This window comes from Mastigoproctus giganteus, chromosome 13 (genome assembly GCF_048544385.1).
Source record: "Mastigoproctus giganteus isolate SK-2022 chromosome 13, ASM4854438v1, whole genome shotgun sequence".
Lineage (NCBI taxonomy): Eukaryota > Metazoa > Arthropoda > Arachnida > Uropygi > Thelyphonidae > Mastigoproctus > Mastigoproctus giganteus.
In genome coordinates this window covers 48,705,819-48,839,468 of record NC_143587.1, presented here as the reverse complement: position 1 = coordinate 48,839,468, position 133,650 = coordinate 48,705,819, and the positions used below count along the sequence as shown (strand labels likewise).

General features: G+C 37.4%; 1 protein-coding gene across 1 annotated transcript; it reads right to left on the bottom strand.

Annotated features, from left to right (window-relative positions):
- Positions 1–12,140: 12,140 nt before the first annotated feature.
- On the bottom strand, positions 12,141–112,606 carry LOC150076021 (uncharacterized). Its single transcript, XM_090387237.1, has 10 exons — positions 112,526–112,606; positions 107,059–107,178; positions 106,817–106,935; positions 91,109–91,307; positions 79,394–79,465; positions 71,657–71,717; positions 55,011–55,126; positions 39,847–39,952; positions 35,893–35,948; positions 12,141–12,296 (listed from the first exon to the last, which is right to left on the bottom strand). Exons 1-10 carry the CDS (start codon positions 112,604–112,606, stop codon positions 12,141–12,143), a joined length of 1,086 nt encoding a protein of 361 aa, XP_090243363.1.
- Between the last annotated feature and the right edge of the window lie 21,044 nt (positions 112,607–133,650).

Genomic DNA, 133,650 nt, shown 5'->3' with positions numbered 1-133,650 from the left:
GCTACCAACTTCCACAACTGTCGTTGTGGAAGTTGACAGCTCCAGCTATTAACCACCCACTGGCTAAAGGCAAATTTGCGCACATCTATTCTACGACTGTCTTTCCTAAATTTGAATTTATGCACCCTCAGGTTCATAATCTGAGCAAGGAAGAATACAATCAGAATTAAGCATGCTCAACCCATTCAAGGCCTTATACACCTCCATCAGATCACCTCGCAGGTGTCTAGTCTCCAGTCATTGTAATTTCAAAACTTAAGACTTTCTTGGTAAGAGGATCTTTCATACCCCTCACCAGTCTTGTTGCTCTTCTCTGTACATGTTCAAGAAACTCTACATCCTTCCTAAAATGAGCCCTCCAGACTTGTTCGCAGTACTCAAGACGTGGCCTGATCATTGCCTTATGCAAAGGGATAACACCTTTTCCCTACTAGCAAAATTCCTGTATATCATTGATAATACCCCATGATCGGCTCTGGCAGCCTGTCTGCATTGCTCAGAAAACATATCTGACTACACGGTTACCCCCAGATCTTTTTCATTTTTCTACCACCCTAAGTGTAGTACCACGCAGTTGGTACATTTCTCTGGGGTTACTTCTATCCATATGCAGTACTTTACATTTGTCAATGTTAACCTTCAGTCTTCCACTCAACCATCCCTTTATCCATAGTAGCAATTTGCCACCAATGCCACACTGCTCCAATTTGTGCAGCAGTCTTCCATGTGCAACAGTATCAAAAGCCTTTCTAAGTTCCAAATATATAATATCAAAATTGTTCTTTGCATCCAGTTCCTTTGTGACCACATCGTAGTATTCAGTCAAATTGGTCAGACCCTTAACGAACCCAAGCTGTGTCTGAACTATTACTGCAGTCTTGCCTAGGTGATCCTGCATCACTGACTCCATTATTTTCCTGGGAACAGAAGTTAAACTAACAGGTCTATAATTATTTGTATCACCATTTGTGAATTGGGGATACATTTGCACATCTACAGTCCATGGGGGCCTCCCATGAATATAAGGATGCTCTCATAATTATGGCTAAGGGTATGCTTACTTCCCTCGCTGCCTCCTTAAATATAACTTGATAGATTCCAGCTGCCTTTTTTATGTTTAACTTCAATTTCTCTTCCACTTTGCTCTCTGTTATTACAAAATCATTTAGCTGCCTGTTAGAGTTTAGTAAACTTCTGTCCTCCCCTTCTTTACAGAATTCCCCATGTGTGAATGTTGATGCAAAATACTCATTCAGAGTTTGTCAGCTATCATAAGCAGGATCATCAACAATCGAACCACCAACAACAGGTGGACCAATTTGATTCATCCCCTACTTTCTACTGTTCGCATAAATAAAGAACTCTTTGATGTTTTTCTTTGCATCCCTTGCCAAGGATTTCTCGTAATCAGCCTTTGCTTGCCTCACTAAAAAAGTATTACTCCCTTTGTGACTTGATTACACACTAGCTTATATCTACCATAGACTTCTGTGTCACCTGATAATTTATATGCATCCCACACATTTTTCTTCTCTGCCACAAGCCTCATTAGTTCATCTGGCATCAATTTAGGTCTAAATATTGAACAGTATTTCTTAGTTGGCATGAAAAGACTAGTAGCTTCCAAGATTAATTCCTTGAAGGATTAGAAACAGCAAATTCATTTAGAATTCACTGTTTCTAATCATCGGTTGATTCCACTGAAAAATTTTTTGGGTGTAAAAATGTCTGAGATCACTGTAGTCACCTTTACGAAAACAAAAACCCTTCCTTTTACCCTTGATGGTAGTTACATCTTTAAGTAAATGCCACATCAGTACACTGTGATCACTGCCATCTAGTGGTTCCTTTATCTGCAAATTCTTAATGCATGAATTATCACTGCTGATAATCAGATCAAGAGTATTACTCCCTGTGGTTGCCCCTTGAACATGTTGCTACAGAAAACAATCCTCCAATAAATCCACAAAAGTCTTGCTAGTGTGTGAGTGACCAACCCACAAGTTCCAGTCTATATCTGAGAAGTTAAAATCTCCCATTTACTGATAATCTGATTTACTGGGCCACTATTTCTCTGTATAGTTGTTCACTGTACTCATCAGAGTCATTAGACTCATAATGCACTCCTCATTTTTGCTTTCCCATTACTTATGTCACACCAAACTGACTCAACATTGCACTAGCCACCCATGTCAACTGGATGCATTTTGTGCTTCTTCACTAAGAGCATAAACCCTCCCCCCTATCTTGTGTGTCCTTTATATATACAGTAAACCCTCGATTTAATGGACCCCGATATAACAGATTTCGGATTTAACGGACCAGACATAATAATAATACAGTAATGTCCATATTAATCTCAACCGTATTATTTTTTTAGGTTATACAAAACTTCAGTGTTATTATTAATTAAAAATTAATAATAATTATATTTCCATTATTGTTTTGATAATTACCTACTTTTATTTTTATAATCAAATTCAGGAAATTGTTTTTTTATTCTTTCTGAAGACATGTTCAAATAGCTGTTTTCCCAGATTACAGCAGGTGGTGACTTGCCCATTACAAGACATTCTGATTTACTGGCCCATTCTCTGCACTCATCAGAGTCATTAGGCCTATAACACACTCCTACTATCATATTCCCTTTTCCAGTGTTTATGTCACACCAAACTGACTTAACATTGCATTGTCCACCCATGTCAACTAGATGCACTTCCTCAGATTTTGTGTTTAATTAACTAACAACATAACCCCTCCTCCCTGTCTATCCTTTCTATATACATTGTACTCCCCAAATTCCAATTTTGCACTGCTTATATCTGTATGACACTATGTCTCTGATATCCCAACAATAACTGCCTTTGATATCTTGATCAGTACTTCAAATTTATTTACTATACTTCTAGCATTGGTGTACATGCAAGTATATGTCTACCTGTTCTTATTCTTAACTACTCTAACACAGCCCATGTATTTACTTGTTCCATGTTGACCCCCAGTAGCTCTTGAAATCCCCAGCAACTTGTTCTCTAGGCTGCTACTCATTCCAATAGAAGCAGTGCAAGAATCACTTTCACCTCTGCCTACAACTACTGTTAAACTATTAGTCTGTGAACCTCCCCAAGATAGCCGTTTTCTGACCCACCTACCACTGCCTCGATAGCATCAGCAAATATTCTTGCACCCTTTCTATTTAAGTGTATATCATCCCTGTAAAAACAATCTCTCCTGTTAACAAGCACAGACCGTGCTTTAAAAAAATTCTACCCCATGAGCCTTGCACACTCCCTCCAGGGCCGAACTGATTGACATGGCTCTCATCACATACTCCCTCCTATCGTGTTATGGTAGAATTGCAGACACTTTCAAATTTAATCCTAGCTTGCAACTTTTTTTCAACATTGACCTGTACTTGTTAATTAAATCTGCAGATCACTTACTCTTAAGGTCATTAGTGCCAGTGTGTACAACAATATCACCTTTTGTGCCCTTAAAAGATATCTGCTCTACAATGTCATAAACTTTTGTGTTTGGCACACATACCCTGGTCCTGTTCCACCTATTTTTGCATAATATATTCCCCATCTCCCAGACAATAAAGTCACCAACGATAACTAGTTCCTGTAGGACCAGCACATTCTGCCTTGGAGATTGGCACTGTGTTACCTGATGCATAGGAGTGAGCTCTGGCATTGAGCTGGGCAGCTGAGAGCTTGATGGGGGCCCCTCATATTAATTTCCTCGTGGGCATTTACCCAAACCTCAAACACCTATCAGAATGCTGAGTTGGCGCCTAATTTCCTCACAGTCTCTGCACCTAACGCATGCACACCCACAAAATATTCCTTGACTAGATCATGTCCTATTCTAGACAGATCTACAAACATTTCACATTTCGCGCATTTTATTAGACTGATGCATGGGAAAATCACCCCTTTTGGTTCTCCCCGAGCCACAGCACTCTGGCTATTCTGTGATCATTGCTTTGCTGCTCTAGTCTTGGTCATGATTCCATTTAAATACAATTTAACTAACAATAAAATTTAATAAGATTAATAAATTTTACTGTTAGCATTAGCAAAGGCACATGATGCAAGAAAGCAAGCTTATATAGCATCAGCCAAAAAAAAAAAAAAAAAACCTTTATTTCACCCATCCACTCGCTCCAAATGTTTGTCAAGTTCTGCCTTGAATCTATTTAAGCTATCAACTTCTACGACAGATGGAAGTTTGTTCCAGCAATTAACCACCCGCTGGCTAAAGGCAAACTTCCGCACATCTGTCCTACAGTCTTTCCTCAATTTGAATTTATGCCCTCTCAGGCAATTATTCTGAGTAAGAGGAAGAATCCCATCCGCATTGAGCATGCTCAAACCATTCAAGGCTTTATACACCTCAATCAGATCACCTCGCAGGTGCCTAGTCTCCAGACACTGTAATTTGCAAAACTTAAGCTTTTCTTTGTAAGAGCAACCCTTTGTTCCATTCACTAATCTTGTTGCCCTTCTCTGTACTCGTTCCAACAGCTCTACATCCTTCCTAAAATGAGGCCTCCAGACCTGTATACAGTACTCAAGGTGTGGCTTTACCATTGCCTTATACAAGGGGATAATCACCTTCTTATCCCTGCTAGAAAAATTCCTGTATATCATTGACAAGCCACCATGAGCTACTCTTGCAGACCGTCTGCACTGCTCAGCAAACTTCATATCTGCCTGCACAATTACCCCCCAGGTCCTTTCCATTCTCTTCCACTGTCAGTGTGGTACCACAGAGTTGATATGTTACTCTGGGATTACTGTTTCCTCATATGTAGCACTTTACATTTGTCAATGTTAAACTTCATTTGCCACCTCTCAGCCCATCTGCTCAACTTTTCTAGATCCTGTTGCAGCAGTGTACTGTCATTAACAACCCTGCCAACCTTCGTATCGTCTGCAAACTTGGACATTAAGCCTGATATACTATCATCAATATCATTTATAAATACAGAAAACAACACTGAACCCTGAGGGACTCCACTAATAACATTAGTCCACAAAGAGCAGTGTCCATTGATTACCACTCTGTCTTCTCCCACTCAACCATCCCTTTACCCAAAGCAACAATTTGCCTCCAGTGCCACACTGCTCCAATTTGTGCAGCAGTCTTCCATGTGCAACAATATCAAAGGCTTTTCTAAGATCCAAATATATGATATCAAACTTATTCTTTGCATCCAGTTCCTTTGTGACTACATCATAGTATCCAATCAAATTAGTCAGACAAGACTTCCCCTTAACACACCCATGCTGTGTCCGAGCTATAACTGAAGTCTTGTCTAGATGATCCTGCAATGCTTCTTTAACCAGTGCCTCCATTAATTTCCCTGGAACAGAAGTTAAACTAACAGGTCTGTAATTACCTGTGTCTCCCTTTGATCCTCCTTTGTGGATTGGGGTCACATTTGCACTGTTAATTGATTATACTGTACTATACTAAGCTAACAGATTTCTAATACAGTGCTCATGTTTTGCTATCTAGTTTTACGTAAAATCTTATGCTATTTAGTTTGGGGTATACATTACGCTGTTCTGTATCATATAACAATGGCAGCAAGTTACGAACGTTTTAATAAAACCTGTTTATTTATTACCTGGTTCAGTTTAATCTATTTCTGGATCTGAATTCGAGGGAATTTCTTTAATTTCAGGCTGAAATTGGAAATCCAAAGTTAATAACCTTTTCCAAATTTGCAATCAAATCTATGGTGACTATTAGAAACATTAATAAAAAAATATTGGTATGTACTGGAAAATTTCAAAACAATTCAAGGATGAGGACATCACAATTTGCAGTTATCCAGTTTCAGCCTGAAATTGAAGAAATTCTTTGGAATTCAGTCAGAAGTTGATGAAATTGGATGAAGTGATAAATAATCTGGAGGATATTACTGCATCAAAAAAGTAACTGGTTTTTTTTTTTTTTTTTGGTTTTTTTTTTACAGTTAAAAAAAATTTACTTTTGACAAAAGCATTTAAGTCTTCATCTTCACAAAGCTTAAATTCTATGAACAAACTCACTGCCGAAGTCCACACACACACACAATTCAGTAAACTCTGCTACATGGATTAATACTGGAACCACCAGCTAGCAAAAATACCAGAAACTGTCATTGCTGGTTGTTTTGTTCGCTATGCATAACAGACTTTAAAGTTGTGTTTTAAACTTGTTATTATAAGCATTGATATAAAGCACCTGGTAACAGTGATAGTGTGTGCTTATAGGTAATACACATAAAAGTAATATTTCTGATATCAAAAATTCAACACAACTTTTTTTGTCTAGAAAGGAAACTGAAGTTTAAATATTAATTTGCACAATTCAAACAAATGAGTTTTTTCAACAGTTCCTGTACATGTACCGCACACATACTTTTTACACACAGTGCACATTTATATAGTTCTGTTTGCCTTTCATTGCCTAATTTGGCATTGCTGCCTTTTCAGACGTTTGACATGGCTGCTTTTGTTACTAGTTTGAGCTGCTGCTTTCTGTGAATCTTTTTATTTTCTGAGTTCTTTAGCTAGATTCAACATAAAATGTTTTCTCTTTGTAACTTTCCCTTTCACTTTATAAATAATCAAAGTGTTGATTACTGCAAAATCTAATATATTATAAAAGATGTGAACCAGCCATCTATGAACCTGCTTTTATTGAATAGATTTTAGCCATTTGGTCTAAAACATCAGCCCCATACTTTTCATTGTAATATACAGGTAACCCTCATATAACACGGTTATTAGGTTTCTGTAAAGTGTCGTGTTGAGCAAAACTGTATTATACAGGACTAAGAAAAAGTACAAAAAGGGTGGGGTTTATGTTCCAAAAGCTAACAAAAATTCACCATTCTAGGTTTCGTGTATCTCCCCTCTTTAAAAAAATCAGTAATCTGGGTTTGCTTGATAAATCTTTGAATTTCATCGCATGGAACTAAGCATTTTTGAAGCTCCCTTTTGAACTTTGGGCTCCTTTCATCTGCATTCAAAAAATAAGATTCTAATTGCTCGGCTAACTTTATGCCTCCTCTATGCTTTTTAATGTAAAATTTTTGGAAGTTTAGAATTTTCATCTGCGACATCATTTATCTGAACTGATTTGCTTTTACCTCCGATGCCATTTGCACCAAATCCGCTACGCTGGCTTCTTTTTTTACCAGTAATTCTTGAACGTCTTCAGTAATCATATCTTTTTTTATTTTTTTTTAGGAGCATCAGCAACTAAGGCCATGTTACTTTGTGTGTATTGTCTATAAATTGCATCTTGAGGTCGATTTTCTGTTTTGCTGGATGAAAAACCCTAGTTTCTGAGAAAGAAAAACCATGCTACCCTTGCCCAACTAACTCAGCCACGTTGCGATAAAGACCAATAAAAATTTACTTCTTTCAGCAATAAAGCTATGATTCTCATACAGTCCACAATTGAGAAATGCTTCCATGCTTCCATTACTTCAATAGATTCGGAATCAATTTTTCCCAAAATCCATTGTAATGATTTTCTGATGGAATGAGTTTTAAAGGTGGATATAATGCCTTGATCTAACAACTGAATGAAGGAAATTGTATTAATCCAGTACAACTGTGGTGATAGGAACATAATTTCAACGTTTGGATGACTTAAATCTTTTGGGTGGCCTGCTATCCAATAGTAATAAAACTTTGAAATCTAGATTTTTTCCACAAGTTCAATAGCACAGAATGTAACATGGGGATTTCCCAACAAAATAAAATAAAGGGATTTCTCAATTTTTTTGATTAGCGGAGATTCAAAAAGAGTGGAAACGTTGAAAAATTACATCCAACATAATAGCACGGTTCCCCCCGCACAAAAATACCATTATGCGAGGTTTACTGAAATTCTCTAACCAGGTTAGAGCAAAACCGTGTTATATAAGTACGAGGATTGCCGCAATTTATCAATTGTGTTAGAGCAAAACCATGTTGGAGAAGTACCGTGTTATACGGGGGGGGGGGTTGCCTGTAATACTGCGTCAGGCTACTTCTTTGTACCATTACTTATTGTAATGCTTGTATGAAGTGTACTCAAGATTATGATATTTTTATTTGCTTTGGCCTAATAATTTGTTAGAGGACAATCATCACATTTGAAAATGGAATATAATTCTCCCTTCTTATTTTTTATGGATATTGGAACTTCTTTATGAGCACAATTCACAGTAGTATTTTCTTGGACTAATTTCTTTGCCAATTCAAAACTAGTAAAGAAGTTTTCAGCAGTTACATTTCTACCATGATTCAAAAATGGTTCCATTAGTTTTAGGGCGATGTATTCGGAAAGTAGTTGACTATCTGGGCACATATCACCTTTCACCAAATAAGGAAAGCCATTTTGAAGTTGTCAGCTGCCAACCAAAGCTTTATAGTTTTAGTTGAAAATAGCTGCTCATCTAATGTAATGTATACAGCAATATATATTGTAATGTATACAGCAAGCTTTACAGTTATTATTATTATTACTAACCACATAGTGCAAGGAAGCCTGAGGCTTATGCTGCACCAGCCAAAAAAAAATTTTCAAATTACCATGAGAGAGAGTCAGAAGTAGATGGGAATCACCAAGAAAGAGAAGAATGATGATATCCAGCTCAGGACCTTGGGTGTGCCAAGCCCATACTCACCAGATGTGAGTCCAGTTGGAAATAAATTTGCACCATATTTCTGAAGTAAAGCAGATTTATCATTTCCTAGACACTCCTTCCTTGAAGAACATATGTTGTCTTACGAACCAATTAATTTCACAAAAGTTATGTGATATTGTATCACGAAACCATTGCAGTTCTCCCATACAGTTGACCAAACTATCTAGTTCTAAATTTCTGGCACCATATGCTCCGCAAGCTAAAAGTACAGCAGCAAAAGCACAAAGTTCTCAAATGGATGTAGATCTATCCTTCAATTGCCTTTGCACTTCGATTTTAGTGCAATTCTGTATGTGTTTTATCATTGAAGTGTCTACAAATAAACACTTACCACAGAATCCAAACACATATTTTGTCTTGAATAAGGAGTTGGCACAGGGTTATTGTGAATTATGTTCTTTTGTAGTGCATGTCCAGCTGAAGGACTACCAGATTTTATAACTTCCCATATGTGCCCAGATTTTGAAGTATGTTTACTGTTTGCTGATAGACAGTTTTTACAATGCTGTGTATTATCATCTACAGTATTACTTGATGTACAAGGATCAGAAGTATTATTTCATTACTACTAGATTCCTTGTCTCTTTCATTAGGAATCCATTCATCACTTTTTTCTTGTCCAAATTCATCTCCACCAGTGGTGGATTCAGGGGCATCGGGGCTCATGCTTCCCTGTCGTTTTTCAGAAAATATACACCAATCTTTTAAATACCCTTTAGCTACAAAAAAAAAATTTTTTTTCCATTGCTTTATCTATTTTTGCATTGTGGCTCAGTTATTTTCAACTGACTACAGTTAGCAACACTAATGCTAATGTGATTGCCATTCTAGTGCACACAAAATGGTACCCCTCCTGTCATTTTTTTTCTGGATCCGCCACTGATCTCCACTGTCTTCTCCAGATAGCTTTTCTAATTCCTCTAGACATTTTTGAATCTGCCCTTGGGTAAGACCACAAGATTGCCACATTTTAGCAAAGCAATCGAACTAGCACCATAAAAATTGTTGAAATACCTTTTACCGTGTAAAGTTTCATCCAGACTAAACTAAAATGGCACAGCATAGCAGTATATAGTAGTGGCTCCTACACACATTCAGACCTGAAGTGGCATGCAGACATATGCTCCTGGGCATGTACTTACACAAACCACAGGGTGATTCAAATCATGTTTGTTACAAGATAAATATATGCAAAAACTTAACTGTATAAAAATTAGCTAATTTCATCAAAATTTTACAGTCAAATTGACCACTTTGGTGGTTTTAGGTATAGAGCTAAAATTTAAAAGAAAACAGTCCAGAATTATTTGCAATTGTGCATGCTGTAAGTTAATGGAAAGTTAGGAAATGTGGATTCACTTCTGAAGTTGCAAAACTGCAACAATTTAAAGTAGACAAACAGCCAAATTGACCGGAGCAGCAGTTCTAATGTTAATAATGTCCTTTCATATGGCAACAAGTAGGTTAGATTACAATACATGCAATTTGCCGACATGATAGAACAAGGAAGTTACTTCAGCACTTAACCTGGGAAAAATCCAAGAATATATTTTTGGTATGGTACGAATAGTTTCACACTGGTAAGTTAAAATATTAATTTGGCACAACATAAGAAAGATTCATTTTCCTTGGTCTATAAATTATAGCGATCATAATTTGGAGACAGTCACAAAGTTCAGCACTGAATTTATGAAGGGGACTAAAAAAAAATAATCCTAGATTTAAGTAGTATTGTGAAGCGCAAAAGATATTGCAATGGAAAGCATGTACAGCCATTCCCCGGCTTACGTAATACTTAACTTTACGTAAGTTTTTGCCAGCCAGTGCAAACTTAAAAAAATCGTGGAAACGTATTTTGCATCCCGTAGGAATAAATGGAGGTATCGTGAAAATATCGTAATGTGAACCCAATAACACATTGCTTTTTGGTAATTCATTCCAAGACCTTGGAAGTTGAAATATTTGTTATATAACTAAGCTATTTATCTCTCTAAAAGTTCATTTTTATAATGGAAATTGCACTACACTTTCATCATTATCATATGTTCCGTTATAAGAATCAATTTTGAACGCCATTGTGATATTTTTCCAAAGCACATTTCTGGAGGTCATGACCATAAAACAAAAATTTGCACTTTCTGGTTTATTGGGCTTTTCTGTTAGTGCAATCTATTATAAATGGGTAGTAAACTCGATCTTATTGTATTTGCGATAATACCGATAACTGGAATTCTGTGGGTTTTTATGTTACAGTATTATGGTGAAATAAGTTCCCCTTCACTGAACTCTTCAATCATATAAGAAAATAAATAAATTTTCAGAATCTTCTCTTCATTCCTATTTACTTATTATAATGGTGAAGAGAAAGGGACCAACGGAAAGTGCAAGTGCTGACAGTGCTAGGAAACGAAACAAAATTGATTTAGAAATGAAGATGATTAATTAAGAAGTATGAAGCGGGACACAGTTTGTCATCTACTGCACGGAATTAGATCTCGCTGCTTCAACAGTGAATACTATTTTAAGGGACACTGTGCGTATAAAAGATCAATGCATTTACAATCAACAGCGTTCAGGCACTATATTGAAGATGAAAAAGCTATTAATAATATGGATGGAAAATCAGATTCAGAAGCAAGTGCCCCTGAGTCCAATGGCCATTCAAGCAAAAGCAAGAAGTATTTATGAAGATATCAAGGATAAGTATGCCGAACCCCAAGCCAAGTTCGTGCCAAGCAATGGGTGGTTTTATAGGTTCAAGCATTGTGCTGGTTTCCAAAACATTAAAGTATGCGGTGAAGTTGCCAGTGCTAATTCTGCACCTGCAGAGAAATTTTGCGATGTGTTGGAAAAAAACCCTTCTAAATCTCCACAGCCCTCAACTTCCGCAGCAGCGTGCTTATCAGCTGGAGAGTTAATTCTGGCAACAATGCTCGAAAGGTAAAACTTGCTGACGTTATGCCTGTCTCCTCTCTCTTTTTGTAGTTTTTTAATTTTGATATTTTTGTACCTTTTGTAATTTTTCCTGCACATGAGATAAAAAAATTGACTAATTCTACATGTTTAACAAACATTTCTTTTTTGCTTCAATCAAATTCAATCACATTTGCTTCAATCAAATTTGCGAGTACTGCACAAGCATTTACGGAAATTCCAACCTATGTAGAGTTCTGCAGAATGCAACCCTTACATAAGTCGGGGAGTTGCTATATAGTTTACATTTTAAAATACTAGATTAAAATTATACTATAAATGAAAGTGGCAGCAATCATTTAAATAAGAATTTTTTTTATTAAAGAATAAAGTGAAAATGACAAAGCATGGTCATTTGATTTTTTATATAAACATATATATAACGTGAATTTTCTCAAAAGTAATATTATTTACTACTGCTGCACTAAACCAAATAACACTGGTAAAATAAATAGTATATTTACAATTATGGTCTATTTTGCATCAGGTTATGTCTGGTATAATATGATGCCATGATACTGTTTCGAACAGAGTTGATTCTGTCTATTTGCACTGTATAGCTGTGGTAATTCCCAATAGTCTGTGCCAGTATAGAAGCAAAATAGACAAAATTGAGAATACTCTGTATAATATAAGAAAAAAATATATATTTATTAGAGATCACAAAATGAACTAAATTATATGTTTTTAATATTCTAAATGAATATATGGTAATAGTAGTGATGGTGTTATTCAATATATAGTGTGTTATGGCAATATCTACTGTATAACATCACTGCTGCTATATAGTCATTATTAATTTTAGCCATTGGGAATTTGTTTGTTTTTTAAACTGCTGGGAATTGCTTGCCTGTTTAGGCAAGCCATTCCCAGCAGTTTAAAATGATTAAGTTTCAAATAGAATGGCACACAATAATAATTGTCTAATGTATAAACAGTATCCTAATGTACAAGTTAGTGCATTTCCATCATTTCTGTACATAGCCAACTACATAAGTAGTTATAAACTGGCATCATTAAGTATATCTCATATTGTGAATACCTTCACAATGATTTGCCATGATATTGCACTACCTCAAATAAGTAACGCTTCATAGGAGAAGACTATTGTTACTTATTCTCAGTGGATACCATCACCCATACGGCATTGTTTCGGAGCTTATTGGCTCCTCATCAGTGTGTGGGCAGGTACCCTGGTGTTGCAATGATGACAAACCTGAGGCTTTAGCCCTAAACGATACCGTAATCTAAATTACTCCACAACATCAGGCATCTCTCATATTGTGGATTTATACTTTGCAACTGGGTGGTCATCAATGCAACACCAGGGTTCCTGCCCACCCACTGATGAGTCAATAAGCTCCAAAATGGTGCCGTACGGGTGATGGTATCTGCTGAGAATAAGTAACAAGTCTTCTCCTATGGTGAAGTGTTACTTATTCAAGGCAGTGCAATATATGGCAACTCATTGTGAAGGTATTCACAATATGAGATATACTTAATGATGCCAATTTATAACTACTTATGTAGTTGGCTATGTACAGAAATGATGCTAATGCACTAACTTGTACATTACTTAAACTATTTACATAACCTGAGGCTTTAGCCCTAAACTATACCATTAACAGTATCCCTCATTTAGTAGCTTTTCTGCAGGAGCAAACACTACCTGAGATGATCTATCAAGTGACTCAAAATCAATATTTGGAATTTATGCTGAAAATGAGGTTGTTTAACTCTATTTTAAATAATTATAAGTAATTAAGTGAAAGGACTCCATCCAGATCTTGTCCTTTCCTTTGAAATATAAACTCACTACAATCTCTCCATGATAGACTCTTCAATATACACCGATGAGCCAAAACATTATGACCACAGCAAGCCGTTATGTAAATTGAAGCAACTGGAGGTGAACTACGGTGCATGCGCAGGTCGGGACATGGTATAAAAAACACCTGATACTGAGTTCCATTAATCAGTGTTACTCTTGTTCTTCAGATGGAAAAGGCAGTGGACTTGAGAGTTTGACAAAGGCCAAATTGTAATGGTCAGACGACTGTGTCAGAGCATATAAGGTATGTTTGTGTCAGACGGCACATGGGATTTCTCCCATCTCCACGTGTGTTTTGCTGTATCGAGGACAGTACACTGTCAAGCCAGATACTTGAAAGTGTGTGTGCAGTGTGATATGTTGTGCCCATTGTTTGTCTGGCTTATTGGCCGCCAGGCCCCTAGTGGGGCCTGGCAGCCAATGATATTTGCAGTAGGTAGCAAGTTTGTGACTACTTGTAGGTATTCAATAGTTGCCCATATCTTGCCACGTGGAGGCTAGCCGGGTGTATCCAGTATCACAACAAATTGCTCTGGCAGGTCCTGCCACCTAGTTTCCTGGGATTTAAGTGGCTAGGACCTAAAAAAAAAAAAAAAAAATTGTGCGTTTGACATTAATGCTTAATGGGATTGCTGTTAGGAAATCGCTGGTTGGGTTGAACACTAAAGAGATGTGTTAAAGGCCTAATAGGTCGGGCAAAATTTTGATGTTATTAAATTTCGACATGTGAGGCTGTACGCTAGATAAAAGCTAATAGTGTTAGTTGTCTTAGAGAGTTACACGAAACCAGTAGAATTTAGACGATTAGAATTTGGCGGCATTGTTAAGGGTGTACTCGATCGATTTAGAGAGAGAGAGGGGAGACTGAAGACTGGGGGGAAAACAGATAGAAGAATATGGACGATAGTGTAGGCATGCCCAAAGAGGTCAGTGGAGATGAGCCCACCAGGCGAAGCATGGGGGGTAGGCAGGGAGGAGAGGAGACAGAGATCTGTCTCCTGCCTGGGGATGGAGTTTTAAAGGGAACGAGGTTAGAGTACCCAGTTCAGATCACCAATGCCTTGTTGGCAGCAAAGCCGCAGAATGTCTTCGTCGGTGTCATGTCCAAGCAGTGCTGAATCCGGTATGAAGGTCAAGCTGCCCATCCCGCTCCGGGGGTGGGATATGTTAGCTGGCAGTGGGGAACCCACCAGGCGAGGGGGTGGGAGAGACACACATTTACTTCATTCATAATCTGCATTCTCACTCTACTTGCATTCTTTTTTTTATTATTATTTTTTTTTATATATATACTTTTTTCTTATTTTATAATTTTTTTCCAAGTTTTTTTATATATATATATATATATATATATATATATATATATATATATATGTGGTTTTTTTTTTTTTTTTTGGTTTTTTTCTCACTCAACTCATCTTTTTCTCACACCAGGTGGGGATGCAATGATGTGTAGTGTAAATTTAAATACTAATTAAAACTAGGGTTAGTGTGTACTTAACTGTAGCATTTATGGTTTGTGTTCTTTTTCTCGCATGCTTACACTTTTATTCATTCTTCTAGCTCTCATCTCATTTATTCGACTCTTACTCTTACTGCACTCTCTGGGCACCTAGGCCTGCACCACAACTGTTATTCTTCAGTTGTGGTGCATGCCTAGCTGCAAGTTTTTTTGTTTTTTTTGCAGGCCAGGGGAGAATACAGTGATAGTGTTTATGTGGTTAGTAAATGTTTGTTAGTACAGTATATATAAAGTAATGTAAGTTTTTTTTTAACTTTGTATTCTTTCAGCCAATTACATTTGCTCTTCCACTCATTCCCATTCACTCTCTCTTTCCCTCATGCTAGGTCACTCTTTCTTTCACCAAGACTGCCATTTATTCCCTTTTACCATAATTCCTAGTTCACTCAGTGCCCAGCCTATTCATTCTATCTTTCATTTTCATTCATTCATTCTTCTTTCATTCTACGTTGCATCCCCTACTAGCTTACTGATATTTTTCAGTTAATCTGCTGCCCTGGCTGCCTGTACATCTCCCTCCCCTACATGGTTACTTATTTGGCATGGGGCCCCAGGTTCCTACACATGGCAGGGTAGTCCTGGGGAGTTTTGATATGTCAGGTTTCTGTCAGGGTGCAGAATACTGCTATCCTAACAAGTTTTTAAGTCATCGTCTGGATGTGGTGGGAAACTTGGGCAATTTTACTATTGATTATTGTTTAATTGCTGGGGGGCTGAATTGCCATTCTTTGGATTGCTCTGCACATTTCGAATACTTTCTGTGTGAAAGATGTAAAAGCTTTATAATTTTGCTCTTCTATGATGAACAGATGTTCTTCTGCCCTGGGAAGGGGACCAATCTGTGCTATTAGCTCTGTTCTGGGGATGTCATATATTATACATTCATATAGAATGTGTGTGCTCAGTCTTCACTTTCGCCACAGGTGCAGTTTGGGTCATCGGCCAGGCCTAAGGAGGTTAGTTTCACCTTTAGGGAGCCGTGACCTGTCAATATAAATGTTGTAAAAAGTCCAGGGGCATACCACTTAGATGGCTTTGGGCTAACCATTGACACCCGTGGCAGAAACCGTTTGGTAACCAGACCTCTGGTTTCCCGCTCCCACTTTGTTTGCCATAGCTCATGGAGCTTTGTGGCTATTCTTTTTCTTTCATCATTGACGGTGTTGGTTGTATCAAGGACTATCCCCAGAAATTCTGTGGGTATGCCCTTTTTAAATCTATAATATAAGCCTCTTTTAACTACTTCCAGGTAAAGTGGGAGAGTTCTGGCCAGCAACTGTAGTGCAGGTGTGCTTACTGTGTGACATGCTCTGATAATAGTGAGTAGTATTGTCCTTTGTATCGATTCTAATTTATTCCTATTTCTTACTATGGCCGAGCGGATGAACCACGCACTGGCTCCATAGGTGATAACGAGTAGGAACATTGCACAGTATATGATTGCCAGGGTCTTTCTTTTGAGTCCCCAGTCTGCTTGACTGATCCTGGCAATTATACCTGCATAATTTATCACTTTCTTCACCAAGTAGATCAAATGGGGTAAAAAGTTAATTTTGAATCAAAGACCACTCCAAGATATTTTAGTTCTGTTACCATTTTTATGGTGGTTGTGTTAATTTTGATTTGTGGATGTCTTCTTATGTCCAAATTGCCTTTTAGAAATATTTGTTTGGTTTTTTTCAGGCGATATTTTGAGCATGTGCATTTGTGCCCACTCCTGCAGCTGCAAGAGGGCGGCATTTGATCTTGAGTTACCTTTTACAAGGAAAATCATGTCATCTGCAAAGGCCAGGCTTTCCACGGGGCCTAGATTCAAGGCCAGAAATTCGTCCAGAACAATGTTCCAAAAGAAAGGGCCAAGGATTGAACCCTGTGGGCAGTCTTTATTCACAGGGTGTGTCAATTCCTGGAACCTTGTGCGTACTGAGACACTTCTGTCTGTAAGGTAGCTGTTTATTACCTTATAGAGGTTTTGTGGGGCATTTGCCTGGTGAAGTCTCCTAAGGACACTAGGCCACCAGAGTAAGTCAAATGCCCCAGCAAAGTCAATGGAGATTGCCAGCATATATTTCTCCTCTGTGTTTTAACTGTTGTCAGTAGGTGGTGCATGGCATCCTCCATAGAATTGCCCTGCTTAAAACCATACTGCTTGTTGGAATGCAAACCTGCTTCTGTGTAATATTGAGCTAATCTGCTATATATTAGTCTTTCATATATTTTCCCTAGTACAGGGAGTAGGGCTATTGGTCTATATGATATGGGATCGGTAGGGAGTTTTTCAGGGTTTTTGAGAATTAAATCTTAACACAGCTTGTTTCCATATTTTTGGAAATATACCTTCTGTCATACAGTTATTATATAGTGCTATTAATTTATCTGGTGCTATTTCTGCTAATTTTTTGATAATCTCAACCTCTAAGAGGTCAAAACCTGGGCATTTATTGTTTTTAGTTTTAGATAGTGCTATTTCTAAGTCTTGTATAGTGAACAGAGGTTCAATATTGGCATTGTCATATTCAGTGTTTTCTTTTATAAAGTCTAGCTGGGTGGGGGAATGATTCTGTCTATGATGTTATTTACAGAAGCCACCCAACACGGGGTTGGGATTCCATCTGGTTTGACAGTAGTTTCTAAGACATCTCCTCTTGGCAGCTTGTTGGTCACTATTCTATAGACAACTCCCCAAGGGTTATTGTTTCCAGTAGTTCCCACCAATGCCTCCAGAATTCCTTTTTCTTGTCTCTTATGAGGGCTGTATACTGATTCCTGAGAGTTCTACAAGAATCTCTTAGTGCATCCACCTCACATTTTGTGGCCAATATGTTCTGGCTCTTTGAAAATGTCTCCTAGCCTGGTGTACCCTACTTCTGAGTATAGTCAGTTCGGGGCACCACCAGGAAACTGTCTGCTTCCTCGGTTTTTTCCGTCGGATAGACAGGGTTGCTGTTTTTGTTAAAATGTTTGTCATAGTCAGTGTTTGCTCGTCCGGGCTACAGTTGTCTGATCTAGACCACTCATTTTCCTGTTTTTGCAGCTCAGCTGCTGTATGTTCTGCAAAAATCTGCCAGTTTGCCTTTTTAAGGTTATACCTTTTGATATCCAACAGAGAGCGTTGGGTTGTTTGTAATTGCCTATTTAGTTTGAAGGAAATGGCTCTGTGACCTGATGTGGTCCAAGCTGGCTGGACACACCAGTCTGTGATTTTATAAGCTATTGAATTGGTGGCAAGAGTAACATCAATGTCACTCTCCCACGTGGTACTACTAAAAGTTGGGAGGTTATTTGGTTGGTTTAGCACTTGAAAGAGTGAGGTGGCTATATAGTCTGAAAGTTGTGTGTGCCTGCTCTGTCTTCCGTACGGCTATGCCATAAGGCTGACCGGCAGTTGACATCAGCACACACTATGATATTTGCAGTAGGTAGCAAGTTTGTGACTACTTGTAGGTATTCAATAGTTGGATTTATATCTTCACCTGGTCTGGAATATAGTGAAATAATGTAAAACTGGTGATATGGGCACACGCTCCCACTGAGGAGCAGAGGTGACCCACCTTTGTGACTGTAGGGTCAGTATTTTTAACTACTATTGCTGTAGAAGGGACACCTGAGGTGTATTCTATTATTTTATAGCCTCTTGGGTATCCCTGAACCCTACCTACCCATATGTGTGTAGGGTTCCTGGAGTACCAAGATATCTATATTATTTTCTTCCAATTTGAGTTTGATCTGATCTATAACGGCTCTTGCTCTTTCAGCATTCAATTGGACGAGATTTAGAGCCCTAGTCACATTTACGTTTTCAATCTGGCCCATAGTTGGTCCTAGATTGAATAAGTTTTGCCATTTTTTTTTTATAACTGGGGCATTTATCATTCCTGATACTATGTGTATAGTCAGTCAGCCATGCTGCCTTGCAGGTAGCACATTTTGGCTGCTGAGACTTATTTTTGTAATCATGGCCAGTTACTACACAGTGACCACAAACAAGTTTTTTCTGACTGCAGTCTCTGGCAATGTGACCATATTTATGGCAGTTAAAGCAGCTTTGGATAGGGAAGTGTTCCCTAATCTATGACTGGTCCAGCCAGCATAGATTCTCTGTTGTCCCTTCAATACCTTCCAAATTTTTGGTGTAATTTCTGCAATTATGTTGAGTTGTCCATTCCTTTTGTTTCTCTTTTCAGCAGCAAATTCATCTATTGTCATTTCATTGTTAAAGTTTTTGAAGTAGATATCCATCATGAATTATTTTTCTATTACTGACATAGGTACATCAAAGATTATAATATTAGGGTTTTTCCCTTTTGGTTTTTCAGGGAGTAAGCCGAGTTTTTCCATCTCAGGATGGTTTTCTATTTTTCTTAGATCTTCTCTGCTTGCTACCTCGATCAGGACTCCATTCTTCCTGATTTTCCGCATGTTGTTTATCTTTATTTCTCTCAGATGAGGCCTCAACTTTGTTACCACTGTGTCCTTAACTGCCTCACTGGTTTTATGGGTAGAGTCACTTTTTGCTTTCAGAATAATAATGTTGCTTTCCTTGTTTATATTACGTTGCTTAGTAGCTATTTGTTTTGCTTTGGTTATGTCCTGTTTGCCATTAACCTTTGCACATTGGGCATAGGTTAATGTGTTCATTGTTTTATAGTTGTTCTCCTCAGTTGTAACCTCTAATTTTGATTTTAACACTTGGTTCTCTGTGTTTAATTCAATCAGGCGCTGCTCAAGCAGTGACCAACAGTTCACTATATGCTGAACTGAAGCTGCAGCCTAATTGCAAAAGTTGGTTTGCTTGTGCATATATTCTTCTAGATACACTCTGGTTTCCTTTGCCTGTTTGATAGGGTCAGTCAAATTTGTTAGGTAGTCTAGTTTTAGTTCTTCTTCTGTCTTTTGTTGCATCTCTGGAAATTTCTGTAGTTTCTTGATTTTTTTCCTTTCCTGCCCTTTTTAATACTGAGGAGGCCAGCTATCATTTTCCATTTTTTCCATTTTCTACCTGTTAATAAGGAAAATGGTTCATTACCATTTTCCTCATTAACAGGGGCTTTCTCCCTGAGCACTCTAGCTTCATTTTCAGAGGAGTCTTTTAAGTCATTGTCCAGAATTTTGTCATTATTTGATTTTTCAGCCATAATTTCTGCATTAAATTCACTTTCGTAGCAATTAGTCAATTTCTGACGTTTTAAGTAATGGTTTGAGGTACTTATTTCCAATGTAGGCCCACTAGAAATCGCGATTTTCCAGTTTTGGCGGGAAACGCCTGTAGACAAAGAAAACTATCTTATAAACTAAGTATAAGTTAATTCTGTCAGTAGTATAATATTTTTCCATACAAAATAACCTTATCACAAGCAGTTTGAAGTATAATATATTCAAAATTTTTGGACTTTTCAGATGTACTCAAATCAGTGGCTATGCCTGTGGGCTTGTTACCACTGAAGTTGTAGCGATCGTGCTGAGCAAAAACACTCTCAAAAGAGCAAAAATAGACAAATACAATCACAAAAACTATTCTTGCCCGACTTAATTTACTTACCTTCATGTGTGTGTGTGTGTGTGTGTGTGTGTGTGTGTGTGTACTGTGTCGGGGCAGTTCCTAAGCATATGCCCATCTCCACCTAGTACATTTAAAGAATACAGAAAACTAAAGTGGGCCTGATAGATAAGATAGCTAAGAAATAGAGTATCCAAAACAAGAAAAATTTTGAGATGTTTACAAATTTCAACGCTAGTATCTAAAATTAATACATCATTTTGTATAGGAAAGATTAAAACGTATTAAAGAAGTGTTTGTGTGTTTAGTGTGTTGTTAATGTCAGGTCACTTTGCCATCAGGAGGCAGCTGACATCAACAGCTGCCAACCGATGCCCGTCCCCGGCACGTGAAGCCGGACCTGTTTCTACTATTGTTAGCTGTAGTGTCAAAGCACAATTCTACACCCAAAAGAGAAAGTGCAATACTATTGGGTGCCAGCTTTCCAGTCTTGGGCCGCCCAAACCCAAGAACCAAAAAAAAAAAAAAAAAAAACCACCGTAATGGTACATACTCAGGAGCCCAAGACCTGACATAAAGCTTCCAGGTCTGAGGCTCCCAAGCCCAGATACAATCAAGCAAAACTCTCAACATACACTGCCAGTTCATTTTCTGATAGGTTCCTTATAATTGATCTCTTAGAGAACACTGCAGCAGCAAAAACCTGCAATGCCTGAAAATTAGACACTTCGTTCACAAACTCCTGCACGTTGTTTTCAGCTAGATCGGGAATCAGTTCGAAAAGACGACACCTCTCAACATTATAAAATGGGCAATGAAACAGTGTATGCAGCCAAGTTTCCGCCTCACCACAAGAACACCATGGATCTGGCTCCAGACCCCGTGAACATAATTTGTCTGGAAAGGACCCATGTCCTGTCAGCACATAGTTGGTGAACATTGAAGGACAAAACCATGACGAAACTGTTTTAGAAGTAGCAAAGTCTGCAGCAGGAATAATGTTCCTAGTTATTTCTCCCACCTCCGACGAAATCCACCGATTCCTCCAAATCTCTATTAGCTCATTCCAAATTCTAAGTTTCTCCTCCTTAACACTGGCATCCAGGTTGATGGAAATATCCAAATAATTAGCAGGGATTTCTTTTCTCATAGCATATAACATTCCACGATATGCAATGTAGAGATCAAGAGAAATAGATCCAGCAATTACCTGTAGCGCAGCTGTGGTTACCGTCCTCGGGGCATGCAATAGGGCCAACAACATAGATCTTTCTAATGACATGAGTTTGTTTTTTGTTTTTACTTTAATCACTGATCCCGACCACACACCAGCCGCATAAGCAACAATTGGCAGGAAGATAGTCTTGTAATACAGTGACATCGTTCGTTTGTTAAGTCCCCATTCTTTTTTGGAGATTTTAATCACCGAAGACGTGAATTTCTTGATTTTATTATTGAGGTGTGATACGTGCAAATGGAATCCCAACCTATCATCCAGAATAACTCCTAAGTATTTAGTGCTAGACACAAAAGGAATTTGTCTTCCATTTAACAATACTCTGGGTGGACGGTTATAATCAAAATGTTTTTTAAACACCATGAAGTTAGTTTTCTTAGATGAAATTTTTAATTTGTTTAAGGAGGCCCACTCAGAAAGGTCCTCCAGAACATCTCGTATCCTCTGCTCCAGCATCAATCTAGACCCACCAGGAACTCCAACAACCAGGTCATCCGTGTACGCCACCTGCAGGCATCTTGAGGCACTAGGCCTATTCAGCCACTGATCCAAAACTGTGTTCCAAAATATAGGACCCAAAACAGATCCCTGCAGGCACCCTCGACTGATATATTTTCCAAACGTCAGATGTTTTGCACAGACCCTCACCAGCCTATCACAGAAGTAAGAACGAATTACTCCATACATGTATCTGTCGCATCGAGACATTCTTAAGGATGTTAACACACTCTCCCACCACACAGAATCAAAAGCACCCTCAAAGTCCACAAACACAACCAAGACATACTTCTCGGGAGAGGATTTTATGTAATTGATTAATGTCAAAATAGCTTCCTCAGTTGAGTGACCCCGTTTAAAACCAAATTGACAATCCGAGGTAATATGACCTTCATTCAGCATATCAACAATTCGAGGAGCCAGCAACCTTTCAAACAACTTGCCAAGATTAGCCAAAAGAGAAATAGGTCTGTATGATCGAGGATCCCTCTTAGGTTTACCAGGCTTATGCAGGATCTTGAGCAGAGCAATCTTCCAAGATCTCGGAAACTTTCTCTCGATCAAACATTTGTTATATATTTTTAACAATATATGCGGACAAAGGTCAAAAAATTTTATCAAAACTTTGTTTTCTATCAAGTCAAGACCTGGGCATTTCTTAACATTCAATTTAGCAATGGCTACTCCAAGTTCCGGGAGGGAAAAAAGACATATTTCCGACGAACCGACATACTTAGCATTATCCAGCCGGATTGTAGATTGATCTTCTGTGTCCAACTCTGACCTGTCCTCAGGAAAAAGTTCCCTGACGATGTGCTCAACGGTATCATACCAGTTGTCAGTTTCCTCCCCATTGGCCACAACAGTGTTATATATTTCTCCATGTAGAAGTTTATCACGAGATATTCTATAAATCAGTCCCCAAGGATCTGAATTACCCACCTCTTTGACCAGACTCTGCCAACACTCAATCTTAGCACGGACAATTTCCCTATGGTACTCTCTACGCAATGATTTATAATTCTCACTAAGCAATTGTACATCCTGCACTGACAAATGTCTACTTCGCTGCAGCACTCTCCTGGCTCTGTTTACCTGAGATCTTCGCTCAGTCAAAACCGGGGCCACTCTAAATTGTTTTCTAATTGTAGTCTGTAGCGTTGCCTGATAAACATGATATTCAACATGAGCTACCAATTTCTCAGCATTAAAATCGTTCAAAGATATTGCATTGTCATCATTGTAAATAGATTTCAAGTAATTTCCGAATTTTTTCCAGTTTACCTTGTCCATCGAGAATCTTTTTAAATTTCCAATACTAAAATCCTTCGTACCGGCTCAGGGGCAACATAAAACGAAATAGCGTTACGATCGCTGTTTACCATGTCCGTATTTACATCCCAACTCAGAATCCTCCCATCATACCCCGAGGAAACAAGAGTTACATCAATGTTTGACTCTCCATTGCAAGTAGAAAATGTATAAGGTTTACCAGGTAGATTCTGAACACTGAGATTATGTAGCAAAATATCCTCCAAGAGAGAACCCCGAGAATCCACCACCCCGCTGTGCCAAAAACCAGATTTAGCATTCAAATCAGCCGCCAGAATCAATCCACTCTCCGCAAACCTCGAGCAAATTTTATCTATATGATGTAATGAAACGTGAAAATCGTCTGCAGGAGAGCAGTATGCAGAAACCAGGCAAAAGGAAAATTCCATCAATGACACTGAAACACAAACAACGTTCGCGGAACACTCCCCAGCAATGGCAGTCAACACAATGTCCTGATTGAATACCACTATCGCAGACTTGGGAGGGGCATCCAAAGCAGCAACCACTCTACATGAAGTTGGATATCCAATGACTTTATAGACAAGTCCTTCCACTTGAACAGAATAATATGGCTCCTGAATGCACACCAAATCAAAGCAGTTTTCAATAGCAGCCACTCGGATTTCGTCAGCTACAGCTCTAGACCTTTGTGCGTTAATCTGTAAAATTTTTAGACACTTGATTTGCAAAATTATGTGGTAAATTCCAGATTATTTTTCCTATTCATTGTAAGTTCTCCTGTCCGTCATTTCCACAACTCTATCAGGATATTTGCTGTCTCGTACTGAGTGATCACAACCTCGACCTCTCCTCTTGCAGTTAATACATTGAGGGGGACTATCCTTATTAGGACATTCAGCATAAACATGACCACTGTTAGCACAATGACCACAGGACACCGAATTGTGAGAACATGTCTGAGAAGAGTGACCATACCCAAGACAGCGAAAGCACTTATTAACTACTGTAAATTTTCGGAAGCGATGGGATCCAAAACCCAGAAAAATCCTGTCATTATTAAATAAACATTTGTATAGACGTGGACTAAATCCGATAATCCAATTTGTTACCTTAGAGCCTGAACCCGAATTAAACCTAAAGGAAACTCCCTGGTTTACATCTTGAGTAATGTTATAATCCTGGAAGTTTTTATAAAATAAATCCTCCAAGATGTCTTCTTTAGTAAGCTCTTTGGAGACTCCATAAATCAGAATGGTTGGGTTTGAAAATCTAGGCTTCTCAACAGACAATCCTGCCTGCTTTAAGGATAGTGTCAGATATTTTCCTGGCATCATCCTGGCAAGTTGTCTCAAGTAAAACTGCTTTGTTTCTTAAAAGTCGAATGTTTTTGATCTTCATATTTTTATGTTCCTTGTTGATCGCCTCCGTCACAGTAGAGTTCACGTCCTGGCTTGAGGCAATCTCAGAGCCCTCAGAAGGACGAAAGATGACGTTATTTGGATCAGATTGACCTCCAGGGACCCTCCGAACAGGCCTGCCAGAGCTCTCCCGACCCTCCGAGGATTCCAATACATCTGGTTCATTGACTTTAGAAGAGCCTCCCTTGACAATGTCTGCAAACGATTTAGAACTAGGAGCCAAACTCCTAGACCATGACTGTTTTTTCATCAAGCTGTCGAAATGTCCAGCATGAATCTCAAGCCCCGCTGAACGAACTTTCAGGCGTTCATTATCTATGAGTAGTGCTGTGGTTACAGCCTCCAAGTCCGTCCACAGACCGTAGATGTGATTTGAAGCTGTTTTTGTAATTTTACTGGAATCAGATGACATAAACTCTGTAAGGGCCTTTCTCATCCTAGATACAGCCGAGTATACCACGGGTGCCTCCAACGATCCTCCCAAATTTAATCCTTCTGTAAATGAGGAACCCAAAACTGAGTCGCCTCCCTGGTTTATACTTGCATTCTGATTATTATCTCTGTTTACCCCCTTTGAAGGAGCCTCAACTGCAACAACCGCAGCTTCCCCAGAAGTGGGAGGCTCTACAGGAAGAACTGGGGGGCTAGCTACTCTGTTCTTAGTTGAACCGAGCTCAGGTGTTACTGTTTTTTTGCTTTTATCCTTGTCCCCATAAGACCCAAGCTTAGGGGTCAAAGGAATCTTACGACTTTTCATTGTTTTGAACACTTCTGGAGATTTAACCACAGGGGACTCAGAGTCAGAAGATGTACCCCCTTCAGAATCTTTTCTTACTTCTGTTACCTTATCAGCTGTTTTATTTGAGTTGTCCTCATCATTTTTATCTGTTACAACAGGTTTTTTATTTTTATGCTTGTGACCCTTAGTACTGCCCTTAAGTGTTTTAACAGTACTTTTTCCCTTGTGTTTTTTGAGGGGTTCCGGCTTATCTCCAGACTCACCAGAAGACACTCCCTCCACTTCAGAATCCTGTGTTAGTTCCTTGTTAGGTTCTGTATCTATTTTTGTGTGTATGTGTCTTAAATGAGACAAAGACCAAGCTACTTAAAATGTAAGTGTCCTCTTCCTCCTGAAATAAAATCTTATTTTATATGATCGTCTTCTTCTTGACCATCCTGTTAACAAATTCACTTACCTCTCTCCTAAAATAAAAACTAATCCAATTTAAATATATATTTCCTCTATTATTTGCTGGATGAAAATCAGCATGGAAGTTTTGGATTTTACAAAACTCAGGTTTTATAACTCAGCTCCTGATCACTAGATGGAGCTGAAAAATATCTAAAAAATAAGTAATTGGCCCAAGATTTGACCCTCCAAAGATGAGTTCCTCAATCCCAATAGATAAGGAGATATTCAATTTTAAAGTTTTGCCTATTTCAGCCCAAAACAAGCCCACAGTAAATCCTATGTTAACCTATGGGAAAATATTCCTCCATAGGAAAACATTAAAAATTCAAATATTTTTGTCAAAATTCCACTTAATATTGTGTAAATGCCACAAGTAGATGTCACTATTCCTGTTATGGAGTATCCCTGGACACATAAAAAAGAATTAAAGCCAGGCAGCCATCTTTCCCCATATAAAGTCTATGGGACAATGCTATTCCTATGGGAAAATTCACTATAGGATTTTCACAATGTTATTTCTACGAGGTAATGTTTCTCTATGTGTGATGACAAAATAAATTATTGAAAAATTTAAAACAGTTATTTCTGGGTAAATACACAACCCCAACTACCAAAACTTAACCTCTAGACTCATCACTACTTATATTTTCTCAAACACATATTTTCTAATGTTGGGGGTTGCTAAAGACACACTTTTAAATCCAAAATGCAGGAGCACATTTTAACGGCACTATTACACATTAACCACCACCAGGGAACCTTTTACTTACCTTCATCTGTCATACTCTTCAAACCTGAAAAATCCATGTTGTAATACTTGCCTAAATCGAAGATCGCACAATATCGTCGTCAATCATCGTCCGCCATTGACATCAAGTGGAGCTTCATGCAGATGTGTCCGTACACTTCCGCTACTGCAGCGCCCTTGCCTGGGTCAGAGCATATTTGAAACGGCACGGCTGGTGGGATTCACGGTCAGCCATGGTTAGTACCTACCGAAAGTTGTCCGAGGAGGAGAAACTCACGAACTGCTGGTGAGGTGTTGGACGACCAAGGCTCATCGATGCTTGAGGTGAGCGAAGGCTCTCCCAGATGGAATGTGGCAACAGAAAGGTGACTGTGGTACAACTCGCCGGTAATTGGAATGCTGATGATGGGAGCAAGCACCACACAGTACATCAAACCCTGCTGAAAATGGGGCTGCGCAGGCCACTCTGAGTGCCCATGCTAACGACGGTCCACCGGCAACAGCGCCTACAATGGGCATGCGAGCATCGAAACTGGACCTTGAGTGATTGGAAGGTCTTCTGGACCAATGAATCATGTTTCCTGTTGCACCATGTGGACAGCTGGGTATGTTTGCGTCGTTTACCTGGGGAAGTGATGGTGCCTGGATGCACCGTGGGACGAAAAAAAGCCGGTGGCGGCGGTGTCATGCTTTGGGCAATGTTCTGCTAGAATACTCTTGGTCCAGTTATCCATGTGCCAGGCATGGATAAATGGACCCAGGTGTTTAGGTAGGTGGTAGACATTAGTCTACCACCTACCTAGACATTAGTCTACCACCTACCTAAACATCACTGCTGACCAGGTACACCCTTTCGTGCCAACGGTCTTCCCCGCTGGTGGTGCCATCTTTCAGCAGGATAATGTTCCATACCACACCACCTGGACTGTTCGAGACTGGTTCACAGAACAGGAGGAAGACTTCCGGGTATTGCCCTGGCCTCCAAATTCCCTAAACATTAATCCCATCGAGCATCTGTGGTTTGTGTTGGAACAGCAACTCCGATCTGCGGTGTCTCAACCACGGACCTTATAGGAGTTAAAGGATCTGTTGGTTACGTGTTGGTACCAGATACTACAAGACACATTTAGAAATCTTGTAGTGTCCATGCTTTGCCAGGTACAAGCTGTTTTGGCTGCACGTGGAGGACCAAAATCATATTAGATAGGTAGTCAATGTTTTGGCTCATCGGTGTATATGTTGCTGAGATGTAAGTTTTGAACTTTTGAAAATTTTCAATTACAGGCCAAGTTAAAAATATTTTGGATTTAGACCAGTTTCAGGGGAATGTGTCATTATTTACAAAGTGAAAGTACTTCAGAAGCAAAATGAAATGCTTGCCTGAAAAGTGATAAAAAATATCAATGTTCTACCAACTTACTTGAAAAATTAGTAATTCCAAATAGCTCTTGGAACTGCTATTTTCTTTCCTATTATAGTTTCAGAAAACCATAACACATACTAATAAGTTACAATAGGATTTCATTTTATTGCATGAGACCAACAGAAAGCTTTTAGTTCAAACTTCCCTATGACAAGATTCATGGTATACTTTTATCTGATTAGTGCATGATAAAAGCAGTTGGGTCTCTTCCCACTACTTGAGCCACAAATGACAGTCTGTACAGCAAGCATAGGCATCCTTAAAAATATATATATATAACTACTTTCAAGCAAGTTCATAGGTGATCTTGAAAGGCAGGTGTAAACAGATATTCTTCAGGTTGTTAATAAAAGAATATGTCACTGCATTTTTAAGATATTTAATAATTTATTAAGAAATAAATTATAAAAGTGAGATACTTTAAGTTAAGACCCCTCTTTGCAATATTTTTTCAGGGAATTAAAAATTAGACTGTATTTACAGTCTAATCAGCATGTAATGTGTACACTGCCCTAATAGTGAGTAGCACCTCCTTTAGCCCTGCAGCTGTTAGGGCTTCATTACAACTTTATTTTAATTTCACTATTGTCCTCGTCAGGTCCTGCTGTAGGATCTTGCACACTTTGGATTAAGTCATCATTAGTCATTTTTTCGTAGTCTGGTTCATTTTTGTCTATATTCAACCATTGATTAACACGTGCCTTGTCTAAGTCTTAGTATCCTTCAATATTTTGAAATGAGTTTAAAATACTGGGAACGATTTCTACAGTGTTATTTGAGTCTCCCACTTTTCCAAGTTATTTTTGGCAATTACAAAGTCATCAAGCAACATTTTTTTTTAATGATTTTATAATTGTTTCGCTTTTAACTTCCACCCATGCAGTAGAAATGTTATAGATAGCATCTTTAATTGTTAGTGCCTTCCAAAATAAAAGAGGATTCCTTTCTTCATGATTAAAGTCCATCATCAAGGTCTTTCTATAAAATCGTTTCATGCTCTCGATCACCCCTTGGTCCATAGGTTGTATTAGTGGTGTTATGTTGAGTGGAAGATAAATGGTGACAATATCGCCATTTTCTGCAGATAGTTTTTCCAATGAAGGATGGGATGGAGTGTTATAACAAAATTGCTTTGTGGGGGAGACCTTTAAGAGACAAATTTTTCAACATGAACGAATTTATCTGTCCACCACTTTTTAAATATATTCCTAGTCATCCATGCAAATTGGTGATTATAATAATCTGTTGGAATATTAGTAGTGTCCTTTAAACTTCTAGGAGATTTTGATTTTCCCACCATGGTTAATTTTAATTTGTCATCTCCTGAAGCATCTGCACATCATAAGATTGTTATCTGTCTTTGCTACATTTTATATCCTGGTGCATTTCTTTCTTGTACAGATGCCAACGTACGAGTGGGCATTGCTCGCCAATAAAGTCCCATCTTGTCTGCGTTGTAAATTTGCGATGGAACAAGACCCTTTTCTTTAATAATTGTAGTTAATTCATCACAGAATAAATTTGCTCCCACGTTATCTGCACTGAGCTTTTCACTCTGTATCTCTAACTCTGATGCCTGTCTTTAAATCGTTTTAACCAACAATGAAAATTTAGGTGTTCCAGGCATTTATAATTTATCAAAAAATTATTTTGCCTTGCTTAAAATCATTGGTCCAGATATTGGAGTTCCTTCAGCTCTGTTGTAAAAACCCCTTTATCATTGCACTTTCAAGTTGTTCATTTGTAGCACTTTTCAGCAATTTTCTTTGTGAAGCAAGCAAATGTGTCACATTTAGAAACAAATTTATCTATATTGGGCTTGTTTTTAATGATGTCCCGTACAGTTTGCTGGCCATTTCCAAATTCATCTGCAAGCTTTGGAACACATTTTTCATTAATAATTTTCAGTTTCTTTTCCAATGTTAAAACAACTCGTTTTTGTTTATCTGACATTTTTAGGGTTCAAATGCGAGATAAATATTACATACAACACATGGCAAACACAGGAACAAGCTTTCGAGAAGTTTAGTTGACAAATATGAATAGGTTACATTTTTATGTTATTTGTCATTAGAAATGCAGCAGGTATTTCAAGACACTTCACATCTGCAAGTGTAAAAACATCTAATGTGATTTATCAGGTGGCAAAACGAGAGATGCTACAGTGATTTCCACTCAATACAGAGGACCATGGTTAATCAGACCCTACGGATAATTGAGCCCCGGATAACTGATGTTTTACTGTAGTGTTTAAGTACATATTATTATTATCATTAATAGTAGTAGTGCTAGTGAATGATACAAGGAAGCAAACACATACGTCAAAAAAAAAAAAAAAAAACACCTCATCTGTTCATTTCTCTAATATGTCTAATTCATCCTTAAATTTATTCAAACTACACACTTACAAAACATCAGATGGTTGTTTGTTCAAACAATCATTGCTCTATGGCCAAATGAAAATTTTCACACCTTTCCTGCAGTGATCATTTTTTTCAATTTGTCCCCTTGTGTGCATTACCTGAGAAAGAGAATACACCATCACGTTTACTCAATCCATTTAGAGCCTTAACCCTCCTATTGTGTTCGCATTTTGATTACACTTATTGTGTTCAGGTCAATGACCTGAGCATCTATGGGTGTCGTTTTATGGGTGTTAAATTAATATGGCAGTAATGTGTTTACTAAATAATAAAAGAAATAAGAATATGGGCAGTTCTCACTTTATGAGTTCTCAGGTTTACGAGTTTTTTTTCCCCAAGTATCAAGTATCAACAAAATCGAAAAAATGAATATTAAACATCCATAAATCATGCATTTCAAACCACATCGTAGCTATACAATACAGTGTACCCAGCTTTATGATATTAATCCGTTCCAGAGACACCATCGTATCATTAAAATATTGTAATGTGAACCCAATAACACATTGTTTTGTGGTAATTCGTTTCAAGATCTTCGAAGTTGAAATTTTCGCTGTATAACTAAGCTATTTATCTCTCTAAAATGTCATTTTTAAGGTCACGAGTGTGACCTTAAGGCCATATAAAAGGTCAGCATGGTTTGTAAATTGTATTAGTTACCAATTCAAATCATTAAAATGCATACACTTTCATCGTTATCAACATGTTCCCGTTATAAGAATCGATTTCTAACGCCTTTGTGATATTTTTCTAAAGCATATTTCTGGAGGTCACAACCATAAAACAATAAAAACAATTTGCATTTTCTAGTTTATTGGGCTTTTCTGTTAGTGCAATCAATTAAAAATGGGTAGTAAACTCGATATTCTTGCATTTGCAAAAATACTGATAGCTGGAATTGTGTGGGTTTTTACGTTATGGTGAAATGTGTTTGCCCTTTACTGAAATCTTCAATTGTATAAAAAACATAAATAAATTTTAAGAATCTTCTCTTCATTCCTTTTTTTTTTTAAGCTTCGTAAAACTTTTTACTCTACGCGAATAATGTTAGTTGCAATTTGTGTGTGCCGTTAAAAAATGCTTATGCATGCAATCGTGAAATTTATACTTAAAAGAGAAGATTATGCTGGAAACAAATGCCTCTTGAAACATTTCTGAAGAAGATGACTCCTTGTGCAAGAAACCGAGTGCTTAGCCAATAATGAGTGATCATCGAGTGTGCATTTAGTTGATGATGACGAAGAATAAACATTCTTTAAAATTTGTAAGTCATAAATAATTGCTTTATTATTATAATTTGTTTGATTTTACAGGCTACGTTTTAATTTCTTTGGATAAATCAATCATTGTTTAAACAAACTAATTACTAAGTAATTTCATTGTTGAGAACGTAACCACTATATTTAACATTAGGTCTATGGGATTTAATTCCCGCTTTACGAGTGCGCACTAGGAATGAATTAACTTGTAAAGTCGATAACTACCTGTATACGTACCATTTATTGACCAAAAGTTTGTTTATGAACAGCAGTAATGGATAAACAATTGTTACGTAGATCTGAAAAACAGTAGTTATATCATACATTTAGTTTTTTACAGTCTTGGCAGTAGTAATATACATGAGCTTTACATACGTATTTTGAGCAATTACGATATAGTATATTGGTTTTGTTGTCCTTTGAAGAGGGACAAAAATTACATCTTTTACACTTTTTGTGGTCAGCTGTTCCCTTGCTTTGGCAGTGCTGGTTGATGGTTATGCCCTTCTAATCATTTCAGCAGCAGGAATACTTCGAGGAAGGTGTTTCCTTCCTTGCAGTAAGGGAGCGGATCAAGGAACCACAAGGTTCTTCAAGAAATAATCTATGTTTTGTAAGTTTTCCAGCATTCCAGGTTGGATTTACTTTCACACCACAGAACATAGGCATTGTAAGCAGAAATGTCTATAATATTATAAAAGATAGACATTGGCCATCTTTTAGTTTGTCATCTGCATGTGTATGTTATAACCAACTTGTCTAAAGTATCTACAGCACCTTTGGTTTTATTGTAATCTAAAATCATAAACGGCTTTTTATGATCTTTATCATACACATCGGAATCGTGGTGAAAGGTGCTCATGAGTGTCACATTTTTATTACGTTTAAGAATATAAGAAACTACCATTGTGTTATTGCTGAAGTAGAACTTTGAAGAAAGGACTTCCTTCCTGTTGCAGACCAATTCAGTTGGCTGCTCAGGCTTGTTTTTTCGAATAGTGCCAAGCATGGTAATATTTCTTTTCAATAGCATCTACCCTAGTTCGTAAGATGTAAAAAAATTATCACACGTTACATTTTGCCCTTTTAGACCATAAGTAAGGTCTAGCACAACTCTTTTACCTTGGCCTTTTTCTGGAGGTTCCCCTTTTTTTCTGAGGTATACTTGCATGTTATATGCATAAGTGTTTACAGAATTACATAAAGTCCAAAATCTTGATTCCATATTCGGCTGGCTTGTTGGCTATATACTGCCTAAATGGGCAACAGCCTCTAAAAGGTATCAGTTGCTCATCTACCGTTACATTTTCATTAGCATTATAGACCATAGGCAGAATTGCAACCCATTCATCCCGTATGGCAGCTAATTTATCAGTCTGGCGCCGTTGTGATCGAGTTACTTTATCGTAAAAGTGAATTATTTGTGAAATTACATGGAATCATTGTAGGGACATCTTTGCCCTGAATATAGGGCAGTCTACATTTCCATCCCATAGGCTGGAGGTTGCCTCCCCATTAGATTTATACACTTCCAGCTAAAAGCAGTAGGCTGAAATATGCTTCTAATTCAACTACTGTTAGTTCTTGCAACTGGTCACCATAAATTCTTTTTCCTTCTAAATTTGATATCTTCAAAATTAAGTTTACAATTTTTGGCATAAAAAATAAGCAGTAGGAGGATTTTGTATCATATATTCTAGATGTAGCATACCTTGTTGGTCCAGGATTCAACATAATATTTTATGTTGAATCTTCCTTGAAAATGTTAAAAGAAAATCTTCCTTGTTGATTAGGTGTGTTGCAGTTCTACACTATATTGCCATTTTTTGAGGTTATGTAATTAGCCACAACAGCTTCATCTGAAATCACAGGTTCCACTTCTTCATCATCCGATTCACTATGCACCTCTGCTTCAGACAAATGGTCCTCTACTTCAGAAGTACTATCATTACCAACAGAAGCATACAAAAGATTCTCAATTTCACTGTCCATCAACGATCTCTTAGTACACATCTTCAACAATTTCTTCCTGCTGTTCTCTTAGAGTAGCACCAAGCTTGATGTTTACCAAGAAACTGACACACAAGTGCACACTGGCAGATATATGCGAGAAGGCACCAACAAGCCCCCACCAGCATCAACAGGCATCAACTTGTCGTTCACCGCACGCGCATAGCGCATATGTTGAAACTTGTTCAAGAAACGTGGTAATGTAAGTTATTTCTATGAAAATAAAATACAATCATTTATGATAATAATTCGCTTCCCATTCCTTAAATTTTAACAAAATTCTGATCGTCAAGTCATATTGACCCGAGCACAATAAATGTAACATTTACATTTATAAAAAAAACTAACTATAAAATTTTTTTGTCAATCTAAGTGGGTAAATCTATTAGGGTAAATTAGTAAAAGTCATAGAGTGGCAACAAAATATTTAAATAAACAGGATTTACGGGCATTAAAAGAAGGTGATCGGGTCACCAGTTCAAGCAGTACCCGAACACAACAGGAGAGTTAAATGCATCAATCAAATCTCCTTGCAAGCACTAGTTTTCAAGTGGTGAAATTTGCAGAACTAAAGTCTTTTGTGGTTAAAGCATTCTCTCTAAGTAATCTGGTTGCTCTTCTCTGCACCCATTTCAGGAAATCCACATCATTTCTTAAAATGAGGTTTCCACACCTGTATGCAGTGCTCAATACATGACTTAACCACTGCTTGATACAAAGAATGGTGCACTATGGTCATAGTTGCCGATGCACCCAATAAAACCCGAAACAAACAAACAAAGGGATAATCACTTCCTTGTCCCAGCTGGCACTGTTCCTGTATATCATTTACAGAACCCAGTGAACTGTTCTAGGAGCCTGTCTGCACTGCTCAGAGAAATTCATGTCAGACTGTACAATTATCCCTAGGTCTCTTTTATTCTCCAGCACCTTGGATGTAGTAACACCTAATTGATATTATTCTTGGAGCACTGCTGCCCACATACAATACATTGCATTTACCAATGTTAAATCTCAATTTGTGTAGGTCTTGTTACAGTAGTATGCCTTAATCCTGTCATTAACCACCCTGCCAACTTTTGTATTATCTGCAAACTTAGACAATAAGCTTAATATGCCTTCATAAATATTGTTAATAAATACTATAAACAGTAAGGGACTCAGTACCAAACCCCGAGGGACCCCACTACTACCATTAGTCCAAGAGGAGCAGTGCCCATTTATAGCCACAAAGGGATGGTTTCCTTTATCTGGCAGGAGTTGATCCTAATGCCACACTGCTCCAATTTGTACAGAAGTCTTTTATGTGGAACACAGTACTGTCAAAAGTTTTATTTAAATCTAAATATATGTCAGAATTATTATTTGCATCTAGTACCCGATTAATACCTGACCAAAACTAATTAATTAATTAGGTTTGGTCGTGTATAACTATAAACACTTTGGTAAAGAATATGTTGCATTTCCCTACTTTTGTTAATTTTCATACCAAACTACAATAGTTAAATGAGAATAGTGATTGTGTGAGCCTGATATAATAAAAGAAAAAAACTCATATGGATAACAATGTGAAAAACAAAAGTGCATCAAGAATCACAGTTGTTAAAAAGAACTGTTGGTGAAATGTGGGAAGTAAAGCTAAGGTTAAGAGTAATTAGGTTATTACTAGAAAAGACAGGCAGAACTGAGATAAAATACACATAACATGTTTAATCTGTTAGTCTTTTAATTCTAATAATAAAGTAAATGATTCGAATTTCCTGGTTAAGAATAATAAAATAATACTACTACTCCACAATGCTAGGTATACAGTTAATATTTTCTAAACTTATTGAATGTAAGTCATAATGCAATCAGAACATACCTGAAAGCAAACAACAAGTGTTATATACCAAGTTCTAGGTTGTATGTTGGCACTCCCTGTAGAAAAGAAAAATCAATAAACAACACAAGTTTATCTCTTTATTGTAATAGTCTATAGTTTGTAACAATTTTGTTGCTATTTTTGTATTTTGGTTTTTATTAGTGCTGCCATTTAAACTTCATACCTGCTGTGATAGCTGTAGGTGTATGCCTTTTGCTATACCTTGAATATGGAGAGAGCCCAACAGACAATCATGACAACTGCTACTTTTGTACGTTGGACATGTCAAAGTTTTAAAAACTCTGTGGGTCAAAAATTTGTAGTGTATCCCAATGTACCATTCTCTATTACTCCAGTGCTTGCCACATCAAGGGCCTTCCAATTCCCATTCTTCCTTCCAGAGGAGAACTCTGGAAGGTGGAATTTGAATTATCCATAATTGAATAATAAATCTGGTGAACAGGATAACTGTAATTACACCTCAGAAGCATGTTCAATTAAAGCTCCACATTTCCATTTCTTTAATCAACAAGAATTGGATGAGGGACTTGAGTCTAACTAAATCCAATGCAGACCTGACATTTTGTTTAAAGAATGGAATCCACAGGATCCTAACTGCATACAGTAATACTAACTTCCAGAAATGACATGTTACATATTTTTTATTGTGATTGGTCTTAGTAAAGCAAAGTGACTTTTTCTTGCATTGGTCAAAAATAAAATAAATGATAAAGAATTAATTTTTTTTTTAAATAATATAAAATAAAACAATAAAGCCAAACAGAATGTTCTTACTATTCCCACAAGGTAACCATCCAGTTCTACTGAATTTAGTCAGATTCACTACCTCTACCACTTTGGGAAACAAATTTATTCAAGTGTTCAACAAAAAATTCAAATAGGTGGATTTCTCGCAAAATCCAGTCTTATGTTATTCCCTTAGATTTTATACGTTCTCCCCCCCCCCAGTTCTTGTCTCACCTACAAGGGAGAACTGACCTTCCTCATTCATTTTTATTTAATCCCTTCAATGCTTTATACACCTCAATCAGGTCTTCCCTTAAATGTTTAGTTTTCAAACTTTGGAAACTGCATCTTCTAAGCCATTCTTCATACACGGTGTGACAATAAAGTTCCTGGTCTGGTGAAATAAAAAGAACACAAAATGAAGGAGCTCAAAAATGGTTTTATTTTTATTCAAAGTAATTACCACCTGATTGAAGGCACTTATTACACCATTCTAAAAGTTTCTGAAAAGAGTCAGCAAAGGCATCCAAAGAAATGATGTTCGGTTCAGTAGTTATGTTTTTCTTTATGTCCTCAACATCCTGAAATCTCTTTCCTTTGCGAGCAGCTTTCATCTTGGGAAAGGGAAGAAGTCCCGCTGGTGCTAGATCAGAAGAGTAGGGTGGATGGTTGATCTGGACAATGTCATGTTTTGTCAGACATGTTTTCACAAGTATGGAATGGGTGGGGACATTGTCATGCAACAAGAACCAGCTATCTTTTGAAACTGTAGCCTTGCCTCTGAAATTTGCTTTAATAGTCTTTGAAGCACCTGTACATAGAACACAGCCTTGACCCCTTCAGGTACAAATTCCTTTTGAATCACACCCACTCTGTTTGTCAAAAAATATGATCAGCATTGTCTTGATCCTGGACTTCTATAAACAAAACTTTTCTTTATTATTTTTTGTTTATTAAATCTTGGTGATGATTTTGAAGTCCACTGCATGTTCTAATGCTTCATCTCTGGGTCATACTGAAACACCCAACACTAATCTCCGGTGACAGTACAGTCAAGGAAATTAGGATTTCTTGAAAACTGGAATGAATTCTTCACATGATGACACTGTTATACTCATTTGTGAGGGAGGACAAATTTTGCACAGATCTTCCTTTTTCCTAAATCTTCATACAGAATTTGATGAATCGTTTCCTTATCCATATCCAACTCATCAGCTATCATTCTGAGGATCAAATGATTTCTTCCCACTTTATCAACTGTTCTTCATTTCGAGAGGTTGACAGATGCCCACTTCTTGGGTCATGAACAACCTCATGTCCATCTTTGAACCACTTGTACCATTCACACACACTGATATGACTGAACATATCATCGCCATAAGTTTTTAACATTTCATACATTTCTGTTGCAGATTTACCCAGTACAAAGAAAATTTTGATATTTTTTTTGTTCCATTGCAAAATCGTGACATGGTACGTTAACACTAAAATGAAACTGTTGTTACTTGAGACCTGTAAGCCTACTGGACAACTCTGTACCACTCATGTGAGCATCATTTGCACTCATCACTAATCTGGTTGTCCTTCTTTAAGGTGTCTTCAGAAATTCTGTCTTTTTTTTTTTTTTTTTTTTTTGTTTAGATGCAATTTCCAGACCCAAATACACTAATCCAAATGTTGTCCTTCTCAATACTAGTACTGGTCCTATAAGGTCTTTATGAAGAAATTGGTATTATTCATAATCTAGAAGAATGGCAGTCTTTTCATAGACAGTTCAAGTAAAAGTTCAAAAGCTGGTGCTTCGCAGTGGGAATATATACCCAATGATTCCTGTTGCAGAAGACCAAGTAAGGCCAATGTAAATGGGATGTGTGGACTTCAAGATACTGGTGTTCCTTGTATTTGCAAGGTGTTTTCACTAAGTTCTCTTGCTTTCTCTGCCTTTGCAGCAGGGCAGTAGGTCAGCAGCAGAGAATGATCTGCCAGAATTGGGTTGCAGCCTGGTACACACAATGTAGTAAATAATCCCTTCATTCCAAGAACGTGTTTCTTCCAAAACTCTCTATCAAGCTGGGATTGGTAAAACAATTTGTTAAAGCACTGGATCCTTAAGGTAACATCTTCAAGTATATATAATCCATGTTTCCAAAACTGTCTGATGCAAAAGTGAAAGGCGGAGTATTTAATAGTACACAAATTAAGCAATGTTAGCTTCATAAGAACTGGAAGACAAAATGAGTAATGCTGAACAAAATGCCTTGCAGTTGTTTTGCCTTGTACAAATGGCTTTCTTGGTAACATTAAAAGTAAAAATATACAAAGAACTTGTTAACCAAGTTGACTGAAAATTATGAAAAACTAACATTAAAAGTGAAAAGTACAAAGAATTAACAAGTTGATTGAAAATTATGGAAAACTGGGATGCAGAATGTTTGTCAAGCTCCATTACTTGCACTCCTCTAAAATTTCCTACTACTGAATCCAAAGCTATGTGGCTCCATAAGGATGATTGACCTGATATTCCTCTTGAACCTGTTCCTTGGTGTTTTCTGCAGACTGCATAGTTGGGGACATGTTCCATAAGTTTGTGAAGTCCTCCAGACTTTTTTTTTTCGTCCATTGGGGTATTACCTGCAGTCTTTCACTTTTGAATAACATTCATTGTAGTGGATTTTTGGAAGGTTCATACAAGTTGCATACACAGAAAGGTTATTGATGTGGCATCCAATTGCCATTCAATGTTGAAAGTTTGTAAATTCCAACAGATGACCCATATTGGTTTCTAATCATGTGCTGCTGCACAGGTAGACCTATGAGATTTATATTTGTACACCTGAACTGGTATAGATGCAGGGGGGGACTTCTGGCACGGCACACAATATTTGTGGAGGAATATTGGAATGGCAGTACAAAGTAATGAAATTTTTGGATATGACATATGCACAGCAAGAATATACATGGCCCCTTGACATCATGTGGCCCCAACAATGCCTATAACTTTGTAATATCTATTTTAATGACAAATGAGTAAAATTCTCAGTATACATTCTTCTGTATTCTCTATTTTCTAGGGTTATGATTGTTTTATCTATGCCAAATGCTTGGTCTGTGATGTATGTAAGTAAAAATTAATTTCTGATCAGAAATATGGTATTTTTTATTTATATATGTTAAAGAAAGATAACTATTAAAACAGTCAGTACTTACCACAAAGAGTAGCAGCTGATACAGATAAATATAACAGCTTAATATACTGTATAAATGCTGGAACTTTTTCCATCTGGTCTTTACCATTAAATTCCCAGGAAGCAGGCTAACAATATATTTAAAAATGGCTATGAGATGTGAGTTCCCGTTTTGTAATGCTAATAAACTACTTATCAATAAACAGTGAGTTACTATTAAAGTCTTCTTATTTCTTTCATATTTATATAACATGATTTCCAAATGAAAATAATTCACCATATACTAATTGGAAAAAAAACCCAGAAATTATTAATGTAATTTTTGAAAAAAATAACTTTGCAATTGTAACATCTATTTTAGTGACAAATGGGTAATATTTTCAGTATACATTCTGTATTCTATACTTTTCTGGGGTCGTGTTTATTTTATCTCTTCTAAGTGGATTTGCTTTTGTGTAAAGTTTAGTGGTTTTTGATATCTTTCAATCTGACATTTTTTGATATCTTTCAAACTGTTAAAGTTACTATTTGTGTTATTCTGATTAAGGAGGTATGTCACTTTAAGGTGGTACTAACAGAAATTAACTACATATTTACATATTAACTACATTTTAACAGAAAACAGAAGTAATTACATTACTTCTATTTTCTCAAGCAGCCTTCCTTTGCATGTATTTCCTAAAGATTACAATCTACAGAAATTCAAGTGTAATGTTGACAACTTTCTTCTCAACCTTCAACCCATACACATGATACTTAGTATGATAGGATCTAATACCATTCGTGTTTGGGGGGTTCATTTAAAAAAAAAAAAAAAATATATATATATATATATATATATATATATATATACACACATACAGAAAGTCTGAAAATCCAGATGCAAGAAATCCGGACTTTTCGAAAACTCACAAACTTTTTAAATTTAGCGGACTTTTATGTGAGATGCACGCATGCGTGAGTGCCACAGATGCCCAGCGACAACAAGCGAGCTTGCAGTTGCCATTTTGAAATGAGCAATCTAACTGTGGCAATGCTATAATTTTTGTCCTCCGCTTCCCATTTACCATATATAGCATACATATTTACAAGCCCATAATAATGGCTCCTAAAATAGATAGACTTCATGGTGTGAAGAGAAAGAAGAACACATTGAAATTGAGTGACAAACTTGAAATAATTAAGAAACTAGAAAGTGGTGTGAGCAATACTGTTTTAATGGAAACGTGCAACATCGGAAAGTCTACAGTTTACAATATAAAAAAGGCAAAGAATAAAATTCTAGAATTCACAGCCTCGTCTGAGCCTTACAATAAAATTGCTGAGAGAAAAAGTTTACATTGGCAAAATTAGAGAATCCTGATAAAGTGTTGTATGAATGATTTTTGATAAAATGATCAGAAGGATTGGTAATTTCTGGGCCGATGCTTATTGCCAAAACAAGGTCTTTTAAGGAGCAAATGAACATTGAATCAGAGTGTACATTTAGTGATGGATGGCTTAGGAATTTCAAGACTCATCATGGTATTAGACAGACTTTTCTAGAGAAAGACAGTCAGCTGATACTGTCACTTGATAAGCAGCAACAGAAAATAGTGCAACATTTAAAAAAAAAATTGTATCTGACTATGACCTTATAGTCAATCAAATTTATAATGCTGATAAACAGCGGTTTACTGCAAGTGTTTGCCCACAAAAACTTTGGCTGGAAACCAAGAACGAAATGCAACAGGGTTTAAGCTTAACCCCTTCATGGATTATCAAGAGATATCTCGTTTTTAGTTTTAAAAGTTATTTGGAACTACACAAATATCTCGGTATACAATAATACCCAAAGCAAACAATAATACCTCCAAATTTAGGACTGAAACGTATTTTCTCTGGCATTTATCTGGCTAATTTTGCATTAGCCAGGTAAATCCAGAGATTTCAGGATTTTCTTATGCCTGGCAGCAGACGACTGGCTTTCATTTTACTTATATTGTACGGCAATATCAGAACAGTAGCATGCATTCCTGTGCCCACAGAGTAGTAAGATATCTTACTACTCGGTGATTGTGCTGCCAGTAAGCAAAATATAATTTGCCATTCTAAATGCAGAATACTGAACCCACGAAAATAATTCACAAAAACAATACTGAAAAATATTTCAGCGCCCTCTTGAACTGCTGCCTGTAAGCGACGCTTACCTCACCTGTCCACTTGTGGTGGCCGTGTGTCAGAATGTAGTTAGTTCGCAATTATTGCGAATTATTGCTTGTAGCGGGAGGTTACTGCTTGTGCGTTCCACTTCATTTTTAAAATTTATTTATATAACGAGTAATGAAGACTTTTATTGTGCCTTTCTTTTAGCTCAAGCGCTAATTTATTAAAAAAAATCTGCATAATTTGCACACTTTTTGGCATACGTGAGATAACTCGGGATAGCCCAAATGGGTTAATTACTCCCATGTATTTTCTACAAAAAAATAAAATAAAAAACACAAAAAACTATACAATGAGTATTCGCATGATGCATAAATCTGTAAAATAAAAAAAGTCGATCCGTTACAGCACATTTTCCAGAAAAAAATGTTCCGGGAAGGGGTTAATAAGGAAAGAGTAACCGTTCTTATGTGTGCTAATGCTTCAGATCAGCATAAAATTAAGCTTTTGGTGATTTGTAAATTTCAGCACCCACGGTCCTTTAAAGGAATTGTGCACTTACCTGTGACCTATAAAGCCCAAAAGAATGCTTGGATGGACAAAGATATATTTCGCAATTGGTTTGTTCATGATTTTGTTCCATCAGTTCGTCAGAACTTGAGAAAATTGGGGAAGCCTGCATATACAAAATGCCTGCTACTTCTCGACAACTTAGGGCCCACCCGCATGAATCAAAATTAGTGTCCGATTGCGAAAATATTTTTGCATGTTACTTGCCACCAAACGTAACACCATTAATTCAACCCATGGATCAAGGAGTTATTAAGAACTTTAAATGTCACTATAAAAATGATTTTAAGACAAAAATGATACATAAGAATGTCAACCCGTCAGCAGAATTTCAACGCAGTTTTACAATCAAAAATGCAAAATTTTCACTCTTAACTGCATGGAATGCAGTCAAGCCTGTAACTCTTAACGGTGTGGCGAAAGTTATGGCTGAATGTGATGTTTGCAGATCTACAATCTGATCGAAACAAAGATTTTGATGGATTTCACATAAAGCTGAAAGCCTCTGAAGTGAAAGAACTGATGGAAACTGTTAAATTATGTAAAGAAGGCAGCCCTCAATGCAAATTTAATGCTGATGACATAGAAGAGTGAATATGCATTGAAGGTGATGAAGACTCTGTTAGAGATGAGTCATTAATTAACCTAACTGCCCTCTTCTGAATAGAATCTAGAAGCCTGAGAGAGGTTTTGGTGGCACTGCCCCAGATGTGGGAACAATATTCCATGGTAGGATGGATTTGCGATTTGTACAGAGTGAACAGCTGTTTGGAAGAAAAGTAATACCGAGAGCAAAAGAGAAAACCAAGTTTTTTAGATGCAGAGGAAGCAATATTTGTAATGTGCTTGTGCCAAGAAAGATTAGAAGTCAGGGTAATCCCCAAAAGAGATATATCAACTTGCGTATAAATCAGAGTTTCACCAAAGATATAAGACAAGACTGAGTTTTGGAAGGATTGAAATCAACTAAGTTGTCTTTGCCCCACTGGAGAATTACCTAGAGATTGGCATTTAAGGAATTGACAGCAGATATTCGAGAAATTGAAGCTGATTGAGCAGGGCGAGATTTCTCAAGCTGAAAAGTGGAATGCAATGTGCTGTCATTAGCAAAACTATGGATAGGATTTCCGGTCAATGGAAGAAGTTCATTAATGTACAAAAGGAAAAGAGTGAGGAAAAGAACTGAACCTTGGGGGACACCGGCATAAGTGGAGAAGTTAGAAGACAGAGAGCCATCAACCATCACCCTCAGTGAGCGATCAGAGAGAAAACTGGATAACCAATTACTAAAAACAGTTGGCAAACCATAAGATGGAAGCTTGTTTAGAAGACTTTTATGCCAAACAGGATCGAAAGCCATTGAGATGTCAAGAGCAACTGCTTGTGTTTCACCAAACTTTTCCATTGAATTTGTCCATAAATGAGTAACATAAGCCAGAATATCACCAGTGAATCGACACTGATGGAATCCATATTGGCGATCATTGATCAGATGGAAGGTTTCTAGGTAGTTTAAGAGTTGGCAGTTAATTGATTTCTCCATTACTTTAGAAAGTAATTGCAATGGGACAATAATTGGATGTGACAGATTTGTCACCCTTTTTAGGAACTGGCTGGATATGAGCAAATTTCCAAGCAGAAGGAAAAACACCTTTGGAATAAGAAAGTGAAAAAAGGCGGCAAAGAACAGGAGTAAGTTTAGGAGCACAGATTTTGAGAACAAGTGGAGAAATACCATCGGGACCTGGAGCTTTCTTAGCATCAAGATTCGTCAAAATCCTTATGACATCCTTTTGACGGAAGACCACAGGAGCCAATGAATGGAGCATGTGGGAAATGTTTTACCAAGATCATTAATAAATGAGTTGGAAGAAAAATGGGATACTAGTAGGTCAGCGTTATCCTCAGCCGAAGTGACAACAGAACCATCTGGTTTTGACAGAGTTGGGAACAGAGATGGGCAAAAGTTGCAGCCAATGGCTTTGGCAAGAGACCATAATGCTCAGCTACCATTAGGGCAAGAAGCAAGTTTTCTACTCTTAGCCTGTTCAAAATCTAGTTTGAAATAATTAATAACTGCTTTACAATTATTGTGAGCTTTTGTGTAGGCAGAAAATGAATCTGAAGATTTCTTAGCACATTTACTGGAAAACCAAGGTTTTCCAATAAATAAAGGACAAGATTTTAAAGTGGAGTGTGCAATAAAGGATTCCATTCCTGCAAGAATAATTTCACTGACATGATCTGAGCAAACACTGACATAAGATGTTTTGAAACAGTAGTCGGACCAAGGAAAAGAAGAAAATAAATCTCACAGGTCATCCCATTTTGCATTCTTGTAATGCCAAACAACATGAGGTTGGGAATAGCCATGAGATAAAGGCTCCATTGGAGAAGAGACAATCACCAAGTTGTGATCTGAGGTGCCCGACCAGCTGGGTCAGTGTGACTAGAAAACAGAAGCCAGCTGGAGCTGTGAACATAAAATCACCAAGGAAAATTACCTCACCGTTGCAAAGAGAAGAAGTCGAAGAGCTCCAAGTGATTAGTGGAGTTGGAAGAACGGTAGAGACAACAGATGAATTTGACACAATGAGGTAGAGAGATTTTAAGCCAGAGAAGATCGAAAAGAGGAAATTCAAAATTACCAAGTCTCTGACAGGGAGTATTGGAACGGACATATGCACAATTACCACCTTTGAGGCGAAAGGAATCATGCAGTGAATATGGGCAACTGAGATGAGCAGTAGTTGAATCAACCAATAACTGAGATTCTGTTAGAAAAAGTACATGGGGTTTGGCAGACTGCAAGTGGAAATGGACATCATTGAGATTAGAACTCAGACCACGTATATTTGTGAAATGAACTAGGAAGTGTTTGAGAGGTTTAGATCTTTTTGCAGATAAGCTTACTCTTTTAGTTTGACAATTCAGGGTGTATTCAATAGTAAGAAAAAGTGGGGTGGGAGGACATACTGTATGAAGTAATGAAATTTTTAGATATGGCATACACATGGTAAGAATATACACAGATCCTTGACATAATGTGGCCTTGACAATGGCCCCACATACACACTACTGACTCCCTCCAGTCATTATCTGGCAGAGTAGAGGTAGCAAGATTATACACTAGCTGATCCGGAAACCTCCTAAACAGTTACCAATAGGTTCGGTCCGGTGTACTAACTAGCGGCCGGCCTGCAAACACCATTTTAGAGCTGTACTCTCGAAATGTAAAGAAGATTGGATCTCGCCGTGATGCCCATCATAACCTCAAAAGTCATCAGTCATACTGCATGATGAAAGAGATGGGGAAGGGTTGACCAGAACTTAGCTCTGGATACTAAACATGGGTTCCACTACTTCAAGCTGCAAATAAGCAAAGTGGTGGTATTACACCGGTTGATGAGAGTCATCTACCACCTAGTATTGTCTGGTAACACGGAGGGGCAGCATTCCTCCATGTCCTGTGGGCACCACACCTCGATCCCTGTTTATGTTGGTTTACACCTGAGTGGTCACCCACAGTGTGCTTGTGCATGGAGGTTATACCCAGGATTACTAACAGTCCCACCAAAGTGAAGGTGCAAGCAGAGGATTGGCTGTCACAAACCGTCCGGACTTCGTCAAAATTAGGTCCACCCAAATATCAGTTCCATCAGTGTTTTAGACTCCCAGGTAGCAAGTACAGCTTGTCTGGCATATCTGAGAGAATGCCTGTGACAACCTCAAGGACCAAAGTAAACAGTAGCAGGAAATTTTGGTGCCAATTTCAATATATTGATCAGTACTAGAAATATTTATTTTTTAATGAAAAACCCAAACACGAAAAGTATTAACACCTATAGTACTTAGCACCGTGTGCAAGTTGAAAGCTGAGAAGGCAGAAAATACTTGTTGACATTACACGTGAATTTCTGTAGATTATAATTATTGGAAAATACATTCAAGCAAGGGTTGTTCCCGAAATCAGAAGAAATAAATGAGGAAGAGTTGGTTCTGTGAATGGATGCTGACTGAAGTGTTCAGACTGGTTTGGAAGAGGGTAGGAGAATTACAGATGTCACTTCAGAAGAATAGTGCACATGAAAGTATGGAAAAGCAGGCGTGCAGCAGAAACTGAATATTTATGAGGTAGAGAGTGGAGAGGTTTTATAAGACAGATTATTGCTTAGCTTAACTGCCCTCTTTTGAATGGAGGCTAAAAAACTGAGAGAGGATTTGGAGGAATCTCAGATGTGGAAACAATATTCCATGGTAGGACAAATTTGATATTTCTAAACAGTAAAAGTAATGCCAAGAGCAAAAAAGAAAAGCCAATTTTAAATATTTCGTGATATGCTTATTTCAAGAGAGAGAAATTATAAGTCAGGGTAACCTCTAATAGAGACATGTCATCTTGTCTAGAAATCTGAATGTCATTGGAGATAAGCATGGGAGTAGTAGACTGTTTTGCAAGGTATAAAATTGGAACAAGTTTTATAAGGGTTGAAATTAACTAAGTTATCTTTGCTACATTGCAGATATATCTGTAAATTAGCATTTAAGGAATTGGTGGTGGATATGAGATGAGACCTTGAAATATTAGGGTGGAATAAAAGATTTCATCCTTACATGAATAATTTCTTGTAGTGATGAAATAATTAGAAGAATATTTACAAAAATAATTAGACTGGGGGGCGGAGTCAAGTTTCAAAGAAAGGAAATCAGAATTCCAAGTAATTAGTGGAATTGGGAGAATGACAGGGACAACTGATGAATTTGACAGAATTCATCAGATGAGATTAAAAAGAGGAGATACTAAATTAGGAAGTCTCTGACAAGAAATATCAGTGCAGACACATACACAAGTACTACCTTCAATGCAGAAAGAATCATAAAGCGAATAATTAGGGAAACTGAAATAAGTGTTAGTTAAGAAACTGATAATTGGAATTCTGTCAGAAAAAAAGAAGTGGGGCTTGGCAGGCTATAGATGGAAATGGACATAATTGAGGTCTGAACTGAGAAGGCATATATTTGTGAAATGAGTGAATAAGTTTTTGAGAGGTTTAGATTTTTTTGACAATGGGGGCTGCAATTCTTAATTGCCTTAGTTCAAGAATAAAAAATCCTGTAGCACTGCCAGATAACTATCACCATTGAATGACTGTTTCTTCTAAAAAGAAAGGACCAATTATGCATTTTCCCAAGGCACACCCAACACTGACTCCAGGGGAATCCCTTCCATGTTCCCAAACTTTTTGTAGTTTTTCTCTCCCCCTATGCAGCTATAAATATATAAAATTAAAAAATTGAATTTATGTGATTATTTTTAATTTTATATATTTCTAAATATGTGCATGCATGCACAATTAAAATACATTGCTCCATACATTAAGAGATATGGCTCAAAGTTGAAACAAAAATGAATGACCCAAGAATGAAATTATTATCAGAAAACACCACTTAAAATAGTTACACATTACAAAGACTGACCTGACATCCTTGTTCAATATGGAACATATGTGATGTGCGCTTCAAAAGTTCATGGCCTGAATATGAAGGGTTTATTTGAGGAGACTGATAACATTTTACATGTTTCTTTTCAACATAGTCTTCTTTGGAGTCAATACACTTTTACCACCATGCTGCAATGCATTGATTCCAGTTGCAAAGACAGCAATGTCATTTCTGCAGTCGGTGGGTAAATGGAAGTCAGTCAGGTATTTTTTAAAATTAGGAAACAAGTGAAAGTCCAATGGTGCTAGATCTGGTAAATATGAGGGATGGTCCAAGATTTCAAAGTCACACTCATGCAGTGTACCCATGGCAACAACACACTTGTGAGTAGGCATGTTGTCCTGGTGGAACAAGACTCCTTTGCTAAGTTTTCCTCTGCATTTGTCTTTGATGTTTTCACACAAATACCTCACAAGGTCTGCATGATATGCCTCTGTGACTGTCTGGCCTTCCTGACGGTAATCCACTACCAAAAATCAGGAGTGCGAGTGCAGTAGCACATGCTCTTTGAGTGGACCCGAATTCAAGCCCACGACTACTAAACACATAATAGTCACGGGATTAAAATTTGTATTGATTGATTCATTGTAAACTCTACTGACCTGATGGTCATGCTGGAGTATAAACAAGAGCATTTAAAAAACTGATGTCATCACCTTGCCAGCAGGAGGAATCAACTTGGCTTTCTTTGAAAGGAGAGAACATAGTTGTACAAGGTTGGTTCAATAAAGAATTGCCCTCACCTACTTCCACATATCGCAGAGTCATGATATTTTGTGTGTAGAATCATACATATCTCTGTACTGAAGGTTTAAAATTTCAGCCCTGTGTCTTAATTTGTTTTTCTCTTACAGAGCTGAACGTGTGACAAAGTGGCATCATGGAAAAAGTTGAAGTCAGAGCTGTAATCTGGTATCTGTTCTTGAAGGAGATATCTCCTAAAGAAATCCACGAGGAGATGACTGCTGTATATAAGGATGAAGCCCCATCCTATGGCATTGTGAAGCACTGACAGACAGTTTAGGTGTGGTCGGACATTGGTAGAATTTGAGCCCATTCCAGGTCGTCCTCATTCAGCCATCGATGACTGCATGATTGGAAAAGTGGAGTCATTAATCATGGAAGATTGCCAGATAGCTGCGTGTGAAAGGATTCCCCGGTTATCAACTGGTTTCCAGAAGGCTGATCGACAACAGAAATCACATGAGTTGTTAGCATTGTGCTAAAAAAACGAAGAAGATTTTTTTCTCTCGTCTAATCTTTATATAAACTCTAAAAAGAAGGGGATGAATCTGATTGGTCTACTTGATATCGATGGTTCGGCTGTTGATGATCCTGCTCAGATAGCAAACAAACTGAATGAGTATTTTGCATCTATATTCATACATGAGGAGTTATTAAGGTTTGAAAATGGCGGAAGGTTATCAAATTGTAGCAGGGTGCTTAATAATTTTGTAATAACTGAGAGCAAAGTGGAAGAGAAATTGTTGAAGTTAAACATAAGAAAGGCACCTGGGGTGGACAGGATCTATCCAGTTATATTAATGGAGGCAGCATATGAAGTAAGCGCCGACCGGGCTAGCCAGGTGGGTAAAGTGCTTGCCTGGCAACCCAAAGGTCGCGGGTTCAAATCCCACCTCGGGCTTGGATCAAAGTACTGCAAAAACCTTGGGAGGTGCACTATGGCCACAGAAGGCGATGCGCCAACAACTACCAAAAAAATGAAGTAAGCAAACCCTTAGCCATAATTATGAGAGCATCCTTGGACTCAGGGGAGGTCCCCACGGACTGGAGATGTGCAAATGTATCCCCAATTCACAAAGGTGGATCGAAGGGTCACATGAGTAATTACAGACCAGTTAGTTTAACTTCTGTTCCGGGTAAAATAATGGAGTCACTGGTTAAAGATGCATTGCAGGATCATCTAGACAAGACTGCAGAAATAATTCAGACACAGCATGAGTTTAGGAAAGTCTTGTCTGACAAATTTGATAGGATATTATGATGTGGTTACAAAGGAACTGGATGCAAAAAATAATTTTGATATCATATATTTGGATTTCAGGAAAGCTTTTGACACTGTTGCACATGGAAGACTATTGTACAAATTGGAGCAGAATGGTATTAAGGGTAAGTTGCTAAAATGGATAAAAGGATGGTTGAGTGGGAGAAGACAAAGGGTGGTAATCAATGGGTGCTGCTCTTTGTGGACTAATGTTATTAGTGGAGTCCCACAGGGTTCGGTGTTGGGTCCTCTGTTGTTTTGTATATTTATCAATGATATTGATGAAGGTATATCAGGCTTAGTGTTGAAGTTCGCAGAATATACAAAGATTGGCAGGGTTGTTAATGACAGTAATGGCAGTGTGCTACTGCAACAGGATCTAGATAATTTGGGCAGATGGGCTAAGAAGTGGCAACTGAAGATTAACCTTGACAAATGCAAAGTACTGCATATGGGTAGAAGTAACCCCAGAGAAACATACCAACTGTGTGGTACTACACTTAAGGTGGTAGAAAACGAAAAAGACCTGGGAGTAATTGTGCAGTCAGATATGAAGTTTTCTGAGCAATTCAGACAGGCTGCCAGGGCAGGACATTGGGTTTTGTCAATGATATATAGGAATTTTGCTAGCAAGGAAAAGGAGGTGATTGTCCCTCTGTATAAGGCCAGCGGGTGGTTAATTGCTGGAACAAACATCCATCTGTCGTTATGGAAGTTGATAGGTTAAATAAATTAAGGAGGAACTGGACAGGCATTTAGAGGGAATGGTGTGATTTTTTTTTTTTTTGGCTGATGCTGCATAAGCTCATACACTTGCTTTCTTGCATCACATGCCACTACTACTACTACTACTAATCACTCAGGATGAAAGTTGGATACACCATTTCGACCCTGAAAGTAAAAAAACAGTCCATGGAATGGTGACATCATGGTTCCCCACCTCCCAAGAAGGCAAGGGTCCAAGCATCAGCAGGAAAGGTCTTGCTGACAGTGTTTTGGGATGAGAAAGGCGTAATAATGACTGATTACCTGCCGAAAGGTAGAACAATTACAGGTGCCTATTATACCAACTTAATCACAAAATTACTGGAGAAAATCAAAACATGTAGGCATAACATGCTGTCCAAAGATGTGAGAATGCTTCAAGACAATGCCCCAGTTCACACTTCTGAAATTGCAACAACACAAGCGGCCAATTTTAGATATGAAATACTGCCCCATCCAGCCTACTCACCCGATCTTGCACCATCAGACTTCTTGTTTCCTTCCCTCAAATCATTTCTTAGGGGGGCCCACTTCCCTGATGACGAGACACTCATTTCTGCAACAGAGTCATAGTTCAAAGAACAACCTCACCTATTCTACAAAAACGGTATCTGTAGCCTCATCCATCAATGGGGGAAATGTGTAAATCTGCAAGGTGGCTATGTAGAGAAGGACTAAAACCTGTTCCAAGAATCAACAGGCTAGCATCTCTGCAGCTAGGTCATGGTAATTCTTTATTGAACCACCCTGGTATTTCTATTGTTTGGACTGCTCATTTGTCTCTGCCTGAAAGTGATGGATCCATGTCTCATCCATGGTAACAAATGTCATTGGATCTATCTCAAAATTATGCAAATATTGACTTGACAACTGTTATGCATTTTTGATCTGCTTTCAGTAAATTTGGGAACCACCTTTTTCATAGCAAGAACCTGTTATCATGTGATACAATACACATGTTCAGAAAAGATGCCCAAGACGTTGTCAATGTACTAAACTCTTACTCATCAATCACAGCACAAGATCATGCACACTGTGAACTTCTGGAGTGATGGACGTTGCAAGTCTTCCACAGTGTGGGTCGTCTTCCTTGTTTCATTTAAATTCTTCTGCTGCCCACTTCTTAAGCATGGAATGGGAAGAGGCATCCCCCCCTCAATGTTGCAACCATGTTCTCATGAATTCCCTTTGGCATTAGATCTTTTTTTCCAAATATTGGAAGATTGCATGGTGACTGATTTTGTCCATATTTACTCATTCACACAACTTCATTTGACTTCAAGACCTGTAATTAAAAAAAAGGCAGTATTGAAATTGCATGAAACTTGGTGGATTACTATTTCAAGTGTTATATATTAAGTACACAAATTTTTAACATTATACCACTACCTTTTCATACTTGGGCCATGGGCTTTACAACCCTCGCACCCACATTTTCTTGCTGCTAAAATTTAGCTGCAATCTTCTCATTAAAGTGGAATGTCAAGATTTTTAATTTGTCCAAGCATTGCTTCAATTTTTTTTTAATTAATAAGCTGTTTACATTTAGCAGTGTTAAAAAGTAATATAAAAAACCTAACTTATGTATTTATGATGTTATTTTGCAGTTAGAGACAAAAATTCTACCTCACAGATACCAGGTTTTAATATATTTTTTTTTTTTTAATTTGGAATTAAAATCAAATCCCACTATATACTTTTCTTCTCCAATATTCTCTAAATGATTATATAATAGTTTCTGTTTTCTTTCAATATGCTATGAATTACAAGAAATATATTTTGTGTGTGTGTGTGTGTGTGTGGCATTTAGCAGGCACCAAGTGAGCATAGCATCTGTTTCTTATAGTCAACTCTCACTCTGAAAATAGATTTAAATGCCATCAAGAACCGTCTAAACTTGTTGCAAAGTTTTGGTTTTGCCGACTTAGCAGAAACAAAACATGAAAAGCTGACAAAAACATGGCATCTGTGTTTTAATGAAAGAACTTGAAATGATGAATGAACTTTTGATCATAATTCTAAGAAATATGATAAAAATATTCTTTATTATTATTGTTTTTCCTCTTGTTTATTTTTGTTTAGCTTTTTTTTAACGTGAGTGTATTTATTCCATTTAGGGCAAGAGTTGATTGAGGGATACAAGACTTCACATCTTACAGCTAGGTCCACCTTGCATTATTTAGTTTCCATTTTGTTGTTTACCGTTGTTTTCCATTGTTTTCAAAAGCTTCTGTAGAATTCTTAATAATTAAGATTAAATAAAAAAAAAGGAAAACAGAACCATATTATACGTGATCAAACCCTTAGCCATAATTATGAGAGCTTCCTTGAACTCAGGGGAGGTACCCATGAACTGGAGATGTGCAAATGTGACCCCAATTCACAAAGGAGGATCAAAGGGAGAAATAAATAATTACAGACCTGTTAGTTTAGCTTCTGTTCCAGGAAAACTAATGGAGGTGCTGGTTAAAGAAGCACTGCAGGATCATCTAGACAAGTTATAGCTCGGACACAGCATGTTTTTGTTAAGGGAAAGTCTTGTCTGACCAGTTTGATTGGATACTATGGTGTAGTCACAAAGGAACTGGATGCAGGGAATAACTTTGATATCATATATTTGGATCTTAGAAAAGGCTTTTGATATTGTTGCACATGGAAGACTGCTGCACAAATTGGAACAGTGTGGCATTGGAGGCAAATTGCTGCTATGGATAAAGGGATGGTTGTGTAGGAGAAGACAGACAGTGGTAATCAATGGACACTGCTCTTCGTGGACCAATGTTATTAGTGGAGTCCCTCAGGGTTCAGTGTTGGGTCCATTGTTGTTTTCTGTATTTATTAATGATACTGATGATGGTATATAAGGCTTAATGTTCAAATTTGCAGATGATATGAAAGTTGGTAGGGTTGTTAATGACACTAATGACAGTACACTGTTGCAACAGGATCTAGAAAAGTTGAGCAGATGGGCTGAGAGGTGGCAACTGAAGTTTAACATTGACAAATGTAAAGTACTGCATATGGGAAGCAGTAACCCCAGAGTAACTATCAACTGTGTGGTACTACATTGACAGTGGTAGAGAATGAAAAGGACCTGGGGGTAATTGTGCAGGCAGATATGAAGTTTTCTGACAGTGCAGACGGTCTGCAAGAGTAGCTCATGGTGTCTTGTCAATGATATACAGGAATTTTTCTAGCAGGGATAAGGAGGTGATTATCCCCTTGTATAAGTCAATGGTCAGGCCATACTTTGAGTACTGTATACAGGTCTGGAGGCCTCATTTTAGGAAGGATGTAGAGTTGCTGGAGTGAATGCAGAGAAGGCCAACAAGATTAGTGAATGGACTAAAGGGTTGCTCTTACGAAGAAAGGCTTAAGTTTTGCAAATTACAGTGTCTGGAGACTAGGCACCTGCGAGGTGATCTGATTGAGGTATATAAAGCCATGAATGGTTTTGAGCATGCTCAATCTTAATGGGAATCTTCCTCTTGCTCAGAATAATCGCCTGAGAGGGCATAAATTCAAATTGAGGAAAGACAGCTGTAGGATAGATGCGCAGAAGTTTGCTTTTAGCCAGAGTGTGGTTGATTGCTGGAACAAACTTCCATCTGCCATTGTAGAAGTTGACAGCTTAAATAGATTCAAGGCAGAACTAGACAAACATTTGGAGGGAGTGGATGGGTGAAATTAGAAGATTTGTTTTGGTTTTTTTTTTTTGGCTGATGCTATATAAGCTTGCTGTCTTGTTTTTTTTTTGGCTGATGCTATATAAGCTTGCTGTCTTGCAACATGTGTCTTTACTAATGCTAATGCTAATTTTTGCTGCTTCTATTTAACTGTAGAACCTACATGGCCTACTCTAATTGTCAACAATGTTGTCAACTCCTGTTTTAAACAAACAGTAGCATAGCCTTTCAGTGTCATTAGCTGATTAAAAAGAGTACATTTCAAAGTGACTTGTGGATAAGCAAAGTTTGTTTTATTGTGAGTACTAAGACCATAATGTTTGCTGACAGCAGTAAAGTCTGCAGGCCACCAAACATACAGAAGCACATTTACTCAGTTTACCGAATTTAAGCCACTCACAGCTATCCTGGGATTGCCCCCATATAAAGTACTTTAATGTGATGCTCCTTTATTACCCTGGTAAGTTTAATAAACTTATGCAAATATTAAATGATGTAAGATGAGATACTTACTTGCAGTCGATAAGCCATAAAATATAGTCCTGCAAATGTAAGAACTGTTGACATGTATGTCTTACAAAGGAAACTTCCTTGGGCTTTATTTTTCAGTAGCTCTTTTGAGAGGACAACTACAAACATAAATAAACTTTTTTGTAACATTCACAAAAATGTCTATTCTAAAAATTTTTTGGGAAATTTCCTTGGGCATTATATTTCAGTAGCTCTTTTGAGAGGATTACTGGAAATAAAGCTCTTATTGGTATTGCATTTAAATACAGTATTATGTATAACAACCAATCTTTAGTTATAAATCGCAATATATATTACTCACATATCCCCTCTTTTATGATTTTGTTTTTTTTCTTAGAATTAGAACATGCCATCTGGAGCTCCATAATGGACTGGCACATTCTCTAATTGCTTATATTCCTTAATTCCTTAGGAGGCTGTTTCTTTTCACCTAATTCCTTAGGAGGCTGTTGTTATTGCTCTATAAAGGAGAATTTACCTGCCAAAACATTGAGCAACATTCTCTACAGAAATTGAAAAAAAGTGGTTTTGGTACAGTACTTACATATGTGGTGTCATAGTGCAAAACTGTGATCAGTGTTCTGTATCCCACATGAAACTGTCAGCATATAAAGAGTTCAGAAGACTGATTAGATGAGAGAAAGAAAATGTTGATTGCTACAATTTTTTCAAAGAACTGAGGAACTGTTTACTTTTGCAACAGGTCTGCTTGATATTTCATTATGTTGGGAGACACTCCATTACAGTACTTTAAAGGAGAGTTGCTCCCTTGATAAATAGCATACCCCTTCATCCATACAGTTTGTCCCAATGTACCATAACAGTTGGGACGTGGATAGGAGAATGTCGAATTCAAGATTTTACTCATCCCAGAGCTACCATTAGCTACCAACCTGAGCTACAATTTTATTTTCTTCAATCATAGACTATTTACTTTCCCATAACTATAAATTTCAACAATACACTCTGGGCTATTAGTGTAATATGAGGGCAGGAGTGTCTATTTTTATTCTTATTACCTACTTAATTTCACCTCCAGTTAGCTAAATAGCTATAATATTGCTTATAAACAGGTTTTACATATTTATATGCATTTCCACCATTAATCTTTGTCTACTCTCAACAATAGCCTTTGTTTACTCTTGACATTGGTTCTTGTCTTTGTTCATTTTAGTTTTAGCTCTAGCTTCATTGTATATAACTATTATCAGATATTGTGAAATGTCAGGTATTATAAATGGAGCTATTGTGAAAATATTGGAATGTAAACCCATTTCTGGAAGTCACGACCATAAAACAATAAAAATAATTTGCACTTTCTGGTTTATTGGGATTTTCTGTTAGTGCAATCTATCATGAACAGCTAGTACACTCGATCTTATTGCATTTGCAATAATACCAATAACTGGAATTGTATGGGTTTTTACGTTATTATGGTGAAATGTGTTTCCCCTTCACTGAAATCTTCAATCATATAAATAATATAAATAAATTTTCAGAATCTTCTCTTCATTCCTATTTACTTATTACAATGATGAAGGGAAAGTGACCAATGAAAAGTGCAAGTGGTGGCAGTGCTAGGAAACAAAAAAAAAATTGATTTACAAATGAAGAAAATGATTAAGAAGTACAAAGTAGGACAAAGATTGTCATCTATTAAATGGGAATTAGGTCTTGCTGCTTCAACAGTGAATACTATTTTAAAGGACAGTGCTCATATACAAGAACATGTTAAGGATCAAAGCATTTTAGATCAACAGTGATCGCAAAAGAATGTTCAGGTACTATATCGAAGATGGAAAATCAGATTCAAAAATGAATGCCCCTAAGTCTAATGGCCATTCAAGTAAAAGCAAGAAGTATTTATGAAGATATTAAGGATAAGTGTAGCAAACCTCAAGCCAAGTTCATGGCAAGCAACAGGTGGTTTAATAGTTCGAACATCATGCTGATTTCCATAACGTTAAAGTATGTGGTGAAGTTGTCACTACCAATTCTGCAGCTGCAGAGAAATTTTGTGATGTGTTGGAAAAATTATTGATGAAGGTGGCTATTCAACACAGAAAATTTTTAACGTTGAAGAGAGTGCTCTGTATTGGAAAAAAATGCCGGATCACACATACATTGCCAGGTTTCAAGCCTTCAAAAGATAGGGCAATGCTCTTGCTTGAGGCTAATGCAGTGGGAGATTACAGATTGAAACCACTGCTTGTGTACCATTCTGGAAATCCTCATGCATTTAAGGGCATCAATAAAGCAACCCTACCCATGCATTTCCTATCGAACCAGAGGCATGGATAACAATATCTCTCTTTGAGGATTGGTTTAAATGCTGCTTTATTCCCGAGGCCGAAAAATATTGTAAATACAACAATGTTCCTTTCAATATTTTGCTTCTATTAAATAACGCTCCTGAACATCCTACGCATCTAGATGATTTCAATTCGAACGTGAGAGTTATATTTCTATCGCCAAACATGACTTAACTCATCCAACCTATGGATCACCATGTTATTTCGAATTTCAAAGCATACTATTTACACACATTTCCTCGGACATTGTCTGCAGTAGATGGTGAGAAAAATTTGACGTTACAAGACTTGGAAATCTTACAATATTTATCATGTTACCTTAAACAATAATAAGGCCCAAGTGGAAATTACTAAAAGTTGTTTAAATGCATATGGAAGAAAATATGCCCATGGCATGTAAAAGGCTTCAAAGGATTTGAAAAAGACAAATCATAAGAAGAGGTTACAGATAAGATTGTAAAGCTTGCAGAGCTACTTCAGTTGGAGGTTGATGTCAAAGATGTGTAGCAGTTAATAGAGGAAGAAAAGAAGGAATTATCTAACAAAGAACTTATTGACTTGCAAGCAGTGATAGTGAAAGAAGAAAATGCTGACAAGGCTCCAGATGAACCAAATGAGGAGCTGAGATGCTTCATCATCACAGAGATTGGCAATGGCATTTCATGAAATTGCATCAGCAAAGGTGAGGTTTGAGAAGATGGATCCTGACAGCAAATGATTCTTAAAAGTTAACAGAGGGGTGAATGATATGCTTGCTTTCTACAAAGGAATCGACGAAGAAAATAAAAAAGCCACCATCCAATCATCCATTAATGTTTTTTTGTAAGGTTGAGAGGCCGATCCCTTCTAAATCTCCACAGCGGTGTACTTATCAGCTGAAGACATTGATTCTGGCAACTGTGCTTAAGAGGCAAAACTTGCTGACATTACGCCTGTCTCCTCTGTTTTTGTAATTTTATAATTTTGAAATGTTTGTAATTGCACACTTTTGTAAATTTTTCCTGTACATGAGATAAAAAATTGAATAAATAATTCTATTTACATGTTCGTCGAACATTTCTTTTTTGCTTCGATCAAATTCAGTTTGCATAGTTGCGAGTGCTGCATAAGCATTTCGGAAAATTCCAACTTACGTAAAATTCAACTTATGTAGAGTTCCAAAGAACACAACCCTTACGTCAGTCGGGGAGTGGCTGTATATACTGTAAAGATTAATAGGAGAAGGAGTATGAAAAGAAATATGATTATAGATAAAGGCAACTGATAGCCAGAAATAACCTAAAGGCCATAATAGTATAAATAGGCGCCTGAGTAGCCAGGTGGGCAGAAGCAGCAGTGTAGCACACGCTTCTTGATTAGACAGGGGTTTGAGCCCGTGATCACCAAATACAGAGGATGCGGAAAGGTCAGGGAATGACCACCACATATCACCGGAGCAATATGGCCTTAGTTGCTAATGCTCCTAAAAACCAAATAACAACAACAATAGTATAAGTAAGTTAATAAAGGTTAGAGAGATAAGAGAAGTAAAAAGCAAGAACGAAGAAGAAGAAAGAGAAGAGAAAAAAGGGTTAAAAAAATTAATACACATATATAGAAATAAGTCAATATTATATACAAAATATATACATCATATTGTCGTATATTTCATAATCCTGGTGTCATTCTCAAGTGTCAACTAGAATTGCACGATGAGATGACAACACAGTGTCCTCTGTTTCTAACAGAGTACATGACATGCCCAAATAGAATAACATCAAAATATAGTATTGGGGAGTGACCAAAAAAAATAAAATAAATAAATAAACAAAAAAATTTAAAAAAAGTATTAAACAAAAAAAAAAAATTTATATATATATATATATATATGCTAAATTTTAACATTTGAATAATTCTGCCAGTTTGCTGCCAAATTTTAACAATTGGATAATTTTTGATCATTTAGACCTAGCTAAACTAGCAGATTTTGGAATTCAAAATCTTTGAATTCCAAGTATATTCAAATATATAATGCACAAGAAAATATATGAGAGTGCTACCTCCTTTATTAGACTAGACAAAGACAGTAGGAAATTTAAAATTGAGAAAGGAGTTCGACAAAGAGACACAATATCTCCGAAGTTGTTTACTGCTGCCCTTGAGGAAGCTTTCAGAAGATTAGACTGGTCGCAGAAAGGAGTAAATGTGAACAGAGAGTACCTAAACCATTTACGATTTGCAGATGACATTGTGGTCATAAGCCACGATCCCAAAGAATTAGAGGAAAATCTTAATCAGTTATGCACAGTTAGTAAGGATTTTGGACTAAAGATGAATATGGCTAAAACAAAAGTAATGATGAACAAGTATGCCACAGAAAGGGAAATAATGATTGAAGGAGCAGTAATTGAAAAGGTGGAGTCATACTTATCTGGGACAAGTTATTAGCTGTAATAATGATAAATGGCTGGAAGTCAAGAGAAGAATAAATTTTGGATGGATAGCACTCAGGAAATATAGTCACATACTGAAGAGCAATATCCCAGTTTGTCTGAAACATAAAATAATGAACCAATGTATACTCCCCACCATGACTTATGGAAGTTAAACTTGGGCACTCACCAAAAGAATGGAAGAGAAGCTGAGAACTACACAGTAAAGAATGGAACGAATTATATTGAGAATCAGACTGTTAGATAAGAAGAGAAACACATGGATTACGCAGCAAACTCAAGTAAAGGACATTCTTATCAAACTAAAGAACTAAAATGGTCTTGGGCAGGGCACATAGCTCGAAGACATGATGACAGATGGACTAAGAAAATAACAGAATGGTACCCAAGAGGAGCTAGAAGAAAACCTGGAAGACAAAGGCGGAGACGGATAGATGAAATTCATGAGTTTTTGGGTAGTAAATGGATGGCCAGTGCTCAAAACAGAAGGAACTGGAAAGTTGCTGGAGAGGCCTTCATCCTGCAGTGGATTGAAAATGGCTGATGATGATGACAGAAACAGATAGCCTTTGTCAATTATTGATTGGATGTATTGAATGGTGCTAGCCCTTGAAAACACACCATTCAATTAATCCTAATATCAATAATTTGCCACATTATCATCATTTTATTTTATTTTACTTGCATTTATTTTATTTTATTATTTGTTTATTTATAGGGTATAACTAAAACTAGCTCAGGCTATCTAAGTCTTTTGGCCTCATGGCTCACTGGGTATACTTTTATAATTAAGAGTCATCATTTTTCTACATGGATGATATAAAAGAAAACACCAACAAAAACCTATATATATGCTTATATATAGGCATAAGCTATATATGCTAAAGACCACAATTTTAAAGAATGTTTCAAAGCTTGGGAAGACTGATGGAATAAATGTGTATGTGCAGAAGGAAGGCACTTTGAAGGCAGGACCACCGCAAGTGGGTAGGTGAGGTAAGCGTTCCTTATGGGCGACAGTTCAGGAGGGCGCCAAATTTTATTTTTACATATAAAAGTCGTTGTTGTTGTTATTTGGTTTTTAGGAGCATTAGCAACTAAGGCCATACATATACAAGTCAGACCTCTGTTTAATGAACTTCTTTATAGCAAAATTTTCTATTTGACGATATTTTTTGAATTCCCCTTGGTAATTACATTTAAAATAGCCTCAATAGAGAAAATTTCCATATAACGAACAGATTAAGAGAAACTTAACTGGGAACGCATTGTTCGAACCTCTGGTCTTCAGGCAATTGAGGCAAAAATTAGTCTGGCTCTTAATTTGTTGTTGTTGTTATTTGGTTTTTTGGAGCATTTAGCAACTAAGGCCATATTGCTCCGGGGATATGTGGTGGTCATTACTTGACCTTTCCGCATCCTCCATATTTGGTTGGCACAGCCCCGGTCTAATCAAGAAGCATGTGCTACGCACTGCTGCTCCTGTCCACCTGACTACGAAGGCGCCCTCTTAATTTTTGCTACTAAGCAAGAATTAGAAGAAATGAAGAAAAAGAAATGGGAAAATGGCATTTTGTTTTTAAACAGCTGACAAAAATTAACACCACATACAACCACTGATTCTTCTCACCCGTACAGTATTAGACGATTTCATGTGCATTAACAATGAGAATTGCTTATGCACATCAACGGAAATGCTCCTTTTCTTTCATTTTTTTTGTTTTGGGGGCTGCTGTCCCCACACCCTGCTAATATAAAGAGAATCTGACACTAACAACTCATACAATTACTGCAAAAAACATCAAATTGTTAAGAAACAACTTCAAACAAAGAAAGAAACAAACAAAGAAAAAAAAAACTCCTCACCTCATCAGCCCTCACATGCCAGCTGGTACACTTCATCAAACATCCACACTGCAAACATTTGTATTCCGAAGCTATCAGATTCACACTAATACACTATTTTCAATTACAGTCATGCATCCATCCATCCTTTTTTTAAATGGAATAACATGCAATAACTGAGGTAGTGGAGCAGCACAACGATGACTAAACAACAGCAAGATAATTTCACATTTGAATGCTAAAATCAAAGAAGAAATGCAAAATGAGATAAATTACACATTCTCAGTAATCAGCCAATCACAGAACTCGACGGAACAATCGCTCCGTTCTTCGGCCACACGCACAATGGAGATACCATGTTCTGTAGTTCAGCCAGAATAAGATATATGATACTATTTTTAGCAAGGCAATGTACAGTGTTCAGAGGATCTTCAAAAGAATTATACGAAAATGACAACAGTAACTTTTTAAAACTTCCTGTTATTGTTTGTTTGTTATTTGGTTTTTAGGAGCATTAGCAACTAAGGCCAGATTGCTCCGGTGATATGCAGTAGTCATTCCCTAATCTTTCCGCATCCTCCATATTTGGTGGTCATGGGCTCGAACCCCAATCTAATCAAGAAGCATGTGCTACGCACTACTGCTCCTGCCCACCTGGCTATGGAGGCACCTAAAACTTACTGAAACAATTGCTAAATTTGATTCAGTTATGGCAGAACATATTCCTGTATTCAGAAATCTGAATGGAAAAATATCATTTTTATATTATTTGGGCGATCAAATACAAAATGAAATTATTGAAATAATTTTACAAAATATTGAAGATAAAATACTAGAAATGACTAGAGAAGCTAAATATTTTGCTATGATTTTACTATAATCGCTGAAGATGAAAATAAAGATATGGATACAAGGAATCGTTCTAAATCAATAGCCTTAAAAATAACATCTTATGATGTTATTTTTTAAGGCTATTGATTTAGAACGATTCGAAAATATCATACTAAATTATAATTGAACAAAGGTTCAATTATAATTTAGTATGATATTTTAAATAAAATTAATCCGGTAAGATGCCAAAAAAAAAAAAAAAAAAGGATTCTGATACATATGAAACTCTTAAATGTGTACAAAATATTATGGAATATTTTAAAGAAAATAGAACAGAGGAAGCAGTCCAAACAATTCTCGATTCGTCTAATAATATGGCTACTATCATTGGCATTGAAGCTTCGTTTCCAGAAATAAGCAAGGGATTGAAAAAACATCATTTCAATTATGAAAGTAGAAATGAAGCTATTCAGGATCCGCTATGAAATTTCAAATTAATTTTTTCTTTCAAATTATGGACACAATTTTCTCATTAACTGAAAGGTTTACAAATATGAGAGAACCATGTAGAAATATTTAAAATGTTTTATAACATTTCTGAATTAAAAAAAATGGTCAGATGGCGATTTATTAAATCATTGCAAAGATTTACATATTAAGTTAAGTGACATTGATATAATGAGTCCAATATTGATGGTTTAGCATTATCTGAAGAGATTATTAAAGACAATATTACTCCATTTGAAGTTTTACAATATATTTTTAAAAACGATTTTACAGATACTTTTCCAAATGTAGCAAATGCATTACGAATTTTTCTAACTTTACCAGTTTCAGTTGCCTCAGGTGAATGGAGTTTTTCAAAATTAAAATTAATCAAAAATTATTTACGATCGACGATGCCTCAACAGTGAATCTCTAATTTGGCAATAATATCAATAGAAAATGATCTTTTGGAACAAATAAACATAAATGAATTAAGTAATAAATTCACACACATTAAAGCAAGGAAACAAATTTGTATATTTTTTTAGCATTATAATTTTCCTTTTATTTTATTATTGTGGGTACGATGTGGGTGTGATTTTGTTATATGTTGTAATTCTTTTCTTTTTCAATAAATTAATAATAATTATTTACAGTTTTTTTATTTTTTAAACCAAATATTTTGGGGCGGTAAATTTGATTTCGCTTACTGGCTGCATATAGGGTCGCAGTGGCCCTGTTTGAAGGTTGATATGCCCAACTGTTCATTCAAAAAACTTTTACAGCAAAATTCTGGGAACGCTTTTGAATATACCCATAATTATTTCTTAATTATTTTTGTGTTTGAGGTTTTCACAAAAAAACGAAAAAAAAAAAAAAAAAAAAAAGGGATGTCAGAAGAATTCTGAACAAACTCAATGCCAGGAATGCTCCAAGTCCTGATAGCATTTCTCCACTTGTTCTCAAAACTTGTGCACCTGAATTGCTCCTGTTTTGTGTCGCCACTTTCTTATTCCACTGGAGTTTTTCCTTCTGCTCGGAAATTTGCTCACATCCAGTCTGTTCCTAAAAAGGACAACAAATCCCTCCCATCCAATTATCCCATTGTGCTTATCTTTATGCATTCCAAAGTAATGGAGAAATCCATTAACTGCCAATTCATAAACTATCTCAAAATCTTCCATCTGATCAACAATTGCCAATATGGATTCCGTTAGTGTCAATACACTACTGATATACAGTCAGTCCTCATATAACATGTATTTACACTACACAAATTCGATCATACACGATTTATAAATAGGGGAATGATATCGTATATAACACAAACCGAATTCGCTTATGCACAATTCGCCTTTGTGTTTAAAAGAAATGGCAGTCGAACGCAGAATCGGTCGGTTAGGTATTTTAAAATTGCTTCATTTTTGATTTAATTACAGTCCGACCTCTGTTTAATGAACTTCTTTATAGCAAATTTTTTTGATTCCCCATGGTAATTACATTTAAAATAGTTTCCATTGAATGAAGAAAATTTCCATGTAACGAACAGATTAGAAGAAACAACTGTGTATGCATTGTTCTCACTTCTGGCCTTTGAGGCAATTTAGGTAATTAGAAAGTGCGAATTAAGGGTGAAAGAGATTACCGTTTCACAATGTTAGTGGTGTCCGTAAAACCTATGCAGTCACATACTGAGAAGTCGCGTTAGTCAATATGCTTTCCATAGCCAGTCAGAGGATTAAGAAGATTCTCAACACGGATTATAGCCTCTGGTCAACCTGTGTTGTGGTTCCCCTGTACTCCGACAAATGGGCAGTAAGTTTTTCAGAGAAGTGAGTGAATTTCTCCTGTCTATGTTTACATGGTCACAGTAGCAGAATATCCATGTGATTCCGACATTTTGCACTGTTTCAAAGAACTAGTGATAGCAGCAACGTAGAGGGGGGGGATTGAGGCAACTAAGAAATTATATAAACTTTACAAAGATGAAATGTTGGCAGATTTTGAAACTTTGTCGAGCCTTTCACCGTGAAGAAAATGTTCTAAAATATAATGCCATACAGGCAATAATTAAAAAAAAAAAAAAAACTATCACCAATCTCCAAAAAACTAGCGCGAATTAAGGATGATTGCTAAAGAACTTGATGTGGAAACTATAAAGATCGGTCGTGTGTTCGGCCAATGATGAGCAGCTTGTAGCTTGTGGATGGCAATTGTGGGTTGGAGGAATTATCCCGCTTTGTGCAAACATTTTGAATCAGAAGTTTAAATATTCCGGATTAGTAAATTGACTTTTAAATTTGGAATATCTTAACCATTTAGCACTAATGATCGACATCCTGCAGGATGCTCTCTTACCTTTCAGAAGCTTTACAGAATGACAACGGTAAAAACATATAAATTAATTATTCAAACTATCAATGCTATTGCTAATTTAAAAAATTCTGAAGGAAATTATGAAGCTAAAATTGAGAGCATGTTGAAGTGGAAAGAATTTGAATGAATCAAAATCGACAGTAAAAAAAAATTACCTCGTGACAAGTTATTAAATGCATTGTTTCATCCTCAAAGGATAAGTTAGTATTAGTATTAGTAATGGCTGCATGGTGCAAGAAAGCCTATGGCTTATGCTGCACCAGCCAAAAAAAAAAAAAAAATCCGAACAAAACAATGATAAAAACAAAAAATAAAATAAATAATAATAATTAATAAAAAAAAAAGGAAATTAAACCTATCATCCTATGCGCTTCCCTTACCCGAAAGTATTATCCAGATGACCTTTGAATTTCCCCAAACTGTCGGCCTCTACCACCCATGAAGGCAACTTATTCTAGTAATTTATAACTCGCTGGCTAAAATAAAACTTCCTGCAGTCCAATCTAAACATTTCCCCCCATAACTTTAATTTATGTCCCCTAGTTCTAGCATCATTTATAATCTTGAAAATTTCGTCCTCATTCATTTTACTGATGCCTCTCAGAGCCTTAAACACCTCAATCAAATCTCCTCTAAGGTGTCTAGTTTCCAAACTCTGCAACCCACATATTCGAAGTCTTTCTTCATAAGGACGCCCTTTTTCCGATCTCACAGGCAAGTTACCCGTCTTTGCACCCTTTCAAGAAGCTCGATGTCTTTCTTTAGGTGCGGTCTCCATACTTGAACACAGTATTCCAAGTGTGGTCTAACATAAGCCTTATATAATGGGATTATCACATCCCTATCTCTACTTGCAAAAGTTCGATAGATCATCAATAGGACACCATGGGGCCTTTCTTGCAACCTGTTTACAATGCTCAGAGAATTTCATGTCTGACCGTATCGTAACACCCAAGTCCCTTTCCTCCAGTACTGGATTTAGTTGAACTCCACCAAGTGAATAAGTTATTTTGGGATTACTCTTTCCCAGGTGTAATACCTTACACCTTGTTGGATTAAAGCATAGCTGCCATTTTTCTGACCATTCCTGAAGTCTATCTAGGTCTCTCTGAAGAAGCTCAGCTTGACAGTGATCATTAACTACTCTACCAATTTTAACATCATCTGCAAATTTAGACATCACGCCCTCTATCCCTTCATCAATATCGTTTATGAAGATTAAAAACAACAGTGGTCCTAATACTGATCCTTGCGGAACCCCACTTCTTACATCAACCCAATCTGAGGAATAGCCATTTATCACAACCCTCTGCCTCCTGCCCTGAAGCCATCCTTCTATCCATCTAAGGATTTTCCCAGTGATTCCAACCTGTTCCAGCTTATAAAGCAACCGCTCATGTGGGACTGAGTCAAAAGCTTTGCTGAAATCTAAATAAACAATGTCGAAATTATTCCCTAAATCCAGCTCGTGAGTGACCCTTTCGAAATAGCGAACCAGATTTTCCCTTTACAAAACCATGTTGAGTATCCTTGAGAATTTCAATTCGATCCAAATGATCCTGAATTCCACCCTTGATCATTGCCTCCGTGATTTTCCCTACTACCGAAGTCAGACTGAGAGATCGATAATTTCTAACTTCACTTTTAGAGCCACCCTTATGTATGGGAGATACATTTGCACTTTTCCAATCCAAGGGAATCTCCCAAAGTCTAGTGATGCTCACATAATTAGTCTCAATGGTTCAATGCACTCGCTTGCCGCCTCCCTTAAGATTATAGGGTATATTCCACCAACTCCAGGAGCCTTACTGGCCTGTAGGCTCGAAGGTTTTTTCATTAAATAATCTTGTGAAATTTCAATATCATTAATTACATATTTTTTAACTTCGCTCCCACAATTTCCCATTGCCACAAAAGGTTTTTCATTTGTAAATATCGATGCAAAATAACTGTTGAGTTAATCTGCAACAGCAGCTGGTTTATTTAATACTATCCCCTTTCCCTTACGTAAAAGGTCCGATCTGGTTTGTCCTGCTCTTCTTGGCATTTATATATGTGGAGAATTCTTTATCCCCCCCCCCCCTCTTTGCTCTGTTTGCTAGTGATTTCTCATAAACTGCCTTTGCCTGTCGAACTTTTTCTGTGGCTCTGTTACACATCACCTTGTAGCTGTTATAGGCTTCAGTACTTTTTATTGCTCTGTAACCTTTCCATGCCATCTTTTTCTGCTCAAGTAATGTGGCAACTTCACTATTCATCCAACTTGGAACCCTCCTCGTGGAGTATTTTTTTAATGGTATATACACATTCAAGGCATCTGTGATTAATGTTTTAAAAGCGTACCACAGTTCAAATGTATTCATTTTCTGCACGATATCTACCCAGTTAATAGAGGCCATGTAGTACCTTAAGGCATCGTAATTTCCTTTTCTGAAATTAAAACCCATTCCTTTGCCTTTTACTTCTGCTACCTCTCTCGTCATCCTCCACCGTAGAACTTTGTGATCACTTCCTGCTACTGGTTCCTCTGTCAGCCCTGTTATGTCATCTGATTCATGTGTGATGATGAGGTCTAGGATATTCTTTTCTGTAGTACTTTCCCTGACATGTTGATACAAATAACAGTCATCTAGTTGATTTAAAAATTTTGTTCCCCATGTTGAGTTTCCTTCCCATTTACTCCAATCAATTAGAGACAAATTGAAATCACCCATAATAAGGCATTGACACTTACTTGCCCATTCCATTTGCATGTAGAGGCTTTTGTCATAATCTTCCCAATCACCTGGTCTGTAGATTACTCCTACTCGCATTATACCTTTGTTTCCAACTATCTCACACCATATAGACTCTATACTAGCATGTGAAATGTCTGAATCCGGGAAAGCTATCGTCGCACTTAGGCTGCTTCTGATAAGAAGCATTACCCCACCACCCCTTCTATCTACCCTATCCTTCCTAAACACATTATACAAGCCGTACTTAAACTCATCATCCCCAATTTCTGAGTGGCACCACGTCTCTGTAAGCCCTATCATGTGCGCGTTACTTGTTTTAACCAGCAGTTCGAATTCGCTCATTTTATTGACGACACTTCTAACGTTACTGTATAAACAATTAAGATTTACTGTTCTTGTATATTTAACAACCCTAACACAACCCTTGAAGTTTTTTAGGCTCTCTTCTCTGATATTAGCTACCCGCTCACGTGAAACGTTTCTGCCTCCAGAACATCTAGATAATATGTCCAGTTGGGGTAACAGATAAGAATTCTTAAGGTATGTGCAAGAGTTACTGTGACCAATATTATCAGATAAATGCATGTCAGTATTACCCACATCCCCCCTAACTAGCAGTTTCCCTGAACCTTTAAGGTATCCTCAATAATACTGGCAAAAACTTTTGCACCACCTTTGTTTAAGTGTATCCCGTCTCTACAAAACAAATTCCTTCTACCTACAAGTGTGGGCCATGCTGATAGAAATTTCCCCCCCTAAAGCCTTGCAGAGTCCTTCAAGTCTTGAGTTAATCCACAAGGCTCTTAACATATAATCCCTCCTATCGTGTCTGGGCAGAATTGCAGACACATAGACATTATGGCCTAGCTCGCGACATTTCCTCAGCATGATCCTGTATTTTTCCAACAAATCATCAGATCATGTACGTTTAATATCATTAGTCCCCACATGAATAATAATATTCTCTTTACCCCCTTTAAAATCTGACAATCTGTTGGTGACATCGTCAATAGTTGCTCCCGGCAGACATACCCTGGTTCTACTCCACCTATCCTTATTACAAAAAATATTCCCCGTTTCCCTGAAAATGGAGTCTCCTAATAAAACAATGTCTTTTTAACCAGAGTAGTTTGCACTTGGTTTTTATGTTTTGAGGCTTGAATCGGGTGTGCATCACTTGGTAGATTGCTGGAGTCTTGAGTCCCTGACGAGCTCCCAGATGCATTATTCTCGAGGGCAAGCACCCGTTTTTTCAGGGACTCAAATTGTTCCATTATTGCACCAAATTGTAATTTAAGATCGGTGCACTCCTTACATCGATCACAAAGAAAAGAATCCCCAGGTGAGGTAGGATTAGTCACCAGGTCAACCTTGGAAAACATTCCACAGGTTCCACAACGGATTAAATCATGACTCACCTGTAAATCGCCATCGGCTATTTCCATGTGAGTCATGATACCCTGTGACATGTTTAAGGCAGATCTCGTAACTACCATTATAAAATTAAATAAATATCAATGAAAGTTAACTTTAAAAAATTATATCTATGATATTATTAAAATCAAACTGTTACAGGAAAACCTATAACAAAATAATCCAACAATATCTAAATAAATCAAATATTTAAAAGCACTATCCAAAAGTAAACCACTTAACTGAGGAGCCCTGACTAAGCACATCCGCTCACCTCGAATGCCAACACTGAACCCTGAGTTATTAATGCAACAGAGTGATTTTAAATTAAATAAAGAAAATAATGATACCATTGAAAGAAATTTTAAACATATGCTACCCGAAATCGTAGAATGTGAAAGAACTTTCATCTTGGTGGGAAGACAGTGAAAACTGAATAAGAAATTTTAAGTTTTCTGATAAAATATGAAATAAAAATTAATGATTTTAGAGATTTTGTCAAAGACAGTTTATCTTTAAAATCGAGTGAAATTCCCTTTTCAATTAAGAAAACCAGAAAATATATTTGAAACCATTGCGATTAGCAGTGCTGAAGCTGAGTGAGCTTTCAGCGTAATGAATAACAGTGACAATAAATCTAAATGGAAAACCATTGCTTCATTTTGATCCGGATCGTTATATCAAATCATTCCTCTGTAATCATCGCTCAGCTATTGAGCAAAGCAGAAGATTGACAACAAATATTAATAAAGAAGTAAATTCTATATGGCAATTTTTAAAATAAATTTTTCTTGAATATTTGTGAAATAAATTTTTTTTCACATAATCTGTGATTTTTTGTGTTTTTCTAGAAAGTTTGTTTTTTTATGTAATATTTGTTTTTATACTGTGTAATGTTTTGTGATAGTTTTTATGTTATTTATGATATGGGAAATATTTCATGTTATTTTTTATTTGCAATATTAAAACTTTATCATGAAAAAAAATGTATCATAAAAAAAACGAATAAAAAAAGTTGTGCATGTGCCGAGCACGCGTGGTAGACTGTTTATGCGAAACATCCTTTGCGTTTCTTTTAGGTATTTTGCTTTGTATATATCGATTACAAAATAACAGCTTTTTTATTGTAAATATTTCATTGATCATTCACAGATTTTCATAATTTCTGGAAGACAAGATACAATGGATTTATGATAACTGAAGTAAGAGATGTATACTTGCAAGTGCAACATATCTAAATATCTCTGTAAAATAGCGCCGATTGATGTACCGATCTTGTAGTTGAAGCGACATATGCTGCTGTTAGGGGAACAGACTGAACCTCAACGGAGTGTAATGAAAATGCGAATGAAAAAAGAAATTGTTGACAAATATTTGTATTGTTGTAATCATACTTACTGCAGTATGCAACTTCAGGAAGCATGGTTGTGATGTCATACTATTCAAAAATTCTAAAAGGTTAGAACTCTAGATGCTGTCATATCTCCAGTTATCATCGTAAGGCGAGGCATAAAGACCAGGTTTTTTAAGTTTTTTTTTTTTTTTTTTAGATAGACCTAGGAACGTTTTACACATTCACTTATATGAATGGTTAAGGGGGTAATAAGTCACATCTGTCCAACCCCCTAGATCATCCCCTGACTCGAGATATATCATACCGGTCACAAAAAATGCATCACGCACTCTAATCACACTACTAGTAGTGTGAGCGTTGGAAGTGCCTCTAGCGGAAACTGTGAATGACATCACTTCCCTGACTGATCAGATTTACTCGGTAGAAAGTCGGAAAAACTGAGAGCCCATTGTTAAAATATTCACTGCTCACCACTGCCTTCAAACCATACACACTACCTTTCTACCTCACAAACCTGTTTTTGGAAGTTTTTAATGTTTTCTTATGTAAAAAATACAATCCTTCCATTGGATGGATTGTATTTTGGTATATATCATTGAAGTTTCAGTGAAGTATTATGTAAATTGATTAATCAGGTCTAGAAAAACAGAAATTTCTGAAAATAAATTTACTAGAAGAGCATGGGTGTTCTCATCTAATATTTATAAATCATTCAATAAAATACAATGGTACTTTCCCTCACCATCTTTGCTATAGTGAGTATTTAACACAAATGATCAACATAAAATATGCATAGTTCTTGTTAAATTTCATAACAACAGTTAATTAAAAAAAATCTTACTTGTTGCAAGGATTACTATCAATGTGCTTATAGCTTGAAAGACTACCATAACAGTGTTTGCCTAAAACAAACATACATTTAATGAAATAGTTTTAGCTAATACATATTACTTAAGAAAAATTTAATTTCTAGTTATCTTAGATTTTAAAAGAGTGGTCATAATGTAGAAACTAATAATATAAGAAGTGACTTATGCAACATTTCCTTGTGTAAAAATGCAACTTTATTTTGGGAACTTATCATACAAAATACAAGTAAATTTTTTGGTTAAGGCAAGAATTGAAAAACAGGCCTGTGTATCACATGTTGTTCCACAGTAAGCCACAAACAGTTTCCATTCACCCTTAAAAAATAGCAGACAATTTTAAAGTAAAGGCAGAAGCACATAGTTGTGTGCAATAAGATAACTGATAATTTTTTAGTCTTATAATTTTTATTTTTTTTTTTATTTGGGTCTGTGCTCTCACCAATTTAAATGTGTATTCCATTTTCTTGTTAGTAACTGGGTAAGAATTGTTGGAATATGTGCAATGAAACACGAGTTTGTGTTCAGTTAAATTTTGCCACTGTAAAAAATAGCCACCACTAACTCACTCCTTTCCAGTCTGCATTATTTTTAATCAAAAGAACAGTGGAGTACATTAATATAAAGTATTATCAGATATTTCAGACCAAACAGTCTTGTTTGGACTCTACAGGAAGCTCATTGACCTCATTTCCCCTCAGAATCAGTTTTGCTTATGAAACTACTCTACATGACACATGATGAACATCAAAGATAACTGTGATTTTACAAGATTGAAGCATTAAAAAATCTTTGAGCAGAGCAATCATAATTTAATAAAACAAAGAGCTTGACTGTGTGGTACAAGAAAGCCATAGTGAGAAAAACTGCACTTCAGTAACAAACACAAAATAAATAAATCATAATAATAATTATAGAATTATTAAGTTTAATTATTATACAATATGATGCAATGATCTTTTACCTAAACATGACCTCCAACCAATTTTTGGTTTCAGATTAGAATAAATTGTCAAATAATCATAAATGTTTTCCTGTGTTGTGTATAGTACTTTTCCAGATTAAAGTTAATATTTTTTTATGAAAAGATAATGTAAATGATTTTTTAGATAAAAATTACCATAATAAGTTATATTATGAGCTGAACATGTGTAATTTCTTGTAAAGCAGGGGAGATAAATAAATGGTATGCAACATAAATAGGTATGGTGCAGACTATTTAATTTGAAAGATGAGCTCATGATGATAGAAGCAGTGGCAAATGATGTAAGAAAGCAAACTTATTCAGCCAAAAAAAAACTACAGATTTCACCCCATCCGTATTCTCCAATATTTTGTCTAGTTTTCCCTTGAATTTATTCAAACCATCCACTTCCATAACAACAGATGGAAGCCTGTTCCAACAAGCAACCACCCACTAGCTGAAGACAAACTTCTGCATAACTATTCTGCAACCATCCTTCCTCAACTTAAATTTATGCCTCATGTGTGTAATCTCAGCAAGAGAAAGAATGCCATTCACATTCAGCTTACTCAATACATTCAAACCCTTCAACACCTAAATTAGATCACCCCCACAGGAGCCTAGTCTCCAGATGCTGCAATTTGCAGGTAAGAGCCCATTTTGTTCCCTTCACCAGTTTGGTTGCCCTTCTCTGCACCCGTTCCAGCAAATCTGAAGTGAGGCCTCCAGACCTGTATATGATACTTGAGATGCGGCCTAACCATGGCCTCGTACAAAGGGATAATCACCTCCCTATCCTTGTTAGCAAAGTTTCTGTATATCGTTGACAAAACCCCATGAGCTTTCCAGGCAGCATGTCTGCACTGCTCAGAGAATTTCATATTTAACCACACAATTATCCCCAGGTCTTTTCCATTTTCCACTACCCTAAGTGCAGTACCACACAGCTGATAAGTCTCTGAGATTACTGCTCCCCATATGAAATACCTAGCATTTGTCAATGTTAAACTTCAACTGCCATTTCTCAGCCCATCAACCCAATTTTCTTAGATTTTGTTGCAGTAGCTCACCCTGCCAACCACTGTATCATCTGCAAACTTTGACATTTAGTCTGATATACCTTCATCAATATCAAATGATAAATGTATATTGATAAATACTGATTGATATTGATAAATATTGAAAACGACAATGGGCCCAGCAATGAACCCTAGGGACTCCACTGATAAAATTAGTCCAAGAAGACCAGGCGTCTCCGTAGCCAGGTGGGAAGGAGCAGCAGTGCGTACCACACGCTTCTTGATTAGACCGGGGTTCGAGCCCGTCACCACCAAATATGGAGGATGCGGAAAGGTCAGGGAATGACCACCGCATATTCCAGAGCAATATGGCCTTAGTTGCTAATGCTCCTAAAAACCAAACAACAACAACAACAACCAAGAAGACCAGTGCCCATTAATTACCATTCTCTATCTTCTTTTACTTAACCATCCCTTTATCCATAGCAGTAACTTGCCCTTAATGCCACATTGCTCCAGTCTTTCACATACAACAGTATCAAACACCTTTGTGAAATCCAAGTACAGTTGGACCTCTCTTTAACGAACTTCCATATTGCGAATTTTTCTATGTAGCAAACTTCTTTGATTTCCCCTCAATCATTACATTGAAAATAGTTTCTGTATAATGGAGAAAATTTCCATATAACAAACTGATTTCGAGAGACCCGAGTACACTTTGTTTGCACCTGTGGCCTTTAGGCAATAGAGCTGATGCTGCAGAAAGCACGAATTAAGAGCTAAAGTATCAATCCCTTTAGCTTTTAAGAGCTAAAGGGATTAATTCCATGAATTAAGAACTAAAACATTTTAAAATTTAGTGATGCCCATAAAACCCTGCAGGAAGAAACTGACCAACCAGGGAGCAGGATAGAAAAAGATTGAAGGTTTTGGGAGATGCCTTTCCCCAGCAGTGAATCATAAATGTCTAAAAAGAAGTAAAACTTATACATTCTATACACTATTGTACTGAGAAGTCGTGCTGGTCAACTGCTATCTATGTGTCTACAGCCATTGGCAAAGATTAAGGCATATTCCCGATGCGGACATTGGTCATCAGGAATATTTATCTGTTGTTTCGAAGATATGAGTCATCCACAATTTCATTAAATTTCACTCTCTCTTCACAGGTACAAGTGGTCCCTAATTTCAGTTTTGTTTTAGCTGCTGTGCAAGTAACCTTACAGTGTAAGAGGAAATTCTTGAGTGCAACGTGAAGAAGTGGAAGTGCTTAATAGTGTAGATCGGAGCGTTAAAAAAAAAAAAAAAGAAAGAAATTGCTTTAAAATTTGGTATTCTTACCAGTAGTGTGTTAACCATTCTGGAAAACTGCTTCGATTCTCAAACTGTTTAAACAAATCGGAACCAGTTGGAAGCACGCGAAATTATGTCTGTATGAAGATGTAGATGAAGCAGTTTTTAAGTGGATAAAGTCGATTCAAGACCAAAACTTGCCAATATCAGGGCCATTAATAAAAAAAAAAAAAAAAGGCTATGGAGTGTGCATCTTTTCTGTGGCATAAAACATTTCAAGTCAGTTCTGGTTAGCTGGACAAATTTAAAAAGCACCATGACTTACTCAAAAAAGTTATTTCTGATTAAAGTAGAATTGCAATTGAAGAAGACTATACCCATTGGGAAGAAACAGTTTGAACAAAAAGTTTTGAACAGTGAATTTTAAATATGGATAGAAAGATGACAAAATAAACAGTAAAATCGTGTTGATTGCCAACAACTGCCCTGCCCACCTTCGCTCGGTAATTTCGAAACTTACAAGTGTGAAGCATGTTTGCTTTCCTCCGAATACCTCATCTAAACCGCAGTCAATGGGCTAAGGATTTGAAAAGGCGCATACTGAAAAAAAATTATACTGAGAATAGAAACTAACCAATCTATTGATTCTGTTATAAATTTGCAGATGTGCATATACAAATTTTTGTATGTTGGCAAAAGTGTAGAGTCAATATGTGATGGAAACAAGGATTGTTTCATAAAAGCAGGTTTTGCTAAAACGCTAATTAACAGTGATGCGAGGGATGAACTACTACAAGACATTGAGCAATCTTGGGAAGAGTTCCGAGCAAGATTTGATCAGTGAAAAATTGTTCTTGACGAATTTTTAGGAGTTGATAATGATGTCATAGTAGCTGAATATCCAAGTGACTCCAACAGTTTGGAGTGTAATTAAAAAACTAATGACAATATCAATGACGGATGATAATGAGGGCAATAGCAATATTAAACCTTCCAAACAAGAAATGTTGGCAGCATTTGAAACTTTGCATTGAGGCTTTCAGTAGGAAGAAAATGTAACAAAAAATATTTGAGTGTTTAAACAAATGCAAACATTTTTATGAAAGTTGCACAATAGAATCCAGCATACAACAAAAAATAACCAAATATTTTACAACATAATTCTTAAAAGAGTACTAATATATTGTGTGCATCCTGTCTTAATAATACATAAATATTAAGTAGTCATTTCTTAATATTTATGTATTATTAATTAATTGTTTTAAAATGTTAGAAAATTTATTCATTCCCACTTATTTCTGATTTATTTCCCATCTTTTACTATATTTCTGAATATTTCTGAATTTTTCACTATCGAAAAGGTCATATTTCTTTATAACGAAATTTCTGTTTAACAAATTTTTTCAAGGGAGCAATCAATTTCATTATATAGAGGTCCGGCTGTATATGATATCAAAATCATTTTTTGCATCCAATTCCTTGGTCACTGCATAATAGTAACCTATGATATTGGCTAGACAAGACCACCACCTAACAAATCCAAGCAGTGACTGCAGTATAATTGCATTCCTGTCCAGAAGGTCCTTCACTACTTCTTTAACCAGTGACCTCATTATTTTTCTGGAAGATTTTAAGCTAACAGGTCTGTAATTATTCATATCACCTTCTGATCCCCCTTTATGAACTGGGGATACATTTGCACATCACCAGTCCACAGGGACCTCGTCTGAATTCAAGGATGCTCTTGTAATTATGGTTAAGGGCTTGCTTACCTCTTTTGCTGCCTCCCTTAATATGATTGGATAGATCCCACCCACACCAGGCACTTTTTTATATTCAGCCTCAACTATTTCTCTTCCACTTTCCTTTCAGTTTTCAGTTCTCTTCCACTTTCCTTTCAGTCATTTAACTCTCCATTGGAGTGTGATAAACTTCTGACATCCCCTCACCTAAAGAATTCCCATGTATGAATGAATGTAGATGCAAAATACTTTACCTATTCAATTTGTCAGCAACCTGTTTAACAGGTTGCTGACAAATTGAATACCAATACCGACAGTTAACCCATTGAGAGTGGCCCAATGAGATTCAACCCCTTCCTTCTACTGTTAATATAAGCATAGAAGTCTTTGCTGCTTTTCTTTGCCAGTGCCCATTAATTCTCATAAAATTCTCATAATCTACCTTAGCTTGTATAACCTTCCTTGTGACTCGATTACAAACTAATTTATATATATGTACCATAGGAATCTATATCACTTAATAATTTATATGCAACCCATGCACTTTTCTTCTCTACCATGTCTCAATAGTTCACATCCATTTAGGCCTAAGCCTCGAACAGTATTTCTTCTTTGGTATGAAAAGCCTAGTAGCTTCTATGATTACTTCCCTGAATGCTTCACATTTAAAATTTGTGGTTGATAACATCATCAGCTGGTCCCACTACTAGAATTTAAAAACTGTCTGAGACCACTGTAGTCACCCTTGTGAAAGCAAAAGCCTTTACCCTTGACAGTACACTTGATTGCCATATGGAAAGTATACAGGATACCACCTTGATAACATAGGGGATTTTTCTTTGATAAAAAAAATGCTGTTTATCACTATTAGCTAATGGATAAGTATTGTTTCAAACTCTTCAATCACTTAGAGAGATTGAATAACTTATCTACTTTCAACTGCAGAAAAAAAAAATTTTCTTCAGAAACTGAGTGATACTAAAAATTCTTTTGTCACATACAGTGTTTTGAAGGGGGTAGGTGGGGGTCCATACTTTTCAGCGAATTTTAGTAAATTGTTTCATACAGAAGAGTTGTGCTTAAATTTCAGAAATCAGAGCTCATGTTTTCACAGCGTATTATCAACTATTATCACATACTGCATTATATGCCTCTCGAACACAAACACAACTAAGGCTATGCGGCATCAGCATATCATGTCCTGTAAATTGTATCTATTTTATGACTGGTTTGCCTGGATAAAAAACCATGCAACTCTCATTCAAGACACCTTGGCCACAATGTGAAAAAAGTCCATAAAGGGCTTTTCCATCAGATAAAAAAGAAAAAAAAAAAAAAAATTCAAACCAGGTATGGAAGGAAAGTGATTGTAACCACTATGAAAACTGTGAGGGCAATAATTATGTATAAATCTTAATCTGTCCTACTATCAAATGCTGTTCAGAAGGAGTATTTATAATGCCACATTTTAATCACTATTTATCAATATATACCCTCTAAAAATCTTCATCTCTCTCCTCTTTCACAACCTCACTGCATACAAATGTTCAGTTTTCATTGTTTGCTTTTTTACACGTTTCCAATGGGCATTGAAATAATTAACATCTGTAATTAATTTTCTAAATATATAAATTATCTGAAATTGGCTGAGATCAATTACCTTATTTACCAAGTGTCAGTTGCTCTTTGTGCTGACTTTATTATGATATTCATAGGAAACTATTAATTTAAATTGTTATCACTCTTGTTCATTGAATAACAACACCCCATGGCAGAATACTAAGCCTAGATCATTCCAGATATAAATCTGGAATGATCTAGGTTCATTTTTCACAATTGTAACAGATTGATGGTGGAAATTAAACCTAGATGTACTATTATACTGGAATGATTTATTATTAGCCATGTGGTGCAAGGAAGCCCAAGGCTTTTGCTGCACCAGCCAAAAAAAAAAAATTTCTGAGTTACCCTGAGAGAGAGAGAGAAAGAGAACAAGAGTCAGAAGTAGAAGAGAACCAAGGAAGAGAAGAATGTTGATATCCAGCTCAGGACCCTGGGTGTGCGAAGCCCATACTCACTAACAGCAAGAACTTCTACAGAGCTCTCTTATTGAAACTTGGGGTTTTTTTGTTGTTTTTTTTTTTTTATTTGACAAAACATGCAGTGTGCCCATAGAATGGACAATTCAGATCTCCTCATGGCCTTTGAACTTTAATTTAAACAAATAACTAATGAAATGTTGGCTTTGGTTTCATGCAGGCTTCTTTATGGTAGCCTTCCACAGTTGTTAAATCTCACAAAAACAGCTATTTGTTTTTGAAAGGTTAGGTTAGTTACTGAATATAATTTTTCATTGGACTATCCTTTGAGAAGTATTGCTTATAACTGTAAATTGCAATTTTCTAAAAGTATACTCCTCACCTTCCTCCAGTGATTATGCTTCTATCTTTATTGCCAGTAACAACTTTTTTTTTTAATAAAAGGTTAGATATTATATATAACTGCCATAGAAAGTTTTTGTTCTGAGTTGTCACTTGAACAAGGATGATAATAATAGTTAACTTTCACAGAAGACCATTTAATAAAGCTAACAAAAGGGAGAGATTCGCACTTGGCAAACATGGTGGCTAATGTACAACAAATCTGTGAAATTATTTTTACATAACATGAAATTAGATGAACTTATATACTCACTATAGCAGTATATTGTCTGACGCCATCTGAATGAAAACGGTCAAAGATAGTCATGGTCACAAACATCATTATCTAACAGGAGAAACTAAATTACTATAATTTAACTGCAAGTAGTAAACATCAATGAAAATCAAACTGTGCATCAAAAGATAAAAGCTTCTCCAGGGAGAAGATTATTAAGATCAGAGAACATAAAGAATTTTATACTAAAAATTCAGACTAAACAAAATGACGAGTGAAATAACAGTTTGTTTAGCCATGCTCAGCATAGTACCCTGCACATAGATGGCCAGCTAATTTATACTTTTTATATAATTTACAAATTTATATAATTTACAAATTATACTTACAAATTTTATATAAAATTTGTATAATATATTTGTATAAATTTACATGACCTTACCTGTGGTGTTCTTCTACCACCCCTCCCCATCATTATCAATATCGAAAGGCAATTCTTATAATATTTTTTTTCAGATCAGCATCTCAGAGTTTATGCAGTGTCTGTTAATCCATTGCTTATCCAAAAACATATTTCAACAAACAAATGTTGTCACATTACTGCATTGTTGTTACTTCATATTCGTAACATACCTTGCTGCCATTTTGCCCATTATTTTTGGGGATAGGGAAAATTATTCTCTACGTCCAATATACAGGGTGCTACAATTAACCTTCTGCTGCTAATGCAGAAGATTAATTGAAGCATTATTTTTTTTAATTTGTAAATGAAATCAATTTCTCCTGTGTACCTTTACTCACCAATAACTGGTGGGTGGTTCTTTAACTGGTTATACTATATTCTGATTTCATTTCAATATACTATGAATTACAAGCAATTAATTTTTTGTTTAATGTATAATATACTGCACAGTCACCACTGGATGGAATTCATGATATACCTTGACTTCATTTTGCCTGTAATTTTTGGTGAATGGGGTAAATAGCTAACCAACCTGATTAAAACAGCTAGTGTAGCTATTTTGACAGTCATTCATGAGCTGGATGTAGGAAATAATTTAAACATTTTTACTTGGATTTCAACAAAGCATTTGACTCTGTCCCACATGAGGATCGAGTCAAATGAAGTTCTCTAAATATTGTAGACAGGTGACAAGGAAAGCCCATTATATCCTAATGACAATTTATTGAACATTTGCTTGGGGAGACAGGGAGGTCATAATCCCACTGTATAAGGTAATTGTAAGCCCACACTTGAAATAGTGTTTTTAATTTGGCAAAGGATGCATAGAAAAACAGCAAAGAGTTCTTTACTTATGTAAACTCTAGAAGGAAAGGGATGAATCAGATTGGACCACTTAACATAGATGGGTTGACTATTGATGATCATGCTCAGGTAGCTGATAAACTGAATGAGTATTTTGCATCTACATTCACACATGAGGAGTTATTCAATGAGGGGAGTGTCAAAAGTTTATCAAACTCTAACAGAGAGCTAAGTGATTTTGTAATAACTGAGAGCAAAGTGGAGGAGAAATTGTTGAAGTTAAACATAAAAAAGGCACCTGGGGTGGACAGGATCTATCCAGTTATATTAAAGGAGGCAGAAAATGAAGTAAGCAAACCCTTAGCCATAATTATGAGAGCTTCCTTGGCCTCAGGGGAGGTCCCCATGGACTGGAGGTGTGCAAATGTATCATCAATTCACAAAGGGGGTTCAAAAGGTGAAAAGTAACTATAGACCTGTTAGTTTAACTTGTGTTCCGGGAAAAATAATGGAATCACTTGTTAAAGAAGCATTGCAGGATCATCTAGAGACTGCAATAATAGTTAAGACACAGCATGGGTTTGTTAAAGGGAGGTCTTGTCTGACCAATTTCATTGGATACTATGATGAGATCACAAAGGAACTGAATGCCAAAAATAATTTTGATATCATATACTTGGATTTCAGGAAAGCTTTTGATACTGTTGCACATGGAAGACTGCTGTACAAATTGGAGAGGTATGGCATTAAGGGCAAGTTGCTACAATGGATAAAGAGATGGTTGAGTGGGAGACGAAAGAGAGTGGTAATCAATGAACGCTGCTCTTTGTGGACAAATGTTATTAGTGGAGTTCACATAGATTAGGTGAACTCCACTAATAACAGGGTTGGGTCCATTGTTGTTTTGTATATTTATCAATGATATTGATGAAGGTATATCGGGTTTAAATGTCCAAGTTTGCAGATGATACAAAGGTTGGCAGAGTTGTTAACAACAGTAAAGACAGTATGCTACTCCAACTGGATCTAGATAAGTTGGGCAAATGGGCTGAGAAGTGGCAACTGAAGTTTAACATTGACAAATGCAAAGTACTACATATGGGTAGCAATAACTGAAGAAAAACATTCCTACTGTGTGGTACTACACTCAGGGAAGTGGAAAGTGAAAAAGACCTGGGTGTAATTGTGCAGTCAAATATGAAGTTTGCTGAGCAGTGCAGACGAGCTTCCTGGGCAGGTCATGGAGTCTTGTCAATGATATATAGGAATTTTGCTAGCAGGGACAGGGAGGTGATTATCCCATTATACAAGGCAATGGTCAGGCCATACCTAGAGTACTGTGTACAGGTCGGGAGGCCTCATTTTAGGAAGGATGTAGAGTTGCTAGAATGAGTACAAAGAAGGGCAACAAGATTGGTGAAGGGAACAAAGGGGTGCTCTTACCAAGAAATTCTTAAGTTCTGCAAATTGCAGTGCCTGGAGAGTAGGCACCTGTGAGGTGATCTGAGTGAGGTGTATAAGGTCTTGAATGGGTTGAGCAAGCTGAATGCTGATGGGATTCTTCCTCTTGCTCAGATTAAGAACCTGAGGGGGCACAGTTTCAAATTGAGGAAAGACAGTTGTAGAATAGATGTGTGGAAATTTGCCTTTAGCCAGCAGGTAGTTGATTGGTGGAACAGACTTCCATCTTTTGTTGTGGAAGTTGATAGCCTAAATAAATTTAAGGCTGAGCTGGACAGGCATTTGGATGAATAAATGGGCAATATTTCTAGCTTTACAAATTGTAACTAAAAGCCATTATTTCAAGTGTCCGCATTTTCATTTTATCGTTTTCAGGTTCCCTTTATTTTCACACAAACCATTTCTTGATAGTATTCACAAAAACTGTCTACTTGCAACAAATTCTTTCTTTGTATATCACAAACAAGATCGTAAGCTGCAAATAGGTTCACCTGAATTGGTTCCTGACAGATGCTATTGTAATTATAGTGTCCCACGGCTTTCAGGGAAGTCTACTGCGGCCACTAGCTAATTCTTCCTTTGTATACTGCAAAGAAGATGGTTTGGTCGCAGCCTATAAACAATATATTTTATAACCTCTTTGTCAATAATATATAGGAATTTTGTTAGCAGAGACAAGGAGGTGATTATCCCGTTGTATAAGGCAATGGTCAGGCCACACCTTGAGTACTGCATACAGGTCTGGAAGCCTCGTTTTAGGAAAGATGTAGAACTATTGGAATGAGTACATAGGAAGGCAACAAGATTTGTGAGTGGAATAAAGGATTTCTCTTACCAAGAAAGGCTCAAGTTCTGCAAATTGTAATGTCTGGAGACTAGGCACCTGTGAGGTGATCTGATTGAGTGTATAAGGCTTTGAATGATTTGAGCAAGCTCAATGGTGATGGGATTCTTTCTCTTGCTCAGATTACACACCTGAGGGTGTATAAATTCAAATTGAGGAAAGACAACTGAAGAAGAGATGTGCAGAAATTTGTTGTTAGCCAGCAGGTGGTTGATTGCTGGAACAAGCTTTTATCTATCGTTGTGGAAATTGACAGAACTAGACAAAGTTTTGGAGTGAATGGTGGGTGGTTGAAATGGGAAGGGCTTTTTTTTTTTTTTTTTGGGCTGATGCTGTATAAGCTTGTTTTCTTTCTTCATATAGCTCTGCTAATGCTTTATCCATAGCAGTAACTTGTCCTTAATGCCACATTGCTCCATTTTAAAATCTGACATTTTATAGTCTGGAATTTTTTTTTTTAAATATTGCACACTTTACAAAAAAAAAAAAAAAAGAGAACTTGTATCAGCAGTTGCATTTGTCCTTGAGAATTGATTAAAAAAAGTGACATTTCTCTCTTTATAAGATGCTTAACAGGACTACTTTGTCCTTTAATGTGTTTGTGGTCAATAGGATTTAAACATGCTTGGATAATGCAATGGAATTATTTCTCACAGCAGACAAAACTTGCTTTTTCAATGAGTTGCCGTGGTATTACACTACTTTCAAACATATGATCTCGTCAAAAGGTTAATTGGCCATTTGTTTAAAAGATGACACTACAACCTGGTTTCAGGACTAACTAACTGGTTCCTGATTAGATAACAGGTGGTCTCTTGTGACGACACGGAGACAAAAGTTTTAAAGTTGTTTGATGTGGGCTTCTGTGCGGTACATGAACTTAGTTTTCAAAGTTAACTAGAGCCATCTCCGTAGCCGAGTGGGCAAGAGCGGGAGTGCAGTAGCACACGCTCTTTGAGTAGACCGGGGTTCAAGCCCCTGACTGCTGAATACGGTCGATCTGCCAACCCGCACTGGACCAGCGTGGCAGATTATGGTCCATTTCCCTCAGCATGCAGTGGGTTGATAATGGCTGCACTTTACTTCTTTTTTTTTTTTTTATCTGTTGAAAGTAGTACAATACCAGGGCAACTTGTTGAATTGGCAAGTTTATTCTGTGAGAATTAAGATCATTGCATTATCCATGTAGTTTAAATCCTGCTACTGCAGAAACAGATGAAAGGACAATACAGTCAAATCTTTACAGATGTAAATAAGTTCAGCTGTTTGTGTTTCATGTTTATTGAAATATGTTTCTCTAATGCTGAACTACTAGGTATACCTCTCTAGAATCTTGTAAATTTTAAAATCTGGTGATCAGATTTTAAAATTCATGACCTGCTCTGGCAACCCGTCTGCACCGCTCAGAGAACTTCATATATGACTGCACAATTACCCCCAGTTCTTTTTTGCTCTCCACCTCCCTGAGTTTAGTATCACACAGTTGGTATGTTTCTCTTGAGTTACTGCTACCCATACGCAGTACTTTGCATTTGCCAATGTTAAACTTCAGTTGCCACTTCTCAGCCCATCTGCCCAACTTTTCCAGATCCTGTTGCAGCAGCATACTGTTATTAACAAACCTGCCAACCTTTGTATCATTTGCAAATTTTGACATTAAGCTTGATATACCTTCATCAATATCATCGATAAATACACAAAACAACAATGGGCCCAGCACAGAGCCTTGGGGGACTCCACTAATAACATCAGTCCATATAGAGCAGTGTCCATTTGTTACCACTCTCTGCTGTCTCCCACTCAACCATTCCTTTATCCATTGCAGCAACTTGCCCTTAACGCCATACGCTCCAATTTGTAGAGCAGTCTTAGATGTGTAACAGTGTCAAAATCTTTCATGAAATCTAAGCATATAATATCAAAATTATTTTTTGCATCCAATTTCTTTGTGACCACATCATAGTATCCAATCAAATTGGTAAGAGAAGACTTCCCCTTAACAAACCCATGCTCTGTCTGAACTATAACTGCAGTCTTGTCTAGATAATCCTGCAGTGCTTCTTTAACCAGTGACTCCATTATGTTCCCTGGAACACAAGTTAAACTAACAGGTCTGTAATTACCTGTGTCTCCCTTTGATTGTACTTTGTGAATTGGAGATACATTAGCACATCTCCACTCCATAGGGGTCTCCCCCCCCCCAAAGTCCAAGGATGCTCTCATAATCATGGTTAAGGGTTTACTTCCTTTACTGCCTCCTCTAATATGACTGGAAAGGTCCCATCCACCCCAGGTGTCTTTCTTATGTTAAATTTCTCCTCCACTTTGCTCTCAGTTATTATAAAATCCTTTAGCACCCTGTTAGAGTTTGATAAACTTCTGGCATTCTCCTCCCTAAATAACTCCTCATGTGTGAAAGTATATGTAAAATACTCGTTCAGTTTTTCAGCTACCTGAGCAGGATCATCAACAATTGAACCATCGATATCAAGTCAACCAATCCAATTCATTCCCTTCCTTCTAGAGTTTACAGAAGTAAAGAAGTCTTTGCTGTTTTTCTTTGCATCATTTGTCAAAGATTTCTCATAATCTGCCTTCACTTGCCTGATCTTCTTTATGACTTGATTATAGACTAGCTTATATCTACCATAGGCCTCTGTGTCTCCTGATAATTTATATACATCCCATGCATTTCTCTTCTCTGCAACAAGTCTCATTAGTTCATCTAGCATCCATTTAGGCCTAAACCTTGAACAGTATTTCTTAGTTGGTATGAAAAGCCTAGTAGCTTCCAAGATTAATTCCTTGAATGCTTCCCATTTAGAATTTGCTGTTGGTATAACATCCTCAGCTGGGCCCACTGTACAGAATTTAAGAACTGTCTGAGGCCATTGCAGTGCTCACCTTTACAAAAGCAAAAGTCCATTCCCTTTACTCCTGATGATAGTTAAATCTTTGAGTAAATCCAACGTCAGTACACTGTGACCACAACTACCTAGTGTTTTCTTTATCTGCAAATTCTTAATGCATGAATAATCACTGATAATAATCAGATCAACAGTATTACTCCCTCTGGTTGCTTCTTGAACATACCTGTAGAAAACAATCATCCAATAAATCCAGAAAAATCTTGCTATTGTGTGAGTGACAAAGTCGCAAGTTGCAATCAATATCTGGGAAGTTAAAATCCTCCATTATAACACATTCTAATTTACTAGCCCACTCTATTTCCCTACACAGCTGTTCGTCGTATTCATTAGGTCTATAACACACTCCTACTTTCAATTTTGTTTTCCCAGTGCTTATGTCACACCAATCTGACTCAACATTGCACTGTTCACCCATGTCAACTGAATGCAGCACTTCCTTAGATTTTGTGTTTCTTAATTAACAGCAAAAACCCTCCTCCCTTTCTATCCCTTCTACACACATTGTACTCCCCAAATTCCAATTCTGTATTCCTTACATCTGTGACACCATGTCTCTGATATCCCAACAATATCCACCTTTGATGTCTCGACTAGCACTTCAAATTCATCAAGCTCCAGCATTGGCTTACATGCACCTGTTCTTACTCTTAGTTACCCTAACATAGCCAGTGTATTTACTTGTTCTATCCCAGTAGTACTTTAAATCCCCAGCACCTTGCTTTCTAGGCTATTGCTCTTTCCAATAGAAGAAGTGCAAGAATCACTTTCACCACTGTCTATGACTACTGTTAAACTATTAGTCCGTGAATCGCCCCATGCTAGCAGTTTTCCGACCCACCTAATACTGCCTCGACAGCACCACCAAATATTCTTGCACCCTTTCTATTTAAGTGTATATCATCCCTGTAGAAACAGTCTCTCCTATTAACAAGCACAGACCATGTTGAGAAAAATTCTACCCCACGAGCCTTGCACAATCCCTCCAGGGTCAAATTGATTGACAAGGCTCTCATCATATACTCCCTCCTATTGTATCTGGTTGCAGACACTTTTAAATTTAACCCTAACTAGCAACTTTTTTTTCAACACTGACCTGTACTTGCTAAGTAAATCCACAGATCTCCTACTCTTAATGTCATTAGTGCCAAAGAGTACAGCAATATCACCCTTTGTGCTCTTAAAAGATATCTGCTCTACGTCATCAACCTTTGCCCCTTGCAGACAACACCCTGGTCCTATTTCACCTATCCTTTTTGCACAATATATTTCCCACCTCCTTGACAATTGAGTCACCGACAATAACTAGCTCTTGTGGTACCAGCGCATTCTGCCTTGGAGATTGCCACTGTGTTGCCTGATGCACTAGAGTGAGCTCTAGCATTGAGTTGGGCAGATGAGAGCTTGATGGGCCCCTCATTAATTTCTTTGAGGGCATCTACCCTACACCTCAAGCTTTCATACACACCCATCAGAACACTGAGTTGGCACCAAATTTCTTGAAAATCTCTGCACCTAGCACACACATAGACATCCTCCTTGGCTAGATCATGTCCTGTTCCAGAAACATTTCACAAGTTGCACATTTTTTTAGGCTGTGATGCATTGGAGAATCGTCCCCTTTGGTTCTCCCTTGAGCCACAGCACTCCTGCTACTTAGTAGTAGTAGTAGTAGTAGTGGCACTTGATGCAAGAAAGCAAGTGTAGGAGCTTATGCAGCATCAGCCAAAAAAAAAAAAAAAAAAAAAAATCACACCATACCCTCCAATTGCCTGTCCAGTTCCTCCTTAAATTTATTTAACCTATCAACTTCCACAACGACAGATGGAAGTTTGTTCCAGCAATTAACCACCCGCTGGCTAAAGGCAAATTTCCGCACATCTATTCTACATCTATCCTTTCTTAATTTGAACTTATGTCCCCGTAGGTTCGTATTCTGAACAAGTGGGAGGATCCCATCAGAATTCAGCGTGCTCAACCCATTCAAGGCCTTATAGACCTCAATCAGATCACCGCGCAGGTGCCTAGTCTCCAGCCACTGCAATTTGCAGAACTTAAGCCTCTCTTGGTAAGAGGATCCCTTCATTCCCCTCACCAATCGTGTTGCTCTTCTCTGTACACGCTCAAGCAAATCTACATCCTTCCTAAAATGAGGCCTCCAGACCTGTACGCAGTACTCAAGGCGTGGCCTGACCATTGCCTTATACAGAGGGACAATCACCTCCTTTTCCCTGCTAGCAAAATTCCTATATATCATTGACAAAACCCCATGACCTGCCCTAGCAGCCTGTCTACATTGCTCAGAAAACTTCATATCTGACTGCACAATTACTCCCAGGTCTTTTTCATTTTCTACCACCTTAAGTGTAGTACCACACAGTTGGTACGTTTCTCTGGGGTTACTTCTACCCATATGCAGTACTTTGCATTTGTCAAGGTTAAACTTCAGTTGCCACTTCTTAGCCCATCTGCCCAAATTATCTAGATCCTGTTGCAGTAGCACACTGCCATTACTGTCATTAACAACCCTGCCAACCTTCGTGTCATCTGCAAACTTCGACATTAAGCCTGATATACCTTCATCAATATCATTGATAAATATACAAAACAACAGTGGACCCAACACCGAACCCTGTGGGACTCCACTAATAACATTAGTCCACGAAGAGCAGCACCCATTGATTACCACCCTCTGTCTTCTCCCACTTAACCATCCTTTTATCCATTGTAGCAACTTACCCTTAATACCATTCTGCTCCAATTTGTACAGTAGTCTTCCATGCGCAACAGTGTCAAAAGCTTTCCTGAAATCCAAGTATATGATATCAAAATTATTTTTTGCATCCAGTTCCTTTGTGACCACATCATAATAACCAATCAAATTTGTCAGACACTTTGTGCCTGTTGCTTTGCTGCTCTAGTCTGGGTCGTGACTTCTGTTTAAATACAATTTAATTAACAAAGAAAATCAGTAAGGTTAATTTAATTGATTAATTTACAATACTACACTAAGCTAATACAGTGATACATATTACACTATCTACTTTTACATTATACGTTATGTTATCAAGTTACGCTATACTGGGATGGTTAAGTGGGAGAAGACAGAATATAGTTTTCAATGGGCACTCCTCTTCATAGACCAATATTATCAGTGGAGTTCCCCAGTATTCAGTGCTGGGCTCATTGTTGTTTTCAATATTTATTAATGATACTGATGAAATTACATCAAGCTTAATGTCTAAGTTTGCAGATAATACAAAGGTTGACAGGATGGTTAACAACAGTAATCACAGTGAGCTACTGCAACAAGATCTAGGAAAATTGGGTCAATGGGCTGAGAAATGGCAGCTGAAGTTTAACATTGACAAATGCAAGGTACTGCATATGGATATCAGTAATCCCAGAGTAACTTATCAACTGTCTGTACTCAGAGTAGCGGAAAATAAAAAACCTGGCAGTAATTGTGCGGTTAGATATTAAATTCTCTGAGCGCTGCTCAGAGAATTTAATATCTAACCGCATTGTATACAGGTTGGGAGGTCTCACTTCAGGAAAGATGGAGTGGTCAGAAAAGATCTGCTGGAGTGGGTGCAGAGAAGGGCAACGACACTGGTGAAGGAAACAAAAGAGTGTTCTTATCTAGAAAGGCTTCAGTTCTGCAAATTGCAGCATCTGGAGACTAAGACACCTGTGGGCAATCTGATAGGTGTTTAAGGGCTTGAATAAGCTGAATGTTAATGGCATTCTTCTTCATGCTGAGACTATCCACATGATCGGGCATAAATTTAAGTTGAGGAAGGATGGTTGCATGATAGATGTGCTGAAATTTGCCTTCAGCCAGTAAGTAGGTGGTCGATTGTTGGAACAGGCTTCCATCTGTTGTTGTGGAAGTGGCTGGTTTGAAATTCTTGGCAGATTAGGATGGGAGGAGCATGTAGTTTCTTTTCTTTTTCATGCTATATAAGCTTGCTTTCTTGCATCATGTGCCACTACTACTATTTTTTTTTTTTTTTCTCCCCTAATGCAGCAAAAGCTGTTGTTGTTATTTGGTTTTTAGGAGCATTAGCAACTAAGGCCATATTGCTCTGGGAATATGCGGTGGTCATTCCCTGACTTTTCCGCATCCTCCGTATTTGGTGGTGACGGGCTCGAACCCCGGTCTAATCAAGAAGCATGTGCCACAAACTGCTGCTCCTTCCCATCTGGCTACGGAGGCACCCAATGCAGCAAAAGCCTTGAGCTTCCTTGCACTATATGGCTAATATTAATAATGTGTAATTATTAGTTGGTCTTCTATTTGGATGACAAGAGAAGTTAAAATATTGATCACTTATTTATAAGCTACAGGGAAGTGGGAGTTAAATGGGAGTTAAGTGGTTCAGGACAAAAAAGACAGGCGTTATTATTCTGTCAGATATGAAATTTTCCATGCAGGGTAAACAGTCTGATATATATACGACCTTCACAAAGTAGGGGAAACTATGTCTTTGTCCTTTCATAATGATGAGACTGCATTACAATATTGTGTTCAGGACTGGGGGCCACACTTGAAAAAAGACAGAACCTCTAATAAGGATTCAAAGAAGGGTAACCAGATTGGTAAGGGGTGATAATCAGTGTCCATAATGATCAGTGACTTAAAATAAGGTGTAGACTGCAAAGCTGGCAACTAGACATCTTAGGAGATACCTATTAAAGATATATATAAGGCCCTGAAGGGAATCAGTAAAATGAACAAGGAGGTATATTTTCAATGACAGATGAAAATAACCAGGGATACAAATACAAAATTTTGGGAAATAACAGAAGGTAGGATCTCATAAAATGTTTGCTTTTGTATACCATGTTAATCATAAATGAACTGCCTGCCACTGTGGTCGAAGCATAATTGTTATAACCACTTTTTGGCTACAGGGAGGGTATTTATGATAGAATTTGGGGAGATGCACAAAAAAGATAACTTAATGAATCATTTAACAATTTTAATACCAATATCTAGACCTTTTTAGTGTAGTGAGAGGGGAAATATTTCTTGTTTGTAATCCAGACACCTAAAAGTGTTGACATGCCCCTGAACGTGAAATTAGCTGGTTTAATTTTTTTTTTTTTTTTTTTGCTAGAATTTTTGTTTGAATTTAACTATTCCCTTTAATTACCATCTTAAGATACCATGCTAGTGGCTGAGGTTAAGAAGAGAATTAAAGACAATAGTTAAATTGAAGTGACAAAACACAGATGAAAAATTTTCATACCTGACAAACTGCCACTATGAAAAGCTCATATCTCAAAATGAACGGGTGACGTGGCCGTCCAAGTCTTTGTGGCCTTAGAGGTTTTAGTTTCTGCCGTGCAATATTTAGTTGATATCTTAACATTATTGCAGTGTCCTCTAGGCGGCAAATCAAATCATCTAATTCCATAACTGACTGTTCTTCATCTGTCTCAGCTTCCCTAGAACAAAATATAAATTACTATCAAGAATCACATTTCTATAATAAATCCACAAATTTTATTGTATGGAATAAAAATTATATTGATAAATTAATTAAAAGGTTATTCCTGGATGTTGGTATATATACAAAGTATATCTTGGAATGTTTGTGAACAATTCTACAGGGTAATGTAAGAAATGCTGACATATTTGTCTAATTAATACTGAAATATTAGTTGAATATTGTCTAAAGTTGGCAGTCATCTGCAGTAGTTCCTGTAAATTTTGCTAGAGAGCAGTAATAAGTCACAGCACATTAAATGTTCATGAATTCCACGTGCTCCCATCAGTAAGTAAACTGGCAGAAACGGCATTCCTCACAATCAAGGAGAAGGCTAAAATTATTCTTTTCTCTATCGAAACAATGTAACTGCTACACAGAAGATTTTTGGCTTTTTCGAAACCCATTGGGTACCTGTAAGAAACACTGTGTTTCATTTATCCCAGCAGTTTGAAAAGAAAGGCTGTATAAATGAACAAAAACAATCTTGATCGGCTAGTGCAGGGTCAGCCACATCCATGTTCAGCCAGTTCTGTCGAACAGGACCCACGTTCAAATGGTCTAAACAATAATATCATCCACATTTCTATCAACCAGCCTACCACCATCTTAATGTTTAGTTACTCACATTATTGTCACTCCAAGAGCGCTTGCACAAGTCGACATAAAAATTGCTAGAAGTAGAGCATATACTTCATTTTCAATGTGTATGTTTCATTTGATATTGAACATAGGACATTATTTAAAAATGTAATTTTTATGTTATACTCACTTTCAATAATATCTGTATTGTTTTCAAGATTCATTTAAACAAGCCCCTTACAGTGGCATCGAATGAAAGATTCCATTCCAAGCTAAAAATTATTTAAGGTCGTCCATTTCCCAGTTATGACTAACTTCACTATCAATTATTTCCATCAAAAATGACGTAGCAAAAAAAAAAAAAAAAAAATTGGTTATGGCATCATTAATGACTTTGTAGCCAAAAGGACTAGAAATATTTTGTAATTATCTAAACAATATTTTTGGCAATAATTGCCTTAATAATATGTAAATGTGTGTTGTAAAGAATATGTAAATGTGTTAAATTGGTTCCTTTTATTATTTATTCATGTTCCTATTTTTATGAGATGACTGCAATTATTAAACAATATTATTGATTAATGTATTAAATATTATTTGTATTTAAAATTTTTGTTCAGTATAATATAAAATTATTTAACTATTTCTTAGTTACTGTAAAATTTGAAAAAAATAAATAAATAAAAAAAAATCACTATTACAAAACCACTCCATACTGCACAGGACCCACAAGTAATTCTTGAACAGGGCCCACAAATTTTGGGGCCAGCCCTAGGCCAGTGTTCATTCTCTACATGTTGAAGCCCTCCTCGTTACACTGCAGCACATTCTAGGGAATATCAACAAAAAAAAGCTACTTGTGAACATAGAATTTCAGCATCCAACATTTGATTCAACAAATGCTACAGCTGGATTTGGAAATTTTTCCATGCAAGATTGCAGTGCTGCATAAACATTCTAAACACAATAACCAGTAACTTAGTAGGCAGATGGGGAAAAAAGCAAAGCAAGACTGAACAAGCAAAATATCAGTTCTAGGCAACACTCTTCCCTGCCAGCTTCATGAGAGCATTAGCATTAGTACATGATGCAAGAAAGCAAGCTTATATACCATCAGCCAAAACAAAAACACCCCCCCCTTCTCATTTCACCCATCCACTTACTCCAAATGTTTGTCTAGTTCTGCCTTCAATCTGTTTAAGCTATCAGCTTCTACAACAACAGATAGAAGTTTGTTCCAGCAATCAACCACCTGCTGGCTAAAGGCAAACTTCCACACATCTATCCTACAACTGTCTTTCCTCAATTTGAATTTATGCCCTCTCATGCATAAATTGAAAGCTCAAACGATTCAAGGCTTTATACACCTCAATCAGATCACCTCACAGGTGCCTAGTCTCCAGACACTGTAATTTGCAAAACTTAGGCCTTTCTTCATAAGAACAACCAACATATCCAATTCAGAAGGTGGATTCAGATCTGGTGAATTAGATGGTTAGGGTAAAAACTTGGGAATTGTTCCTTGAATCATTCAGATACAAATTTTGCATGGTGGATAGTTTTGCTGTCTTCTTGAATGAATCCATTGCAATCAGGACAAAAAATGAAGCAGTGTAGGGTGAAATTAATCCAATACGATAGAAAGATATTCACTGGAGGTAACACGACCTATGACAGTATGAGCAAACCCAGTCCATACCAGCAGAACATACTCCATACCACCTCCAGCAGCTTGAGTGGTGGACACATAGCAGTCTGGCTGCATGGATTTGTGTTATTCGTGCCACACTTTCACCTTACCATCATTGAAAAACAGTGTATATTGAGACTTGTCAGAATCACATGATCTTCTTCCACTGTTCCATGGTTCAGTCTTGGCTTTGGCACAACAATGCAGTCTTATCTTTCAATTTTTTTCAGAAAGAAGTGGCTTTCATATCAGTACAAGAGTAACCAAATCCCAGATTCTGCAACTATTTCCACGGCACAGTTCAGTTAGAAATGAGCCTTCCTTTGCCTAAATTGAATTTTTCAGTCATTTGCTGCACGCTGGACCTTCGATTCTGATGCACAATTTGTTTTAAATTCCTGGTCTCATTTTTGTAGTTACATTCTTCTTTCATCTTCCACTCGCTGTATATACTTTTGAGATGGCCACGTTCAACATATGATTTTCTTTGTTTTCTCATTTATAGCTCCTGCTAAATGTGCTTCACAAATCAGATCCCTTGTCTCCCTCTGATTGGATCTGTTAAGAATTCCCAGGACCAAGAAACCTGTGATCAAGCTCTCAGCTGCCCACATCAACGCCAGAGCTTGCACTTGGTCATCAGGCAACACAGAGGCAGCCCCTTAGGCAGAATGCGCTGGCCCACAGGAACTAGTAGTTGTTGGTGACTATTGTCAGGGAAACGGGGAACATGCTTTGTAAAAAGGATAGGTGGAATAGGACCAGAGTATGTCTGCCAGGGGCAAAGGTTGATGACGTTGTAGAGCAAATATCATCTTTTAAGGGCACAAAAGGTGATATAGTTGTACAGTTGGCACTAATGATATTAAGAGTAGGAGACCGGCGGAATTACTTAGCAAGTACAGGTCACTGTTGAAAAAAAGCCGTGAATTAGGGTTGAATTTGAAAGTGTCTGCAATTCTGCCCAGACACGATAGGAGGGAGTATATGATGAGAGCCTTGTCGATCAATTCGGCCCTGGAGGGATTGTGCAAGGCTCAAGGGGTAGAATTTTTTTCAGCCTGGACTGTACTTGTTAACAGGAGAGATTGCTTCTACAGGGATGGGATACACTTAAATAGAAAGGGTGCAAGAATTTTTGCTGATGCTGTCGAGGCAGTGTTAGGTGGGTCGGAAAACTGCTAGTTGGGGGGGGGATACAAGGACTAATAGATTAACAGTAGCCACTGGCAGAGGTGGAAGTGATTCTTGCACTGCTTCTATTGAAATGAGCAGAAGCCTGAAAAACAAGATGCAGGATATTTCAGAGACTGCTGGGAGTCATTGCGGTACAAGTAAACACATGGGTTGTGTTAGGGTAGCTAAGAATAGAAACAGGTGTATGTATACCTGTGTGTACACCAATGCTAGGAGTTTGGTAAATAAATTTGATGAATTTGAGGTATTGCTCAAAACATCAAAGGCAGATATTGTTGGGATATCAGAGACGTGGTGTCACACAGATATAAGTAATGCGGAACTGGAATTTGGGGAATACAATGTGTATAGAAAGGATAGACAGGACAGGAGAGGGGTTATGCTATTAATTAAGAAACACATAAAGTCCAAGGAAGTGAAGCCAGTCGACATCGATGGACAGGGCAGTGTCGAGTCAGTTTGGTGTGACATAAGCATAGGGAAATCAAAATTGAGAGTAGGAGTGTGCTATAGGCCTAATGACTCTGATGAGTATAGTAAGATATTGTACAGGGAAATAGAGTGGGCCAGTAAATCAGAGAGTCTTATAATGGGGGATTTTAATTTCCCAGATATTGACTGGAATTCGTGGGTTGGTCACTCGCACACTAGCAAGGCTTTTGTGGATTTATTGGATGATTGTTTTCTACATCAGCATGTTCGTGAGGCAACAAGAGGGAGCAATACTCTTGATCTGATTATCAGTAGTGATTCTTCATGCATTAAGAATCTGCAGATAAATGAACCACTAGGTGGCAGTGATCACAGTGTGTTGAAGTAGGATTTACTCAAGGAGGTAACTACCATCAGAGGTAAAGGGAAGGGTTTTTGTTTTCGTAAAGGCGACTATGATGGTCTGAGACAGTATTTAAATTCTATACAGTGGGACCAACTGATGATGTTACCAACAGCAAACTCAAAATGGGAAGCATTCAAGGAACTAATCTTGGAGGCTACCAGGCTTTACATACCAACTAAGAAATATTGTTCAAGGTTTAGGCCTAAATGGTTGTCAGATGAACTAATGAGACATGTGGCAGAGAAGAAAAATGCATGGGATACATACAAATTAATGGGTGACATGGAAGCCTATGATAAATATAAGTTGGTCTGTAACCAAGTCACAAAGGAGATTAGGCAGGCAAAGGCAGACTACGAAAAATCCTTGGCAAAGGATGCAAAGAAAAACAGAAAAGAGTTCTTTACATATTTAAACTCAAGAAGGAAAGGGATGAATCGGATTGGTCCACTGGATATTGATGGTTCAACAGTTGAGGATCCTGCTCAGGTGGCTAACAATCTAAAAGAGTATTTTGCATCTACATTCACGCATGAGGAGTTATTCAGGAAGGACAATGATGTAGGTAAAGTAAACATTGGCAGTGAGCTGGATGATTTTGTAATAACTGAGAGGAAAGTGGAGGAGAGATTGTTGAGGATAAACATAAAAAAGGCACCTGGGGTGGATGGGATCTATCCAGTTATATTAAAGGAGGCAGCAAAGGAAGTAAGCAAACCCCTAGCCATAATTATGAGAGCTTCTTTGGACTCAGGGGAGGTACCCATAGACTGGAGATGTGCAAATGTAACCCCAATTCACAAAGGAGGATCAAAGGCTGACACAAGTAATTATAGACCTGTTAGTTTACCTTCTGTTCCAGGTAAATTAATGGAGGCACTGGTTAAAGAAGCACTGCAGGATCATCTAGACAAGAATTCAGTTATAGCTCAGACGTAGCATGGTTTTGTTAAGGGCAGGTCTTGCCTGACCAATTTGATTGGATACTATGATGTAGTCACAAAAGAACTGGATGCAGGGAATAACTTTGATATTATATATTTGGATCTTAGAAAGGCTTTTGATACTGTTGCACATGGAAGACTGCTACACAAATTGGAGCAGTGTGGCATTGGAGGCAAATTGCTGCTATGGATAAGGGGATGGTTGAGTGGCAGAAGACAGAGAGTGGTAATCAATGGACCCTGCTCAATGTGGACTAATGTTATTAGTGGAGTTCCTCAGGGTTCAGTGTTGGGTCCGTTGTTGTTTTCGGTGTTTATGAATGATACTGATGATGGGATATCAAGTTTAATGTCCAAGTTTGCAGATGATACAAAGGTTGGCAGGGTTGTTAAGGACACTACTGACGCTATGCTGCTGCAACAGGATCTGGAAAGGTTGAACAGATGGGCTGAGAGGTGGCAGATAGAGTTTAACATTGACAAATGTAAAGTACTACATATGGGAAACAGTAACCCCAGAGCAACGTATCAACTCTGCGGTACTACACTGACAGTGGTGGAGAATGAAAGGGACCTGGGGGTAATTGTGCAGGCAGATATGAAGTTCTCTGAGCAGTGCAGACGAACTGCAAGAGTAGCTCATGGTGTCTTGTCAATGATATACAGGAATTTTTCTAGCAGGGATAAGGAGGTGATTATTCCCTTGTATAAGGCAATGGTTAGGCCACATCTTGAGTACTGTATACAGGTCTGGAGGCCTCATTTCAAGAAGGATGTAGAGCTGCTGGAACGGGTACAGAGAAGGGCAACAAGATTAGTGAATGGAACAAAGGGTTGCTCTTACGAAGAAAGGCTTAAGTTTTGCAAATTACAGAGTCTGGAGACTAGGCACCGACGAGGTGATCTGATAGAGGTGTATAAGGCTTTGAATGGTTTGAGCATGCTCAATGCCAATGGGATTCTTCATCTTGCTCAGAATAATCACCTCAGAGGGCATAAATTCAAATTGAGGAAGGACGGATGTCGGATAGATGTGCGGAAATTTGCCTTTGGGCAGCGGGTGGTTGGTTGGTGGAACCGACTTATATCACTTGTTGTTCAAGTTGATAGCCTAAACAAATTTAAAGCTCAACTGGACAGGTATTTCGAACGAACAGAGGGGTGAAATGGGAGTGGTGTGTGTTTTTTTTTTTTTTTTTTTTGGCTGATGCTGAATAAGCTTGCTTTCTTGCATCATATGCCTCTACTAATGCTAATGCTAATGACAATTTCAAGTTATATTTGATTTGCATACCATATATTTAATTATCTGTTGGCACCAATTCCAAAAGTTTTTTTTAATGTTTTGGCCAGTGATTGTGCTAAATTGTTGATAATGTATTACCTCTTTAAAGCCTAGTGGCCTATCTTTTGGTCTAGCCTGTATTATTGGTAAGTAGAAATCAAAAACAGACAGCTACCGGGTTTTGATTGCTACACTGGCCAACAAAAAAAAAAAAAAAAAAGTCATACCTCCAGGTCAAAAGTTGCAGAGTATATAGGAAATTGATCAACTGCTTCCAAAAATGCCAAAATTTTGTTTCTACCATGACGTGACTGAAAGACATCGAAATTTTAGTAACTGGATGAATGACTAGTTACAGGTATCGTATATACTGAAAGGACAGAATTCATGGGATACCTGGTTCCTGGGCAACTTGAACCCCTCTCACTAGTGGACAAACCCACTACTTGGCAATTATATACAGTGGATTCCGGTTATTTGGGCCACTGGTTAATTGGAGCAGCCATTTATTTGGAGTAAATCTTAAAAAAAACAGAACACAATTGAGAAAATAGCCAGGGTTTACTTCGCTTAATTGTGACATGCCATTTAATCGCGGCAGGAGATTGCAGCACTGGAGATTACCCTATGATTGTCTCCGACCGTACCACGTGGTTCGATTGGATTTCTGGAGGTCACAACCATAAAACAATACAAACAATTAGCAGTCACTTATGTATTGGGCTTTCTGTTAGTGCAATCTAACATAAACGGATAGTAAACTCGATCTTATTGAATTTGTGATAATACCAAAAGCTGGAATTCTGTGGGTTATTATGGTGAAATGTTTTTACACTTCTACTCCGTTCTCACTTGCGCGTATCATGTTACTTGAAATTTGTGTGTGCTGTGTCCTTTGTTATTGATTGCTTATCTTTTTACTGTTTTAAATTTTACCCGTCATCCACAAATGTCAGTGAACAGAAATGTCTACATAAGTAAAGAGTTTTTACTTATGTAAACTCTAGAAGGAAGGGGATGAATCAGATTGGTCCACTGGATATTGATTGTTCAACTGTTGATGATCCTGCTAAGGTAGCTAACAAACCAAATGAATATTTTGCATCGACATTCACACGAGGAGTTATTCAGGGAGGAGAATGCCAGAGGTGTATTCAACTCTGGCAGTAAACTAGATAATCTTGTAATAACTGAGAGTAAAGTAGAGGATAAATTGTTGAAGATAAACACAAGAAAAGCACCTGGCGTGGATGGAATCTATCCAGTCATATTAAAGGAGGAGACAAAGGAAGTAAGCAAACCCTTAGCCATAATTATGAGAGCTTCCCTGGACTCAGGGAAGGTACCCATAGACTGGAGATGTGCAAATGTGACCCCAATCCACTAAGGAGGATCAAAGGGAGACACAGGTAATTACAGACCTGTTAGTTTAACTTCTGTTCCAGGGAAATTAATGGAGGCACTGGTTAAAGAAGCATTGCAGGATCATCTCGACAAGACTTCAGTTATAGATCGGACACAGCATGGGTTTGTTATGGGGAAGTCTTGTGTGACTAATTTGATAGGATACTATGATGTAGTCACAAAGGACCTGGATGCAAAGAATAACTTTGATATCATATATCTGGATCTTAGAAAAGCCTTTGACACTGTTTCACATGGAAGACTGCTGCACAAATTGGAGCAGTGTGGCTTTGGAGGCAAACTGTTGCTATGGATAAAGGGATGGTTGAGTGGGAGAAGACAGAGAGTGGTAATAGATGAACACTGCTCTTTGTGGTCTAATGTTATTAGTGAAATCCCTCAGGGTTCAGTGTTGGGTCCATTGTTGTTTTCTGTATTTATAAATGATATTGATGATGGTATATCAGGCTTAATGTCCAACTTTGCAGATGATACGAAGGTTGCCAGGGTTGTTAATGACAGTACACTGCTGCAACAGGATCTAGAAAAGTTGAGCAGATGGGCTGAGAGGTGGCAAATGAAGTTTAACATTGACAAATGTCAAGTACTACATATGGGAAGCAGTAATCCCAGAGTAACATATCAACTCTGTGGTACCACGCTGACAGTGGTAGAGAATGAAAAGGACCCGAGGGTAATTGTGCAGGCAGATATGAAATTTTCTGAGCAGTGTAGACAGTCAGCAAGAGTAGCTCATTGTGTCTTGTCAATTATATACAGGAATATTTCTAGCAGGGATAAGGAGGTGATTATCTCCTTGTATAAGGCAATGGTCAGCCACACCTTGAGTACTGTATACAGGTCTGGAGGCCTCATTTTAAGAAGGATGTAGAGCTGCTGGAACGAATACAGAGAAAGGCAACAAGATTAGTGAATGGAACAAAGGGTTGTTCTTAAGAAGAAAGGCTTAAGTTTTGCAAATTACAGTGCCTGGAGACTACGCACCTGCGAAGTGATCTGATTGAGGTGTATAAAGCCTTGAATGGTTTGAGCACGTTCAATGCTGATGGGATTCTTCCTCTTGCTCAGAATAATCGCCTGAGAAGGCATAAATTCAAATTGAGGAAAGCCGGTTGTAGGATAGATGTGCGGAAGTTTGCCTTTAGCCAGCAGATGGTTGATTGCTGGAACAAACTGCCATCTGTCGTTGTAGAAGTTGATAGCTGAAATAGATTCAAAGCAGAACTTGACAAACATTTGGAGCGAGTGAATGGGTGAAATAAGTGTTTTTTTTTTGGCTGTATAAGCTAGCTTTCTTGCATCATGTGCCTTTGCTAAATGTCAGCTAGTTAGTATGTACATATTACAGAACGTATTAATTATTCCGATTATCACGTATATTCATCCGATGTTCACATATCATTTAATTTTTTTATTGGTAAGGTAATAAAGGGTAAATTTTTGCTTAATATTTCTTTACTTTTATAGCCTGTGGATAATATTCCTCCTATTTTCGCTAATTAAAATCGCTGTTTAATAGAATTAAAATTCAATTCACAAACGTGATCACAATGACTGGCCCTTACTACACATTGTATGGTGAACGGTACTTTACTATGGTGACTCCGTTGTAATGTGATTTGATTGTACAGTGAACCAATTGTAAAGCGGGGATCCATTGTATTTTTAACTTTTTTACGTGAAACTTCGGATAATTGGGGCAGCCGCTTAATTGGACCAAAATGCACTAGTCCCGATGTGTCCCAAATAACCGGAATCGACTGTATATACACTGCATCACTGTATTCACGTAGATGGTAATTCAATGTCAGTATGGATAAACATTGTGAATTAAATGATTTGAAAGAGTTTGATAGTGGGTGCCAGTTGCATGGGTCACATTGTGGAGGTGATAGAGAAATTACACTATCCCCATTAGACAGTATTAGCATTAGCAAGGGCACATGATGCAAGAAAGCAAGCTTATATAGCATCAGCCAAAAAAAAAAAACACACACACACCCTTCTCATTTCACCCATCCACTCGCTCCAAATGTTTGTCTAGTTCTGCCTTGAATTTGTTTAAGCTATCAACTTCTACGACAGATCAAAGTTTGTTCCAGCAATCAACCACCCGCCGGCTAAAGGCAAACTTCTACACATCTATCCTACAACTGTCTTTCCTCAATTTGAATTTATGCCCTCTCAGGCAATTATTCTGAGCAATAGGAAGAATCCCATCAGCATTGAGCATGCTCAAACCATTCAAAGCTTTATACACCTCAATCAGATCACCTCACAGGTGCCTAGTCTCCAGACACTGTAATTTGCAAAACTTAAGCCTTTCTTCATAAGAACAACCCTTTGTTCCATTCACTAATCTTGTTTCCCTTCTCTGTGCTTGTTACAACAGCTCTACATCCTTCTTAAAATGAAGCCTCCAGACCTGTATACAGTACTCAAGGTGTAGCCTGAACATTGCCTTATACAAGGGGATAATCACCTCCTTATCCCTGCTAGAAAAATTCCTGTATATCATTGACAAGACACCATAAGCTACTCTTGCAGACCGTCTGCACTTCTCAGAAAACTGAGCCTGCACGATTACCCCCAGGTCCTTTTCACTCTCTATCACTGTCAGTGTAGTACCACACAGTTCATATGTTACTCTGGGGTTACTGCTTCCCATATTACATTTGTCAATGTTAAACTTCAGTTGCCACCTCTTAGCCCATCTGCTTTTCTAGATCTTGTTGCAGCAGTGTACTGTCATTAGTGTCATTAACAACCCTGCTGACCTTCGTACCTTCTGCAAACTTGGACATTAAGTCTGATATACCATCATCAATATCATTAATGAATACAGAAAACAACAATGGACCCAACACTGAACCCTGGGGAACTCCACTAATAACATTAGTCCACAAAGAGCAGGGTCCATTGATTACCACTCTCTGTCTTCTCCCACTCAACCATCCCTTTATCCATAGCAGCAATTTGCCTGCAATGCCACACTGCTCCAATTTGTGCAGTAGTCTTCCAGGTGCAACAGTATCAAAAGCTTTTCTAAGATCCAAATATATGATATCAAAGTTATTCCCTGCATCCAGTTCCTTTGTGACTACATCATAGTATCCAATCAAATTGGTAGCTGACCGGGCTAGCGGGGTGGGTAAAGTTCCTGCCTGGCAACCCAAAGGTCGCGGGTTCAAATCCCGCCTCGGGCTTGGATCAAAGTACTGCAAAAACTTTGGGAGGCGCATTATGGCCACAGAAGCCGATGCGCCAACAACTACCAAAAAAAAAAAAAAAAAAAAAAATCAAATTTGTCAGACAAGACTTCCCCTTAACAAACCCATGCTATGTCCGTGCTATAACTGAAGTCTTGTCTAGATGATCCTGCAATGCTTCTTTAACCAGTGCCTGGGGTGTATCAAGGGTGTATCAGGAATATGCCATTTCTGGAATAACATCTCATCGTGGAGAGTGCTGTGAGCGAAGAAAGGTGGTGGATAAACATGGCAGTCTAGCATTGTTTCAGCCAACCGGAGAGCAACAGTGGCACCTATCACCACCAACTTCAACGAGGGAGGTGCCAAGACCATCAGGCAATCATTAGCTGCAATAGGTTATGGGCACCGCTGACCAACCAGAGTCCTATTTCTAACACCACAACACAGGACTCTACACCTCAACTGGGTGATAGAACATCGGTGCTGGACCTTAAGTGATTGAAGATGAGTCTCCTGGTCCGACAAGCCCTGTTTCCAGTTATTTTGAGGGAGAGGAGGGTATGTATCTGACGGAAATCGCACGAAACTATGCAACTGTCATGTCAACAACGAATTGTTCAGATAGGTGGATGGTCGGTAATGGTCCGGGGCGTGTTCAGCTGGCACACGTTAGGACCTCTGGTACATTTAGACACACATCTGAATGGGTCCAGGTTACATGTCCATTGTTGTAGATCACCTGCATCCCTTCATGGTCATCAAGTACTGACAGGGCAATGGACTGTGCACCATCCCTCAGAGCCATTGTGACTAGAACATGGTTCGAAGAGCATTCCACACATTTTACCACCATGGAATGGTCTTCCCGTTCACCAGACATGAATGCTGTGGAGCATCTTTGGGATGCTGTAGAAAGGTCCGTTTGAGCTTTGGATCATCCATCCAGGAATGCAATGGAATTATGGACAGTGGTGCAGCAAGCATGGATGGAAATACCTGTGGAACGCATTCGTGAACTAAATGCCTTGCCGTGCGACTGCCCTTATACGGGCAAAAGGTTGGCCTACCCATTACTAGGTAGGTATCCCATGATTTCTGTCCACTCAGTGTATATGCCATCATATACACCAATGATACATACACCATCTTAAAAATCAGTCTTATTCAATTTAAATACTTTAAAAAAACAATTTTGAAGCAAAGCTACAGGGTACTGAACCAGCAGTTTAGCAATCGTTTAACGTAGTTCTTCCTGAATTTTTTGGAAGCGGGATAGAAAATAATCATGAATATTTAGTGTCAACTTTACTGCAATGTTATAAAGAAATAGCCTGCTGAATGTCTTTAAAAATTCATTTTCCTCATTCCCATCTCAGTTTTGCCATCTGAAAATCTTGGGAGATGTAAGTGATAAGCAAAGGGGAACACTTTTGTGAGGGGAACACATCTATGATGGAAAAGTGCTACCAAGGTTGCTGGGATCTTACCATGATGGGAAATTGCTACTAGTTTCTCCACTGCAGATATACGGTGGTGGACAAAAAACTGTATCACTTGTGAATTTTGCAAATAATGTGTTTTGCACTGCACTGTGGGTTGCAGAAATGTTCAAAATGCATTTGTTAGATGGGATATACAGGGTCGTTAAAATTAAAGTATCCCTACGCAGAGAGCTCTGGAGCAAGTTCTAAGGCTTGTACTGAAGAGAAATTTGGATAACAGGTGAAATAAAGAATGTGCTCGCCATTTATTGGAAAAAAATTTAGTTACAAAATGTGTCACTATATGGCACTGTAGCAATACAAATCACTTGAACAGCACTACAATTGTTCAATGTGTCCTCCATTTTGGTCAACAACAGTTTCCATTCGAAGAAGAGCAGAACGTAGCATGTCAACTGGAATAGCCAGCACATGACATCTAATGCTGTCCTTCAGATCTGCCAGAGTTTGACATCCTTCCCGATACACCTGGTTCTTCAAAAAACCCCACAACCAGAAGTTACATGGGGTGAGGTCCAGTGATCGGGTTGGCCAAGATGTCTGGAAAGAACATCTGATGACCTGTTCGTCTTTAAAGTGTTGCCATAGAAATCTTTGGACACAACGGTGGATGTGGGGTGGTGCATCATCTTGCATGAATATGGTATCCTGAAGGCATCCATGTTGTTGCAGCTCTGATATTGTGAAATTTGCCAATATTTCATAATATCGCTGTCCAGTGATGGAACAGGTGCAGGGTCCAGTCGATGTTACCTGTTCAAAAAAAATATGGTGCAGCATAAGCCATAGGCTTTCTTGCACCATGCGGCCATTACTAATACTAATATGGCCCAATCACAAATGTGGCCGTAAATCCACACCACACTGTCACTTTTGGAGAATGCAACGGGACCTCTTGGATAACTCGAGGGTTTTCTGTTGCCCAAATGTGACAGTTGTGCATATTCACTTCTCCATTTAAGCAGAAGTGGGCTTCATCACTCCAAAGGATGTTCCATGGCCAAGTGATATCCACTGTCATTCACGCCAGAAACTGAAGTGAATATGTGAAACTAATATCTGCATCACCATGCTTTAGCTCCTGCAGCATGTACATTTGTAAGGATAGTACCGCAACACCTGATGCATTACTAACTTTACAGTGGAATACGGCTTGTCCACTTCACAAGAAACAGCTGGCACACTTGTGCTACTACATGGAGATTGACTTGATAAATCCAAGACAGCCACAGCCACATCTTCAACACGAGAGGAGTCAACTTGTTTTCACCCTATACCTGGTTGAACACCAAGATGTCCTGTCGCTTCATCTTTTGCAATCATTTTGCAGACAGCACAGTCATAGGTCCACACCTTATGCGCTTCTGGCACCGGAATTCTCTGATAGCTGCATTGTTGCTGTTCTGATAGTACAACTTCACTAATAGTGCATTTTCCTGCAACATTGCTGGCATTGCTGCTGTAGTGCAGGCAAACATCTACTGTATGATTTTGAAGAGACTGCTCTGCTTTTATACAGTACAGTAGAGCTGAGTAGTGGTGCTGTGGCAATAACTTACGATTATGCAAATAACTTGCATTATTTGCATAATCGTAACTAAGATAGTTATTTGCATAATCGTAGTTAAGATAGTTTTTTTTCCAATAAATGGTGAGCACATTCTTTATTGTACCTGTTGTCCAAATTTCTCTTCAGTACAAGTCTTAGAACTCGCTCCAGAGCCTTCTACATAGGGATACTTTAATTTTAACAACCCTGTATATCTCTGTGAATGATATGCCTAATTGCCATAAATATCTTCCCAAAGGGTAAAATGCATAATTAATGGAAATATGAGAAATCGTGCAAATAACAATCATGACAACCGAATATATATTTTGTTGCATTTACACATGTACAGACCGAAATGACAAGTTAACGTAAGTACATAAAGTATTATGTACTGTAAATCAGCAAAATAAGTCCTCAACATTTTGTTGTTTTTTTTTTTTTTTTTGATTTGGTAGTTGTTGGCGCATCGGCTTCTATGGCCATATTGCACCTCCCAAGGTTTTTGCAGTACTTTGATCCAAGCCCGAGGCGGGAATCGAACCCGCGACCTTGGGTTGCCGGGCAGGTACTTTACCCACTCGGCTAGCCCGGTCGGCCATTTTGTTGTTCCTCCTCAAGCCTTGCAATGATCTGGCATAGAGTTAATCAACTTCTGGATATACGGTTGCCCAATTTTGTAGTACTGGTGAAATGCTCTCCTGCAGCTGAATCTTACCTGTTGGCTTCTGAGCAATTTTAGACGATATGTACTAGCAATTTTCAATAGGGTTCAAATCTCGACTGTTGTCAAGACAGGCTAACACTGCGAAGACAGCATTTCTGAGGTATGACTGCACCTTAAGGGAGAAAAACGAGGGAAAACATTGGTGTAAGTATGTTTTAAGCCTTGTGAGACAAGAATGACAAAATCATTATTAAATCTAAATAGCATAAAACTTACCAATTTTGCTGTGTGGAGGGTGCTGAGTCCTGTTGAAAAATGCAGTTTTGGATGCCTGTGTGGTGATCCCTAACAATAGGTATCAGGTACTCCTCCAAGGTAGCAGTGTAGGTTTCTGCATTCACCGTTCCATTAAGGGTGATTTTGTAAACTGATAAAAGTAACTGACACTTTTAAGTAGCAGTCACAGTTTTCACAGATAAATTGGAATCGCCATTAAGTCCCTTTCTATCTAAAACCGAGGTTACTAACAGAATTAATCCAATAAAATATAAAAGTTCTACACAGAATCGACGCTAACCTTGATAGCAGTGGTCTCAGTGGAAGACAGCTTCCCAAAACCGTTAGCAAAGGTGGTTTTGCTAGTGAGGCGAGTAAAGGATGGTTTTTCCCCAGACTAAATGACAGTGTGTCATCTTCCTGAAAGTAAATAAAAGAAAATTGAAAAATAATAATAAAAAGAGCAACTCAACAAAATTAATCTAAAATTAATTAATGCGATCAATGTTACTCGTTTTTCGTTACCAATAATCAATAACATACTTGCTCTACAGATGGAAATGAAACATGGCGTGTTGCAGAAGTGTTATGTTTCGGTTTTTTCTTATGAACAAAAGCACGTTTTTTTTCTGTTTCCTTCTTGACCCGTTCATCATCATCATCCTGAAAAATAAATAACAAAAAATGGTAGATATTCAGAAACGGGTACCCCTTTCAAAATGGCGGCGAGGAGAGGGGGGGGGGAAAGCAGTGATTGACGGATTGTGACTCCGCCCACTCACTGCGTTCCCCCTCCTCTCCTCGCCCGATGGATTTCAACTGACACGCGGACGGCACTTGGCACAGCAACAAATATGGCGGCTGAAAACAAATGATAAATCCAATAAATTTAAAAGTTCAAGTTACCAAAATGCACGTTTTTTCGCGATAATAAAATGTCACGTGATATTTAAATAAGTCGCATATAGCTGAAAAGGGGAGAAGGAAATTTAAAAGGAAATTTCGCGAAAGAAAAGGAACGGCAAATCAACAAAATTTAAAAATAAAACAAAAAGTTGCGAAATGCAATCACTTGATTCTTCTCGCCCATACATAACTAGACTATTTCGCGAGCATTAACAACGAACTGAGACGAAGAAATACCACTTGAAAACTGAAAATCTATATTATATATCTATAAGTATATTATTTCATTTCCTACTTTTAGCGTTCGGCAAAAACTATTAATTCACTCGAAAACAGCAAAAATGTACGATCATAATATCAATTTAGGAATTATTACTTCGGTAAAACGGCGCTCGAAACTTTGAAGATGAAACGCGCTAGGGCATTAGTTCAAAATTAGCTCTCTGTAAAAAGAAATTCGCGCGCTCTACATCAAAATAAATCAAATTTATTTTGATTGCGTGTGAGTACAAATGTTTTCGGTGTGAAAGGAAAATGAGAGGTTGAACGGAGAGAAACAAAGAAAAAAACCTGTGAAAAAGGAGATTACACAGCAACAAAACCTGTGAAAAAGGAGATTAACAGGACACCCGCACAACTGAAATACTGTCTAAAAATGACCGCCGGAGCCTGGAAATGGCGCAATAGTAATCAGCCAATCACATTGTGATTGGCTAATTACTATTACTAATATGGCTTCGAGCGCCGTTTTGCCGAACTAATAATTCCTAAATTGATATTATGATCGTACATTTTTGCTGTTTTCGAGTGAATTAATAGTTTTTGCTGAACGCTAAAAGTAGGAAATTAAATAATATACTTCTGTTTATGTATATTGAGAGTTTCAATTTTGTAAATTGAGTAGAAATTATTAGTTTCTCTCAGTGGGGGGGGCAATTTTCAAGTGAGATTATTATTATTAGCTATATGGTGCAAGGAAGCCTGAGGCTTATGTTGCACCAGCCAAAAAAAAAAAAAAAAATTCCCCAGTTACCCTAAGAGAGAGAGAGAGAGGGAGAAAAGTAAAAGGGAATCACCAAGAAAGGGAAGAATGCCGATATCCAGCTCAGGACTCTGGGTTTGTTCTTTTGCTTACATAATCCTCCTACCCCAATGAGCAGGCTAGTCATCAGTGGTAGCAGCTGTTCTGTTAGCTAGCAGAACATGTATTCTAACTCTTCCCACAGTTTATAATGTAATGTATTCAAATCCATGTTTCCACAGGGCCAAAGTGAAGACTTGATAAACTCAGAAGCATTTACTTTGAACTATTGGTACAACATTATGCAAGGAAGATATGTCTTGATTAAGTGAAAATCCTCATTCTGCATTATGGAAGTTTACAAGGTGTTTAATACCACTAATATGTGTGCATTACCAGTATACATTATGAATTTAAAACCACTAATGTATGCATTAGTGGTATAAAGTACCCAAATTAGATTTTCCAACTCTCCTAACTGCCCCTTTTCATTAAAGGAAGATATGTCTTGATTAAGTGAAAATCCTCATTCTGCATTATGGAAGTTTACAAGGTGTTTAATACCACTAATATGCATACAGTGTATGCATACTGTGTGTGCATTACCAGTGTACATTATGAATTTAAAACCACTAATGTATGCATTAGTGGTATAAAGTACCCAAATTAGATTTTCCAACTCTCCTAACTGCCCCTTTTCATTAAAGACGATTACCGTGTAATATGATCAAAATGCCTGAAATCAGTGTTTTCAGATCATTGTAACAAACCACTAACTGTATGAGATAGAAAATTGTAAAAGGATATATTACTAGACCTTCAAGTGCAAAGCAGCTGTTAATAGTATATAAATAACTAAATTAGTGAAAAGAAGATAGTGTGAAAAAAAGTATAATGTGTCTTCATATCAGTTACCAAGTGCAACTGAAATAAAATATTATAAATTAATAAAAGCAAACAGCATAAAGCAATACAAACATACAGTGTAAAAAGTAATATGAAACAGATCCACTATACTAGTATTAATGTGTAAAGATAAGGATGGAAAAAATCTTGTAGCAAGCAAATATCTGAGTCAAACTTGGGCAGGTCAAAAACATTAGTACCAGTGTCTCAAAATAAGTTAAAATATATAATCTTTGCAGGAACTGCAGTTATGCTTTTCATTTGGAATATAGCATTTTAATGTTCAACAGATATTTTCAAATGTTTTGAAAGTAGTCACAATGTTATGAAATAAAAAAATAATAATAAACATTGGTTGTATATATAATGCCATGTTATAAAGTTGGAGAATAAAAAGGACAGCAGCAAAAAAGTAATGAAGCTGAATTTTAAAAAAATACCTAATGTGAGTACGTATTGCTCCAGAGAGGGTGCTGGAAAAGCACAGAAGTGTGACCTTGTCAATCCCACAATCCAGACCAGTTAGCCTTACATTGTTTTTTTGTATGAACGTCCTCTGTGCATTGTGTCTAACATCATCAGAAACCAAAGAATCAACATCAAGTTTTTTGTAAAGCTGGAGAAGAGTCCCACTGAAACACATGAAACATTACAAACAGCTTATGGTGATGAAGCTCTATCCTGAGAAAAAATCCCTAGAGTCCCAAATTGGTGGAATGTGTACAATTTATTAGCAAGTGACTGCTGAGTAACATTGAACAAGCAAGTAATGCTAACAAATGATTTAAACCACTGTAACAAATGTATTTAGTTCCCTGGGGAGGAAGATGAGTAAGAAAATATTTCCTTATTCAAATTTTGCATTATTTGAATTCAATCATTACTATTTTTGCCATACTGTGTATAACCATGAAATACTCAAGCACAAAAATTAAGATATGCAGTTTCCTGCATAAAAATAAATACTAACAAGATGAATTATTCAGGCAAGCTGTAAAAGTGTAAATGCCCAACTTCAATTTGTAAAGAAAAGAAAATTATTATAATTAATAAAGAAAATTGTGAAAAAGTGGTAAACAAGTACATGCAAAATGAGGTAAAAACATCTTCAGTATCCTTAGATAACTAATAATTTCAAAGTAAGAAGGTAAGAAAATTCAAAATAAAAATGTAAGAAACAGTATTGAAGGTTACTACATACAGGTTTGAAAACCTCATTTTAGGAAGGATGTAGATCCAGAAAGGGTGCAGAGAAGCACAACGAGGTTTGTTGTGCATGGAAACAAAAGAAAAGTAAAAAAGGTACACCTATCGAGAGAGACTGGGTTTCCTTAAATTGAAGTCTGAAAACTAGTCATCTGTGTGGTGACCTAGTTGAACACTAAGCAGTTAACTAAAATAAATGTTAACATCATCTTTTCACTTTCTCAGATGACACACAAAAGGGAACAAACATTTAAATTGGAAAAGGATGGTTGTAGATTACATATGCTGAAATTTGCATTCAGCTAAAGTGTAATCAATACTTAGAATAAACAACTGGAATTGGTTTGAGGGTAGGAACTGTGCAAAGTAAGGATTTTAAGCTCCTGGGAATGGATAAGTTTTTCTGGAAAATTTTATCTTTTTTTTTTTTTTTTTTTTGGACTTAAGTAACATATTAAATTGTTCAATAAATAGTTTAATAGTCTTACTCACATGTGTTAGCTTATTTTCAAATTTAGCTAGAAATTTTCAACTTAATCTATCGGTGATTTGGTGTGAATATTGTAGCACATAACTAATGTAGTGCATGGTAGTTAGATTATAGGGTTTTAATTTTGATAGATAAGTAACTAGAAGGTTCTAATCACATAGGTTGGCATATATTTTTTATTTTTAACTAAGAAATTTTACTTTTAGTAAGGCTATAACTAATTTAAAATGCTACAAATTTAGCAGTATAGCATAACATATAACATAAACTCAATCGCTTAATATTGCATTTAGGTATATATGATGAGGGATTATATGATGAGAGCCCTGTCGATCAACTCAGCCCTAGAAAGATGGTGCAAGGCTCAAGGGGTTCTGCCCCTTTCAGCCCGGTCTACACCTGTCAACAGAAGAGACCGCCCCCACAGGAACGGGACACACTTAAATAGAAAAGGTGCATTCCACCTAGCAGTGCATTGATAGCTGATGCTATCAATGCACTGCTAGGTGGGTCGGAAAACCTCTAGCTTGGGGGGACACAAGGACCAAAGTAAATGAAAAAAAAAATAATAATAAATAAATAGTAATAATCACAGAATAAATAAATAATTTTAATCCCACAGTGAAGAGGAAGATGTAAGTCGGGGTGCCAGCAGACAGAGAGTAAGAAAAAAAAAAAAAAATGGGAAAATGGTTATCTATCCTGCACAGAGTGAGAAAGTAGAAAAGGTGAGCCAAGGCTGCTCCTAGTTCCAGGGCAGGATCCGGAAACAGTGCAAAACGCAGGTTAGAGAAAAAAAAAATATTAAGCTTAAGTAAATCGAAAAAAAAAAATAAATAATAAATAAAAATAATTAAAGAATAAATAAATAATTTTAATGCCACACCCTGGCTACATTGAAGAGGAAGATGTAAGTCGGGTGCCAGCAGAGAGAGAATGAAAAAAAAAAAAAAAAAAATGGGAGAGTGGTTATCTATCTTGCACAGAGTGAGAAAGAAGAAAAGGGGAGCCAAGGCTGCTCCTAGTTCTACGGTAGGACCCGGAAACAGTGAAGAACGGAGGTTAGAAAAAAAAAAAAGAAAAAAGAACATCAGTAGAAGGAGTGACTTTCAGTTGGCAGTGGAATTGTTAATGATCGGCATTTCCACGTCCACTATGTTTTTAAAGATTAAAACGAAAGAAGAAACAAAATAAAATGAAAGTAAAGAATTAAGTAACTTAAAATTAAATTGTCAAGCATCGGACCGTTCAAAGTCGTTGAAATTTCACCCGACCGATGAGGTGAGTGGTTTTTCTTCGTCTCAGTTCGTTGTTAATGCTCGCGAAATAATGTTTTATTTTTAAATTTTGTTGATTTGCCGTTCCTTTTCTTTCGCGAAATTTCCTTTTAAATTACCTTCTCCCCTTTTCAGCTATATCCGACTTATTCAAATGTCACGTGACATTTTTGTAACTTGAACTTTTAAATTTATTGGGTTTACCTTAGCGTGCCTCGTATTTCCAGTGCCGTTAGGTACGTGGCACTGGGATGACACGGCTGGCACGCAGTGCGTGCCACCCATACCGGCTGTTTCCGTGTGTTAAGGAGATCATGTGACAATGGGCGGAGTCAACACGCATCAATCACGGCCGTCTCGCCGCCATTTTGAAAGGGGTACCCGTTTCTGAATCTCTGCCCAAAAAATAAAATAGAATGGCTACAGTAATGGGGATTACATAAGTAACTTATCACGTACTGAAAACACAATATTCCTCGAAAGTGAATTCCTAAAATTATACATTAGGGAGCATTTTCAACCAACTTTTTAATATTCTAATAATCTACAGAAGAATAAGAATAAAAATATACCCGTAATAAATATGTAAATGAAGCAAGTTGCGGATTCTCCACTTTAGGATTATTTCCAAATTTCTTCTTGTCAATATATGAAGCCATACTGAATCATTTACTCAAATAATTGCTGCTTTTCTTGCAACCGAACAACCTAGTGTTTAAAAAAAATTCTTTTGGTTTTTAGTTAATCATTTTGAAAACTGCACAGCCAGCTATTTAACAATAAATAAATTGTGAATTATTAACGATTATTAAAAAATTAAAAATTATGAATAAAATAGAACGAATGATTCATGGCATTATGACACCTATCTTAATAAGACGAAATTAATATTTTTGAATAATAATTATAAATTATGCGATGAAATTTTTCAAATTTTGTACGCCCCTTCCCCTACCCCTAAAGCTTCATAAAGAAAGCTTTAACCTCCCATAGCCTTACTACTCTGTGGCCTTTGCAAAGCCCTGCGAGATTCAATGCAACTGCTGAAGAAATCTGATGGTGCGAGGCTCATGTATATACCGTATAATATAAACAGAGGATATAAAAGTGATGATACCAATGTCTGTAACAAGATAATAAAATCAAAGAAAGCATAGCGATTGCAAAAAAAAGAAAAAAAAAACAAAACACCATAAATATATATACAGTATACTCTATATAAAATATATAATTATATACTTCGTTTATATAACCCCAGGGACTTACATCTGGTGAGTATGGGCTTGGCACACCCAGGGTCCTGAGCTGGATATCATCATTCTTCTCTTCTTGGTGATTCCCTTCTACTCTCTCTCTCTCTCTCTCTCTCTCTCTCTCTCTCTCTCTCTGTGTAACTTGAAATTTTTTTTTTAGCTGGTGCAGCATAAGCCTCAGGCTTCCTTGCACTATATGACTAGTAATAATAATAATAAATAATAATATAAAGTGTAAGGGGAGAAGAAAATGAATAAAAGAACAGTAAGTAAAAGGAATAAAAGAACAGAAAAAAAAGTTAAAGGAAGTGAGAAATGAGAAAGTTAAAGAAAGTGACAGAAACAGAGAGTGACGGTAATAGATAACTAATAAAACATGCATAATGAAAATACGTAATTACAAAGGTAAGGTGAGCGGCAGCCATTATCAATTCACTGCAGGATGGAAGCCTCCTCAACAATTCATGTTGAGTGAAATGGACCATGATCCGCCACCCAGCTCTAGTGCGGGTTGGCAGATCTACCGTATTTAGCAGCCAGGGGCTTGAATCCCATCTACTCAAAGAGCATGTGCTACTGCACTCCCGCCAAAAAAAAAAAAAAAAAAAATATATATATATATATATATATATATCGAATGAGGATGTTGCCACACAGCAGCCATCAAGTGCCAATGGCCGGAATTGCAAGCAAAATAGCATCGTGTCTTCATTTCATTCTTATTTAATTTCTTCACTTCATTTCTTTTCCAGTTATTATTTGGCTACTTAGCTATATCCCTGAATATCCATTTTTCGCGACTTTTCACTCTACCGTCAATGCTTTTTAATTACTCAGCTTATTCTTATACCTTAATTGTTGTTGTTGATGGGTTTTAGGAGCATCGGCAACTAAGTCTATGTTGCTTCGTGTATGTTGTTTGTAAATTGCGTGTGTTCTGAGGTCGATTTTCTGTTTGCTGTACGAAAAAACGAGTTTCCGGAAGAAAAGAACCATGCTACCGTCGTTTGAAACCGACCAACTCAGCCACGCTGTGAAAAATACCCATAAAACTTCCTCACGTCGTCGACCGGATTCGAACTCAGATCTTTTCTTCCCGGTGTGGGCAAGATGGCGATCCTACCAACTGTGCTACCCACTAGGTCTTATACGTTAAACCCCCATATATATAATATAATCGTTTACTTTACTCGCATTTTTTCGAACGCAAACCGGGTGGAGAAGGCCCGGATTCGAATTCCGTCGATGACGCGAGGAACTTTTATATGCTTGTTTCACCGCGTGACTGAGTTAGTTGTTTCCAAGTGTAGATAGCAAGATTTTTTGCCCACGGAAAAACTGCGGTTTTTATTATTATTATTATTATTATTATTAATAGCCATATGGTGCAAGGAAGCCTGAGGCTTATGCTGCACAAGCCAAAAAATATTCCCAAGTTACCCTGAGAAAGAGAGAAGTAGAAAGGAATCACCAAGAAAGAGAAGAATGATGATATCCAGCTCAGGACCCTGGGTGTGCCAAGCCCATACTCACCAGATGTGAGCCCCTGGGGTGAATTTTGTCCAGCAAAGCAGGGAAATCGACAGAGAACACACGCAATTTACAAACACAATACACACGTGTAGTTCAAGTAACTTTCTAGATGACCCTAATATAATAGTTTATTTATTTTTACTCTCATTGTTTGATATGGCAAATATTTAAACCCCTGAGCGAGAGCTATTTTACTTATTATTTAAAATTCGGCGGGTCCCCTGCCAAATTCATTCATGTGTGCGTGAGCCTGCGTGCGTGTGTGTGCGTGTGTTTTAATCAGGGTAGCTCCCAGACATAACTCAACTCCACCTTGAACTTGTGAAAGTGTAGTGGATGACTTCCGACCCTATGGTATCCATTTGGGACACCATAACTGCTTGCATGCCAGGTGGGATAAAATACTGACGTGGACTCTCCAGTGTGAAAACTCTTTGGAGAGGGAGACGCCTTTAGGGTTGGAGATACTGGCCTGATGTCCCTTTGTGGCCTCTGCCAAGAAGCTCAGGCGACCCTGGCAGAGGGCAGCCTGAGTAGGATGGGCGACCTGGCTCACCTCTCAGTGGCGGCAGCGAGCAATATAGGGTCCCATTAGAGGCCTTGCGGCCAAATAGCCAGAGAAACAGCAGAACCCAAAACAATACTTTACACAAACAACATACCACACACATACACCTCTGGCATTTACAGGGTCCTGTATACTTCATAAGTGTAAAGATGGCGCAGTTGTGGAGACCACCACTGGCAGCTTACCCTAAATACTATGCCACAATGATAATATGGCTTGGTGTCCCTGTTTGCGCGGGAAGCACAGTGATATCGTCAACGTGCTCCCCACACCGGGTGAAAAAGGCCCTGTTTTGAATCCCGTCGATGACGAGATGCGAACCCGGGCCTTTTCACTCCATGGCTGAGTGAGTTATCGGTCTCAGGAGTAGATAGAAAGTTTTTCCCCCAGAAACTGGAGTTTTTTCGTCCAACAAAACAGGCAAATCGAGCAGAGAACATACCCAATTTACAGACAAAATACACTTGGGTATACATAAAAATTACCGCGCAACCCGGTAATTTTTTACATATACCCAAAATATAATAGTTTGGTCTGGCCTGGTGTTCTCAATGGTTTCAGAATTAAGGAAAAAAAGTAGATGCTTTAATGAACTGGTTAATTTTTGCCATACTAGATGGGAATACTACTGTCAAAGACCTGGTTACCAGAGCATTTTTTTCCGAACGAAGAACCAGAGATGGTTCTCTATAGGAATATATTTTTCCTATTTACTTACTGTGCATGGTCCTTTAATCACGATTGTCTATTTTTTATTTACAATTTCGATTGTCTGACACGAATCTCTGTCGATGTGGTTGTTTGGAAGATTGGAAACATATTCTTTACGATTGTACATTATATGTATAGTGATTTTAGAGAAAAATTAATGATCAATGTTGGGAGCATAGGCGCCAACAGCATGGTGCAAGTGCACCACCTTTAGATTTCGAAATAATACGCAATTTTTTATATTTTCATTAATTTATTGAAACAATAAAACAATACAAATTCTACAAAAAAGGTAAAATATTAATTCAAATAATTTATCAGAACAAAAACAAAATTAAAATAACTATTGCAAAACGGAATTAGACCCTGTTAATTTTCGTCATTATCTATAAATAAAAATTGGCATCAATTCTTTCCTTAATTTAACTTGACTTAATTAAGATATTGCATATGTATTCGAAAATTTGGTGAACAAAAAATTTATTACCACCTGAACCACATTGCAAAATAGCCTGCTGGCGCCCATGACTGGGAGTATTACTTTAGGGTAGGAATCGAGGCTTGTTCGAGATGAACAAACTTTGAATGCATTACAAGTTTTTGCAAACGATGTTTTTACCAGAAGAGCTTCGAATAGGCAATTCAGTATTTCTAGTAGTGGTAACAGGCGGTTTCTGAATAACTCGAATATGTTGGTGGATTTACTACTACAGCTGTGCCCCCGTATCCGCTGATTCAGTACCCGCGGTTAACCACGGGAAAAAAAAAAAAAAAAAACGAAAAAACTTAACACGTACTACTCGCGTGTCCAATAGAATGCTTCCCTTTATTTTTTAAGATGTCGATTTTAAGTCGAATAGCTTCCCTTTATTTTTTACAATGTCGCGTATGGTTTGGTCACCAACATTATAATGGTTCTTTAGAGCGGTGTTAACGGATGCACCGTTTTCAAACTTTTGAATAATTTCAAGTTTTTGTTTAATTTGAAAGCACAACTCTTGCGTTTGCCCATCATTTTCGCAATTTCTAAACATAAAAAAAAAAAAAAAAAAATAGTTACTATAAAAATATTCCGACATCCCTGACATAAATAACGAAACAAAATTAGTCCTTTTGCGGTGCGACGGAACACAACAATTAATGCGACGCACTAAATCAAACTAAACATTTGGTCCCTTTTTTTTTATTTTTTTATTTATGACTTGCAAAATATCTCTTTATACCTATTTTAGTTAATACAGTACTGTACTTGAATTTTATGATTTCTGGTTGATTTTTTTTTTTTTTTTTTTTAATTTGCTGTCTTGAAGTGTCCCGGTAAATCGAGAGTCTGCTGTACTTTATTATTACCGTATTTAATGTTGGTAATGTCTTACTGTGTTTTTAATTTATCAATTAAACTTTATTATACGTGTGTATGTACAGTACAAGAAAATCACGGTATATATGGGGTCAGCAGGTGTTCGCTTATATCCGTGATTTCAGCCATCCACGATGTCTTGGAACGTATTCCCCGCGGATACGGGGATCTTACTGTACTTCGTTTTATTGATAAATGTTTCGTATTGTTTTACTCATCAAATTAATATGATGTCTGTAATTATTTAAAATTGAAATTTTTGTAGGTAATTGGAAGTTTAATGTATTATAAAAGGTTTTATATAATGTTTAATTTATGACTTCGATGTTATACATTTTTGTTATTACTTTTACGTTGTGCGAGTTTTTCACCCTATACGGGCATTTGTTTCATTTAACTATTTCATGGATACATGACTCGAGCTATCGGGATTGTTTTTATTTGCAGCATGTAATATAATTTATCTATTTTGTTGTTCTGCAGATTTCTGTTAGTATTTTATTTAGTTACTGTGTTTGTTGCGTGATGTTTACAACATTATCGTTATTGGGTATCATACATAAAATTTGTAATAACTACACTTCCATGAGGTTATTTTCCTTATATAATTTTATTACGGTTGATCTGGACCTTATAGGTACACTAACTTAATGTGTCATGCAGTGGTGAGCTGTAAATATTTTAACAATGGGTTCGCAGTTTTTCCAACTTTCTACCGAATAAATTTGATCGGTCACAGAACTGACGTCATCCGCGGCTTCCACTAGAGGAGCTTCCTACGCTCGCGCTACTAGTAGTGTGATTAGGCGCATGACGCGTTTTTCGTGCCGTTATATTATCTGGAGTCAGGGGCGGATTTAGGGGGGTGGACAGATGCGGCTTATTATCCCCTTAACCATGAGTATAAGTGAATATGTAAAACGTTCCTAGGTCTATCTAAAAAAAAAAAAAAAAAATTAAAAATCTGGTCGTCATGCATCGCCTTACGATGATAACTGGATACGACAGTGTCTGGAGATCTAACTTTTTTAGAATTTTTGAATAGTATGACGTCACAATCATGCTTCCTGAAGTTACTACTGCAGTAAGTATAGTTGCAACAATACAAATATTTGTCAACAATTTCTTTTTTCGTCTCGCATTTTCATTACATTCCATTGTTAGGTTCCCCTAACAGCTGCGTATGTCGCTTCAACTACAAGATAAGATCGGTACATCAATCGGTGCTGTTCTACAAAGATATTTAGATACGTTGCACTCGCAAGTATACATGTCTTACTTTAGTTATTATAAATCCATTGTATCTTATCTTCCAGAAATTATGAAAATCTGTGAATGATCAATAAAATATTTACAATAAAAAATCTCTTTTATTTCGTAATCGATATATACAAATCAAAATACCTAAAAGAAACGCGAAGGATGTTTCGCATAAACCATCTACAACTAGGGAAATATAATGGAAACATTTTTTTTTCATGATAAAATTTTAATATTGCGAATAAAAAATAACACGAAATATTTCCCATATCACAAATAACATAAAAACTATCGCAAAACATTTCACAATATAAAAAACAAACTTTCTAGAAAAAGTACACAAAAAATCACTGATTACATGAAAAAAAATTATTTTACAAATATTCAAGAAAAATTTATTCTGAAAATTGTCATATAAAATTTACTTCTTAATTAGCATTAGCATTAGCATTAGCAGAGGCATATGATGCAAGAAAGCAAGCTTATTCAGCATCAGCCAAAAAAAAAAAAAAAAAAAAACCACTCCCATTTCACCCCTCCGTTCGTTCGAAATACCTGTCCAGTTGAGCTTTAAATTTGTTTAGGCTATCAACAACAAGTGATGGAAGTCGGTTCCACCAACCAACCACCCGCTGGCCAAAGGCAAATTTCCGCACATCTATCCGACATCCGTCCTTCCTCAATTTGAATTTATGCCCTCTGAGGTGATTATTCTGAGAAAGATGAAGAATCCCATTGGCATTGAGCATGCTCAAACCATTCAAAGCCTTATACACCTCTATCAGATCACCTCGCCGGTGCCTAGTCTCCAAACTCTGTAATTTACAAAACTTAAGCCTTTCTTCGTAAGAGCAACCCTTTGTTCCATTTACTAATCTTGTTGCCCTTCTCTGTACCCGTTCCAGCAGCTCTACATCCTTCTTGAAATGAGGCCTCCAGACCTGTATACAGTACTCAAGATGTGGCCTTACCATTGCCTTATACAAGGGAATAATCACCTCCTTATCCCTGCTAGAAAAATTCTTGTATATCATTGACAAGACACCATGAGCTACTCTTGCAGCTCGTCTGCACTGCTCAGAGAACTTCATATCTGCCTGCACAATTACCCCCAGGTCCTTTTCATTCTCCACCACTGTCAGTGTAGTACCGCAGAGTTGATACGTTGCTCTGGGGTTACTGTTTCCCATATGCAGCACTTTACATTTGTCGATGTTAAACCTCATTTGCCACCTCTCAGCCCATCTGTTCAACCTTTCCAGATCCTGTTGCAGCAGCATAGCGTCAGTATTGTCCTTAACGACCCTGCCAACCTTTGTATCATCTGCAAACTTGGACATTAAACTTGATATCCCATCATCAATATCATTCATAAACACCGAAAACAACAACGGACCCAACACTGAACCTTGAGGAACTCCACTAATAACATTAGTCCACGTTGAGCAGTGTCCATTGATTACCACTCTCTGTCTTCTGCCACTCAACCATCCCCTTATCCATAGCAGCAATTTGCCTCCAATGCCACAGTGCTCCAATTTGTGCAGCAGTCTTCCATGTGCAACAGTATCAAAAGCCTTTCTAAGATCCAAATATATAATATCAAAGTTATTCCCTGCATCCAGTTCTTTTGTGACTACATCATAGTATCCAATCAAATTGGTCAGGCAAGACCTGCCCTTAACAAAACCATGCTGCGTCTGAGCTATAACTGAATTCTTGTCTAGATGATCCTGCAGTGCTTCTTTAACCAGTGCCTCCATTAATTTACCTGGAACAGAAGTTAAACTAACAGGTTGTTGTGGACCTTCTGCTTTGCTCAATAGCGATGATTACAGAGGAATGATTTGACGTAATGATCCGGATCAAATTGAAGCAATGGTTTTCCATACAACCCCGGGGGGATTTACATCTGGTGAGTATGGGCTTGGCACACCCAGGGTCCTGAGCTGGATATCGTCATTCTTCTCTTTCTTGGTGATTCCTTTCTACTTCTCTCTCACTCTCAGGGTAATAGGAAATTTTTTTTTTTTTGGCTGGTGCAGCATAAGCCTCAAGCTTCCTTGCACCATATGGCTAATAATAATAATAATAATTTCCTTCTACATTTGCCTCTCTCTCTTAGGGTAACTCGGGAATTTTTTTTTTTTTGGCTGGTACAGCATAAGCCTCAGGCTTCCTTACACCATATAGCTAATAATAATAATAATAATGATAATAATAATAATAATAATTTAGATGTATGGTCATCTTAATCTGTCAACGTGTTTAATTGTCATAATATTATTCATTACGATGAAAGCTGAAATCAGCTTCAGCACTGATAATCGCAATGGTTTCAAAGATATTTTCTGGCTTTCTTAATTGAAAAGGGAATTTCACTCGATTTTAAAGATTGGCACACCAATTAATGATTTTAAAGATTTTGTCTTCGACAAAATCTCTAAAATCATTAATTTTTATTTCATATTTTATCAGAAAACTTAAATTTCTTATTCGGTTTTCACCGTCTTGCTACCGAGACAAAATTTATTTCACATTCCAGGATTTCGGGTAGCATATGTTTAAAATTTCTTTCAATGGTATCGTTATTTTCTTTATTTAATTTAAAATCACCCTGTTAAATTAATAACTTATCCTTTAAGGATAAAACAATGAATGTAATAACTTGTCACGAGGTAATTTTTTTACTTTCAATTTTGATTCCTTCAAATTCTTTCCACTTCAACATGCTCTCAATTTTAGTTTCTTAATTTCCTTCAGAATTTTTCAAATTAGCAATAGCATTGATAGTTCGAATAATTAATTTATATGCACCGAATCACAATGGTAAAACGTTGTGATTCTGTACAGCTTCTGAAAGGTAACAGAGCTCCTGCAGGATGTCGATCATTAGTGCTAAATGGTTAAGAAATACCAAATTTAAAAGTCGATTTAATAATCCGGAATATTTAACTTCTGATTCAAAATGTTTGCACAAAGCGGGATAATTCATCCAATCCACAACTACCGTCCGCAAGCTACAAGCTGCTCATCGTGGCCCGAACATCCGACCGATCTTTATAGTTTCCACATCAAGTTCTTTAGCAATCATCCTTAATTCACGCTAGTTTTTGGAGATTGGTGATATAATGCTAATTATTGCCTGTATGCCATTATATTTTAGAACATTTTCTACATAGTGAAAAACTCGACAAAAGTTTCAAAATCTGCCAACATTTCATCTTCGTAAAGTTTATACAGTATTTTAGTTGCCTCAATTCCACCCCCTCCTCTATTTTGCTACTGTCACTAGTTCTTTGAATATTGTGAAAAATGTCAGAATCACACTGGTATTCAGCTAATGTGACCAAGTAAACATGGACAGGAGAAATTTAGTGGACGGCATGGATCACTCACTTCTCCGAAAAACATATGCCCATTTGTCGGAATAAAGGGAAACCACAACACAGGTTGACCAGAGCTATAATCCGTGTCGAGAATCTTCTTAATCCTCTGACTGGCTATGGAAAGCATATCGACTAGCGCGACTTCTCGGCATGTGACTGCATAGGTTTTACGGATACCACTAACACTGTGAAACAGCAATCCCTTTCACCCTCAATTGGTACTTTCTAGTTACCTAAATTTCCTAAAGGCCAGAGGCGAGAACAATGCATACAAAGTTCTCTCATAATCCTTTCGTTACATAGAAATTTTCTTTGTTCAACGGAAACCATTTTAAATGTAATTACCAAGGGGAATCAAAAAAATTCACTATAAATAAGTTCATTAAACAGAGGTCCGACTGTAATTAAATCAAAAATGAAGCAATTTTAAAATACATGACCGATCGATTGCGCCATTAAAATGCTGGGAATGGGGGCCCTGCTCGCCCCACTGGCGACTCAATAATTGCTGGATATTCAATAATTGCATTCAGGATTTTATTTGTAAAATAAATGATCGTCTCAACAATGGGCTCGCAAATTTTCTAAAAAAATAACAATGGGCTCTCGCAAGCCCACTATAGCTCACCACTGGTGTCATGCTTATCTAATGATGTTTAACCTTAGATGTCTATTGTTTCTGGAACAATATGAAGATCTTCGTCAATCTAACGTGGCAGAAGATTAGTTCGAACAATCAAGGGCAAAAAAAAAAAATAAAAAATAATGGCCTGGTATCCCATGACAGAATACCCACCCCTCACCACTACCTTCCACAGAGGGCTTAAATGCCCTCGTGGATGAAACATCACTCACCTTGTTCCATTAGCCAAGGAGACCACCTGTCAGTGACATAACTCATGATCTCCATCATGCTGCTCCTCAGAAATATTCCTTATAAATCTGTCTCTTCACATTTAGGTTTTGGCACTTTTACTCTCTTGCTCCTCCCCTCCCTTTTGAAGGCATCCAACTACTACAGGTTTTCCTAGCTCCTATTCACTTCGGGTACATCTCTCTTGGTGTTTGCCTTTCACATTCACCCCTTCTTCCACTGTCTCCATTTTTCTCTTCATTTGGGGCTTCTCTCTGGCTCTACCAGTGGCCAGCCTCATCAGACATTCTTATCTGACCCTGGCCCAGCTCCTTATACCGTGGACGGATGCTGGTGATTGCACCTCTCAGTAATTTAACGGTCAAACGAACAACACACCAACACATAACTTACTGTACCCAACATAACTTTCCCTCATCTGTCTTTGCAGTCTTGCATGTTCACAGTGCCACTAAGTATAGTTTTATGGGGAACCATTAGCACCACCTAACAAATATGTCACTATATGTCACTTACTCTCATTGATTGTAGATGACTCTAATCTCCCCTCTCTCCCAGAAAATACACTGCTTGACATGACCATTCAGTGAACAGAATCACTGAAGGCAAATATTTGATAGGGTAGGCACACTGGCATGCAAATTCCGAGTATCCAATAGAATTCGATCTACCACATTACAGGTGATAGATCAATCAAATTATTCATGACTATAAAAACATGGGTTGTGACTTCACTTCATCCCCATTTTTTGACTTGCTCAGTGGGACAGCCACATATCTCGTACTCAAGATAGCAAGTCATCATTGTTTAGGTGATTCTTTGAGATGGCAGGCCAGCAGATGACTTGAAGCCTGGCAGTCGCAGGTGGCACGTTGGCTTAATGTGTCATGCAGTGTCGTCTCGGCACTATGGAAGTAGTTTCAGAAGACAGGAACCATTACAAGTAAAGCTGGTCACCTGAGGACTACATCAACCAGAACAGACCTCTATCTGGCTCTAACAGCAACCTACGACGAACCTTATGATGTCTTACAATCAACTGTCTCTTGAAGTTGCTGCAGCCATTGGTGAAAACATTTTCAAGTGGACTGTGTTAATAAGGTTGAATTGAAATAGACTACACAAGGAAGCCAGACCACGGCAGAGCTCGTCAAAACTAGTGCCATGAACATGTGACCTGGATTGTTTGGGTGTTGGGTTTAGAAGCATCAGCAACTAAGACTGTGGTGCTCCATGTATATTGTCTATAAATTTATTATTATTATCTTTATGGTGCAAGGAAGCCTGAGGCTTATACTGCATGAGCCAAAAAAAAAAAAAAATTTCTGAATTACCCTGAGAGAGACAGAAGTAGAAGGGAATCACCAAGAAAGAGAAGAACGATGATATCCAGGCTCAGGACACTGGGTGTGCCAAGCCTGTACTCGCCAGATGTGAGCCCTGGGGTTATTTGTGTTCTGAGATCGATTTTCTGTTTTGCTGGAAGAAAAACTTCAGTTTCCAGAAAAAAAAAAAAAAAAAAATGCTACCATCGCCTGCGACTAACTCATAAAATCCCATAAAAATTCCTCCCATTATCGACAGGATTCAGACTCTGGTATTTTCCACCAGATGTGGGGAGGGCAGCGATCCTACCAACTGTGCTACCCACAAGGGCATGTGTTTTGGTTCAGTTCTGTTCTCTGATAAGACCCGTTTTAGCCGGCAAACAGGTTCTAGACATTTCATCTGGAGACAAGGAATGTGGTACCATCCCTCCATCACAGAAAAAGAAAAGGACACTTACAGTGGAGGCAGTGTTTTTATGTGAGGTGGAATGATGATTAACGGCCGCACCCATCTTCATGTTTTTGATGGTGTACCATAACTGTGCAGAGGTACCAAGAACAGATCCTCAAATCCTGTGTGAGTTTCAGGAATGTGGTTGGCCCAGCTCACATCTGGTGAGTATGGGCTTGGCAAAACCAGGGTCCTGAGCTGGATATCATCATTCTTCTCTTTCTTGGTGATTCCTTTATACTTCTCTCTCTCTCTCTCTCTCAGGGGGTAACTCGGGGATTTTTTATTTTTTATTTTTTTTTTGGCTGGTGCAGCATAAGCCTCAGGCTTCCTTGTACCATATGGCTAATAATAATAATAAAATGCATGATACCACCACTGTACATACAGTTAGAGTAGTGGAAGAATATCATGAAACTGAAGATATCCACAATCACCAGACTTAAAATGTGATCAAACGTGTGTCAGATGCCCTTGGGAATCGCAGTGTATGCTGACAGCCATCTCTTCAGCCCCTTATGAGCTATGGTCTGCACTGCTGGAAGAATGGGATTTGTTGCCACAAAATCTTATAGACGCCCTTATATCAAACATGGTTCACCACAGTCAGGCCTGTGTAGTCGTTGGATGCGATCATATGCTGTACTGATGTCATGGACCACATTTTCAAGCATCTTGTACTGACTTCCGTAAGGTGACCTTTTTGGTAGTCTTTATACAGCCCTTATAAATGTTCCTTTTACCTCTCCAAAGTTTCTCACTGTCTCTCATTTTATTATTCTATGGTACACCACCATACCAAATTTTGTCCCGTTTTGTCCTGATTCATTGCAAGCTGCACGAGTTGCACACTTTCTACGAGTTCTGTTAATTTTGTCAAGCAGTGTAATTGAAGTGTTATACCTTAAGCACAAAAATCTAAAACTGTACCGCTACCCATTCATTTGCAGGCCACAACCTTTCGAACCCCCCTTTTGTATATGTATCGTATATTACATATACTGTGCAGTAAAAATATTACAATCATCCCTGATGAAATCAGTCATTCCTCTCAGCCTTGTGGCATACGTCATGTTGTGGCGAGATTGGATAAATGTGATATACAATCCTTATAGATTACTTCATTAATCTGGGCAAGGGATGTAAAGGGATGATTGTTGGGTGACAGTTAAGGTGCAGGGTTTTGGAAAGTGCGAATCAATCGGGCTGTTCGTTAAATGTTAGTTAAAATGTTCCAAGAGTGGATGGATAGCAGACAGAGCATCAGTCGCCAGGCTAATGACAGGCAGATGTAAGAATTTTTAACAATCTTGATGGCAAGAAAGCTCCTGGTCCTGATGGTATTTCTTTTTCTCAAAACCTGTGTTTATTCCTGCTCTGTCACCTTTTCACACTTTCTTATTCCACTGGTGTTTTTCATTCTGCTTGGAAATTTGTTTATATCCAGCTAGTTCCTAAAACAGGTGATAAATGCCTCCAATCCATTATTGTTCATTGCACTTGCTTCTCTTTCAAAAGTAATGGAGAAATTAACTGCCAACTCCTAAATACAACCCTTATAAATGTCCTGAACTATCTTGTAACCTTTCATCTGATCAGTAATCATCAATATGGTCAAAAAACAAACTATTACATGGTCAGTATCAGTCCACCACTGATATGCTCGCTTATGTTACCCACAGATTAACTGATCTGTAGGTATGCCCTCCTCTTGCTGCCAATACTGCTGTTACATGGAAAGGCAGTCATGGACCTATAAGGCCTCTGAACATTGCAGAAGCTATGGTGTGCCAGGATTGTGTCCAGCAAATCTGTTGCGTGGTGGAGGGGGATCCAAACGGTGCATCTGTCAATATAAGTAATCCCAAAGATATTACATGGGATTCATATCTGGCGAATTCAGAGGCCAAGGTCACTGGAGTCACTTTTGTGTTCCGCAAACCACTCTTGTGCAATACCGCAACATAGTAAGGAGGATCATCCTGCTGGGGCATGCCTTCCTATACAGGAGTCACTATGAAGGGGTGTAGCTCTATTAGCCACAATGGATAGGTAATTTTAATGTTCAGAGTGCAGGCTAGTTATGTGGGCTCCAAGAGACTGCTTAGGAAAACATCCTTCATACCAAAACACTGCCACCACCCACCTCTTTCTTTTGGGCAGAACATTAGATTGATTCCTTCTGGAGTCTAACGCCACACACACACACACACACACACACACACACTCTCTCTCTCTCTCTCTCTCTCTCTCTCTCTCTCTCTCTCTCTCTCTCTCTCTCTCTCTCTCTCTCTCCCATCCACACAGCATAGCAGAAACACAATTTGTCAGAAAAGGCAACATTTTCCAGTCATTCATAGTCCAATGATGCCTTTCATATACAAACTTTAGGCGGTTATTGTTATAGGAACACCATCATCTTTTGATAGATCACAGGAAGAATTAAGTATAGTGTACTGGAAATGGTAGGATGTGGTTTACCAAGATCATTAACACAAGGGTTAGAAGAAAAGTAGGATGCTAGCAAGGCAGTTTTATCTTTAGCTGAGATGGCAATAGAACCATTATGCTTCAACAAAGGTGGGAGTACAGATGGGCAAAAGTTGTGGCTTTGGCAAAAAGTCTGCTTGGGTGGCACAGCAGTATTGTCACTGTCCTCCCCACACCAGGTGGAAATGGCCCAGGTTTGAATCCCATCGATGATGTGAGGAACTTTTATGGGTGCTTTTTTTTTCACTCCACGGCTGAGTTGTAGATAAAGGTTTTCCCCAGAAAAACTGGGGTATTTCATCCAGCAAGGTAGGCAAATCAACCAGAGAACACGCAATTTACAGACAGTATATATGGAGCCTTAGTCGCTGACGCTCCTAAAAATACAACAGCATCGCAACAATCATTTATACAACTTCAGATGGTTCATCTGTGTAGAGATGATACAAATGCACTCTTATATGTTGAAGAAAATTATCACCTAACTAATTTAATTATTTGGTGCTTTTCATATTCTGCAGAAAGTTTTGATAAGAATTTTATTATTGATCACTAAATCTACTTTACTTATATTTAGAAGCTATTAAAACCTTTCTCATTTTAATATAGTCTACTAGCAGATTGAGCCACTGGAACACCAGGAAATATCCGGGTGGCTTGCTACCTGTTTGCTACAAGGAGAAAGACCTACTAAATGTATAATTGGAGAAATTTTAAATTCCGTATCCTGCATTATACTTAAATGTATGAAAATATTCTGATAAAAAAAAAATATATATATATATATATATATATTCTCTATATTTATTACAGTTATATTTGTTTGGGGATTTTGGGCACTGGTTCATATGGTTTTTGTGCTTTGTCTGTACAAGTGTGTGCTCACAGGCTGATTTGCATGTTGTGGGATCCGAAAAATCCAAAGTTCTTTATTACTTATAAAAAAATCCCTGTAAAGAAATTAAAAGAAAAATAAGTAGCCTTCAGTCAATAATTCTTGAAATCAATTTCTACTTCTGATGCCTCAAGCTTCGGTGGATCCACTTCTTTCACAATCAAGGCCAGATTTACTGGGATGCAGCCACACAGTTGCTCTGGGCTCCTAAGGTCACAGCGTACCCGGCACAAACTCAATTCTATAAAAATAATTTTTAAGCATTTAATTCTGTGTCATTTACTGTGGTTATTGCCCTTTTCATTTACTGTGTTTCAATCTGTTTTCCAGGAGGCCTGTGCATATTATGGATGGTCATGTTTGAGAGATTTCTGGCATTAGAAAAGAGCCGCTAAAATATGTGCATCAATACCTTGCCTACCTAAATCTGGTGTTATCTGTATCTAAGTATTCCATCAACAAATCACCACTATTATCTCTATTATCTATTGGTATGTTAAGTGTCCTATATAGTCTTATTTGGATTACTGACAATTTAAATTCTTGCATATTTTTGTATGTATCAAAACAATTGTGTTAAGCGACCAAAAAACTAAGGCAATGAGGCATCAGTAATTATGTTTTAAATTCAGCATATTTTGGGATTGATTTTTCCCATTTCTTTCCTGGACAAAAACCTGGGTTTTATGGAGAAAAAAACTATGCAGCCCTCATGTGAAACCAACTAACTCAGCCACATTGTGAAAAATGTCCATAAAAATTCCTTGTGTCATTGACAGGATTCAAATCCAGGCTTTATCCACCCTGTGTGGAATGTTAAATATTCCTGCTGTACTACCCATGAGGGCTTATACATATCATTCACATTACTATTTTCTTTTGTTTTTTCTATTGTGTAAAAATTTATTCTCATTATTTTTCAAATGGCCTGGAATGTAACTTTTCCACTTTTCTTAAAGTAAGTTTTTGTTTATACTCCAGGACGACCACACAGTTAGAGGAGTTCACAAGACACAGAGAATAGGAAAAACAGCACCATATTTAGCAGTTGTGGGCTTGAACCCTGGTCACTCAAAGCATGTGTACTTCTGCACTCTTATACATGACCACTCAGCTACTCCTTTGAAATTTTGTGGCAGAGTTGCTAGTGTGTGTGTGTAAACACATAAGGAACTTAGGCTAAAGGCTATAAGGCATCAGTATATTGTGCTGTGAATTGCATGTTTTGGGTGAATGGCATTCTTTCCTCACGTACACAACTTAAAAAAAGTAAGGAATTGCATTCCATTATTTTTAGGGTCTCATGCGTGAGTGGGGTTTAAAAGGCAAAAGTCTGTCTATTGTATAATGCAGCTAATTTTAACCCATGCTGTGTGCATCTGATATAAAAGAGCTACTCTGTCAGCTATTCAGTCTATACCTCCCATGATCTAAAGATCACTTTTATTAGTGTTACTTCGAACATGCAGGACCATTTCCATCTTATACTTTGGAGCAATAGCAGAAACTCTGCTATTAAACCTTCCTGTAATATATAAAAATAATAATTATTATTATTATTATTACTATTATTGGAAAATGATGCAAGGAAGCAAGCTTATACAGCATCAGCAAAAATAAAAAAAGCCTGCCCATCTCATTTGTCCATTTCCTCTAATATGCCTAATTCTTCCTTAAATTTATTCAAACTACTCACTTCTGCGACATCAACCTTAGTTTGTTTCAACAGTCATTCTGGCTGAAAGAAAATCTGTGCATCTATCCTGCCATCATCCTTTTTCAATTTACGTTTATGTCCCCCTTTGTGTGTATTGTGCGAGAAAGAGTAAGAATACCATCATCATTAAGTTTACTCATTCATTTACAGCCTTAATACAGTCTCCTGGGAAGTGCTTAGTTTCTAAACACATTTCCAGAAATGAAGTCTTCTGTAATAGGAGTACCCCTTTGTGTTCTTGACTAATCTGGTTGTTGTTCTCTATATCCATTCCAAGAGATTCACATCTTTCTTAAAATGAGGATTCTGGACCTGTATGCATCATATATGATGGCCATTACTGGAAAGAATATTGGAATGCTGGTGCAAAGGGAACAGGGAAAGAATATTGGAATGCTGGTACAAAGGGAACAGTAACTAAAAATTTTATTCCAAATGTGCAATTTACTACCAATAAAGAAACTCAAAAATGCTTTACTCCAAGCTTGTATATGTCATACATACTAATGGAATATGGGTCTCTAAATATGAAACTTTCCTAGTTAAACTTGAGTGAAACTGACCCATGCACTTGCAGTAACTCCGAACACTGGAAGAATATCTTATTTACATTACCATTGTATTCAGATCTCTACCACTTGCTTTTTTACTAGTCTCTTCCTTCTCAGTTATAAATGAACATGAATACCAAATAATCTAATATACTTAATAAAGATTCTTTCATGGCTCTTCAAGATTTCACTAAAGATGTGTTTAATAAAACATATGTAACTTCAACCTACAAGTGCTTCTTTATCATCGAACAAAACGAATAAAAGCATTTATTTGTTTTGTTCGATGATAAAGAAGCAGTACAACAAGGAAGAGTAAATGCAAACAGATCTCTTTGCAGGTTTTGAAAAGTCTATACCATGTTCAATAACCACAAAAGCTGCTCAAAACAGCAGCCTTTAACTTTCCAGCACAACTTGCATCGATGCATTACTGACTGGTGCATACATTCAAAAATATCAGCACATACCAAATTCAACTACAAGCATCCTGAACTAGGGGGTAGAACGACTTGCTTGCATTTCACATGTGGTTTTATACACTTCAGGTTTCAAATCAGCCAACAAAAAGAAATTCGGTGGATTCAAGACCATGGACCACAATGAACATGATGCAAGACTACTGTTTCTGCTCTATTTCTCCTGGTATGTCATTCGCATGATTATATGCCATCAAGGGCATACCGAGGGGGGGATGAATTGGTTTCTGGGCTTCAGCCTTCCCAAAAAGATCCAATAAAAACAAAAAAAATAATAAATTTCCGTGGGTCAGAGCAGCCTCTCATGATACTCAGAAAAAATCTTGGGTGTGCTAATGTGCACATCCAAGATTTTGGGTGTGCACATTAGCTGGAACCACATATTCTCATAGCTCATTAAGTAAGAAACAAATTTGCCAATCAAGAGACAATAGTGCTGAAGGAAAATTATTTGAACTTCATACGAAGCCTGTAATATTCTTCAAAGTAATCACCTTCAGCAGCCACTCGCTTGTAAGTTCACTTGTTGGAAACTTTCTTAAATTCATTTGAGTGGACTGCTACCAATGCCAATCTCATATCTTTCAATGTCTTCTATACTGTGAAATCATCAATTTGAATTTTGGGAACAAATCAGGGAAACGAGAGTGTGGAGCAGCTCCACAATCTCATGCTGCCAAAAATTTCTTCATAACTGGCATAGAATGCAGCCTAGCATTGTAAAAAGATTCAAGCATACACACCTTAATTGTATTTCTCATGGTTACTAGTACAATGACCATGAATGGCACGAGCCATGGGGCAATGACACTCAGACACAGTATAATCTATTTCTACAGGATTTATCTTTTCATTTGCATGGGAAGGGGTGTAGTTTTGAAATTTGCCCATAAACATAAAAATTTATAATCTTGCTCCTGGTCACTAGTAAATATGTCTTGCTACCAAGCTGTAGGAAGTTTGTGGTACTTGGGGTTCACTTCTGGTTGTTTTTGGAATAGGTTTACATAGAAAGAAGGAAGTAGGATTTGACTTTACTGCGCCATTTTTTTGCAAAAAAACAAAAATCGATGTTTTCCACTATATGTAATGCACAGCATACCCAACATTATCAATTACTTTTTTTTCACTACACATCACATACACAAGTAAAAAAAAAACAAAAAAAATGTGTGCATTATACAAGTGAATTTCATAGATATTTTTGTAAGCAGGCTTCTTAAATCTAGAAAATTCTTTTGTAGATGAAAATAATAATATGTTGTTGTTGTTGTTCGGTTTAACGACACAAGGGCTACTAAGGCCAAATTGTATCTCTTCAGCGTTAATTGGCAAAAAGCACATTGATAGAGAAATTACATTATATGCTTCCGTACAAACCAATATGTTTTAGATACAAACCAATATGTTCTTCAATATTTGCTTCATTTCCTAAGATGCGAGATAAATCAGGTGATATATTCAATGTAGACAGTGACTGAAAAGTGTTTGACCTGATCGTTGAATGTAAGGGACAATCAACCAGGAAATGACGGACTGTAAGTTGCGTCTGACAGGATGGGCACTGGGGTGGGTTTTCACCCAATAATAGAAAGAGATGAGTATGGTGAGTGTGACCAATTCTGAGTCTTGCCAGTACCACTTCCTCTCGTCTGTTTCTTCGGAAGCCAGACAGCCACATCTTCTTTTATCTGGTAAAGTTTATTGTTAGGGTCACTTTTCCAGGTCTGTGACCATTTATTGTAGCAGGCTTTGCGTACGACAGACTTAAAATCAGAGAAAGGAACCTGAAGATGTTCTGAGAGAGCGGGTTGAGGATGTTTAGCGGCAAAGTCGGCACTTTCATTTCCCGGAATGCCTGAGTGGCCAGGGATCCAGCAAAAACTAATTGACCGATTGGACACACTGCAAGCAAATAGCTGGGAATGAATCTGTTTCAATGTAGGGTGAGAAATGGAGGAATTCTTACTTATGGCAGAGACAGCACTAAGAGAATCTGTGTAAATTATGGCAGATGAAATGGAAAGCTCAATTACCTTACTAAGCGCCAACTTAATGGCATATAATTCAGCTGTGAAGACGCTGCAAGCAAGCGGTAGTGTGGCTGAAATTGTACATAAAGGAAAAACTGCCGCAGCACCTACCATACTCTCAGTTTTTGAACCATCGGTATAAATTTTACAGGCATGGTTGTCCGTAGCATGAGCTGAATGTAACTGTCTGATGTTGCAGGAAGGTATGTTTTTCCCCCACTGGAGGAAGTATGTATCTTGAGAGACAGACACATATGTCCAAGGAGCAACAGGTGTAGTTGTGTCTTGGAAGATTTCATTTAAATCGACGTTCCAAGTCTGAATAAGCTCTTTGATCCTGAGGGAGGCGGGTCTATTTTCTTTTGGCTTGCTCTCAAAGAAGGCTTCCCAACGAGTATTATAGAGATATTCCCAACTTGGGTGCGATGGTAGACTC

Coding starts and splice junctions, on each gene's coding strand:
- LOC150076021 (XM_090387237.1), bottom strand. CDS start 112,606: ATGGGTGGCACGCACTGCGTGCCAGCCGTGTCATCCCAGTGCCACGTA. Junction 91,308..106,816: donor CTGAGACCACTGCTATCAAG/GTTAGCGTCGAT, acceptor ATTTTGTTCTAG/GGAAGCTGAGACAGATGAAG. Junction 79,466..91,108: donor TCATAGTGGCAGTTTGTCAG/GTATGAAAATTT, acceptor TTCTCCTGTTAG/ATAATGATGTTTGTGACCAT.